Raw genomic sequence first — 144179 nt, 5'->3', positions numbered from 1 at the left:
GGCAGAGCTAAAACATTCTAAATAGCTCCTATGTCTCCTAGGTTCAGTTTTGGCAGATGTAAAATTAGAAGAACATTGTGGATTAGGTTTTCCATAAACCACAAACTGGAAATACCAAAACACGAGCTTCCACTGGAAAAAAGGGGTAGGAGTTTGTCATCCGCCTTGTGTGAGGGAGGCAGCAGGATAATTAATATGCCCGTTATTTATAGCCAGGTGATGATATCATGCTGGCAATTTGAGCTGTATAAGAAAGGAATGTTTTTAATTTCTGAATAAGTCCTGGATCATATTTAAATGATATCAAGCATCCAAATGAGAATAGAAAACTTTATGTGATCAATGAATGTGAAAATGAATGAATGCCTATTTGCTTGATATTTTCAGGCAAAATAGCTATATATTTGATGGGATGCCATACATCCACACAGAACATTCTTGACATAACACAGATGTGGCCTCAGGCTTTGTCAGAGGTGAACCACTCATAGGCAATTAGGAGCTTTGGGAGACACAGTGGTGAACAGGTGTCTGTGAGCTGGGTTGGATTGTGCATACTCTATTGCTATGAAGTTTCCACCTAGCTTGCTAGCACACAGTCACTGCAATGCAGTGCACACTCGTCCTCTCAATTTGTCTGTACATGAGGGGTTCCTGGCTGCGTGATGACTCTGAGACATCATATTCTTAGTCATGGAAATAGCTACAGCATTGCAAAAACGGGTGATACTCTCTACCCCAAACTATAGTTAGTGCCTTCTGTTCCTTATTCAATCACAGTAAAGTGTCCAGAGATTTCTTGGCCCTATAAAATGTGTGTTCTCATCCAAATGCAATTTCTGGCTTGTCTCAGTCCCTTTTTCACAAAAGGCTTTTTTTTCCCCCACAGGGAAGGATTCGCCATGAGCTAACATCTGTTGCCAATCTTCATCTTTTTATTCCTCCCCAAAGCCCTCCAATGCATGGTATATCTTAGTTGTAAGTTCTTCTAATTCCTCTATGTGAATGGCAGCCACAGCATGCCAACTGACAGACGGATGGTGTGGTTCCATGATCAGGAAATGAACCCGGGCCACAGAAGCGGTGAAAGCGCCGAACTTTAACCACTAGACCGTGAGGGCTGGCCCCACAAAAGGCATTTTGAGTTCATTTATTTTATTAGCTCTAGTAGAGAATAGAATATCAAAATCTGTCTAACATGTTGAATTAAATTCTAAGAGAAGTGTTGTTAGTATATTTTTATATAATAGAAATATTAAATGTTAGGAATATGTCTTGCCATATATCTCTTTCTTCAACATCTTAAAAAAACTGACATGTTCAAGTTTTCCTCTCCATTCTTAATAATTTATGCCACTGATGACATCAGAATGCAGCTCTTTTAAATATGGCTTTGTTAATTTTTATTTGCCTCCTACAGGAAATTACCGGTTAATTGGTAATTTATGAACCTTGGGGATTAATTTTAAGTGAGGTTTTTTAGTTTGTTTAAAGAAGCTAAAATGAAAACAAAGATAGAAATCTTTTAAAAAGTCACATGGTAAAAAGAGCATGATTTTTTTTTAAAGATTTGCCCTGAACTAACATCTGTTGCCAATCTTCCTCTTTTTTTTCCTCCCCAAAGCCCCAGTCCATGGTTGTGTATCCTAGTGGTAAGTCCTTCTAGTTCTTCTATGTGAGCCGCAGCCGCAGCATGGCAACTGACAGACTAACAGCTGCAGCCACAGCATGGCAACTGACAGACTAACAGCTGTAGCCACAGCATGGCAACTGACAGACTAACAGCTGCAGCCACAGCATGGCAAGTGGTGTGGTTCCACTACCAGGAAAAGAACCCGGGCCACCAAAATCGTGAAAGTGCCAAACTTTAACCACTAGGCCATCAGGGCTGGCTCAAAAGAGCAGGATTTTTAAAATCAGACATCTCTAGCTTTGAATCTTAACTTTGCTCCTTACTAGCTCTGTGCAATGGGAAGAATGACTTGACTTCCATGAATCTCTGTTTCTCCATCTTTGAAATAGGAAAATACTTTGTATGGGAAATATCTTTGTGAAGATTTAATGTGATAGCATGTCAAGCTCCTGGCACAGTGAGCTAGAGACTAGGCATCAGTAAATGTTAGTTCCCCATCTACTCCTCCTTCCTTCTTAGTAGCCTTAGATTTCATTAAAAGAACTCTCTCTGTCTCTCTTAATTTTTACATCCACTAGAATAATAACAATTTCTAGACTCTAGCCATTATTTTGTTCAATTCCAAAGTGCCTCACAGAAGAAACTGGTTTGGAGCAGGGTGCCAAGCAGTGAAGCCTAGAGGATACTGAGTCGCCATTCTGTGGAGAATCTGCTCTTCAGCACCCATGGAACTGAAGCTGTGGGGGTCTCACGCTCTCAAAGTCCCTATATGTAGCTGCACAATAAGAAGAATGAGAGTGAGTTAGAATCTCTCTCCTGGAAAAATTCTCAGAGGCTTCCCCTGAAAGTTGTTGTTATTTTGGTTTCTGGTGAAGAGCTTGGCGAAGCCAGTGTCTGATTACTTAATTACCTTATTAAGGAAGAATCTGTTTCACAAGCTATTCATTCAGCTGTCCTGAATGAATGTGCTCTGTATACAATTTTGTCCTCAATCCAGCTTTGACCTGGGGAAGATGGAATATGAAGGGTATGTTGTTTGTCCAAACGGATATACTCGGCTCTACAGGGAAGATTAATAGTGACCATTCAGACAGCCTTCGGTGGTAGCAGTAGAGAGACTATCACTACTTCTTCTGCTGTGACCACCATTCTTTATGCAAGTCTGAGAGCAAGACAGGCCCAGCTGATGTGGGAATTCATCAAGTCAATCCAGGAAGCAAGAGCTCTTTCTTGGACTTCACAATTAAATTCCCAAATTTATGATTGCCTTCTGAACAAGAGGGGGAGCTCCAAGTTGATTCTTAACTAAATTCTCTTTAAAATATATTTATATCCATTGAATGAGCTTAGGAAATAAAATTCTGTAAATCCAAAAATATGTGTATGTGATATAAAACATATATGGAAACATAGTCAATTCACAGTTTCCTGTCAAATCATAGCTAATTTGTGCACAAGAAATAGGACATACTAACAAACCAAGGTAATTATTTATGTTTAATTGAATAAGGGCAAAAAGGTTGCTTGCTTTTCAGAGATATATCTTGAGATGTTTAAAATGTGAGCATTATATGCAAGATAATAGCCCCTTGCTTTTAGGTAAGAGGATTGATATGACGCCAAGTTATACAGACTAGCAGTGACCAGATTATAGAGGATCATGTTAGTGCACTGTACATTATCCTGAGGGAAAGGGAGAGGCTTTGGAGACTCACCTGAATGTCACAGTGTAGATCTGACACCACAGTCAGACCTGACAACTGACTAGTTCAACAAGGAATAATCAGTGCTGCATAAGTTCCTAAAGTTTCTGTTATTAATATATATAATGCATAAAATCTGATTGGTCAAACCTAGTTCTTATGCCTGCACTGTAGATGCAAAGGAGTTTGTGGGTGTGAGTTTTCTGGCTTCTATCTTAGGAAGGCAGGACTCATAGTTTGAGGAATTACAAAGATAAAGGGAGGTATTGAAAGGAGTTGGCCAACCACAGGGGACGAATGTCCATTCAATAGCAAAAATAGAAATGGATTTTCAAGGTAAGATGAAATTTCAAAATTTAGATTTTGGGGAGAATAGACAGGAAGACATATTTAGTGGGCTCTTTAGAGCTAAGATATCTGAACTACAGATACAGAGGTGAGAATATCTATAAATAATCTGTAAATGTTGAAGCTAAGGTAATAGATAAAGCTGCCTAAGAAAGTGATGATGTTAAAAAAAAAAAAGGGAGGGATGATAATGGGGCTTTGGAGAAGAGTTGCACCCAAATGAAATTTAGGAATTAGCAAGGACAGTTTCAATGAAGAGGAGAGAACCCACCTCCGTGGGAAGAATATAGGAAATATTAAGAGGTAAGGAACTCTGAAAGGAAGAAGAGATAAAGTTTGGCACTATCCCTGATTGTCTAGGGAATTTTTCTGATCCTCAGCACAATGCAGAGTAATGGAGATGGGTATTAGCCGAGTGCTCACTAGCTGGCCCACCGTGCTATCTAGAGTGACAGCACAGGCAGAGATCTTTACAGCAGATTCAGAGTGTTCACACTGTTAACAGACATGAGTCCCGTGTTTTACACAAGGTTGTCTTTATTATTTTCTGCTCTTCAAGTATTCTTTTTCTTTTGGTGTGAATTACACTGGTGTGTAAGAATTGACTGAATGGAGTTGGTTTAAAGAATAAGACTGCTATCGAGGAGACAACACAGTGAACTCTACAAGCTTATGATGCTTCCTGCTTCAGTAAAAAGACTTCAGAAAGTAAGGCCCGAGTGACAAAGCCCTTGAATGTGGCTAATTAATAGATCCTTCTGGGTGTATCAGGACTGAGAGTGCTAGTCACAGAGCACTCTACTTTCACTCTGGCTGCTTCCATGCCTATAAGCTTATCTGCTTATCATGTCTCTTCGCGACATGCATCTTCAACAACTTTGGTACTTTTGGCACCTTCTGAGCTGATTACCAGACCCAGAGGTCACCTTTCCCTGGGAGCCAACCCCAACACTAGGAAGTAAGGGTTCCTAAGGTCAATATCTGTAGAAAATGTCATTGTCAACATAGCCATAGCTATTTTATCCAAAGATGGATTCCAGAGCCAAATTAGTCAATCAGAAGAGGAGAAAGGGAGCCTATGAGTTAGTTGAGCTCAGTTCTTTAAATGGCAGGGAGAATCTAGACAAAAGTGTTCACTGTCTCCCACTACTGGGTTGCTGAATCTGTCTACTTCCTTCCCTTCTTGCACTCTGAGTTTTCTTTTGATTTTGTGAGATATGTCCAGAGTCTTCCAACAAATTCCCTGGTTTTGCTTATGCTAGTCAAAATTGTTTCCTACTGCTCCCATCCAAAAGAATTTAATGAACGCTGTTACAATTGAGATGACTTGAAGTTAAAGAAAGACACACTTCTTGGAGGTTGCATGGTAGACTTAGCATTCTCTGCTTTATGGTGGAAGCTTGAGCCAGTGATTGTGTACTGCTCCATCAGAGCACCTAACTACCCCTGTACTTTAATTGTCTGTTTCATTGTTGGATCCCCCACTAGACTATAAGCTTCATGGAGGAAAGGACATTACTGATTTGCACACCAAGGAATCCCATGCACTTAGCACAGGGTGTGGCAGTTAGTAGTTGTGCCAATACTGTTTATTGAGGGAAAGAGTTAGTGAGCTAGACACCTTGTCATCCTTCCCATGGCACATTCGGCAAAATCAGCTAAGTTCATTTTGTATTGCCACAACATAACTACTAATACTATTTTTATTTTAGGGCTTCCATTTATTTTGCCTTATAATTTTCCTCTTTTACTAAATCTTAGAGCTAAGTCAATTCCTTTGTTTTATGGAGATAAATTCATTCTGAACTCATTATGAGCATAAGATCACAGCATTACTCAAACTGGGTTTCAAACCTGAAGAATAAAGAAAATGAGGTGTAGACTGACAAAAAAAAATAACAAATAAAGTAACTTGCAAGAAACTACAAACAGCTGAGCCAACAAATTATTCTTTCAGGTCCACTCTTCTATGTGAGAAAGAGGGGAAAACACTTTCCATCTGATCCTCTCAGTCAGTGGGAAATCAGCCCTCTGATAGTAGGCATCCAGTGTAGCTAATGCAGTTTGCAAAGCATGAGAATCAGTAATCTCACCTCCTGGGCTTAGCTGAAAGGAGTGAGGGAGGTTATTTTCTGGTGAGTGATCTGGGGCTGTGTTAAAACAGCTGTGGAACAACTGGATCCTGCCTTGCCTATTCACAAATTTTTCCTTCCTTCCAAGACATAACATGTGTAAACATCTGACCTAAGAGTAAGGGTCTGACTGTGGGTGCTGGTAAATGTTCTACACTAGCTTTCTCAGGAAAAAAAAACAAAAACACAAAACACCCTGGTTATAGCATTGGCCAATTTCTATGACATAAAGTGTTTCTATCACGGCTAATTTTCAGATACCAATGTGATGTCAACTTGCTCACAAAATTCCTAAATATTTATCAATTGACTCTCATGAGCTGGTATAAGAAAACTCTGGCACATCACCGATTCTCCTTCTTGTAGGATTCTCCTCTTCAGCCCATTATGGAATTTGGTTTCATTTACTAATGCATGCATACTTATATTCATTTACTAAGCTAACACTTATGGAGTGTCTTGTGACAGTAATGGGAGATAAAAAGATTAACCCTACCCTATAAGGGTCAATCGGCTAACAGAGAGAAATTTTCTAACAAGTACATGTAATATTAGAGGTATATACAGGCCATGGGACCACAAACAAGAAAGTACTAAAGTCTACCTGAGGAGGTCAAGGAACACAATGTTAACAATTTAATCATTAATGAGCATTCTTTTAGCAGTGACTGTGTGCCAGGAACTGCTAAGTATTTGGTACTGCAAAGGCAAATTAGATACTTCTATAACGGGCTTCACACTCGCACAGGAAAGACAAGTAAATGATCATAATCTAGTGTGAGTGCAATTATAGAAGTGGATATTAGAAAGAGTGATGGCACATAAAAAGCATAAAATCAGAGAGAAGTCAAGACAGTGGTGTAGGCAGACTCTGAACTCACCTCCTTCCGCGGACACAGCCAATTTACAACTACTCGTGGAAAAATTACCCCTGAGAGAGAACTGAAAACTGGATAAGAGGAACTCCTGCAACAATGCACAATCCTAATTGAGGTGGAAGAGGCAGAAACTCCCTTCTGGAGAGGAAAAACGCCACCTTCACAAGCCGCCAGCTTCTCTGGAGGAGCAGGGCCCTGAGCTGGGGAGCACCCCCGCTGTGGGCATTTTGTGGACCCAGCACAATAGAGACGAGTGGCATAATATCTGACTTTGCTCACTACTAACAACATTGTGGAATACCCACAGAAAAGATGATTCACAAAGGAATTAAAGGCGGCTCTCAAAGGGCCCACGCACAAATTCACCCCTCTCGGAAAGCAACCTAAAATCACCAGAAAGAAAGGTGCACAGTCCTTTGGTAAAAAGAGACTCACCTGATAGGCTCTGAGTGGATCTCGGTGAGAGGTGACAACTCTCCAGGGACTGGGAAATTGGCGGCAGCGAATGTTGTGGCCTGGTGTGGGCGTGCTGACACAGACGCCATTGGAGTTCTCCCTGGGGCCTGCTAGCCCAGGGTCTGCCCCACCCGCTAGAGCACCGATTTAATCCAGCTCAGCCAGGGCAGGCAGCCCACCCCAGGGGCTGGCCCCACCCAACAACAAGCCCTCGGGCAACTTGTGGGCCTGCATAGATTGGTGACTGGATTCTCCAGAGCCTGGAGACTGAGCCCACTTCAGTGGGGCAGGGTGTGCACAAGGAGCTGGTGGAGAGTGTGGGGTGTTGGTGTGTGGGGCTCCTGCCTTGGAGAGATGGGGTCCACTTCAGCGGGTCGGGGCACCCATGTGGGGCAGGACTGTGTTGACTGTGTGTAGAGACTTGTGGGCAGTGGGGCTTGTCAGCTGCAGAAGGCTTAGAAGGATTGTACTTCTCAAAGACCCACATAGGGGGTTTGCCCCACCTTCCAAAGCCTGAAACAATTGGGTGCTCCCGTGCTTGAGGCCAGCCCCACCCTGCTGCAATCCTCAGAGAGCTGACAAGAGCCTTATAGGCCAGAGGCTTATAGCAATTGTAAGCCCCTTAGCCGAACAACCAGCCACACTGGGGGCCTACTCACTTAATAGAAAAATTGCAACAGGAATGTGCTATTAGACCTTGCAGCCAACTGTGCTGGGGCTCCCCACAGCTGATAAAGAGACTGAAGAGCCCACAACTACATGGAGCTGAGCATTACAACCAGCTGGGCAGGAGGACAGCTCAGCCTCCCTAGGCACGTACAAGAAGAGCAACCCCGCCACAACAGAAGGATACATGTAGCCCACACAGGGGTCACTCTTGAAACATTTGGAACTGGAGAGGAGAGGGAAGCACACTGCTGGGCCTCATAAGGCATCACTTACATAAGGCCACCTATCCAAGATCAGGAGATGTAGCTGACCTACATAATACTTAGACACAAGCACAGGGAAAGAGGCAAAATGAGGAGGTAAAAGAATACATTCCAAGTAAGGGAAGAGGACAAAACCCCAGAAAAGGAACTAAATGAAGCAGAAATGAGCAACCTACCTGACAGAGAGTTCAAACAAAGAGCGTTAAGGATGCTCACTAATCTTGAGAGAAGAATGGATGAACTCAGTGAGAATGTCAACAAAGAAATGGAAGATATCAAAAAGAACCAATCAGAAATGAAGAATACAATACTGGAAATGAAAAATTCACTAGAGGGACTCAAAATCAGAGTAGAGGATACAGAAGAAAGGATCAGTGAGCTGGATGAAAGACTAGAAGAAATCTCCCAAGCTGAACAGACAAAAGAAAAAAGAATTAAAAACAGTGAGGACAGTCTAAGGGACCTCTGGCACAACATCAAGCACACTAACATCCATGTTATAGGTGTCCCAGAAAGAGAAGAGAGAGACAAAGGGGCAGAGAATCTAATTGAAGAAATAATAGATGAAAACTTCCCTAACCTAAGGAAGGAAACAGACATCCAGGTACAGGAAACACAGAGAGCACTAAACAAGATAAACCCAAAGAGGCCCACACCAAGACACATCATAATGAAAATGTCCAGAACTAAAGATAAAGAGAGAATCCTAAAAGCCTCAAGAGAAAGACAAGTTACGTACAAAGAAAACCCCATAAGGCTATCAGCTGACTTCTCAGCAGAAACCTTACAGGCTAGAAGAGAGTGGCACGATATATTTAAAGTGCTAAAAGGAAAAAACCTACAGCCAGGAATACTCTACCTGGCAAGGTTATCATTCAAAATGGAAGGAGAGATAAAAAGTTTCTCAGACAAGAAAAATTAAAGGAGTTTGTCACCAAGAAACCAGTTCTACAAGAAATGCTAAAGGGACTTATCTAAGGGGGAACGAGAAGACCACAAATAAGAAAAATTATCTATTTCCATGATAAGAGGCTGATAGATACAAATGCACAAAAAAGAGGTTAGATATGATATCAAAAACATAAAATGTGGGAGGAGAGGAGTTAAGGAGTACAGCTTTCAGATAGAGGTCAAACTAAAGAGACCATCAACTTAATATAGATTGCTGTATACGTAGGTTACTGTATATGAACCCCATGGTAATCACAAACCAGAAACCTATAATAAATACACAAAAAACTAAGAGAAAGGAACCCAAACATAATACTAAAGAAAGTCATCAAACCACAAGGGAAGAGAGCAAGTGAAGAAGAAAGGAACAGAGAAGGACTACTAAAACACCGAGAAAAAAAAAAAGTTAAAAAATAGTAGTAAGTACATACTTATCAATAGCTACTTTAAACATCAATGAACTAAATCCTCCAATTAAAAGACATAGGGTGGCTGATTGGATTTAAAAAAGCAAGATATATATATATATATATATATATATATATATATATATGCTGCATATAACAGACACACTTCAGACCTAAAGACACTCACAAACTGAAAGTGGAGGGATGGAAAAAGATACTCCATGCAAATGGCAATGAAAAGAAAGCTGGGGTAGCAGTACTCATATCAGACAAAATAGACTTTAAAACAAAAACTGTAAAAAGAGACAAAGAGGGGCATTACATAATGATCAAGGGAACGATCAAACAAGAGGATATAACACACAAATATCTATGCACCCAATGTAGGAACACCTAAATATATAAAGCAATTATTAACAGACATAAAAGGAGAAATAGACAGTAACACAATAATAGTAGGAGACTTTAACACTCCACTTACACCAATGGCTAGATCATCTAAACAGAAGATCAATAAGGAAACATTGGCCTTAAATGACACACTAAAACAGATGGAACTAGTAGAATATATACAGAACATTCCATCCAAAAACCAAAGAATACACTTTCTTTTCAACTGCACATGGAACATTCTCCAGGATTGATCACATATTAGGCCACAAAACATGTCTCCATAAATTTAAGAAGATTGAAATAATACTAAGCATCTTTTCTGACAACAACAGTATGAAACTAGAAATCGACTATAGGAAGAAAAATAGAAAAGCCAGAAATATGTGGAAATTAAACAAAATGCTACTGAACAACAATTGGGTCAATAAAGAAATCAAAGGAGAAATCAAAAAATACCTGGAGACAAATGAAAATGAAAATGCGACATGCCAGAATTTATGGGATACAGCAAAAGCAGTTCTAAGAGGGAAGTTTATAGCAATACAGGCCTATCTCAACAAACAAGAAAAATCTCAAATAAACAATCTAACAGCACACCTAAAGGAACTGGGAAAAGAAGAACAAAGCCCAAAATCAGTAGAAGAAGGGAAATAATAAAAATCAGAGCGGAAATAAATGAAATAGAGACTAAAAAAACAATAGAAAAAATTAATAAAACCAAGAGCTGGTTCTTTGAAAAGATAAACAAAATTGACAAACCTTTAGCTAGACTCACCAAGAAAAAAAGAGAGAAGGCTCAAATAAGTAAAATCAGAAACAAAAGAGGAGAAATTACAATGGACACCTCAGAAATACAAAAGATTATAAGAGAATACCATGAAAAGCTAGAGGCCAACAAATTGGATAATCTAGAAGAAATGGATAAATTCTTAGACTCATACAACCTTCTGAAACTGAATCAAGGAGAAATAGAGAATTTGAATAGACCAATCACCAGTAAGGAGATCGAAACAATAATAAAAAACCTCCCCAAAAATAAAAGCCCAGGACCAGATGGCTTCCCTGGTGAATTCTACCAAATATTCAAAGAAGACTTAATATCTAACCTTCTGAAACTCTTCCAAAAAATTGAAGAGGAGGGGAAGCTCCCTAACTCATTCCACAAAACCAACATTACCCTTATCCCAAAACCAGACAAGGACAACAAAAAAAAGAAAATTACTGGCCAATATCACTGATGAACGTTGATGTAAAAAATCCTCAACAAAATACTAGCAAATCACATACAACAATACATTAAAAAGATTACACACCACAAGCAGGTGGTATTTATTCCAGGAATGCAGAGATGGTTCAACATCTGCAAATCAATCAACGTGACACACCACATTAATAAAATGAAGAATAAAAATCACATGATCACCTCAAGAGATGCAGAGAGAGCATTTGACAAGATACAGCATCCATTTATGATAAAAACTCTGAATAAAATGGGTATAGAAGGAAAGTACCTCAACATAATAAAGGCCATATATGACAAACCCATAACTAATATCATCCTCAATGGTGAAAAACTGAAAGCTATCCCTCCAAGAACAGGAACAGACAAAGATGCCCACCCTCATCACTCCTGTTTAACATAGTATTGGAAGTCCTAACCAGAGAAATCAGGCAAGAAAAAGAAATAAAAGGGATCCAAATTGGAAAGGAAGAATTGAAACTGTCACTGTTTGCAGATGACATGATTTTATACACAGACAACCCTAAAGAATCCACCAAAACACTTTTAGAATTAATAAATGAATATGATAAAGTTGCAGGATACAAAATCAACATACAAAAATCAGTTGCATTTTGGGGCCAGCCCAGTGGCGAAAGCAGTTAAGAGTGCGTGCTCCACTGCAGTGGCCCGGGGTTCGCCGGTTCGGATCCCAGGCATGCACCGATGCACCGTTTGGCAAGCCATGCTGTGGCGGGGTCCCATATAAAGTGGAGGAAGATAAGCACGGATGTTAGCCCAGGGCCAGTCTTCCTCAGCAAAAAGAGGAGGATTGGCAGATGTTAGCTCAGGGCTGATCTTCCTCACCAAAAAAAACCAAACAAAAATATCAGTTACAAATCTATACACTCACAATGAAGCAGCAGAAAGAGAAATTAAGAATACAATCCCGTGTACAATTGCAACAAAAATAATAATATACCTAGGAATAAACTTAACCAAAGAGGTGAAAGATCTGTACACTGAAAATTATAAAACATTGCTGAAAGAAATTGAAGAAACACAAATAAATGGAAAGATATTCTGTACCCTTTGATTGGAAGAATTAACATAGTTAAGATGTCCATGCTTCCTAAAGCAATCTATAGATTCAGTGCAATCCCTATCAAAGTTCCAACAACATTTTTCACAGAATCAGAACAAAGAATCTTAAAATTTATATGGAACAACAAAAGACCCCAAATAGCCAAAGGAGTCTTGAGAAAAAAGAACAAAGCTAGAGGTATCACACTGATTTCAAAATATACTACAAAGCTATAGTAACCAAAACAGCATGGTACTGGCACAAAAACAGACACACAGATCAATGGAACAGAATCAAAAGCCCAGAAATAAACCCACACATCTATGGACACCTAATTTTTGATAAAGGAGCCAAGAACATGCAATGGAGAAAGGAAAGTCCCTTCAACAAATGGTGCTGGGAAAACTGGATAGCCACATGCAAAAAAATGAAAGTAGACCATTAGCTTACACCATACACAAAATTAACTCAAAATGGATTAAAGACTTGAATGTAAGACCTGAAACCATGAAAATTCTGGAAGAAAACATAGGAAGTACACTCTTAGACATTGGTGTCAGCAACATATTTTCAAGTACCACGTCGGACCAGGAAAGGGAAACAATAGAAAAAATAAACAAATGGGACTACATCAAACTGAAAAGCTTCTGCACAGCAAAGAAAACTATCAACAAAATGAAAAGACAACCTAACAATTGGGACAAGATATTTGCAAACCATACATCAGATAAGGGGTTAATCTCCAAAACATATAGAGAACTCATACTTCTCAACAACAAAAAAACTAACAACCCAATTAAAAATGGGCAAAAGACCTGAACAGACGTTCCTCCAAAGAAGATATACAGATGGCCAACAGACGCATGAAAACATGTTCAACATCATTAACTATCAGGGAAATGTAAATCAAAACTACAATGAGATATCACCTCACTTCCATCAGAATGGCTATAATTAACAAGACAGGAAACAAGTGTTGGAGTGGATGTGGAGAGAAGGGAACTCTCATACACTGCCAGTGGGAGTGCAAACTGGTGCAGCCGCTGTGGAAGACAGTATGGAGTTTCCTCAAAAAATTAAGGATAGGGGCCGGCCCCGTGGCTTAGCGGTTAAGTGTGTGCGCTCCACTGCTGGCGGCCTGGGTTCGGATCCCAGGTGTGCACCGAGGCACCACTTCTCCGGCCATGCTGAGGCTGCGTCCCACATACAGCAACTAGAAGGATGTGCAACTATGACATACAACTATCTACTGGGGCTTTGGGGGAAAAATAAATAAGTAAAATTATATAAAAAAAAATAAATTAAGGATAGAACTACCATACGATCCAGCTATTCCACTGCTGGGTATTTATCCAAAGAACATGAAAACACCAATGTTTTTTGGCATACATGCACCCCTGTGTTCATTGCAGCGTTATTCACAATAGCCAAGACTTGGAAGCAACCTAAGTGCTCATCAAGGGACGAATGGATAAAGAAGATGTGGTATATATACACAATGGAATACTACTCAGCCACAAGAAACGATGAAATCCAGCCATTTGTGACAACATGGATGGATATTGAGGGTATTATGCTAAGCGAACTAAGTCAGAGGAAGAAGATCAAATACCGTGTGATATCACTAATAAGTAGAAGATAAAAACAACAACAAACAAACACATAGAGACAGAGATTGGATTGGTGGTTACCAGAGGTGAGGAGGGGAGGGAGTGGGGCGAAAGGGATGATTAGGCACATGTGTGTGGTGATGGGTTGTAATTAGTATTTGGGTGGTGAACATGATGTAATCAATGCAGAAATAGAAGTATAACGATGTATGCCTGAAATTTATACAATGTTACAAACCAATGTTACTGCAATAAAAAAATAAATTAAAAAAATAAAGCAATAAAATCCACACTGCTTGGCATAGCTCACAAGACTCCCAGTCATAGGGCGCCTTGATGTCTCTTTGGACTCATTTCTGCCATACCATGTAATCCATGCTCCAATCTAATTGAGCATGTTGAAACTCTTCTAAAATGCCTGTCCCCTTACCACTGAAACTTGGGCTTTCCTCTTTTGGAATCAAGTGGTACTGAATATCTCCATGTGTTTTTGAAGAGGAACACACTAGAGTAGTCTTTGTCTATCATTCTGCCAGACTTTCTTCTTTTGTTTGCTTTTTTAAAAATGTTACATTAATTTATATAATTTTCACATAATAATGTAACAAAATTTGCCATTTTGTCCAGCCATTCTTTTGTATCTCAGAACATCTGAGATCATCTTACTTCTTCTGAAGTATATCTTTCAATAATGCTTTATGTTGGACTGTTGATAGGTAGTATATTCAATTTTTTATTTATCAATATTTTTATTTTTCCCTCATTCTTAAAAGGCTTTGCTGGTGCCGGCCTGGTGGCGTAGTGGTTAAGTTCACACCCTCTGCTTCCGCCACCCAGGGTTCGCCGGTTCGGATCCCGGGTGTGGACATATGCACCGCTTATCAAGCCATGTTGTGGCAGATGTCCCTCATATAAAGTAGAGGGATATGGGCACAGCTGTCATCTCAGGGCCAATCTTCCTCAGGAAAAAGAGGAAGATTGGCAACAGATGTTAGCTCAGGGCTAATCTTCCTCACCAAAAAAAAAAAAAAGGCTTTACTAAACATGCAATTCTAAATTGACAATTATTTTCTCTCAATAATTTGGACATATTATTCCACTCTCTTCTGGTTTTCATTGTTGCTGTTAAGAAGTTGGCTATAATCCCACTGTTGTTGTTATTCCTCTGCAACTTGGAGTGGAAAGAATAACAATGCGTCTGTAACTCATTGCTTTTTGACACTGGTTGCAAGCTTGACCCTGAGGAGAACTCCTTGCAAATGTTGACTAGTGAAATTTATTGACTAAGAAATATATGAGGGTAATGCCAGGGTTTCTATGCACTGATTACAGAGCTGTGGATGCTTTTAGCTTGGTGTATCTGTTCCAGCCAGATTGGTCATTGAAAATAACCTGCAATTTATGTACTGCAGTTGCACTGAAGAATGGAAGGCATGTACAGTGGCTTTCCTGTGCAAAATGGCCCATACTCAGCTCTCAACGCTCTAAAACCAAACACATACTAGTGAGGCAAAGGGATTCTGGAAATGGGGTCTCAGAGTTTGAGGCCTCATGGATATTGGTGCTGAATACACCTCAGTTTTGTGCACGTGTGTGTGTGAGTCTATTTGACTCATAATTTGAGTCTTTGTGATCATGTATAGGTGTCTGTCCTTCCTCTTTGGCTAATTTTAAGAGGATGTTTTTTGTCTTTGGTGTTATACAGTTTCACAATGATTTGTCTATGTATGGATTTATTTTTATAAATTGCAATACATTTTTGAATGTATCTTGTTTCCAGGATCTGTGGATTTATATTTTTCAGTAGTTCTGGAATATTTTTGGTCATTATCTCTTTAAACATTGCCATTCCTCCAATCTATCAATCCTCTCCATTTTCTAGGAATTCAATTAGATGTAAGTTAGACATTTTCATTGCATCCTGAATATCTTTTAACAACTCTTTTATATATTTCTTGTCCCTTTAGTGTGTAGTCTGTAATTTTTGTCAGATATATATTCCATTTACTTAATTCTCCTCTAATTTACTGTTTAACTGTCCATTTTGGTTTTATTTTAACAAATACATTTTTTATTTCTGAAAGTTTCACTTGTCTTTGTTTCTTCTTGACAGATTCTGATTGCTTGCTTATTTTTGTGTAAAAATAAGCTAGGATCTTAACATTTCACAATACAGTATTAATATGATTTCTCAGAGTTAGCTATATTTGTGATCAGAAATGTGAAACATCAACACTCGAAGTATATCAGAAAAATCACCCCAAGTTGACTGTGATTTGACACTTACCACAAGATTATTTTGGATATCTGATATTGCAAAGTGACTTTAGTGGACAGGATCCTCGAATTTCTCTGCATCTGTGTCATAAATTAGCCTTCAGTGAAACAATAATCTTGTTTCTATCATATTTCTATCATTTATTGAATACTTTCTACATCCCATATATCAACTTAAAACAATTTTACAAGATAGGCACTAGTATTATTCTCATTGCACATACATATGAGAATACCCAGACTTAGGGAGATTAAAGAATGTGTGCAACAATTACAACGAGCAGGACCCAGGATGCAAATTCAGGATTCGTCAACTCCAAATTCCAAAACTGTTTGAACAATGCATGAAATTATTTACTAAAATAGTACCTCATTTCCCTCATGTAAGGACTGAGGTGAAAAATTCCTCTTTAAATGCAGTGTAAGGAAAAGGTTCCCACTATAACTCAAATTATACACTTTCCACTATAAGATTATGAGAAGTGCAACACCTTAAATGAGTCTCTCTATATCTTAATCTGTCAGAAAACTCAAAGTAAAAGAGAATGTCCAACTGCAGTAATTAACTGGAGTCAGATGCCTGGTAATAAATATCAATTTGCTTTGGTCAAATGTTTTTGCTCTGCTTTCATCTTTTACTTTTATATTTTCTTTACTATTTAAAGAGTTTCAAATATTTTTATAAAGTAGGCAAAGCATGTCTTAAAAACTCAAATTAATGTGCTAGGAATGAGAAATATTCGTTGCCTCAATACTAATGGCAAGTCAGTTTAATTCAATCAAAATTAATTATTTTGTTGTTTCAAGAGCCATCTTCAGCCCTGGGGGTACAAAGTTGACTGTAACAGAGGCTCAATCTCTGAGGAGTTTGCAGACACCTATACCGTCAACTTGCTTCCCAAAGGAGGTGTGGTCTGTTGTGTTTTTCTTAGGCGTATACATTAAACAGTATAGGTAGCAAGGAACTATCCTTTCACCGCCCACCATCCCCACTATACCCACACCACATATCCCTTGGTACTCCAACTTGGGGCTTGTATTTCCACACTTATCCACCCTTGGGAAAATTAGACCCAAAGAGTGTGCGTTATCATCTTTTATTTAGTCTTTGTTGAAAAAAAAAATGCTTTAAAAAGTTGCCAACAGCCAAATATTTTTTGTTGTTGTCATTGTTATCCCATTTATAAACTTTTATCTTGATAATGTTCCAACCCTTTCATCATTACATATTTTAGAACGAACTAAAATTATTTATTTCTAGATAGCAAGTATTTATTAAGGGCCTATTATATCCAGATTTGTACTAGATATTATGAAATATAATAAAGAAATTAAATAAATTAAAAACAATAAAGATAAAAAGTATACAAAAATAAACAACCTGAATATAATTCTAAAAGTGCACTATGTGATATATGCAAGATAGAGAGGTACATTTCTGTATACATATTAAGTAAAATGTTGACGTGTAAGGTGGCATTAGTCAGACAGTGTAACATTTCAATTGGTAGTGAAAAGATGGGAGACTTCTCTGGGTGGGAGAACAAGATGGGCAGGGGAGAGTGAAGGACCGTGGTCTTCTTGAGAAGCATATCAAGGAACAAGGACTGATGAGCCATTGTAAACCAGGCAAGGAGGAGGGAGAGTGGACAGCAGCATAGCACAGTGGTTAGGAGCCTCAGCTCTGCAGCTGCATGACTTGAGTTAAAGTCTTGGAGGCTGATGAACAGAGGACCTTACACTTCAGGCTGATACATCTGAAAGATCATAAACAATAATATTTCACTTAATTAATTTTCAAAGTAAGTGGAGGTTATATTTTTAGTTTGTATCTTGCTGTCTTTTAAAATATAAGTTGCTACATTCACCTAGAGAAAAACAGTTGGTGATCAATTTACAGACAGATGGCACAGACATATTTTTCCCTACAAGTCTGGCTTTTTTCCAGTTATGATATTTTCTTTCCTGAAATTCAAATTTTTAAAGATCTCAAAAAGAAGCATTTCTAAAATATAAATGACGACTGCAGTAGAGGGAAAAAAACACCATGTACTTCATCATATTGATTTCTTAGCTCAACTGTAAAAGCAAATGAGTTCCAGGAGCATATGGCTTGTGTGTCCAAATACCATATAGCCATGAGGTCAAGAGGTCAAGAGGTCAAAGCCTGTCTTACTTAACTGAGGAGTTGGCTGCCTAAGCAATGTTCCTTGGATAACAGGAAGGCTGCCTGTCACTGAAAACAACTCCCCTACATATAGACTGACTCCTAATGCCCTTACAGAGGAAGACGGCTTTCCTTCTCTCTAAAAGGAGGACTTTTAAATGAAGATACTTTATGCGACATAAGGAGTTGCTTTTAATTTACTTCAAGGCATAAAAGAATGAGGTTGATTCAGTCATGCCAGTAGAATACTCAACTTTTCATCTAATGAGATAATTTGATCCCATGTCACACATCTCTTTGCCCAGGGAAAGTTTGAATAGTATATCTCAGAGTGGAATAGTAATAAATATTCTAGATCACTGATTCACTTACAAAAAATGAATTATTGAAATACGTTATCAAATGCTGCTTCAGTTTTTCCCACCACCCATAACAATATAATTTGTGTATTGAGTAAAGTTTAAGTTGCAACCCAATACTTTCAAATTTAAAATAATAAAAAATTTCCAATTCTAAAGAGTATGTAGTCTCTGACCTTTAATAAGCACCATTTCTTAGATATCAAGGATTTCATGCTATTGTAGGAAGAGAAAATGTCATATGAGAAGGAATCTAAAATGGGTTTACTTTGGCTGTACTTTACAGCACTATGTCTAGTGCTGTAAAAGGCCATTACAGTTGGCATCTAAAAACACACAACTTTCAAACAGGTCCCATATGGAACTACAAGTAGTCTCCTCTAGGCAAAAGAAAGAAGGGGACGATTCAACAGAAACAGCAGAAAGAGGACACGACAAGTTATTATAACAATAACGTGTATGTCCATCAATTTGGCAACTCTCTATCTAAGTATCTATCTTTACAAGAAAAATCTAGCAAATATTTGAGGAGGAACATCTGTAGTTTAAGTACTACAGGTTGCAAACATGAGTTCCTGTTTTTAAAATTGTGCTAAATACACCCAGAAAAGAAATTACAGAAATGAGATAAACAAGATCACGTACTGCTGCTGGAAGTGTAAATTGGGTCTAACCTTTCCGGAAAACAAGTTGGAAACAAATATTAAATGCCTTTAAAACTCATTCATGACCTCTTGGTACTTCTATCATTCTATCCAAGGACTTTATCAGAGATCTTTTAAAAATATTATATGGATATTTTTCACAGTACAGTAATGCCTCACTTAACGGCAGGGATACATTCTGAGAAATGCATTGTTAGGCAATTTCGTCATTGTGCGAACATCATAGACTGTACTTACACAAACCTAGATGGTATAGCCTACTACACACCTAAGCTATATAATACTGACCTTATGGGACCACCTTCTTATATGCAGTCCATTGTTGACCGAAACGTCATTATGTGGCATGTGACTGTACTATGCTTAAGAGCAAAAATTAACTCTCCAACAAGGAAATGGTTAAATAAATCATGCCTTTTCCACATTATGAGATATTGTGGAGCCAATAACTATGTTTTAAAGCTTTTTAATATTATTTTTAAAGCTTTATGATTTAGTATTAAATTTTTGAAAAGTGGGTAAAATTTTACATATGTGACCATCAAAGTTTGTGAAAAAATACATAAATAAAATGATGGTATTTCAGTTCTTTATATTTTCCACTGCCAGACAACAATGGCTGCCATATTTATTGATGGATCGATTTTAATCCTGCTCGTTTAGGTACATAGAGCAAATCTATTTCAACTTCATCACCTTTTAAATATTTGAAATTGGGTAGAGAGAGCTACCAGGATCTATCTACCCATGCCCAACTCTAACAAAATGTCACAACAACTCCCAGTTAAACATTCCTGGTTTCATCAGCCATTTCCTATGTGACATTTTCTATTTACTTATTGAACGCGTATTTCTATATAATGCTTTATCTGCTGGTTACTGTTGTGTGAGCTTTATGATGGTGAATTATTTATTTATTTTTCCCCCCCAAAGCCCCAGTAGATAGTTGTGTGTCATAGCTGCACATCCTTCTAGCTGCTGTATGTGGGACGCGGCCTCAGCATGGCCAGAGAAGCAGCGCGTCGGTGCGAGCCCGGGATCCAAACCCGGGTCGCCAGCAGTGGAGCGCGCTCACTTAACCACCAAGCCACGGGGCCGGCCCCTATGATGGTGAATTAGAGTAACCTTCATAGTATTTGCTGATCTGGGTTATCTAGAGGTTTCTGTTTTAAGGACAGGACAGAAAAAAGAAATAAGGCCTTGGAAGAGTGGAGAGTTAAAACTGAGAGATTAAGAGTGAGTTGAAAGTGAGTCCTGGCCCCCCCACTCCTGCACAAAGTTGTGAGCTTTACAGGGCTATGCTTTCTGTTAAATGATAAATGAGGCAAAATCTATCCAACCAGAAAATGCGGCTGTCTTAACTTGAGCAATGAGTGAGGAAAAAGTCTCCCTTAAGAATTTGTACACACAGGCATGAGTCTTAGGGATTTAATTTAAACCACTTGGGTGGCATGAGAAGTACGGAGTTGAGAAATATATTTGTAATGGTCTCTGTTGCCAGGGCCCTAGGCATCTGGCAGAACATTCTCCCTAAAGGGCATAAGTTTAATCCAAGCTCTCGCAAGTCCAAAAGTCAAGCAGATAAAATCAGGCCAAACATGATTTCATACCTCAGGATTACAAAACTCACAAAGAAAAGAAGTTTAAATGCTCAGAGAAGTAGAAAGAAAGAAAAACTAAGCAATTAACCGGATATTATGCTAACAAATATGGGCGGATTTGAAAAGGAAACAAATAGAGGTTGTAGAAGTAAAAAGTATAATCACTTAATTTACACACTCAATGTAGTTTAAAGAGCAGACAACACACAGCTCATAGGAAAAATTGGAAGACAGATCCAAATTAATTTTCTAAAAAATAGCACACAGAAATAAAGAACAAATATGAGAGAAAGAGAGAGATTTAGGAACATGAAGGGTAGAATGAGAAAAAATATATGCATATATGTACATATATATGTATATGTGCATGTCTGTGTATATATATTTATATATATACATTTAGATATATATAGTTATATGGTGTTCCAGAAGAAAGAAGCATATAGAAAAAGAAAGAGGAAATATTTGAAGATATAATAGTTCATAAGTTTTTATAATTGATGGAAGATAAATGCTCATAAGCAGAATAAATAAAATTCTTCCATAACTAATAATTGCAAAAATAAAGAAAACAAAAGACAAAGAGATGATCTTAAAAGCAATCAGGAAAAAGATCACCTACAAAGAAATAACAATTAGACTCAACAATTAGACTCAGACTTCCCAATCTCAACAATGGAAGTCAGAAAATTTTCAAAGTATTGATACAGATTAATTTCAACCTGTAATTACATACACAGGTAAACTATTAATCAAGAATGTGAACAAAATAAAAACATTTCAGAACAACAACCAAAAGTAGGTTACTTCTCTTCCAATAAACCCTCAACACAGGAAATTCCAAAGATTATATTTCAGAAAAAAGGAAAATAGTCCCAGAAAAATGGTTCCACAGAAAAGAAGGAATCATGATCACGAAACTGATAAAAATAAAAACGTGGATAAATCTTTTTCTAAAAGATGGTATAAAAAAATAATGTCAATGTCTAACCCAGGGAGCAAGAAAAGAAGAGATAACAAGAATAGTGGATAATTACATAGTAAGATAGAGTTGATCAGAGCTATATGTAATATGTAATTAGAATATGTAAATATGTAATATTTAAAGTTTGCTATTTTCAAAGAAAAAACTAAGAGACATAGAATTTATAATTCCAATTAGTGGAGGGAAAACAGTAGTTTTTTAAAAGCTGCAGTAATCTAAAAGAAATTCAGAAAGGAAAAAAGAGGGGAACATAAAAATTAAGATACTTAGAAAGCAGGAAAAAAGAAAAACTATATGAAAACCAGTGAAGAACAGAACAGGAAAGGAAATCTTCAGGTCTTTTATGAGTAATAGATGCAAAAATAATTGTAGAAGTATCAGGAGACCAAATTAACAATGTATTAAAAGATAATACATCATGATTAAACTAGATTAATCCCAGGCAGGAATGCAAGGTCACTTTAGCATTTGGAAGTTTATTAATAGAGTTCACCACATTAATATATGAAGGAAAAAAATTATCTGACCATCTCATTAAATGGAGAAAAAGCATTAATAAAATTCAGCATTTACTATCACAACAATTCACAGCAAATTAGGAAAAGAAGAAACCTTCTTTACTGATAAACGGAACCTATCACAAACTTACAGAAATTTACCATACCTGATGGTGAAACATCAGGATAATTCACATTTAAATCAGGATTGAGACAACAATGCCCTCATCAACATTGAATATCACAAAGAAAGCTGTAGGAGCACGGTAAATAAAAGAAATAAACAAAAGTAACCAGTCACTATTTGAAAATAATGTGTTTGTACCAAAAATCTAGAAGAACCTATACAAAAGTGTTTGATTTAATAAGATAAAAAGAACAGTATAAGATTATTATCCAAAAAAAGACAACTAGAAAATATCATTTTAAAGATAGCATTCATAATAGCAACAAAAAATATAAAATAACAAGGAATAAATCTAATAAAATTAATGTATAACCTTAGTGGAGAAAATAAGTACACTTTGAAAAATATTAAAGAGATAAATCAAGTACATGTAGAAGAGACTTCTAAATAGTAAAGATATTATCATTTCTTAAGATGTAGATTTTATATATTAAGATGATCATATCTTAATTTATAAATTTAATGTAAATTCCTTTCAAAATCCCACCCAAGTTTGTTATGCATCTTGACCAACTGGTTTGAAAATGTATATGCATCAGCTAATAGCCAAGAACAGCTGAGATAATTTTGAAAAAGAAGAACAAGGTGGAAGGATTTGCTCAATTATATACCAATGTTTGTTACAGAGCAGTAATAATTGAGACAATATTGTATTGGCTCCGGAGAAAATAAAAGATTCAAGGAACAGAAAGTAAGCCTAGAAACAGAACCACACTTAAATCAGTGACGAATGAGATTGCTAATCAATAATGAAAATGTGCAATTCAATAAATGGTGCTAAATAACTGGTCTAAGTATGGACAAATAAAATATATCTGTACCACACACCATATACAAAAATCAATATCAGATTAAAGTCCTAAATATGATAAGCAAAAGCATAGGACTTTTAGGACTATTTTACTACTTTGGGACAGAAAAGAATGAAGTTTAACTTATTTATATTAACTTTTTTAAAAAAGTTAAAAAATAAACCACATATAGAGAGAAGACATTTGCAACATACAGGAGCAGTTGGCTCCTGGTTGAAACCCTAGGTGTGATGTTTCAGGCCTGATCATCGGCTTTACCTGACCGGCCCAGCTCATGGAGAGCACTGAACTTCCCACACCAGATCTGGTGCGCAGCCAGCGCACTGCGGCCTCTGAAGAGAGCTGCAGTCGAGGGCTCAGCCACCCCTGGCGGGGGGTGCTCTTCCTTATTTTTTTTTTTTTTTTTTTTTTTTTTTTAAAGATTTTATTTATTTATTTTTACCCCAAAGCCCCAGTACATAGTTGTCTGTCATAGCTGCACATCCTTCTAGTTGCTGTATGTGGGATGCGGCCTCAGCATGGCCGGAGGAGTGGTGCCTCGGTGCGCACCCGGGATCCGAACCCGGGCCACCGGCAGCGGAGAGCACGCACTTAACCGCTAAGCCACGGGGCCGGCCCTGCTCTTCCTTATTTGTCTTCATTCCTAATTCTCTTTATCTGGGGCACTGGGCCCAAGTCTTTCTCAGGCACCTCTGCTGAGACCTCCTTGCAGGGACAGGAGGGGAAACCTTGAAGACACTTCTCTCTGCCTGAGCAGCCTGTACTTGTCCACTCCTAGCCCTACACCCTCCCCTTCTCCCCATCCCAAGGTTCATAAAACTGCCAGAGCCTTTTGTTTGTGGCTCTCTCCACAGTATGACGACCCCCACGTCTAGGCTGATCTAACCCACTCTCAACCAGTGCACCTTTCCCCGGGGAAAAATGGAAGGGAGGCGAGGAGTCGGCGCTTTCTCCGGTTTTAGCCTCCTATTTATGCCACGCAGTAAGTCATCAATGGTCTGATTCTTTATTTCTGGCGTGTTTTAATTGGCTGCTCTGACATCTGCCAGCTCAGCTCACTCTCTCTTCCAGTTCAGCTGAGCTCCTGACATATGTAACTGATAAATGGTTAATGCCAAAAATATAAAATGTTTTCCTATAAATCAATAAAAGGAAAAAAAATCGGAAATGGGAAAAGAACGTGACCCAATAGTTCACAGAAAGGGGAAAAATGGGCCATAAACACACCAAAGATGCTTAAACTTTTCACAGCTATGAGATAAAAGCTAGAATTTGATAATGTAAAGTGTTGGCAAGGAAGTGGATGAGTAGGATCCCCAATGTGGTGGTGGTATGAGTGCAAATACGTGCTACGACTTTGGAGAACTAGACACCTAACTGGGGCAAGATGCAACACAAGGGCCACCCAACACCATGAACCTTGTAAACAGAGCACTCACAGTTGAGCAGCGATTTGAAGGATGTATTCATAATTAACCAAAAGGAAACATCATAAATGCAAGGCTAGTGCTGCCAAGAAATCTCGCCACTTCTTATTTATTTAGGGTTTTTTTCTTTTTTCTCCTCCACTTAAGGCATTATAGTCATCAATTCAATTTTCTACAAAACCCAATTAATATCACTGTGCTCAATTTGGTTTAAATCTAAGGAGATTTATATTTGGTTGTAATTTTAAAGTAACCTGAAATTATCCCTCAGAACTTCTTATGTTTTAATAAAGATCATCGTATAATCATCTATTTAGAGTCACCATTAGTTTACTTAATTCATCATAAAGAGACACTTCTTAGATATAGATTCCAAATTTCTTCATCAATATGTCATCATCTAACTTTACAGTGCTCTAGTTTTCAAAGTGTAGGAAAGATCATTGTAAATCGAATAAAAGATTTTAATTCCTATTGAATTGAAGGAAGTTAGAGCTACAAAGGATCCATCTCAGAGTTTTTTCAAAAGGTCCTAGGTTCCCTGCCCCATGCTTCAAGGTCTGAGGGAGTGGAGGAAGTGAAATGAAGTACTATTTGGATTATATGTGTATATTTACATATCTACATGCATGCACATAATTAAATACATCAGAGTTAACTTGGAAAAGAAAAGGATGTATTTCTAAAACAAAAATTGATGTAAGCCATTCTTGGTATTATACAGAATGAGAAACTTCTGCTTGGCTGCCACTTAATGGAAAAGCAATTATTATCTAGACTAAGACCACCTGTTTCCCTGACAAGAGGCTTCTTTCTACTAAACCAAAGGTGACATAATACTATTATAAGATTTTGTGTTATATTTCCAGGTACTCCTCTTAAGGGAGAAGTGATTGTTTCCGAAACTAGTGGGGAAATATCAGATCAGTGTTAAGGATTAAAAACGGATGGTAAAAGTAGTAAAAATTCTTTCCATTAAATTTTAAAAAATCGGATTCTGGTAGAAAAAGCAAGAAAAAATGTGTTATAACATGTTTGGTGCAAAATATTTCTCTTCTAGAATGTAGTATATGGTCTCCTAGAGTTATTTCCAATGTCGTGTTCCTAGGCTCACTGGAATATAACCAAAATATATTCTCAGATAACATTGCTTTAACGTTTTGGAATAGAAGTTACCTAGAAATGTAAGACAACAAGATACAAAGCATGGGGCCGCCCCTGGCGTAGTGGTTAAGTGCGCGTGCTCTGCTGCTGGCAGCCCGGGTTCGGATCCCCAGCACGCACCGACGCACCGCTTGTCAGGCCATGCTGTGGAGGCGTCCCACATAAAGTGGAGGAAGATTGGCATGGATGTTAGCTCAGGGCCAGCCTTCCTCAGCAAAAAGAGGAGGATTGGCATGAATGTTAGCTCAGGGCTGATCTTCCTCACAAAAAAATAAATAAATAAAAATCTCTGCACAGCAAAAGAACCATCAAAAAATGAAAAAGCAGCCTATAAAATTGGAGAAAATTAAAAAAAAAAAAGATGCAAAGTTGAATTCTCTCACTGCTGTTTCATAGCACCCCATACCCTCGACCACTTAACTCTCTCCTATGATATTTCAAAACAAATCCTATATGAATCATACATAAATATTTCAGTATGTCTTTCTAAGAAATAGGGAACCTTTTTTAAAAGAGTTCCAATACTATTATTATACTTAGCTATATATATTATGTTAAAATATATTTAAATGTAAATATACTATGTTTAAATAGTATTTAAATATATTTGAATATTCTCTAATTATCATAAATTTTGGTTGATGAAATATGGGTGTGATATTTGAAAATAGTAGAACTGGGACCATTCTAATCAGCTTTCATTTGCTTCAGTGTTATAGAAATGAGATACTGGTAGAATATTCAGCCTAAAGTGCCAGGTAATAGGTTGATGTGGTGATTTAAGGATTCATCTACTCATTTGTAAATAATGTTATTTTCAAATTCTGAATCCTTCATAACATGTGGATGATTATGGCAAAGAGTTACTGAATTACATGGAGTTTTGTTTCCTTTATAGCAATATTAATAAAGTCATATGAAAGAATGGATATTTTTAAAAAATATATTCTTTGGAAAAAATATGAAAGGAATGAATGCAAAGTAAAAGAAAGAAAGCAAAGAAAATAAGCCTGATAATAAAGTATAAAACAAGATAATCTAAATAAAATCAACTACCTCAGGAATAACAATAAATGTTGATACATTAAGCCTCTCCCCAACAAAAAAATACACTATCAGTTTAAATTTATAAGCATCCGACAGATGTGTTTTTCATAAACAATATAATACATGAATATAATTTTTAAAACAGAAGTAATATTGCATTAGCAAGGAGAAAGGAATTCAAGGAAATTGCATTTAATGGGATCAAGACAGTCATTTTATATTGATAAAATTCACAACGAACAGTATGTGTGTGTGTGTGTGTGTGTGTGTGTGTGTTCATCAGTTTGGGAGCAATCTGTATGTACTAAAAAATATTACATTAAAACTATCAAAACTATTTTAATTTAAAGGAAAAACCTCCCAAAACGCAATAGTAATGGAAAATATAAACAAGCCTTTCAGTCTTTAATAAAGTAGGCAGAAATTGTAATGTAGGTAATCTGATAATATAATTAATGAGATTTATTAATTTTTCCAAACTTTTGCCCTACAAACAATACAACTTATTTCTTAATAACCATAGAAAATTGACAAAAATTAATTATTTATTGGGCCACAAAGGAAGTCTCAAATTACAAAAACATAAATGGCATAGGACACATTCTCTGAATACAATGCAATAAAACCAATGTAATAATAAAATTATGAACGAAAACTCTATCACAGGGCCGGCCCGATGGCACAAGCGGTTAAGCGCGCGTGCTCCGCTGTGGCGGCCCCAGGTTCGCCGGTTCGGATCCCGAGAGCGCACCGACACACTGCTTGGCAAGCTATGCTGTGGCGGCGTCCCACATAAAGTGGAGGAAGATGGGCACGGATGTTAGCCCAGGGCCAGTCTTCCTCAGCAAAAAGAAAGGAGGATTGGCAGATGTTAGCACAGGGTTGATCTCCTCACACACACACACACAAAAATCTATCACAATTTAAAATTCAGAAGTTTCATAACATTTTCATGCAAGAAGAAATCAAACTTGCACTTCAAAATTAAAGCAGTGATTTCCTTATAAACATACATTCTTAATCTCCTAAATACAAATTAGGTAAAATGAATTCAGTCATATGCTAAATGTAATAAACTTAGTTTAAGTGGCTCTAATCAAGAAATATAAGAATGGTTTAATATTAGAAAATTTATTCATATAATTAATTCAATCAATAAATCAAAGTAAAAAATGTATAATTATCTCACTAGAAGCCAAAAGAAAATTTAATATCCATTCCTGCTGAAAGAAGAAAATAAAAAGATATTTCCTCTACATGTTAATTAACATCTATATGGTGTTCTCACTTCTGGTATTAGCAGAGTACTTTATTGTAGACTAGCTCTCTTACCAAGAACAACTAGAAAAACTGGATAAAAATATAAAATGCATCAGATATGCATTACATTGATATTGCTGAGTAAGTTGGCTCTGGGCTGTGGGGTAAACTCACTTGAATTTGCTTCTGAAACCTACCTGGATACTCTGCATGATGGCTACAAGGCTTCCTACTCAAACAAGAGGACAGGGAAGGCTTATACTTCATTGAAATAAAGCAGAGCACACCTCCCTCCATCTACTGTGCTCAAGAGAGGTGCAAGAAAAATGTTTACTTCATAATCCTCAGCCAGTTGAGGATGCCAGAATAAAGCCAAGCCTGCCACACAGAGCAGAGACAGATCAAGTCACAAAAAATTAATATTTGCTACTGTCAGTAGTTCATTTCCAAAAAACTTTCTAAACATTCTAGATAAAAAGTTTCAAAAGTTTCCTCTGTTCTGGCTAAAATGCACACCATATGCAAATTTTTCTTCCTTTTTCACCTTCAGGCATTGCTACATAAACCTGCCAGTGTTATTAACGCATCTCACTGTTATTCTCTGCTTTACTAAATATGGGAAGATCAGAGAAGCAGGTCCTTAAAAGAAGCAAATGTTATTGCTGCTGAGGGATGACGGGTTCTGCCTTTCCCTTTTCTAATGCTTAAGGTGCTGCAGACCTTCCGTAGAAGAGTGTGTGCAAAAGAAAAAAATGAGCAAGGTCCATTAAATGCTCCAAAAACTGAGCTATAAAACAAAAATGTATTTTCTCCAAATCTTAGGAAATATTTTACCCAAATAAAGAGCTCCCAGAGTACTTGTTGATGGTAGGCTGAAATTTTCATACTGTTCAAATGTGACTATTATTTTGTCTTCCTAAACTATTTTGATATATAAAGTTTTTAAGTTACTTAGGTTTTTCTTCACATCATTGTCTTTCATGTCCAAAGGCCATATATAAGCAGAAAATAACAACCGTATATGGATTCAGATATTTATTATCTTCACACAGACTATCTGTCTAGTCAGTGGAATCAAACGCTGTGCCCCCACCTCCACTACATTGTACGCTGCCCTTGGCTTTGCTCCTATTTTCACAAGCCTCTAAGGCCAGTGGGACTGCTTGTTCCTTTGTTTTCTCATAACAGATAGTCTTTTTTTTTTTTTTAATTTTTGTTTATTGCAGTAACATTGGTTTATGACATTGTAAAAATTTCAGGTGTACATCATTGCACTTCTATTTCTGCATAGATTATATCATGTTCACCACCAAAATACTAATTACAACCCATCACCACACACATATACTGAATTATCCCTTTCTCCCTCCTCCCTCCCCCCTTCCCCTCTGGTAACCACCAATCCAATCTCTGTCCCTATGCGTTTGTTTATTGTTGTTATTATCTACTACTTAATGAAGGAAATCATACGGTATTTGACCTTCTCCCTCTGACTTATTTCACTTTGCATTATACCCTCAATGTCCATCCATGTTGTCACAAATGGCTGGATTTCATCGTTTCTTATGGCTGAGTAGTAGTCCATTGTGTATATATACCACAGCTTCTTTATCCATTCGTCCCTTGATGGGCACTTAGGTTGCTTCCAAGTCTTGGCTATTGTGAATAACGCTGCATTGAACACAGGGGTGCATGTACCTTTACAAATTGGTGTTTTCAAGTTCTTTGGATAAATACCCAACAGTGGAATAGCTGGATCATATGGTAGTTCCATCCTTGATTTTTTGAGGAATCTCCATACTGTTTTCCATAGTGGCTGCAACAGTTTGCACTCCCACCAGCAGTGTATGAGAGTTCCCTTCTCTCCACATAGTCTTTATTTACTCCTTTCATTTTTGTATCACCCTGCTAAGTAACAGCTCTTGAATTTATTCTTTTTTCTTTCTTCTTCCCTTCCTCCCTCCATCCCTTCCTTCCTTCCTTTCATCCAGCCATTGAGTAACCATTTCACCTGACCCTGTGCTGAGATTTTGTAGACTTTCTCTTGTGTCAATCCCTCAACAGATTTGAAATCAAAAGTACAATAAGCTTGGGCCGGCCCTGTGGCGTAGCGGTTAAGCCTGCGCTCCACTGCTGGCGGCCCAGGCTGGGATCCCAGGCGTTCACTGACGCACTGCTTGTCAGGCCATGCTGTGGCGGCGTCCCATATAAAGTAGAGGAAGATGGGTACAGATGTTAGCCCAGGTCCAGTCTTCCTCAGCAAAAAGAGGAGGATTGGCATGGATGTTAGCTCAGGGCTGATCTTCCTCACACACACAAAAAAAAGTACAATAAGCTCAAACACATATTGAATTAGAATGAGTAAGTCCTCTATAGAAAATCACAAGTGGAAATAGAAAACTGATGAGAAATTTGACAGTCACATACTGAGGGGATGAAAAGTTTTACTGATAAGAGCCAATGACCCAAAAAGTGAAAATCAATTGAATACCCAAACTGATTTTTTAAAGGAATTTAATTTAGTTTGATTTATGTTTATAGAAGGAAACAAATATTTCATGCACTGGATTTGTAAATTAAGTAAAGGAGCATAAAGTTGGTAAAATACGACATAGGACATATTATTAATTTAGAATCGAATCAGAAGGATGGAGGGACAGGAAGAAAATCAAGAGGCAGAGGAGAAAAGGAAAGAATAATAGATAAACAAAGACACAAAAACAGAGGCAAATTAGGGTAGAGAAAGAATAAAGGCAAAGATGTTTGTGGAACATAGTCTATATCAGCATATATACCATATCATCAGTGCTTCATTTATATTTTAATTTAACCCTCATTGAACTCTGAAAAGTAGGCATGAATTAGTCAGGTTTAGAGATGGAAATTGTCTTATGGGTAAACCTGATCGTGGGAACCAGGTCTGCGTATCTCACCCCTTCCCATTCCTCTGCCATTAGCATCTGCCAGCCAGTACAGCCATTCTGCTCTCCTCTTCCTGGCGGAGTTTCAAGATAAGAGGCTCAGCCTCTGCACGCTAAATCTGCTATAGCCAGATCAGGAGGGCTGTGTGATTCAGGGCTGGTATTATGAAGCCAGTGTTCAAATATACCTAAGCCTCAACCTCCAACAAAGGATTTTCATAATAAAGATGGTGTTTTCTCTCCAGCTGCCTGCTTCCTCTCTCCTTCTCTCCCTCTTTCTCTCAATTGATTCTGAAATTAGGCAGCAAAAAGAGGTGTTATGTTCTAATCCCCCATGTGCCAGCTAACCATTGCAACAACACTGCACAAAGAAAACCACAACATCTCAGTGGCGTGCAGCAACGAGCGTTGATTTCACTCCTGGATCTGCGGGTTAGATGGTGTGGCTCTGCTGTGTGTGTGTTTATTCTGTGGTCCAGACAAAAGAGGCAGCGGTTACCCAAGGGAACCTCTCCCCATAATAATTGCAGAAATGCAGAGATGCAAGGGGGCAAACCCTCTTTTTCAAGTGCATTTCGAGTTTCTGTCTGCCTTACATCAACTCACATCCCATTGGCCAAAGTAAAGAGGCTGAGAAAGACACTCTGCTTTAGAGAAAGGAAATGTCCAGTTACATGGCAAAGGGGTGGGTACAGGGAGAGATGAAGAATAGGGTCAGTAATTCAATCTGCCAGACTCTGCAATCCTTAACAATTGTAATCAAGAACAATAGAGAAATGCAGGTGACTTAGTAGGCATTGACATGTCCTATTTGCCCCATTTCAGCTGTAGAGCCATATTTCCAGTTCTCTGCACGAACTGTACTGCTGCCTACTTCCATAGCTTTGCACATGCTGTTCCCTATTTGAAATGCCTTTCCTTCCACTCTTTAGCCTAGTAAAATACTACTAATACTGTTTGCATACACCCCCGATTTTAAGTTTTCTGTGTTTCGAAGTTTTCCATGATTTCTGACCTTGGTATAATTTGTCATTATAAATCTACTTTCTTTACTACATTTGTAGTTCCTCAGGGCTGTACATTGTAAATCCTGTTGTCATTTGTATCTAACACAGTGCCTTTTTTAAAGAAAACAAAATGTTTAATGAGAATTTTTGAAGTAATTCAAGGTCTACTATATCCTGCTATTCATTTTGGCCCTGGGTATTAAAGTTGGTTAGTCCTGAAACCACTGAATTTTGAAACACCTTTTTTATTCACATGCCAAATATTTATTGAGCCCTCAAGATGCCCAGATCTTAATGGGAAAATGGCCATTAGAATACTGAATGTAGGGGCCAGCCTGGTGGTGTAGTGGTTAGGTTTGTGCACTCTGCTTTGGCGGACCAGGGTTCGCAGGTTTGGAACCCCAGGCGCAGAATGGCACACAGCTTATCAAGCCATGCTGTGGCAGGCGTCCCACATATAAAATTGAGGAACATGGGCACAGATATTAGCTCAGGGCCAATCTTCCCCACCAAAAAAATAAAAATAAAGAAAGAATACTGCATGTACTTAAAAAGAGGAATAGACGAAATGCTGCATGAACTCAGAGGAGGGAACATCCCACTGCCTAGTGGTCAGGGGAGGAATATGTCACCATTTAAAAATAAAATAGTGTGCCTCCTCCCTCTTTTCCACTCTGCCCCACTACCACCGCACACTCATGAACACGTCACACAACTTTCCCCCTCTATTTCCAGAGCTCTTCAGTGCCCACGTAACTGAGGTATATGCTGCGTTCACTCGGATTCAGCTATATAGAGGTTAAACAGTTCAAACAACCACAAATCCTGGAACGCAAGGGGCACCCATCCTGGAGGACAATGTGTGGCCTGGCTTCCTCTTACCTCTCAGGCCTAGAGTTGATCGTTCATGACAACTGAAAAGAAGCTTCTGGTTCACAAGGCATTTTTACATACATTTTTTTCACTTGATCCTCACAACAACCCTGTGAGGAAGTCTTAAAGATAAAAAGGATCACAAGTATCCCAACATCTTTGATTGTGTTGCCATTTTGCTTAAGGAACCCAATGGTGAGGATTTATCCTATAACTTCTGTACCGTGCCTTTGTCGGTAAGATACTCATCTTTTACACCTCTCCTCTGTGTAATATACACACTAGCTAAAGAGAACTTGAATTGCCATCATCTGTGCTTTGCGTACTTAAAGTCATTTGATTGCTTTGGAAGTTAAAGCAGAGCCAGTAGTTTTTATATTACTTTGAACCCTTCTTTAAATCTGTTCATGTTTGTCTGGTTGAGTTATATCATGATAAATACGTAATGGGCACTCTTCAAAATGGCAACTTAACAAAATATAGTATTAAAGAATTTATTTTTTACAGCCCTTCAATTGCCTCATCCCTCCTGTTCTAAATGGAACCACTGTAGCTATATACCAGGGAGATGCTATTCTCTGGGCTGCAGGTAGCTCACCTATTTTAATTTTATATGGATATTTTAAATCAAAATAACAGCTGGAAGTTCTCTGTCTCTTATCCTAAGTTAATCATAAGAACACCCTGAGCAGCATTTCAGATGTTATTGAGAATTTGGATTCCATCCAGATGAACCCTTAATGTTGTGTAATTTCTTTACACAAAGAGACCATTTTCAGCTCATCGTTTTTTGATACTAAATAATTTTTGCCTACTTTGAGTATTTCTTCACTTTCTTTTCACAGGAACTGAGTTACTTTCTCATAATCATGGCAAGCAAAAGACTGAACTGAAACTCTTCATACCCCCTGCCATGGTGCCCTCCTGCTGTCCTAGTAAAGAAGGAAAAGAAAGAAGGATAAAAGGCCCTCCAAAAATATCAGGAAGACACACAAGGAGCTCTGCTATGATGAAAACAGAGCTGAAAAATCTGCAGGGGCAACCCAAATTGTGACTTCTGGATAAAGCACACATAACTTTGCACTTTACAAATGAATACATCTTTTAGGGTTTCTGAAACTTCAAAATTAATTCTCCCCTCTTTCCCACTGAATTCAATGAAGAGTAATGCATTTCAAAATGCTTGAGTCATTGATATGATTTATTCAAATTCAAATTACTTGACAGAAAAAAATGACGGGAAAGAACAAGTTTCAGGTTAAAATAAAACTAATTCAGTGTTCACTTGCTTTTTCTCTGGATCTACAAAACCACATCAGGTTTAGCTTCCCCACTGTCAGCTTCTCAAGTTAGTTTCATAAAGTTTTTCTCTTTTTCTTTGGTGCATTCAAATAGTTCATTTTTATTTTGGCAGATGTTACTTGTTTTTTTGTGTGTAAGTTGACTTTTCTGGGTGTTTGAACAATGTGAAGATGTGTCAGCAAGTATAGAACAAGAACAGCTTTGCTTTGTCTTGTTGTTATTTAACTCGTTTTTCCAGGGCAACAATAACAAGCAAGAAGGTGATTGAGATGGTGATTGATAAGAGAGAAACACTTTATTGCACATCTCATTCATCCATTCATTCATTCAACAAAAAATTATCAAGCACCTCTCATCTGGCAGTCACTATGCAATACAGAAGTGAAGGAGACAGACATGGTCTCTGCCTTCATGAAACTTAGAGTTTGTGTAAGAAGACATTTATTAAATATATATTCATAAGAGCACTGAGCTTTATAATTAAGTATAAAGTGGGCCGGCCCCGTGGCTTAGCGGTTAAGTGAGCGCGCTCCACTACCGGCGGCCCGGGTTCAGATCCCAGGCGCGCACCGACGCACTGCTTCTCTGGCGATGCTGCGGCCGCGTCCCACATACAGCAACTAGAAGGATATGCGACTACGATATACAACTATCTACTGGGGCTTTGGGGAGAAAAAGGAGGAGGATTGGCACTAGATGTTAGCTCAGAGCCGGTCTTCCTCAGCAAAAAGAGGAGGATTAGCAAGGATGTTAGCTCAGGGGCTGATCTTCCTCACACACACACACACACACACACACACACACACACGTATGAAGTATTTTGGTGTATGTCAAAATCTAACCGGGAAAACAATGCCACTTGAGTGTTTGAAGCAGAGGGACTTTATTGCTGGGAATTGGTTACACAGGTGATGAAAACTGAGAAGCCCAACAGAGGACAATGAGGCCATTCTGAAGCAAGTAACAGAAGGAACCATTGTCTCCTCTGTCTCAGTCTGAAGGGACCAACGGCAGAGGCAGGTTTATCAGAGCACAGGGGCAAGGGTCATCTGGCAGGAGCAGCAGCCACATTAGGAAACACAACTGCCCCCAATTACACCACCACTGGCAAGGAGGTGGGGAAAAGCCGTGGCTTCTGCCTTCCTCCCATCCTTCAGTTTCTCTCCAGTAATCGTGTTGGTAGTAAACCAATTGGCATGTGAGAGTTCATCCTTTTGCAAAATAGAGCAGACCAACAAGGGTATCTGAGGACAAATTGGCCCAAGAACTGCACGGGAAATATAAGGTAGGAATCAGGAATATCTAACCTAAGATTGGGAGTATCAGCTTTGAACTATCTACTCACTCCCTACTTCTGCATCAGCCTGGCTATGTAGCCAGACAGTCAGAAATCTTTGCTGGCGTCTTAAAGTACTCTTCCTTCTTTTTACTCAGACATAAATCTGAGCAAAGAAAAAAAATGAGGTGGAGGAATTTCTAAAAATGGTATAAGGAACCAAATGGAGGGGGGATTTTTTTTTTTTTTCCTGCTGAGAAAGACTAGCCCTGAGCTAACATCTGTGCCAATCTTCCTCTGCTTTATATATAGGATGCCTCCACAGCATGGCTGACGAGTGGTGTAGGTCCGCAGCTGGGATCTGAACCCATGAACCTGGGTCACCGAGGTGGAGTGCGCCGAACTTTTAACCACTACGCCATGGGGCTGGCCTCGTGGGGGGGTGGGGTTATAGTTGAGTACTCAATATAGATACAAAAGAGAAACATAACCATTACTGAAGCACTATAAAGAAAAACCATCACAAGATTTGGGTTCAAATTATATCTTTTGCATTTACAAGCTGTGAGACCTTGGGCAATTTATTTAATCAACCTGGCCTCAGTTTCCTCACCTATAAAATGAAGTTAAAAATATCTACCTTGAGGTGGGCTACAAGGATTTCCATATAGCAGAGACTTCAGAGTGGCAAGCTGTTTGGGGTGGGGGAGCCAGGGCTGAAACTCATGTTGGCACAGAAAATAGCAACTGCCTACTGGTACTGGCACCAATTAGAGTGAATGTATGTTAACCACTTAGATACATAGTAGATGCTCAATAAATAGTTACTTTCATTATGTTTATAAGTCATTAAGTACAACTTTGTGTGTAGTTTACTCATTTGGAACACAGATGTTGAAAGGAAAATTATTCGTTATGTCATCCCAATCTTCATGTTCATCTATTTACTGCCAATGAGAATAAACTAGAAGGTTATGTAGAAAAAAACCCTCTCTATTTCTTCCTTCGCAACAGTAATCACATTTGTGACTATTTGTTCAATGTTTGTCATCTCCTCCTCCTCCTAAACTGTAGTGGTGTCTGTCTTATTTCCTATTGGATCCTCAGTGCCGAGGACAGGGCCTTCTAGGACATGAAAGGTGCCAAAATCATGTTGAAATGCAGGCTCCACTTTAGTAATTGATTGCTTAACTGGTAATTCTGAAATAATTAAGTTGTTGATAGCTACAGTTCGACATTTAGAGATTGCTTCCCAACATGCTTCCATAGTTGAAAGAATGAACCTACTGTTTCCATATTGGAGCAAATGCTTTATGGAAAGAGAATGCTCACTGGAGTAGTAGCCAACGCTCAACTGAATTCCTTAGGTGACAGTCTAATTCTATTGAAGGGGAACTTACTATAAAATTCAAAAAGTCATTATTCCAATAAGCAATTCTTAAAATAATGGTTAAAACCAAAGAATTTATTCTTGATTGAGTTTCTTCTGTGTGAATCAGAAAAACTAAAGTATGGGTAATACTAAATAAGACATTATATCTCTGTGTCAATATCAAAATAATTTGATGTGTAATTTTGATGCATAATTTTGAAATTTATACCATCCTCTCCAAATCTTGATTGCAACACCTCCCAGTTATAAAACATCCCACATCATCTCCTTTTACAACTTTAATACTAGGCTGAGAATTTTTTTCCTTTAATCCCATGCCATTGTATATATAAATGGGACTCAACAGAAAGCTTAGCCTCACAATTTCTCAAGCTCTGTGTTTCCAAAACCTTTTATCTCCACTTCATATCAGTCATACACTGACAGTTCTGAATTGCTCTACTTTGAAGATTAAATTTCAAGCTCCACCTCTAATTCTTTCTTCCTGCTGTTTCCTCCCATATTTGTTGCTCTTAATCTTTGTTGTCATATGACCTCTGCTTTCCTTTCTCCTCCTGTACATTAAAGCCCCTCTTGGCATCTCTTACTTCTCTATTTAGCCTAATTCCATGCTCATACATTTCAGCTCTACCCTTCTTTCTAGAACTTCTGAGTCCCTAGACTCTGTAACCTTCCACCGACTTACAAAGTCATAAACCTTGATAACTGCCATAGTTACAATTTTCACTTCTCTTCCTTAGAACACCTACTGTTACTGTATGTCAAAGATGACGCTGACTGGATCATATGAATTCTTGCAATTTTCACCTCAATTCTAGGAATCTTTTAATTCATTTCTTGTGGACTCACAATCGTATTTCCCAAAGAGACCTTAAAAAGTGTTTTTCTCTCCTCCTTATACTCCCAGTCCCACCATGGCCTCATTCAGTCCCAGTGGGAATTTTTTCTCATTTAACTTCTACGGTCTTTAACCAATAAATTGAGGCTATTAATCACTTTATGAAGGAGATATGTCTACATGTGCTCTTCTCAATACTGCTATACACAAAGGTAATCAGAATTCAGGGTAGCTGGTGAAGGGAAGAGAAGAGCACAGGCTGGTTTGTCTGAAAAACTCCCTAGTGTAGCAGGCACTGTGGATGCCCTGTCCATGACCATAATTTCTGTGCACACCAGCATGGCTTCTGCTGCCTAATTTTTGCATCTTTGTCAGAGCCGCCAGAACTCACTTTGCTGGAAATCACAACAGGCCAGAGGTGCCGGGAAACTGACGTCCCCAGGGACACTTACCAATGACTCACTAGTGTGGGAATAGACATCCTTCAGCTCTCGTCATTCTCTGCATGGGAAAAGTCTTGGACATGTGTTTTGCACTGTTTTCCAGAGCTTCCCCAGGGATCGGGCTCCATTTCCCACTGTGGTCGCATGCCTAATGACACTTCTGTCATTTCTCTGTTTCACCTCACCTGTGTTCCTAGCAACTTCCAATAAATTGCTTGCACATGAACCCTCGGGTTAAGTAAGGTCTGCTTCTGGGGCAGGTGAAAAAGACACTGGGAAATTCTAATGTGTAATTCCCTCGTACACACTTTTGAGAATCAATGCTTTAGCACGAAGATCAAAGCCAGCTCTCGTAACTTATTTTATCTTTCCTGTTTTTCATCTCAAGACACGTTGCCACACCTTTCCCTTCGTCAAAAAATATACAGTGACTTCTCCAATTAACTTTTCCATCATTGTTCACTTAGGGAAAATCTGTCCTTTCTCCTTGTCTAGCCTTGTTCCTTTCTTATCTATTTTCAACACTAAAAAGCACACACTATTAAAAGAGATTGCCTTTATTTAAAAAAAAAATCTCTCCACCCTTGTACTTCTCATCTATGATTTTATAGCTACCCTACCTGGCACCCAGACATCTAAAGGAGGAGTGTTTAGCCTTTGCCTTCATTTCATTATGACCGTTTGAGTTTTCATTTGCACTCTTTGTTCCCATCTTAGTTAAAGCTGCTCTCTCAAAATTAGCCAGGCTCAGGAGTCCGACTTTCAGAATGGCAGCATGAGAGCTCCATGGACTCATTTCTTAGCCAAATAAGCATAATTGGTAAAAATTATTTTAAAATTACAACCATTTGATGTATATGGGAATTGGCAAAAGAGCATACAGTAAATAAAGAAGTATTTATTCAAGAAAATCTACTAAAACTCAGTAAAAACAGTGAGACTCTGGGGCATGTGAATCACAACGTGCTCCCTCCCTCCCTTGCTCCAGCTCAGCATGAAAGAAACTTCACTCCAGACAGGTGCAGCCAAGAACATAGGGCTCCCGCTCCTCTTAACCGCTATGCAAGGCCCAGGCTACCAGCATTTATCAAATACCCTAGCTACATTTTGCAGAGGCTAAATTCCAGGTGACTGCATGAGAAGTCAAAGTCTCCCTTCTTTCACCTAGCCCCTACTCATAGGGCAGAGGCTCTGCCACAAGTGTGGTAGACTGAGAAGACTGGGGTCTTGATTTCTCTCACCCAAGCTCATTGTAGGGTGAAGTTTCCACTACGGGAGAGGCAAGCCAAGAGAACCAGAGGCTACAGGCTATACCCAGCACCCTCCTTCTAAAGGAAAGGTGCCGTACATAGAGAAGTCTCCACTCACAGTTTCACAGCTCAGAGACTTTTTCTCAGGGGACAGGTAGGCCTTTAGAACAGAGAGTTTGGAAGCTCTTTCAAATGAACTAAATTTATTTGAAACAGAGTTTGTGAAAGGTCAAACCTGAGGTGCTCTTAAAAACAATGGAGGTGTTTATTGGGAGTGAGAGTGATGAGCCAAAAGGTTGGCCAGCAAGTTTGCCAGAGAGAAACAGGGAAAGAGATACCTAAGAAAACCAATCTGGAGTTCAAAGCAATCCTCATACACTTGCTTCAGAAACTACCCCAAAAATGAGGCCCAAATTTAATTGCGTCAAACTATGGAGTGATTTATGTGCAAAGGCATTGTAAAAACAACAGAGCGATCAGCCAGCAATTAAAGGAGTCTAACATTTGGGTGTGATCAGGAAAAGAGAAAGTCACAGAGAGCCCTGCTAACACTATTATTATCCCAGGTGACTGTTTCCATGTACAAGGATTGCCCTCTCAGGAGCAACATCAGAGGCTTCAAAATAAAATAGTACCACCAGTAGCTAAACAAATAAACAGGCAAACAACAATAGGAAGCAACAAATGGGTGGAGGAAAATCATATCCAGAGTTGTTACAATATATTATCTAAAATGTAAAGTTTTAAAAAAATTATGAGACATGTAAAGAAATAGGAAAGTGTGATCCATACACAGTAGAAGAAAAAAAAAGGAGGCAATATAAACTTTCTTTGAGGGGGCCCAGATGTTGATCACAGCAGATAAAGACTTCAAAGCAGCTATCATAAATATTTTCAAAGAATTAAAGGAAACCATGCTTAAAGAATTAAAGGAAGCTATTATGATAATGTCTCATCAAAGACAGAATATCAAAAAGCAGTAAGAAATTATAAAAAAGAAACAAATGAAAATTCTAAAGTTGAAAGTAGAGTAAACAAAAAAAACATCACTACAGAGCTCAACCACAGATGTGAACTGGCAGAAGAAAGAATCAGCAAATATAAAAAAAAGTTGATAGAGATTATACATCCAAAAAACAGAGAGGACAAAAAAAATGAAGGAAAAATGAACAGAGCCTCAGAGAAATGTGTGACACCATTAAGCTCACCAACATACGTGTAATGGGATTACTAGAAGGAGAGGAGAGGGAAAAAGAAGCAAACAAACAAACAAAACCACAAAATCTTATTCAAAGAAAAAATGACTGAAAATTTCCCGTTTGATGAAAAGCATTAATCTACACATCCAAGAGGCTTCACAAACTCCAAGTAGGAAAACACAAAGAGAGCTACACCCAGAAACATCATAGTCAAATGTTCAGACACTTCTACCTAAACACATCTTTGTCTAGAGAGAAAATTTTGAAAGCAGCACAAGGAAGCTAAAATAAAGACAATATCAGAGAAACAAAAACTGAAAGAATTCACTATAAGTGAACCTAAATAACAAGAAATGCTAAGAGAACTTCTTCAGGCTGAAAGCAAGTGACCCCAGACAATAATTGGACATCACATGAAAAAAAGAGAAGAAAAAGAGCATTGGTAAAGATAACTATGTAATTATAAAACATTATACGAATATGCATTATTTCTTCTTTCTTCTCTTGATTGATTTCACAAGTAATTGTATAAAACAATATGTATATAAGTTTACCGTTAGGCCTATAACATATAGAATTGTAATATATTTGCCAATAACAGCACAGAGATTGGTAGGAGCAAAGCTGTACTGGAGTGAGGATATGACACCAGACAGTAACTCAAATCTGCAGGATAAATGAAGGGAAACATAAATGATAAATAAAGAAGTTGATATATGGGGCCGGCTTGGTGGTGTAGTGGTGAAGTTCATGTACTCTGCTTCGGTGGCCCAGGGTTTACAGGTTCAGATCCCGGGCACAGACCTTCATACTGCTTATCAAGCCATGCTGTGGCAGCCATCCCACACATAAAAAATAGAGGAAGATGGGCACAGATGTTAGCTCAGGGCCAATATTCCTCAGCAAAAAAAGAGGAGGATTGGCAATGGATGTTAGCTCAGGGCTAATCTTCCTCACCAAAAAAAAAGGTTAATATAATAAATGCTATAAATATACATTTGCTCTCTTTTCTTCAAAAGACATACAATAATATAAATTCTTATAACAATGTATTGTTGAGGTGAAATATGTATAACAATAATATGAAATATGTATAACAATAATGGCACCAAAAGGCAGAAAAAAAGAACTATATAGGAGTAACATTTCTATATGTTACTAGAGTTAAGTTGGCATAAATCTGAAATAGATCACGATAAGTTAAGATGTATATGGTAAACCCTAGAGCAACCACTAAGAAAATAACCCCAAAATAATGAAAACATTATAAAAGGAAAGAAAATGTAACACTAGAAAATACTCATTAACACAAAACTAAGAAGTGAAGAAAAATAACGGAACAAAAAGACATGAGACATAGAGAACATAAAGTAAAATGGCAGATGTAAATCCACAATATCAATAATAATATCAGATTGCTGGGAAGATGGCGGTGTAGGAAGACTCCGAACTCAGCTCCTCCCATGGACACAACAAATCCACAACTACCCTTGGAAAAATTACCCATGAGAGAGAACTGAAAACTGGATAAAAAGAACTCCCACAACAAGGGACAGCGCTGACTGAGGTGGAAGAGGCAGAAAACCTCTCCAGAGAGGAAAAACCCACATTCTAGCCATGGTGCTTAACGGCCAGGAGCAATCTTAAGGTACGAAGCATTTCCTGGAGGAGTGGGGGATCTGAGCAAGAGAGCTTTGCCACAATAATCAGCTTCTAAACTCAGCACAACTGAGATGAGTGTCATAAGATCTGGCTTTTTTGGCTATTAACAACAGGGAATACCCCTAGAAAAGCTACTGAACATTAGAGAAAGAAAAGCCTGCTCTTAAAGGGCCCATGCACAAATTCACTCATTCCAGAAAGCAACACAAAATCACCAGAAATAAAGGTGCACAGTCCTTTGGTGAAAGAGACTCACTTGATAGACTCTGAGCACATCTCAGGGAGACAGGAGGTGACTGGGACTACCTCCCCAGGGACTGAGACACTGGTCGCAGCCATTATTCTGACCTAGCACAGGTGTACTGACACAGAGGCTGGCAGACATCATTGGAACCCTTCCCCTGGCCTGTTAGGGGTTTGCCCTGCCCACTAGAGCACAAAATTAATCCAGCTCAGTCACTGCAGGCAGCCTGCCCCAGGGACTGGCCCCACCCACCAGCAAGCCCTCAGGCAACTTGTGGGCTGACATAGGTGGGGTCTGTAGGACTCCTACAGCAGGGTGAATGGGTCTACCTCTGCAGGCCAGGGTGTGAACGAGGGGTGGACTCACATTGGCAGAATGAATGAGGCCTCTGCAGCAGGGCAAGTGGGTCTGCTTCAGAAGTGTGGGGCATGTGCATGGGGCAGGACTGCACTGATGGGGTGTGTGGGCCTGCGAGGGCTTGTCAGCTGCAGCAAACTTGTGTTTCTCAAACAGCCACATAGGGGATCTGCCCCACCTTCCAATGCCTAAAACAAGTGTGTGCTGCCATGCCTGGGGCCAGCACCACCCAGCTGCACTCCTGAGAAAGCTGACAAGAGCCTTGCAGGCCAAAGGCGTACAGCAATTGTGAGTCCCTGACCCTAGGATCAGCCATGCTGGGGGCTTACACACTTAACAGCACAACAGCAGCAGGTATGTGCTATTAGACCTTGAAGCCAGCTGTGCTGGGACTCCCCTTGCCCAAGAAAGTGACTAAAGGGACCACAGCAGCTGCACGCAGCCAAGCCTTACAACCAGCCCTCCAGGGGGACAGCCTAGCCTTCCCCTGCACCTGCAGTAACAGCAACCCCACCACAACAGAAGGACACATGTAGCCCACACGGGGGACACTCTTGGAACATTTGGAACTGATGACAAGAGGGAAGCACATTGCTGGGCCTCATAAGGTATCTCTTACATAAGGCCACTTCTCCAAGATCAAAAAATGTAGCTGATCTAATACACAGACATACGTGCAGAAAAATAGGCAAAATGAAAAGAAAAAGGAATATGTTCCAAATAAGGGAACAGGAAAAATCCTCAGCAAAGGAACTAAACAAAATAGACATAAACAATCTACCTGACAAAGAGTACAAACTAGGGGTCATAAGGATGCTCACTGATCTTGGGAGAAGAAAAGATGAACACAGTGAGAACTTCAATAAAGAATTGAGAAACATAAAGAAGAACCAACCAGAAGTGAAGAATACAATAATGGAAATGAAAAATTCACAAGAGGGAATCAATAGCAGAGCAGATGATACAAAAGAATGGATCAGCAAGCTGGATGAAAGAGTAGAGAAAACCACTCGAGGTGAACAGAAAAAACGAAAAAGAATTAAAAAGAATGAGGACAGTCTAAGGGACCTCTGGCACAACATTAAATGTACTAACATGGGTGTAATAGGTGTCCCAGAAGGAGAAGAGAGAGACAAAGGGGCAGAGAACCTATTTGAAGAAATAATAGCTGAAAACTTTCCTAACCTAAAGAAGGAAACAGACAAGCAGGTACAGGAAGCACAGAGAGTACCAAACAAGATGAACCCAAAGAGGCCCACACCAAGACACATTATAATTAAAATGTCAAGAATTAAAGATAAAGAGAGAATCCTAAAAGCTACAAGAGAAAGGCAACAAGTTACATACAAAGCAAACCCCATAAGTCGGTCAGCTGACTTCTCAGCAGAAACCTTACAGGCTAGAAGAGAGTGGCATGATATATTTAAAATGCTGAAAGGAAAAAACCTACAGCCAAGAATACTCTACCCAATAGCTTATCATTCAGAATGGAAGGAGATATAAAGAGTTTTCCAGACGAGCAAAAGCTAAAGGAGATTATCACCAATAAAGCAGCCTTACAAGAAATGTTAAAGGGACTTATTTAAGCAGAAAAGAAAAGACCACAAATAGGAATAAGAAAATTTTGAAAAATAAATGAAATCACTGGTAAAGGCAAATATACAGCAAGGGTAGCAGATCAAACACCTATGAAGTTAATATGAAGGTCAAAAGACAAAAGTACTCAAATTATCTATTTCCATGATAAGAGGCTAACAAATACACACACACAAACATACACACACGGAAAGATTAATTTGATATCAAAAACATAAAATGTGGGGGGAGGGGAGTAAAAGAGTAGAGCTTTTAGCAAGAGGTCAAACTTAAGAGACCAGCAACTTAATATAGACTGCTATTTACATAGCTTATTATATATGAACCTCATGGTAATTACAAACCAGAAACTTATAATACACAAAAAATTAAGAGAAAGGAACCCAAACGTAATGCTAAAGAAAGCCATCAAACCACAAGTGAAGAGACCAAGGAAAGAAGAAAGTAACAGTGAAGAACTACTAAAATACCCAGAAAAAAGTAACAAAATGGCAATAAGTACATACTTGTCAATAGCTACTTTGAATGTCAATGGACTAAATGCTCTAATCAAAAGAAATAGTGTGTCTGATGAGATAAAAAAAACAAGACCCGTATATATGCTGCATACACAAGAGATACTTCAGACCTAAAGACACTCACAAATTAAAAGTAAAGGGATGGAAAAAGATACTCCATGCAAATGGCAATGAAAAGAAAGCTGGGATAGCAATACTTATATCAGGGGAAAAAAAGACTTTAAAACAAATCTGTGGGGCCGGCCCAGTGGGGCAGTGGTTAAGCTGTGTTCTGCTTCAGGGGCCCGGGGTTCACAGGTTCGGATCCTGGGCACGCACTTGTCAAGCCATGCTGTGGTGGCATCCCATATAAAGTAGAGGAAGATGGGCACGGATGTTAGCTCAGGGCCAATCTTCCTTAGCAAAAGAAAAAAAAGAGGAGGATTGGCATCGGATATTAGCTCAGGGCTGGTCTTCCTCAAAACAAAACAAAACAAACAAACAAACAAAAGCTATAACAAGAGATAAAGAAAAGCACTATAATGATAAAGGGAACAATCCAACAAGAGGATATAACATCTGTAAAAATCTCTGTGCCCAACATAGGAGCACCTAAATATATAAACCAATTATTAACATACATAAATGGAGAAATAGACAGTAACACAACAATAGGGGACTTTAACACTCCACTTACTTACATCAATGGATATATCATCCAAATGGAAGATCAATAAGGAAACACTGGCCTTAAATCACACATTAGGCCAGATGGATTTAGTAGATATATACAGAACATTCCATCCAAAAACTAGAGAATAAACATTCTTTTCAAATACACTTGGAACGTTCTCCAGGATAGATCACAGATTAGGCCACAAAACAAGTCTCAGTAAATTTAATAAGATTGAAATAACACCAAGTATCTTTTCTGACTATGACAGTATGAAACTAGAAATCAACTACAATAAGAAAACTGGAAAAGACAAAAATATGTGGAAATTAAACAAAATGTTACTGAACAACTATTGGGTCAATGAAGAAATCAAAGCAGAAATCAAAAAATATCTGGAGACCAAAGAAAATGAAAAGACAACAGGCCAAAATTTATAGGATACGGCAAAAGCGGTCCTAAGAGGGAAGTTTCTGGCAATACAGGCCTACCTCTACAAACAAGAAAAATCTCAAATAAACAATCTACCAGTGCACCTAAAGGAACTAGAAAAAGAAAAACAAACAAAGCCCAAAATCAGTAGAAGTAAGGAAATAATAAAAATCAGAGCAGAAATAAATGAAATAGAAACTAAAAAAAAAAAAAAAAATAGAAAAAATCAATTTAACTAAGAGCTGGTTCTTTGAAAAGATAAACAAAATTGACAAACCTTTAGCTAGACTCACCAATAAAAAAAGAGAGACGGCTCAAATGAATAAAATCAGAAACGAAAGAGGAGAAATTACAATGGACATCTCAGAAATACAAAGGATTATAAGAGAATACTATGAAAAGCTATATGCCAACAAATTGGGTAATCTAGAAGAAATAGACATATTCTTAGAATCATACAACCTTCCAAAACTGAATTAAGAAGAAATAGAAAATTTGAATAGACCAATCACCAGTAAGGAGATCCAAATGGTAATCAAAAACCTCCCAAAAAACAAAAGTCCAGGACCAGATGGCTTCCTTGGAGAATTCCACCAAACATTCAAAGAAGATTTAATACCCATCATTCTCAAACTCTTCCAAAAAATTGAAGAGGAGGGGAAGCTTCCTAACTCATTCTATGAGGCCAACATTACCCTGATACCAAAACCAGACAAGGACAACACAAAAAAAGAAAATTACAGGCCAATATCACTGATGAACAAAGATGCAAAAGTCCTCAACAAAATAAAAGCAAATCAAACAGAACAATACATTAAAAAGATCATACACCATGACCAAGTGGGATTTATTCCAGGTATGAACAGATGGATCAACATCCACAAATCAGTCAATGTGATACACCACATTAACAAAATGAAGAATAAAAAAATCACATGATCATTTCAAAAGATGCAGAGAAAGCATTCAAGAAGATACAGCATTCATTTACGATAAAAATTCTGAATAAATGTGTAGAGAAGAAAAGAACCTTAATATAATAAAGGCCATATATGACAAACTCACAGCTAATATCATACTCAACAGAGAAAAACTAAAAGTTATCTCTTTAAGAAGAGGGACCAGACAAGGATGCCCATTTTCCCCACTCTTATTGAACATAGTACTGGAAGTCCTAGCCAGAGCAATCAGGCAAGAAAAAGAAATAAAAGGGATCCATATTGGAAAGGAAGAAGTGAAACTGTCACTAGTTGCAGATGACATGATTTTATATACAGAAAACCCTAAAGAATCCACCAAAAAACTATTAGAAATAATAAATGAATGCAGTAATTCTGCAGGATACAATATCAATATATAAAAATCAGTTGCATGTATACAGTAACAGTGAAGTAGCAGAAAGAGAAATTAAGAATAATATCTCATTTACAATTGCAACAAAAAGAATAAAATACCCAGAAATAAATTTAACCAAAGAGGTGAAAGATCTGTACACTGAAAACTATGAAAAATTGTTGAAAGAAATTGAAGAAGACACAAAGAAATGGAAAGATATTCCATGCTCTTGGATTAGAAGAATTAACATAGTTAAAATGTCCATACTTCCTAAAGCAATCTATAGATTCAATGCAATTCCTATCAAAGTTGTAATCACATTTTTCACAGAAATAGAACAAAGAATCCGAAAATTTATATGGAACAAAGAAAGACCCTGAATAGCGAAAGGAATCCTGAGAAAAAAGAACAAGTCTGGAGGTATCATACTCTGTGATTTCAAAATATACTACAAACCTATAGTAATCAAAACAGCATGGTACTGGCACAAAAACAGAGATACAGATCAGTAGAACAGAATCAAGAGCCCCCAAATAAACCCACATATCTATGGACAGCTAATTTTTGACAAGGGAGCCAAGAACATACAATGGAGAAAGGGAAGTCTCTTCAATAAATTGTGTTGGAAATACTGGACAGCCACATGCAAAAGAATGACAGTAGGCTATTATCTTACACTATACACAAAAATGAACTCAAAATGGATTAAAGACTTGAATATAAGACCTAAAACCGTAAAATTTCTAGAAGAAAACATAGGCAGTGTGCTCTTTCATATCAGTCTTAGCAGCATATTTTCAAATACCATGTCTGACCAGGCAAGGGAAACTAAAGAAAAAATAACCAAATGGGACTACATCAAACTAAAAAGCTTCTTCACAGCAAGGGAAACCATCAACAAAATCAAAAGACAACCTAACAATTGGGAGAAGATATTTGCAAACCGTATATCTGATAAGGGGTTAACAACCAAAAACTATAAAGAACTCATACATCTCAACAACAAAAAAACAAACAACCCAATTAAAAAATGGGCCAAAAATCTGAAAAGACATTTTTCTAAAGAAGATATACAGATGGCCAACAGGCACATGAAAAGTTGTTCAACATTACTAATTCTTAGGGAAATGCAAATCAAAACTACAATGAGATATCACCTCATGCACTTCAGAATGGCTATAATTAACAAGACAAGAAATAACAAGTGTTGGAGAGGATGTGGAGAAAAGGAAACTCTCATACACTGCTGGTGGGAATGCAAACTGGTGTAATCGATATGGAAAACAGTATGGAGATTCCTCAAAAATTAAGAATAAAACCACCATATGATCCAGCTATTCCACTGCTGGGTATTTATCCAAAGAACTTGAAACCATGAATGTGTGAAGATATACGCACCCTTATGTACATTGCAGCACTATTCACAATAGCCAAGACTTGGAACCAACTTAAGTGCCCATCAAGGGAAGAATGGATAAAGAAGATGTGATATATATACACAGTAGAACATTACTCAGCTATAAAAAAGATAAATTCTTGCCATTTGCAACAACATGGATGGACCTTGAGGGTATTATGTTAAGTGAAATAAGTCAGAGGGAGAAAGTCAAATATCGCATGATCTCACCCACAAATAGAAGATAAAAACAACAACAACAACAACAACCAAACACATAGATACAGAGATTAGATTGGTGGTTACCAGAGGGGAATGGGGGCAGTGAGGAGGACGAAAGGGGCAACCAGGCACGTGTGTATGGTGATGGATGGTAATTATTCTTTGGGTGGTGAACATGATGTAGTCTACACAGAAGTGGAAATATAATGATGTACACCTGAAATTTATATAGTGTTATACACCAGTATTACAATTAAAAAAAAGAAAAGGAAAAAAAAGAAATGAACAAAACCTAGTTAAATAACTTCTCATCAACCAGAAGGCAGGAGTGTTATTGGTTATATATATTACAGAATTCTTCAATGATGCCTATAAGCATCAGAAAGGTGTAGGTCAATTTCAATTAAAAATCTCCTTTCTTCTCAAAAAAAATTAATTACATTAAATGTTAGTGAATTAAACACACCAATAAAAAGGCATAGATTATCACATAGGATGAAAAAACAAGAACCAAGTATATGCTGTCTAAAGTAGACAAACTTTAGATTTATAGATACAAATAAGTTGAAAGTAAAAGATGGAAAAGATACATCACATAAACAGCAATAAGAAGGCTGGAATGTCCTATGAATATAAGACAAATTGGACTTTTAAAAAACGTTACAAGAGATAAAGAAGAACTTATTTAAAATAATAACAATGTCATCCTTAGGAAAACATAACATTCATAACCACGTATTCACCTAAAATTAGAGGCACAAAATACGTGAAGAAAAAGTTAACAAAATTGAAGGGAGAGACTTAGAGAAATAGAAATACATCAGTAATAGCCTAAGATGTCATTATTCCACTTTCTTTTCTTCCCCCAGCTTCATGGAGTTATAATTGACAAATAAAAATTATATATACTTAAGGTATACAATGTGATGCTTGGATATAAGTATACCTTGTGAAATGTTTACCATAATCAAGCTTTTTAACATATCCATCATGAGAAAACTTAAGATCTACTCTCTTTGCAAACTTCAAGTATACAATACCACGCTGTATATTAGATCTCCAGAACTTATTCATCCTTTTTGTTGTCAGTGCCCTCCAATTGATGCTGACTCCAAGCAACTCTGCACAGCAGAGCAGAACTCTGCCCTGTCTTTCTTCGCCATCCTCCAACCTTCCAGCACTATATCGCACCTTGCTGCTATTCTTAGGGTTTTAATGGTGAATTTTTTTGGAAGTGAGTGGCCAGGTCCTTCTTCCTTGTCTTTCTTAGTCTGGAAGCTCTGCTGAAACCTTTTCACCATGTGTGACCCTTCTGGTATTTGAAATACCAGTGACATAGCTTTTACGTGGCTTCCACAGTATGACAATTGGCAGACGAGTGATGTGGTTCCCTGACCGGAAATGAACCTGGGCTTGGGTGGTGAGAGCACTGAATCTTAACCACTGGATAACCAGGGCTGGCTATTCATCCTACATCACTGAAATTTTTTACCTTTTGACCAACATTTCCCCATTTTCCCCATCCCCCAGCCCCTGGTAACCACCTTTCTAGTCTCTGTCTCTATGAGTTTGGCTTTTTTAGATTCCACAGTATTTATCTTTCTCTGTCTTACTTATTTCACTTAGCATAATGCCCTCAATATTCTTCCATGTTGTTGCAAACTACAGGATTTACTTCTTTCTCATGGCTAAATAATATTTCTGTGTGTGTGTGTGTGTGTGTGTGTGTGTGTGTAGCCATATATATACCAAATCTTCTTTGTTTATACATCCTTTGATGGACACTTAGATTTTTTTAATATCTTGGCTATTTGGAATAACGCCAAAATAAACACAAGAGTGCAGATGTCTCTTTGATGTCCTGTTTTCATTTCCTTTGGATATATACCCTGGAGGGGGATTACTAGATCTTATGGTAGTTTTATTTTGAATATTTTGAGGAACCTCCATGCTATTTTCCATAGTGGCTGCACTAATTTACATTCCCACTAACAGTGCACAAGGGTTCCCTTTTCCTCACATCTTTGCCAACACTTGGTATCTCTTATCTTTTCAATGATAGCCATCTAACAGGTGTGAGGTGATATGTCATTGTAGTTTTCCCTGATGTGTGCATTTCTCTGATGATTAATAACGTTGAGCACCTTTTCATGTACCTGTTGGCCATTTGTACGTCTTCTCTGAAAAAATGTCTATTAAGTTCTTTCGTCCAGTTTTTTTCACTTTAGACAGGCTATTCTGAGCCTTTTTTTTTTTTTGAGGAAGATTGGCCCTGAGCGAACATCTGTTGCCAATATTCCTCTTTTTCTCTTTTCTCCCCAAAGCCCCAGTACATAGTTGTATATCCTAGTTGTAGGTCCTTCCAGTTATTCCACATGGGACGCTGCCTCAGCGTGCCTTGATGAGCAGTGAGTAGGTCTGTACCCAGGATCCAAACTGGCGAACCCCAGGCCGCTGAAGTGGAACATGCGAACTTAACTGCTATGCCACCAGGCTGGCCCCATCTTCTGCCCATTTTTTAATCAGATTTTTTTTCCTATTGAGTTGAATGAGTTCTTTATATATTTTGGATATTAACTCCTTATCAGATATATGATTTGCAAATACTTTCTCCCATTTGGTAGGCTGCCTTTTCACTTTGTTGATTGTTTCCTTTGCTGCACAGAAGCTTTTTAGTTTGATGTAATATTACTAGCTTATTTTTGCTTTTGTTGCCTTTGCTTTTGATGTCAAATCCAAAAAAATCATTGCCAAGGCTGATGCTTACCCGCTATGTTTTCTTCTAGGAGTTTTGTGGCTTCAGGATTCACATTCAAGTCTTTACTCCACTTTGAGTTGATTTTTGTGTATGGTGTGAGATAGGGGTCCAGTTTGATTCTTTTGTGTGGCTATCCAATTTTCCCAATACTATTTATTGAAGAGACAATCTTTTCCCCATTGTATATTCTTGGCTCCTTTGTTGTAAATTATTTGACCATATATGCATGGGTTTATCTCTGGGCTCTGTATTGTGTTCCATTGATTTATGTGTCTGTTTTTATGCCAATACCATACTGTTTTGATTGCTATAGCTCTGTAATATAGTTTGAGATTTGTAAGTGTGATGTCTCTACCTTTGTTCTTCTTTTTCAGCATTTCTCTGGTCCACCCCTCACTGAGGACCCAAAGACTTTTGCACAAGAGTGGGTAAAATGGTCAGGGAGTAGAGAAGAGAAGTTTTCAGGTCTCTTTGATATGGCAATCCCACAAACTATGGTATCAAAAGCCCATTGGTGAAGCCATGACTCAGGCTACAATTAGTTTGAGAGAACATAAAAATATAATGGTTGATAGGATTATGAATGTTGGAATGTCTAAGCAGCTATTATGTAAAGAAGTTGTGTCTTCTTTACCTCAGTGTTTTATGAGAATGGGTATTATGTATGGCTGGAGAACACTTCCCCTGCCTGGTATTATAAAATAAAATCCTGTTGATGAAGTCCTAATGGAGGCTATAGATAGGAATATAAGGATTGATGGAATTAAGGTAAAAGTTTATAAGAGAATTTGTATGTTTGAAAAGGCTTTATGTGAAGTGGTTGAGTCTTTACCTGATTGTATTTTGGGGATGGACATTATGTTTGACTGGGAACATTTCCCCTACCTAGTATTGTAAAACAGAAGGCGTGTAAATCAGCACTTCAAGTAATTTTAGTTGGACATGCTACATGGAAATCAGTAAGACTGCCTGAGCCTACACAGTGTGGACTAGAAGCTGGAGTGCTGGTAAGGACAAATTCTCTGCGCCATAGTCACATCTGGAGCATATACTGGTGCTTCTGGCAAGAGCCTGTGAATGCCTCCCAGCTATGACTACTGGGACTTTGGACAAGAGAATTTCTATTTGCCAAATGCCCCCATTTGAGGGGCATTTACTACCTTGCTATTGGATATTTTAATTGAAGCCACTCCTATGACTGAAGAACATAAAATGATCTTGAAGACTGAACTACTCACAATGTCTAGGGTGATGTTGGAGAAATATTCTAATGGGGATGGCAGTGCCTGGGGAATGCAAGGGATCCTTATAAGCAGGGATCCTCTTTTCCCCTAGGACTGACTCTGGAACTGCATGAAGAGCTGCTGGATTCCACTGTCACTTGGACAGTGCCCTATAAACAGGTCTTGACTGACCAACAAAGAACTGTTTGATTTGTGGATGGCAGTTCTAAGGTGAATGGACAACACTTTGTTTGGAAAGGCCACCACTCTCATGGAAGGAGGTAAAAACAGATCAGCCTGGTGTGCTGAATTGCATGCTGTTCTCCCAGCAGTGATGGAAGAATTGAACAGTGGTAAAGCCCATATGTTTGGGTTTTTACTGACTCATGGGAAGTGGCTAATGGCCAGGCCATTTGGTCAGGGAGGAGCGTAAAGGAAACATGGCCCATTGAAGGGATGCTTATATGGGGCACAGCCCTATGGACGTTTGAGGAGTGCATTCAAGTAGGACATGTTGATGCCCATCAGAAGAACTCTCTTCCAGGTTTGGAAAGTAATTGGAACAAACATCCAGATATTCTCATGTGCTCACTTGAGTAGCCACCTGGCTTCATGAAATAAGTGGACACTGGGGGTCTGTAGCAATGCAGAGATGGGCTGAATCTAGACATATTCCTCTTGCACACTCTGAGGCACAAAATGCCAATAACTGTTCTGTCTGCCAGCAAAAGAGACAGACTGCAAATGGCTATGTGGCAGGTTCCCTGGTGGGAAGATCCTGAGCATAGATGATAAGTCAGACTGATGCTGGTAGCCCTGGAGGGCTACCAATGGGTCTTGACAGGAATAAACAGACTCTAGACTGGGCTTTGCATACCCAGTGGTAGATACAAATGCTTAGAGTGCTAAAAAGAACTAGAACAGAAGATATGGGACAAATTCGGATGGCTGACTATCATTTCAGACCAAGGAACACACTTTACAGCCCATAATGTCCAACAACAGGCAGAGAGATCTCCTCCTCAGAGTGCTACGTTGATAGAGAATTGGAAAGGGCAATTAAAACATTTGTTATCTAAAGTGGGGGGATATGAATGCATGAAGGGCTGGCTTACACACCTTCAAGAGTGTGTGTCACACTCAACATGAACATGAGTGGGGCTAAAAGAGTGTCCCCTCTGGATAGATTTCTCTGTTTTTCTGGTGGATTTGGGGAAGAAGGAGTGGGGAAGGTGCTGGTATACTTTCTTCCCCACATCACCTCAATTTTTTGCCCCTACTTGATGCTGTGGTTATAGGACTAGGGCTACAACTACAAGGACTGTAAATAGGGATAATCTGTAAGCAAGAAACTGTATCTATGTTTTTTACCTTTATGCCACAATTTAAGGGCATGATGCAGCAGGATATGCCTTCACCCCATCTGGCAAAATCAGGATTAACAATACATTTACTGCATCTATTTTGCCTGGTGGTAAAAAAAGCTCACTAGTTCTGCACTTGTGTAACCATTCCTTCTCTAAATAGAAGTGGGCCGAGGGGGAGGCACTTGCTAGACTAGTATTGCTGCCTGCAATCTACACCAGCACAGTGGACAAACCTAATGTCTCTTCTAAAGGTGGAAAAATTGGGGTACAAATGGGGAGAAGGAGAAAATAGTAGCTATGGGTAAAGAAATGAATAAATAGGTTCATTAATACCTAGAAAGAGGCTCAGAGCAAGACATGATATTGTCTCTTACCTTAATTATACAAGATACCTGAAAGACTGAAGCCATATCTTGCTGAGACCACTCTGTTACTGCACAAAATTGGGGTTTTCTGCCCAATGTGCATAAATAAGCCAATTAATTATGGCATCAACCTTTGGAGGAAGAAATTAGCTTTTATCCTGTGGGACTGATCTGCAGGGAGACAGGGGGCGTGTGCCCTCAGATCTATCTCCCTGATTCACGATTTGGAGTGAAATTTAAGAGGTTACAGAGAACAGGCTGGCATGCAGAAACACAGATTTTGATTGGATGGGCTTCAAGAATTCATGGTAAGGTTTAAACATTTATGACATGGTTCTAAACATTTTTGATGAGGTGGGGAAGGAATTTTAACCCCAGATCTTCCCAAATGAAGGACCCCTCGCTTCTGATAAGAGTCTGACTTTCAAGTTCTGGTCATGTCCCGGTACTTGGGTTCCATGGGGAGGAGGATCTTTAGTTCTGAGATCCTTTCAGGTCATGATTTCTTCTTTTACACATGCTTTGGCTATGCGACTTTGCAGTTTTTCTGAAAGATAATTCTTAATCACTCTGTTGATAAGAGATGGGGTCAGCTGAGGCAGCACAAGGAAGTTATTCTAGCAAAGAGCTGATTGTTTCAGGCAAGGTCACCTTCCTTTGGGGGACAGTAGAGGTCTATCAGGCAGATTACTCCACTAGTGCTGACCAGGTAATTCCAGATTGACTGGTTTAAGATTCCATTCCTGGGAGAGGTTGAAACTGTAATTAAGTTAGGTATTAAGTCTTGGTTTGGTGATGTGCGCTTAGCACAAGTGACTCCATTTTGGGCCTGTTTCTTTTTTAACAATTCCTCCTTTTGATCAGATCCTCAGCTTAACTGAGAGATATGATCAAAATTTAAGGCATTTGTGCCACTCCCAGATATCACTCTGAAATTCTCAGTTTTTGCTGATCCTCTGTGTGGTATTTACAGGTGATGACATCTTTTTGCTGAATCTCTGTGGTATACAGATGTCACAACTTCAGGTTCACATCTTTTTAAGTTGGATATTTCGTCATTCTTTTTGTAGTATTCTAGCATCAGGGAGATCATTTGCTTGGTGGTTAGTGGCTGCATTATAACTTTTGACAGAATACAGCATACCAGGGAGAATACTATTATTATTATAAGTGGGATAATTCCCAATGTCTGGAGTGTACTTCAAAGTCATGGCCCCGAAGACCCAAACCAATCAAAATCAAATAAATCAAAGAAAGACTCCACTGAAGGAGCCACTTTCTTAAGTCAAGTGACTTGTTCAGTGATCTTATGTAGCTGAGTTTCAGCATCCCCAGAAATGTTACTCCAGGTGCAGCAAGTGGTATTGGCCACAGCACAGACATCTCCTTGCTCAGCTAAAAGATAATCAACGGCTATCCTATTATCAAGAACAACTTTAGCCAGAGAGTCAAGAGTTAACGAGGGGCTCCTGATCATCACCTCATATGCACTCACTCCTAGCCAGAGGAGTCTGAATCTGCTGAAGGAAGTGAAGTTTGAATCATTAGTGCCTCCTGGTAATTCCCATTTGAGTCTGTGGCTTAGGACTGGAAAGGTGACAACCATGGAAGCCAGTAAAATGTAAGGGTCTGTAGACCACACTGGCAGTTTCATTCTGGTTACCCTTGCCTTGTGTCCCTTTCTTTGTACAGAGCCTGGACACAAGGTTCCCCGGATCTGGAGTTGTTAACCAAAAACAGGAAAATGGTCCCCCAGGGTTAGGGAGTCTAACAAAATAGAGAGGGGGCTGAGGTTGCTCTAGAGAAACTGAGGCATTGGAAACCAGGGAGAAGTTTGTGATGGGCAGAACTACAGGATCACCAGCATCATGACAAGTCAGCAGTTGTTTTGAGGTTGGATTATCCTCCTTTTAACGGCCTGACATATCATTATCTTTCCAGCCCAGAGCAAGGCAAAAGGTGGACAAAAGAATCATAAACACCTTCAAAGTGTAAGAACTAAGAAGAAGATGGTCAGAGAGGGAAGGAGGAATAGAAAGAAATGTTCTTGATCCTCTTGATCTGACATCTTGGGAGGAAGCATTCTACCTTAGCATTGTCTACTTTTCTTCCTAGTTTGATTTCGAGGTCTCCGGTATTTGCATAGGACCAGACATCGGGTGAGGCCTTCTTCAGTTGTGAAATATGCATTCAAGGTACAACACCTTGTAATTTGGCAGTAATGTCAGTGAACAAGAGTTCTTGGTAGGGTCCTTTCCGTGAATCTCACTTTTGCAAAAGCATCAGAGTAAAACAATAACTGGTTTTAAATGACAATAGGCTTTAAAAATGCTAATTGTTAAAAGATCTGATGAGTTCATTTGATAAGGAAATGTAGTTATTCCTGGGATATACAACATTTTAAGATAATAACTGGAATTACAACTGACAACATTATACCAGGACATATCAGACATCCAGGAGTTTCATACAGTTTCTGGAATACTTGTAACATATCTCTACAAATACAACATAAAGAAGGCTTAGTATTACTTCTCATTTGACAATTCTTCCCATGTAATTTAACTTATCAAGTAAGCCTAATTAGTTTAACAACTTTCTTTTACAAGGAGAGAGAACAAATCTTTTGAGATGTTCCAGGGATCCCAAAGTTAGTTTGAGGTCAAAAAGACTTCATTTAGAATTTGATTTTGGGAAGTTTGTCAAAAATATGAAAAAGTTTTAAAACACTTGGTCAAATAGGATCATAGGTCACTGTGGAACAACACTTATTTAACAATCTCCCAAAGTGACTATTAAAAACTCACAGGCAAATATAGGAAGTTACACGGTTGTAAAACAAACAACCCAGAACAACTGAGCTCTTTTAGTAGCGAAAACTCAGTTTTCTCTTTTTTTTTTTAATCACAAAGATTTACCTAGGGATATTGTAACAGATGATACAGTAGTGGCTTTTTTTTTACAAAAACTTTTTAAGATTATGGTCTCTTTCCAAATGTTTCTCTCTTTTTAAAAAAATTATTTTATTGAGGTCATATTGTAGTGTAGTTTTCAGGTGTATATTGTATTTCAGTTTCTGTGTAGACTGCATTATGTTCACCACCAATAGTCTAGTTCTTATCCGTCACCATATATACGTGCTCCTTTACCCCTTTCGCTCTCCCTACCCTCTTCCCCTCTGGTAACCACTAACCTGTTCTCCTTATCTATGTGTTTATCTGCCACATACAAGTGAAATCATACGGTATTTGTCTGTCTTTGTCTGACTTACTTCATTTAGCATAATACCCCCCATCCATGATGTCACAAAGGGCACGCTTCTATCTTTTCTTTATGGCTGAGTAGTATTCCATTCCACATCTTATTTATCCATTCATCTGTTGATGGGCACTGGTTTGCTTCCACGAGAAGACTTAGTTTTCTTAAGTGACCAAAGACCTGACAAAGACAACACGTTTGTTACTGTTCCTGAAGCCTTCTCTAGTTACCTATTACTGGCCAAGACATTCATTTATGCCCACAAATCCTCTGTCTCTTTTATTTATTTAGCAATCTTCTAGATTCTCCAAAAGATACAGGCTTATGGAAAATAAAACCAAAGATATTCATAGGCTATTTCAGGTTTCTTCCCATCCACATCACTCCCATGAGGTAATGAGCATTGAGATATGTGTTTGAGTGGAAGAGAAATATTTTTTAAAAAAATACATACGTTAACAATTTGAAAATATTATCCTTTCAGACAAAATGAAACAGCATGCATTATGTATAAACCTTAAGGTAAAAATAGGTCACAAATCAATTACATGGATGTAAATGGTTTAAACTCCCCTAAAACGTAAAGACTCTAAGATTGGGTTAAGCAAAATGCCGCTTACAAGAGGCATACCTAAAAAAAGGGAGGGGGGGGGAATATTAACAAATCATTAAACATAAATTTAAAAATATTTATCCATGTGGAGAAACACATATATTTTATTTTCTTAAGTATTACATAGATTTTACATGTGTATACATATGTACATCCATGTGGATACATATAACTAGATATAGATATTGCTACAGATAGAATTTATCAATCTGTATTTTTAAAATATGCTCAAATATTAGCAGTTATCTCTGTGACGGGATTATGGAAGATTTTTGCTGTTTTTTTAACTTTTCTGTATGTGCACAGGAACATTATATTCCTAAACAGAAAAAAATAATTACTTTAGCCAACAGAGAATTACACAATCTTTTAAAAATAGCTGGGAGGATACCAGGGAACATCTCTTACTATCTAGGAAGTGATGATGTGTCAGAAAGATAGAGATAGAGAGAGAGAGCTGAAAACCACAAAGTAACAAGTTGTAGCCCCTTGATGCCTTTAGTATTTGATAAAAATATCCACTTTTACCACTCAGTTGGGTTTTTCTGGACATTCAACTCCTTAGAAATGAATGGTGACCTATCCAGTTATAAAGTTGGGACAAAGTACTTCTTAAGGTTCACAAAGTCTTTTGGAATAGTTATAGAAGTGCAAAAAAAGTAATTAAACGTGATATAGAAAAGAAAAGTTTATGTGCCTCAAGACTGAAAGCTGCTTTGATCCAATCACTCAGGAAGAGTAGATACTGAAGAGTCTTGAGTGCTGAACATGACATGGGGTAAAAGGACGAAGAGCAGTTTAACAGAGAGTAAAGTGAAGGAGGGGGAGAATAACTGGATATGTATTCTATGGAAACTCAAATGATTAAAGAGATAGTCAGCCAACATTTGTAGATTGAGCCAGCAGTTACAGGATGACTAGGCACAAACTTACTTCCCACTTCTTCTCTATCATACACATTTCGGTACCCTAAAACTTGCTTATCATCCCTGCTTCAGTGCCTTGGCATATTCCCTCCTCCCACTAGAAAGTCCCTTATTTACTAAGATCTACCTTCAGTTCCTCCTCTTTGACAAAACATCCCAGTTCTGGTAAAAAATGACCTCCCTTTTTATACTTCCTGTCTGCCCCATACAATACAGTAGTTTCCCCCCTCATCCGTGGTTTCACTTTCTGCCTTTTTAGTTACCTGCAGTCCACCGTGGTCCTAAAATATTAAATGGAAAATTCCAGAAATAAGTAATTCATAAGTTTTAAATTGCAGACCAGTCTGAGTAGCCTGATAAAATCTTGAGCCCTTCCGGCTCCCTCCCACCAGGGGTGTGAATCATCCCTATGTTCAGCGTCTCCATGTAGTAGATACTACCTGCCCATTAGTCACTTAGTAGCCGGCCACATTATCACGTGACTGTCAGGGAGCCCAGGGCTTTGTGCTGGAGTCACCCTCACTTTATTTAATAACGGCCCCAAACTGCAAGAGGAGTGACGCTAACAATTTGGATATGCCAAAGAGAACCCATAAAGTGCTCCCTTTAAGTAAAAAGGTGGAAGTTCTGGACTTAAGCAAACAAAAAAAATCATTTGCTGAAATTGCTAAGATCTACAGTAACTTTTATTACAGTATACAGTATACTTATAACTGTTCTGTTTTATTATTAGTTGTTGTTAATCTGTTATTGTGCCTAATTTATAAATTAAACTTTATCATAGGTATATACGTATGGGAAAAAACATAGTATATACAAAACTCCGTACTGGGCGCGGTTTTAAGCATCTACTGAGGGTCTTAGAACATATACCCCTATTTCCCCTCTCCCCCATAAGAGGGGACTACTGGAGGTATCCCGCAGAATTTTAAGCTTGTTGAGCTTTACCAAGACGATATCACATGTAGGACATATGTTGAGTATTTGGTTAAAAAAAAAAAAAGACAAAAATACCTCTCCCGCTTAATAACGCAGAAAAGACAGATGTTTAAGTAGAGCCTTCCTACCTTCCTCTCCCCTCCCCTTCCAAAATCTCCCTCAACTGGCTTCCTTCTTCTCCACTCTCCCCCGTTTACATGGGAGCCTGGAAACAAGCAGGGTTAGGCGACTCCCCCGCCCCAGCGCTGCCCCGGTGTCGCAGAGCCCAAGCCGCCCCCCCCAGCCCGGCCCCCGGGAGCCGCCATGCTGGGCTCGCTCGCGACACAAGGGGGGTGGGGGGCACGACCGCGCGCGACCCGGAGGAGAATGGGGCGCTTTACGGCAGGATTTACGGGAGGTTTACGGGGTCACGGGTGCCCGCAGGGGAACGGAATGGGGACGCCGGGGAGAGAAATGGGGGGCGGGGAGCATAAAGGGGACGAGGAGAGGAAGGGGGACACGGGGGAGCGGAAGGCGGGAGCGGCGGAGCGGGACGGCGTTGCGGGGAAGCAGAAGAGGAGCGCAAGGGGGCGCGGGAAAGCGGAAGGGGAAGTCGCCGCCGCCTGAGGGAAGAGGGCCTGCCGGCTGTGTGGCCGTAGGGCTGGACTTTCTCCCCAGGGAGATGAACCCCAGCATGTCGTTATGTGACGGACATTAGCGTTTCTCCGCACGAACTGCATCGAACCGCGACCCGCCCGGGCTCGGCGGCGCGGTCCCCGAGAAGCCCCCGCGCAGGCGCACTGCCCTCTGCTGGGCGTGGGACTTGGCAAGGTGAACGCGGGCTGGGGAGAAGATGGGGGCGGGGAAAGGATGACTTCCTGAGAACGCGGAGAAATAGCTGATGTGAACGTTTTTTAAACAATAGGGAGGCAGGGTTCCGACGCACGAATTTAAACTCCAAATACTTTCCAGGCCCTGTGCTAACTGGGTAATGTTTCCTAAGACCTCTGTGATTGTGCTTCTCACTACCCATATGCTAAATGATCCTGCTTAACTGTTTGTTTCGTGCAGCCAACTTTTCACCAAAAAACCTCATTTTTGGTGTGAATTTTTTATTCTAGAATGCTTTGGAGCCTCGATAATCCTTTTAATGCTACACACACATACACGGGTCACAGACGTAGAGGATTAAAACCACAGGTTAAGTTGCTTACATGTTGAAAAGACGGATAAGAACCTTGAAAGAAAATCTATATCGACCGTCCCCCGCTCCCCCCTTCCTTTCCTCGCTTCCACATTTGAGAGCCACATTGAGAGAACTGTTTATCAACTATTGCTCTGGGGGCTGGAGGTATGGAGATACACTGGACGTGGGCAGGAATAAGAGGACTCCTTGTGTGAAGACCTAGCACCCTCTTGGAAGAAGTAAGCTTGGGAGGAAAGATGTACTTGTGAAATCTCCTGGGAGAGGGAGGAGCATAGAAATTAAACAGCCGATCCTTTCTTGACATTTTACTGGTTCTGACCTGTAGGGTGAGTGAGTAACTGTTGGCTGGGGCAAAGTGATCAGCCTGTAAGAGACACCAGCTTGCAAAGCGGAATGGTGAGTGGAATGGAATGAAACAGGGTGAATATTGGGATTAATAAACAGGGTAGATGGACGGTTGGTTTGTGGATAGATTCTTAAGCATCTTGTGGCCTTATGGATTCTTAAGTCTTATATGCCAAATTGTTATTGGCACACGTTATTTGTCAAGCACTGTTCTAGGCACTGCAAATGCCCCCTTGCTCCTAAATCTAGTCGGTAGATTTGGTTAAAGAAGTAATTACAGGAAAGTGTGAGTGAGGGATAATAAAGGATGTAAATGTTGCCAGAGCAGATGGTAAGAGTATTTGATGTATTCTAGAGTATTAGAGGAGATGACTTGGAGTTACTCTGAGGAAAGGAAAAGTGTAACAAGAAGAGAGATCACATATACAGAGGCTTGGAATGAAGAGAAAACCTTCAGGATTTGAGGAACTGAAACAAGTTCATTTTTGGCTGTGTGGGGGAGAGGGGTGTGTGTGGCATGCAATGAAAGTTGAAATTTCGGTGGGTTATATGACGACAGCCCCAAACCGAATCAAAGCTTGAGAAACGAGTCATATACTGATGGTCCAAAATAGACTATTACTGATTTCTCATTTCCTACCTGCCTTAGGCGAATTGTTTTCTTATGTATTTGTGTTGTTTCTGAATTTAGTAATTCCAGCATATGGTGAAACAGGTTATAGCGTTTAAGAGAACGGCTAGCTTATTTCCTGTGAAGGGAGGGGAACTATTTGATCAACCTCTGCATAACTTTAAAAAAAAATGGAGACAGTGACACCTTTGATCTCTGGTGTCCAACGGGCTCTGCTCTCTTTCCTCCTTCAGTGGCTTGGGTATGAGCTGCTTCAGCTATACTGAATCTGTTTGTGGCAGGACAGCAAAGCATCCTGCATAACAAGTTTTAAACATATGTTTTGTCCTGAATGAAAGTTTATAAAAGTGTAAATGCCTTAGAACCTTTTCATTGCCTTATGATTCTGGAGCAAATTCAAAATGCTGACTGCTTAACTGTTTGCTTATACAAAACCGGAATCTCAAGCTTTGTTTGCTTGTTCTTTTTGATACTGTAGTAGTTAAATGGTGGCTAAAACATTGTCATCTCCTCAGCGCTGAACTCTTGTCTAATTTAGCCTCTGAATTTAGAATTGGGATGAAAGTATACATAATAGGCTATTATCAAATTTCTAGACTTGGATTCCTAAACTGGGGGTCAGTAAACCTAGTAGGCATAAGACGTGTGCTCAAGTTTTTCTGGTGCTATTCTGTAACACAAACAAGGGAATATGAGGAAAGGAGAGAAAAGAAGGGAGAGTTAGTAGGGGAAGAGGGACAGGAGTGAGAGGGAAAGAGAGAAAAAATGGAATTAATGGAGAAAAGGATACATGATTGTAAGGTTTTGTGAAAGATGACATGAGTGGAGCTGTATTAAAATAGAGCTGGAACAGCCATTTCAGAGGAATTGCCTTGCATGTCTTATTTTATTTATCTTCCAAACTGGACCAAACTACCAGTGTTCCAAGAAGTCAGTAAGAATGAGAATATTTTGTTTGTAAGGACTGATGAGATTGAACTTTGCTGATGACCGAATTGCTAACCAATCAGTGAAGTGCAAATCTTGCCTTTTGTCTGATGACTGAATCTTAAGCCAATCGATGAAGTACAAATCTAGCCTTACCTCATCTAGCACCAATGAACTCTTCTTAATACAACTTACCTCCTCTTCCTTTTCCCCATAAAAACCCTGAATCCCTCTCCTGTAGGGTGGACACTTTGGGTTTCTACCTGAATCTGTGCTTCCTGAATTGCAATTCTTTGATCCCAAATAAACACTTACTGCCTTTATTTCCAGCTCTTTATTTTTAGGTTAACAGTTTCCTTGGAGGAAATCAGCATATCAAAGATAGAGCAGAGATGGCTAATGAGGTGAAATATCTCTGTTAAATAAATATTTCAATTTGTAATGATTTAAGGATAAGGAGATAGAGACCTGATGGCGTCTATACTAACTGTGCTTGAGTTGTTGGATCTTGGAGAGAGGAGTAATATGTGAAGAGAGAACACACAACTCCTAACAACAAGAGAAGATATGTTGTTTATTGATTCTATTATCCCACAATAATAATTAAAAATGTTAATGATTTTATAAGCCCTATTCCTTATTTTCTAGTGTAACTCTTTGTCCTTTTTCCTAAACAGAGTATTGTGGAAAACATACGCAAATTTATTTTTTGAGAGTAGCCATCTAAATCCTTATCAAGTTTCTTGGGCACATTTCTTTTATACTGAAGTCATGATCAATGTGGAGAAGATCAGGACCTCTGCCCTAGTTGAATTTTCCGTTGAGTTGTCTCTTCTGTATCTGACTTATCCCCAGGGGTAAAACATGCATAGAGCGTACCCCAGGCAAAAGCAAGCCTGGACATACTGTGTTTGGCTCTGACTCTGTGGGCCTCCCAGCTTTGTGAACTGACCTGGTAAGTGACCTTGAGAGTTCGTTTTCCTTGGACTAGAAGCAGGCCTAAGGAACCCTGAGCCCGATTCTGTTTGACCTTCTTCAAATGGGACACTTCCTGAGGTGAAGGCAACCTCAGGTTCCTTTTACCACACATGCCACATGGGGGAGAGAAAGAGAATCCAGTAGAAAGGGAAAAGAGGGAGAACAGAACTAAGAAACTCAAAAATGGCAGAAGGAGTTTCACTTTGTTGCCTCCGACAGAAAGCTATAGTACTTGGACTAAATTACTTGTCTTTGGCTCAGAACCAATATCTTCCTTTGGAAGGGGAAGTGGGGGAAGGTAGGACAAAATAAGTCAAGTCTTGGATTCCCCACTGAAGTTTGCCACTAACAGTTGCTAAGTATTAACCTCAGTACCCACAAATTGCCTCTGATTTTGAGCAAGTTAGAGACTATAACAGCCTAGTCCTAACCCAACAGCCTTGTGAGGGAAATCTAGTCATATGGTTAAAGGACAAAGAATACTACTAACCAGACCCTTGTAAAATATGTGTTTCCAACTATAGATATTATAACCAGGTAGAGTGATGTCTTATCTATTACTTAACCTCATTTCTTAAAAAGTTAATTAATGATCCGATAGAGGTTGTGTTATACGCAAACCCGTTTTATAAACATGAAAGAAAAATCAGAGCTCTTGGCCTCTCTGAAGAGAAGCAGAGATTCCTGTTAGGACTGACGGAGGAGTGGTGGTCCTGTGGCAAACTGACCAGAGACCAGTGAAAAGGAGAACCTGCTTCTCTGGCTGGCTGTGATACCCTTGCACACTTGTAGCTGTTCATCCGGGACTTGGATTTCCTAGAAATCCAACAATGAAATAAATTTGTTCTATTTTGCAGAGTTCTTATATTTAGATTAGCAAATGATGGTTAGGTACAGTGATCCCTGTACAGCAATAACCACAATAAGTGTCATTTAGCTCCACAAATATTAAATGTAAAACTCTGTGTGCTAAAGGCTGTGAGTAAGATGCAATCCCTGCCCATAAGAACTTTGTAATTTACAGGAGGCAGGAGCATCATCTCTAATTCTCTGTTATCTGGTTTCTGGTTGTACATCAATTTTTAAGAAATATAATTAATAAGGACTCTTTCTTAGTTGCCAGACCTGCCGGAGACTTCAGACACCTATCTGCCCACCGATGCAATATTTGTGTTCTTTATTAAATATCTTCTATGTGAGGAAATAGAGTACTTAAGAAACTAGTTTTGAAATTGGCAATTTAGAAGATTGGGAGAGATTATTGTTAAAGACAGAGACATCACCACCCCCCCCCCAAATTTGAAATGATACCCTTTAGTTAAAAAAAAATTTATTGAGAAATGTAGCATACATACATGTAGTGAAAAATGTATAAGAAGAGTTTAAAGAACAATAACAACAAAAATAAATACCCATGTATCCATTACCTAGGTAATGATAGAAATAAAACACACTCATATTTTGAAACCTAAATTTTTGAGTACCTGTAAGGTGACTCAGGCAATAGTTTTCTTCATTCTTCATGTTTGTGTTGTATTTTCATTCTGGCCAACTGTAATACAACCTGAATTTCAAATCAGTAAACAAAAATAATCTTTTATAGAAGTAATAGATGAACAGAAGTGTTGCACAATTTCATGACTAGCTGATAAATGTTTTGATTTAATCAGATAGCCTGTATATAAAGTAGGTTCTTGTCCATTCAAAAGACTTGTGATTCTAGACAGCTACGGAGTTACCTGAAACAGTGTTTCAAGTTTTAAAGGTTTATAGAAATTAATTGATTGTTTTTTTAAATGTATGTATTTATTTGGAGAAAAAGCAGAGAGTGAGAACTTTGGTTGAGAGCTTTTCTGTTGTTTCAGAATTTGATAGTAAGTAGGTTACTCTCTAGAAGAAAGATGCACACAAGGAAAGCTTTAATGAATTTGTAAAAGGGAACTGTGGGCCCTATTTTATGTTTTTTTATAGATTTGTTTGGGGAGCAGAGTGGGGCTATATAATTTTCATGTTAGTAGATTAGCACTCACATAATGTTTTGAAGAAACGATGCTCTGAAAATATGTAAGATGAGAGTATTTTAAGGATAGCTCCCTCTGCCAATATATTGGCTGCAAAACAAGACACTAGAAAGAAAAGCTGATCTGAGTTTGTTTTCCTTTGGTTACTCCTCAGCAGAACTGGATTGTTACCTGATTTTTGTTGTACTTGTGCTTAGAATTTTAAAACTTGGAAAGAATGAAGGGAAATAGAGTATCATAATCCTATGCACTGATTTAATGTCTTTGGATCCATTTCTGCCTGTAGAAAAATTGTTAGACAACATGATAAAAGTTTACTGGTGAACAGAAAAAGATATCCTTTTATGACTATATTTTAAGTTAAGACTATATTTTAAATTTGATGCAAATGTCTAATAGAGCTTAATAAAATGAGGGACTTTGTTCTATTTTCAATTAGATAATTGAATTATTTTTGCCTTATGTGTGCATATTTTGTTTCCCTGATAAAACTGAAAATTTTTTGAAGGTTAAGATATTTGTTTTCCTCTCTGAAATAGCTAGGTAGCAAAGAGGAGATAACTCATAAGAACTCAATAAATACCCATTGTGTTGTTACCAATTACATCTTACCAACTGCTGTTATACCCATGTGTGTTTATACACCAGGATCCCAGTGTATGAATTTCTTGGCCATAAAAACCTACGCATAAGTGTAGTTTCCTTAATGGCCCTTACAAAAAGAAACTATTGAACCCTTTTTTGTTTCTTAGAATGCAGCTATTATCTACTTTAAGTACTCTAATAAAGAATACTGTCCTGTCTTAAAATATTTATCTGAATTGCTAATCTAGTCATTATGTGTGTTTCTCAGAATTTGTCTTTGAAAAAGTAAAGGCTTCAGAACCCATTTTGAATGATACACTTTCTTATGTTTCCCTATTTTCCCCACAGACCTTGACCACCAAACTTGGGTCTAGGGATGGTGACGGGGAGGTGGAAAACAAAGAGTGGTGGTCGGGGAGGAAGGGGTGAAGCACGAGGCTGGAGTTTAGGAATGTAAATACATTTTGTCATGAGGATACAGGTTTTGTTAGCTCATTTAGTTTATTTCAAGCCACACTGCTTGTCATTTCTCAATAACTCCTGAAATTTTTATTGTAGGTTTCTTCCCCCAGCTAAGAGATTTTGAGGCAACTTGATATTTACTTTTGGGTAGTAACTTAGGAAGCCTCCAAAATCTGTTTTTTTTTTTTCATAACCACTTCATACTTCTTAATAAGTAATAACATTTTATTTTCGAAGGTTTTCCCCCACTTCCGTTTCCCATAGACTTAAATTTTCTACCTTTATCACTTTATTTCCTCTTCAGGTTCATTCTTTAGGTTCGTGATCCAGTTCTGAGAGGCCACCTTACTTTAAAACTTTTCAATTTCTTTGAAAATGTATACATAGATTTGTACTTCTGGGGGTGTACATTTCAGATATATGGTTAGGAATGTACAATATAGGAAAATAAATAGAAGCATCTTAAAATTAATTGAAATATTTAACATTACAGTTCTGTGTACTTGAGAGCAAGAAAGCTTTCAACAAAAGGATTTGTCCTTGCCCTGGGTGGTTTTGCTTTCAGTTAGATAGTTTATTTGACCAGAATAGCTCATTTTCTAGTGATGCTAGATGCTAATGACCATAATTTCAGAAGTGCTTCCTTTCCATAGACAGAACTTTTTACTCTCCTCTGGGAAAGCAGGGACCTGTGTCTTTGAACCATGCTTAAGTTTTGAGAGCTGGGGCTATGCAAGGGAAAGGAATAAGTTAAATATGGGGAATAATATGCAATAATATTTGCAGGAAAATTATTTATTTCAAATGAATCATTTGTTTAAAATTAAATAATTTATTATTCAAGTATATGGTAATGATTATTGACATTTAGAGATTGCCTGTTATTCTTTAGTTGCACAGTATCCTGTAATTCTCCCATCTGCCCAATAATTTTATGTAGTACCAATAAAGTACATTTTATTGCACTAGTGGGTGGGAACACCTATAATATAAATTTATTATGCGTTTACTGTGTCATTATGTGTTTCTATGTTCTAATTGGATTCATTTGTTCATTTTGGAAATTTATTTCAAAAATCTTGCAATGTCCCTTGAGTTAACTGAAAATGTCCTGGAATGTTGCAGAATTATGTTTGATAAGCATTCCTTCTTGCTCTCTAGGTCTTCAAGAGGCTTTAGATACCTTAAAACCAGTTAAAACCATAGATTCTCTCATCTTAATTTATCATTTTCTAATCTGATAGCTAGGACTGATGGGGGGATGGGAGAGTGGTGTACAAGTAAGAATACTCCACGAGTTTTGGAAAAGGAGTATGGAATTGGCACCATGTGAAGAAATTAAAGGTAACTTTAACTGCTTAGATGTTTTATTTTGCAACTTGTATTACATTTGACTACTTTCCTTGGTTGCTTCTTACTTCTGTTTATCACTTTGACCTAGAGCAGTGTTAATCATAATCCATTAGCGGGTCCCCAGTGCTTTTATTATTCTTTACTGATGGATAATCTCAATAAGGCAATGGGGGCTTTTTGTAGAGGAGGAAGGGAGAGAGAAGGGTGGACATGTTCTGTTATAAATAAACACTTGTCTGCTTACCCCCATGCATATGAGCGCTTGGTATCCTTTCCATTTGCTTGTATATTGTCTTCTCAATTTCTAGTCATTTTTATTCCAGAATGGGGAGAGATTGCCTAGATCTTCTTCAACTTAAACTACAGTAAATAGAGCCCCTTTCTTAGTCCTCTTTTCCCATAAGTTTTAGGGATGAATTGATAAGAACCTAAAAGAACATGCTTCTGGATAGGATTCTTGAATCTTAACCCCATTAGGAATAACCCCAGTAGTTGTTAGAAATAATTCTGAAAACTATTGTATGGACTGATGTATGTCCAAGTTGAATATTGATGAGAGATTCTAAGAATAAATCTTACTGGCCGAGTTGCAGAGTGCTAAGCTCCACTTCTGGGATAAGTAACTTCTGGGTTCAAAGAAATTGTTATATTAAGGTGCTCTTAATGTCTTTTAGGCAGGGCTTCAGAGGGCTTCTTACTTAGGTTGCCACTGGTCTAGAATCTCAGGTTTATGTGTTCAAACACTTAAAAGTTATCCTGTAAATTTTCTTTAAAATACTTAGGGGAAGCAGAAGTGGGTTACGTGTGTTGTATGTGAGATGGTGATTAGATGAAACAAGATTGCAAAAATGTTGATAATTGTTGCAGCTAGGTTATGAAAATTCTCTGTGCTATTCTCTCAACTTTAGTAAATGTTGTAAAGTTTCAGAAATGAGAATTTTTTTAAAAAAGAACGAGCTGAAGGAAATATGAGAAAAATGTTAACATTCATTATAATTGAGGGATGGGTATCTGTTATATTATTTTCTCTCTTTTTTTTTTTATAATTTTGGAACATTTCAGAATTAAAACTTTATAAAGGTTATCCCTTCATCCATGAGTGACTACATGACAGGTAGTATTTTTCTGATAACCAAACTAAGCTCAGAAAATGTGGGAGAAATGTCGGTTTGTCAGCCTTGATATTTACTAATTAGTGTCTTTTCCAGTAGGAAAGAAGCAGAGTTAATTATGGAGTACAGAGTAAGACCATAAGGAATTTGATAGTAAGGAGAGAATAAAGTTATGGCAGTTGAGAGCAGGCCCCATCAGAACACTTATGATAGCAAGTTAGGACAAGTTTTTTCTTGGAAAAATAGCATCAAGGTCTTATTCTTGGATATTGTTCTCTAAGGCAATAAGCACTTCACTCAGTACCTTTCTTTTTTGTGAAACTTTCCACCATATGTTACAGAATGTTAGCTTACAATTTACCTAATATGAATTATATTTTATTTAGTCTCCTCAATGAGATTTAAGAAACATTTTGGTCTCCTCAATGTTGTATTTACAAGTCACCTTAATGGTGAAATTTTGAAATATTGTTCCCAAGTTCTTAAAGTATATCTGTTTAGGGGATTGTATTTAACTGTGTAATATTTTTAGATACTTATACAGTTTCAAGTGTTCTGCTGAGACACTTTAACAAAAATGTCACTTGAAGGTGAAGCAATTTAAAGTGGAAGGGAGGCAGATTGTATGGTAACCTTCTTTATGATGCCCTGTTCCCCATCTCTTTCTGATACCATTTTATAATTCACATATTAGAGATATTTCTAAAGCTAGAAAACGTTTGTGGCATTCCATTTGGCTGCCTGATGATTTATTTTTCTACTTTCCCACATTTTCTTCATTAAACATTTATTAAGTACCTTCTATGTGTTGAGCACTGTACTAGGCCTTAGTGACACAGAGTATGTACCTCAAAGAACTGCTCTCAGGAAGCTTCCTGTCTAGTGAGAAAGACAAATGAAAAATAAAATTAAAATGATGTGTGAAATGTGTTAAAATGGAATAATATAATACGCTGGGTTGGGATAAATAAAGGGAGTGATTGTCCTTGCTTAGGAGATCACTTTTAGGAGGAAGCTTAGGAATTCATTTTTAAAGATGATTGGGTGTTTACCAGGACAACAAGGAAGGAAAGACATCAGGGAAGGTAATAATGTAGCGAAGTAAATTTGTGGAACTCTGGTTGTTTGGTGTCCTATGTAGATTGTGTATAGGGATGACATGAGAGAGGAGATTCAAGATATAGGTAAGGGCCAAATCAAAGCGAGCATGAGACTTGATCCTTTTGTTAGTACAAAACTGTTGAAAAACCTTCAATTTGAAATAAACTGATTGGATTACCAAAATAGATCTGACTTTAAGGAGTAGTGTGAAACTAAATGGTGACCATTGTGTTAGTCCAGATGTTACGTAATGAGGCTTGATCTATGTTAGAGTAGAAGGAATAGAGGATGGGAAAGATTTTAGAGGGAGGTTGCATATGGGAGATAAGGGAGGGGAAGTAGATTGGGTTGGCCTGGAGGTTTTCTGGTGTGGCTTATGGGGTTGATGATACTGCAAATTAGTGAACGGAGGGAATAAAGAAGGAGCAGCAGGTTTTAGGAGAAGTATAAGTTCAGGTTTAGACAATGATTTTGAGAAGCCTATGGTACATCTAGAAGGGAGGAGTCAGGAAGTACATTTCTGTTTGAGTTAGGAGTACACAAGCTTAAGGTCCCAACTGGAGATGGAAATGTGGGATTTGGTGTCTTGTGGGTTTTAGTAAAAGCTATAGGCAAGCAAAAATTCCAACAAATCAATAATAAAAAGGCAAATAAAATAGGGAAAAGGCAGAAAGCTTGAACAGTCACTTCACAAAAGATGATATGCAAATGACCAATAAGTACATGAAAATGGAGCTTGACTTCCTTAGACATCATAGAAATGCAAAGTGAAACCACGGTGACACACCACTCTCTAGAAGCCTAAAATGGAAAGAAAAAAAAAAAAGACATTAGCAAGTGATAACAAGGTTGTGGAGCAACTGGAACGAACATTCACTAGCTGTGGAAGTACCAGTTTATATTTGTACCACCATTTTGAAAAACTCTTTGACAGTATCTTTTAAAGTTAAACAGGTGAACAGATGCCATTATTATGACTATTGGTGTACTGGGAAATTGGCTGTGTGTGTGTATGAGAGAGAGACAGAAAGAGAGGGAGATGTAGAGTTTGCTGATAGTCCCACTGTGGTCAATTTCAAGCTACCAATGGTTTAAAAAACCAAATTTCAAAATTCTTCAGTATTCAACAATCAGTATAAGCTGGCTGCTGCCCTACCCAGTAATTCCATTTCTAGATATATAGCCAACAGAAATGCATAGATATTGACCCAAAAGACACACACTAAAATGTTTACAGCAACTCTATTTGTAATGCCAAAAACTGGATACAACCCAAATGTTTATCTATATAAGAATAGGTAAATTGTGGTATATTCATGTAATGAAATACAACAATGAGAAGAACGTACTATTTAGACTCAAATTACATGTAATAACAGTAATGGATGTCACAAACATAGTTGAAACCAGACACAGAAGAATATAATACTGTATTATTCAATTTATAGAAAGTTCAAAAGCAGGCAAACTAATCTTAGGTTTTAGAAGTCAGAATAGTTGTTATCTTTATTTGGAGTCATGACCAAAAGGTGACACAATGGATCTTCTGAGGTTCATGTTCTGTTTCTTGATCTGAGTGCTATTTACTTGAATGTGTTCACCTTGTGAAAATTCATTGAGCTGAAATGTATGATTTGTATACTTTTCTGAATGTATGTTTTATGTCAACAAAAATGCTTACATAGAGCAAAAAAGCCTATTGGCAGAGATGAGATTACCCAGGAGTGAGAAGAGAAGAGTGACAGAACCCCAGGGAACACAGAAACCTCTCACACGTATCCCTGTTTCTTTCCCCATTTTCCTCCAGACCCCTTTCAGCTTTTTCTCTGAAAGCATTGCATGAGGTAAGGATAATGCTAAGAATAAAATTTCTGTTAGGGAGTGGGATTGTTCTTGTAGCCTTTCTGCATAGAGACTGTTTCCAAGGGGACATTTGCACTGAATTTATTCTTAGATTTTGGAAAAGTTAAAAGAGTTGGAGGAAGAACTGTCATGAGAAAGACTACCTGGAGGCAGGAGATGGTGCTAAATGCAGAACAGCAACATTTTTTTGTGTGTGAGGAAGATCAGCCCTGAGCTAACCTCTGTTGCCAATCTTCCTCTTTTTGCTGAGGAAGATTGGCCCTGAGCTAACATCTGTGCCCATCTTCCTCTACTTTATATGTGAGATGCCTGCCACAGCATGTCTTGATGAGTGGTTCACAGATCTGCGCCTGGGATCCGAGCCTGCGAACTCCAGGCCGCCGAAGTGGAGTGCGCTGAACTTAACTACTGTGCCACCGGGCCGGCCCCCAGAACAGCAACATTTTTCTAAACCTTCCTAGTGTGTTGGATCCCAGTAAATGCGCAGTAACTATGTCATCATCTCTCAATGATATACTGAAATGATATACTCTGTGAATTATTTGGGTTGAGGGGGGGAGGGGAAGGAATTCCATACTAAATGCACTCAAAGAGTGCTTTTAGAAGTGGGGAAGTACTCCCGACTAAGTAGGAAGGTCTGTCACTAAAGCCGATTAACATATAATATTAGAAAAGTGTCTGTTCATCTGGACTATTGCATGCTTCTCTCTCTTTTTCAGAAATGGCAGGAAGTCTTTTGAAGACATCATCTATGTCTGTAAGAACAAAACTGCTGCAGAAAACAGGAGTGTCACTTTATAACACGTCTCATGGCTTCCATGAGGAAGAGGTTAAAAAACAGCTGCAGCAGTTTCCCGGTGGATCCGTTGACCTTCAGAAGGAAGACAGTGGCATTGGCATTCTTACTCTGAACAATCCGAGTAAAATGAATGCCTTCTCAGGTGTGGAGGTCTTTCTTTTGCTAGTTAAAGAATGACCCTAAATCTAACCTGCTGTCACATGATTTTTATCTTTAGTGATAGAAGTCATGGAAGTTGTGGTACTCGTTGCAAAACACACGCGCGCACACACACGCACAAACAAAACTATCACATGAACCAGGAACATTTTTTATTGATTGTGAACAGTTTAATGTTTTTAACAAACCCATGAATACAGATGTTGATAAAAAGGAAAATGTCAAATTAATCTTGATAATCTTTTTCATTGAAATCTATTAACTGCTTAATAACTTCATTTGTTTGTGTTCAGATAATGTCACTGGGAGACAAGGGGGAAGAGGTTTCAAAGATTTTTAAAAACTAAAGAGAAAAGCCTAGAAATGAAAAAGAAAATTATTTAGCTTAAATTTTTTTCTCTGTGAATTAAAATGACTGTCATTAGTTTTTAACCATGCAATTCCAATAATCAATGAAAACACTGCACTTGTCTGTTTTTTGTTCCTTTTGTAACTGTCAGATACTGATAAATACCTTCTATTGGCTAGGCAGCAATCTTGGCATATGAGAATTTTATATTTAAGAGACCTGAATGTCCAGGGCATTTGGTAATTTGTAATTTTTTGCCAAAGCTCAAATTCAAATTATGTTACCATGATGTTATGCAAGAGCATTAAATAAATGAGTCACTTTGCTGACTACCCAGCACTCGTATTTCAAGGTGATTTTGGCAATTTCTATTTGCCAGTTATGCACTTCATGGAGGGGTAAATTACATTTTGTAGTAGTATTTGAAATACTGGGCTCAAAAATATCACAATAAATTTTCATGTGTACATATATAATCATACCTGTAGATGTAAGTCAATAGACTGTAAACTTTGTAAATTATCAATGGTGGGTCTTTAAACCCAAGATGACTTTTCTTTCTACTCAGCAGAATTCAGAGATGTCTCTCTCTCTTAGTGTTAACCAGTAGAAATATAATGCAAGACACAAATGTGAGCCACATAGGTAATTTAAAATTTTCTACTAGCTATATTTTTTTTAACAGCTTTTTTTTTTTTTCCCAAGGAAGATCAGCCCTGAGCTAACATCCATGCTAATCCTTCTTTTTTTGCTGAGGAAGACTGGCCCTGAGCTAACATCTGTTGGCAGTCCTCCTCCTTTTTTTCCCCAAAGCCCCAGCAGATAGTTGTATGTCGTAGTTGCACATCCTTCTAGTTTCTACTAACTATATTTTTAAAAAGTAAAAAGAAACAGGTAAAATTAATTTTCATAATATATTTTATTTGACTCAATATATTCAAAATATTTCAACATATAACTGATATAAAAAATTACTAATGAGGTATTTTTCTTTTTTTTTATACCAAGTCTTTGAAATCTGGTGTGTATTTTACACTTACTGCACATCTCAATTTGGATTAGCCACATTTCAGGAGCTCAATAGCTACATGTGGGTGGTGGCTACTTTCTTGGACAGTGGAGCTCCATACCTTCAATTGGTTCAGAGAATAAAAGCCAATTTTAATATTAGCTTAGGAAAAATAAAATTAGAAACGTAAGATTTCTCTAGCAAATAAGACTAGATTAATCGTTTTAACTTACTACTGAATAGCTATAAATAACAATTTATATTAGTAAAACTTTTTATTCAGATGGAAACAAATGTTAATTTGATGCCTAGTATTTAAAACGACTATCAGCAGGGCTGCTTTGATTTGGGTAATCGTGTTTGGTTGGGTTGGGTTGGGTTGGGAGATGATGAGTGAGCCCACACCACACAACTCCCAAGGTCCTTGTTTGAAAATCACCCAACCAGATACTCTTTAAAGTTCTTTCCAACTCATAACGTTTATTTTACAAAGTCCAAAGGATGAATTTAAGATTAACTACTAGTATAAATTCCTCATACTCAAGGCCAGCATTATTTTTTTAGAAACTTAAATATTAGGGATGATTGAAGGTCCATGTTTACCTATATGGATTTAGTCTTACCCTAAATGTGTAGGGTGTTTTTTTGTAAAAAACTACTAGACTGTAAATTTTTTGAGAGCAATAACTGTATCTCCAAAGCATCTAGGACATCCTTGGAAAGGGCTGCTGTTGTAACTAGGTCATAATTAGCAATTAGAAAGGATAGCTGCATTAGTCATTTGTGAATCAGTCACATTAACATTTATTGTGGAGCTGCTTCACTACTGCTTAATTCAGAAAATGGCAAAAAAAAAAAATAGTTCTTGACATCATGAGGTTTATATTCCAAAGAAGTGTGCATAGTTTAATGGGGGTTATATAGTAAGTTTTGGAGCCTTGTGGTACAGAGTCTTTGCCAATTTTAACACTCTGTTATGATCTTTATATTGGCTTCTAAAGATTTTCTTAAGCAGAGGAAATAGTAAATTTAATTATGAACCTCATGAACTTGGACCATTACCACAAATAAGTATATCTGAAAGAATGACAGTTCCTGCTGTTTCCATTTTAAATTTGTCCTTTATAAAGAAGCTCCAATAGAATTTTGGACTGATATCAAGGTAACAGTCTAATCTATAAATCATAGAACTGATGGTTGGTAGGCATCTTATTGGCAGCCTGTGAAGCCCTCCCATAGTCTGCCTTGGGCTTATCAGAGCACAGTTTGTCAACCATGGAGCAAGATAACATTTACTATTCCTTTCCTGAGCTAACATCCCGTTACACTAGTTCTATATGAGTAGAGTAGGAATCTCCCCTTTGTTTTGTATACCATATGCCCAATATATCATAAGATCTCACAGTCTTCTGGTAGGCAATACTATATTTGAGCTGGGAATACAGGAATAACTCTTGTTATGGCTTTACAACTCTTGTTGAGCTTGTTGACTGACGCTTAATGTGTACTGCTTTGAAGTCAGATCTGTATTTCATTTTGACCCTAAGGAATAATTTTTTCTTACCACCATACCCCATATTATTCATTTCAATTTTCCTATCCCTAGGACATGCATGATATATTCTTATTTTTCTACCTCACCGTATATTTGTGTGATTTCTTAATTAAGATAGGTAGGTAGAGAGAGAGAGATCACTAACAAATTGTAAACTGTTAAAGCGGGGGCTGTCATGTATACTTCTTTTGTATATATGCCGCAGGACCAACACAATAGGCGTTTGATAGACCTTAAGTAAATATTTGTAAAATGTGTGGCCTAAGAGTCCTGTCTGATGCCTTATGGTTTCTAAATTATTTCTGTTTTTCCAGTATCTTATGTTTGTGAATCCTCCTCCCCTCTCTGGCAGGTGTTATGATGCTACAACTTTTGGAAAGAGTGATTGAACTGGAAAATTGGACAGAAGGGAAAGGTCTCATTGTCCGTGGGGCAAAAAATACTTTCTCCTCAGGATCTGATCTGAATGCTGTGAAAGCACTAGGAACTCCAGAGGCAAGTATTGTATGGACTATGCACTACGTTCTACGTGTTTATCAGACATCCGTGGCTGAGATTATTATATTTTGCTTATCTGGTTATTATGATGACAGCTACTCTTTAATAGCTTTTTAAGGATCAGAGTTTTTGTTTTTCATCTTAAAGATTAGGTTGCAATAATGTGAAGTACTGGGGGAAAAAAAGGACGGACAGGAAGATTAGCAATGACCAAAGTTCCTTATTAAAACCAGCAAGAATTTGTTTTCTTGTTTTTGTTTTATTTATTTATTTTTTGTGAGGAGATCAGCCCTGTGCTAACATCTGCCAATCCTCGTCTTTTTTTGCTGAGGAAGACTGGCCCTGGGCTAACATGCGTGCCCATCTTCCTCCACTTTACATGGGACGCCACCACAGCATGGCTTGACCAAGCAGTGCGTCGGTGTGCACCCGAACTGGCGAACTGGGGGCAGCTGCAGCGGAGCGCGCGCACTTAACTGCTTGCGCCACCGGGCTGGCCCCAAGCCAGCAAGAGTTTCAATTCTTTTAAGTGAAAGCCCTTTAGCATCTCATGATAAGAAATTTTACATGAGGTATGTAGGAGAGGAAAAATTTTCCCCTCTTCCCTTCTAGTTTCCTTGGCTGCTCAAATAATCAAATTGGCATAAGACAGATTAACAGGAGACAAACAAATTTAATTACATACATATGGGAGCCCCATAAGAATATGAGACCCAAGGACAAGCCAGGCAATTGAGGCTTAATTGCCATCCTGAGCTAAGGAGTGGGATAGGGACCTGGGGCTTCAAAGGGGAGGGAGGGTAATTCACAGGACAGTAGGAAGGCAGATGTTTGGTAATTAGATGTTTGTCCTGCCGTACAGACAGGTCATTCAGATAACAAGTCATTTCTGGAAATAGCTCTCTTTCTGGACCAGGTCCCCTTCTAAATCTTTTAGGCAGTTAATGGAGAGAGAGAAGTTTTTCTTGAGTCTGCTGCATCTTGACCGCCTTCAGCTCAAAGCGGCACATTTTGGGGCCGCTTGTTCTGAACCTCTTCAGGTACATATATTAATTACCTCGCATAGCTTTGGCACATAGGAGACTTCAGCAAATGGTAACAATTTAAAAATTTGCTTTTGGGTTACCCTCATAGAAAAAGAATCCTAATCATCTTCCATTATCAGTCCTCCAGGAGCCTGTTTTTCTTAAATTCAGCCCTCTGCCCACATGCCCTAGGCAAAAAAAAGAGAAAAATGAAAAGAAAAAGGAAAAAATGTAAGTTTGTTGCCATTGAATTATAGATGTGGGCTGTATGTAGGTAATAATGGTTTCCACAACTCTCATACCACTCTATGTAGTATATGATCTCTGTTTGCATAAATATGTGAGGAAAAAGCTCTCTTTTGGTAATTTTGGTAGACTTGGGTTTGAATGCTGGTTTCAACACTTTCTGGCTATGTGATTGGGCAAATCAGTTAAACTTTCTAAGTCTTATTTTTCTAATCTATAAATGAGAATTATATATTTCATAGAGCTATTGTGAGACTTCAAGATAATGTATATAAAGTGCCTAGTAGCATGGTGTCTGAAAAAGGTAGCTATTATTTTTATTTCAAAGATCTTGATATTAATAAACATTATTATTCACGAAATGACCTATAATTTGTAGCACCCCTAGACTTAACTTTGTAATGAGTCTGAATGGTTAGAGCACTAGCTGGAGATTTTTGACTAAATGGATTCTTGCCCAAGCTCTACTAATAATTAGCTATGTGACCTGCAAGTCATCTGATTATAATTTTTAATCTTTAGAATGATTGCATTGCTAGGCACCTTACATTGTTCACAAAAGACACTGTAAAGATAGAATGAGATGATAGATTATTGTGGGTCTGATATAAGTCAGGTAGGAAAACATCCCTAAAAAGGTGAAAAGATATTTTGTTTTCCTCTTGTTAGAAGGTTGTTTCTGTTTTTTTAGATCATGCAGGATTTTTTTTCCTGTTATGTAAAAGCTAAAAGTGGACATGCTAATTGTTTGATATATATATTGTGGGTCTGATGTAAGTCATGTAGGAATACATATGTAGTTTTTATTCAGACTTCAGATAAGGGGTCACTTAATAAAGTTTATTCTTTCTAGTACAGACATTCTCTAAGTAATCTGCTCTCTTGAATGCCTGCAGAAAAGTAAGATTGACTTTTGATCAACAGCTGAGAACTAGGATGGTGTGGCCCCAATGCTTAAACAGCACCTCAGATGCCCGTCACTTGTAGTTATGCACTTCTGCCAGTCTCATCAAGAAGATCTGGAATTATGATTCTGCTTTACATTGTGTATGCTTAGAACCCAGATTGGTACTTAAAATATCTTATTTTATTTAAAGCATTTTCCTGGGTAGATGGATCCTTTATTGTACTTTTATGAAATTTCTCTAGTCATAGTATAAAAAATATATAGCATAAAAATAAGCAATTTGAGTAAAATTCTCTTTGTGGATAATGTTATGAAACATAGTAATATATATAAAGTATGGGGTATATTTGTCACATGTTGATTTTAAGACTAACAAAACCTATTTCCATTTCTCATATAGTCTATATTTCTATATGCCTGAGAAATAACTATAAATACAGTAGTCCCTTCTTATTTGCCAAGGATATGTTCTAAGATCCCCAGTGGATGCCTGAAACTGTGGATGGTACCAGACCCTGTATATACTCTGTATTTTTCCTAAGCATTCATACTTATGATAAAGTTCAATTTATAAGTTAGGCACAGTAAGAGATTAACAACAATAACTAATAATAAAATAGAACAATTATAACACTATATATGTTGCAACAATGTACTGATAACCAAGATGGCTACTAAGGCACTAATGGGCAGGTAGCATATACCACGTGGGTACACTGACCAAAGGGATGATTCATGTCCTGAGTGAGTGGAGCAGGATAGCTCGAGATTTTATCATGCTACTCAGAACAGGGGGTGATTTAAAACTTACAAATTGTTTATTTCTGGAATTTTCCATTTAATATTTTTGAATTGCGGCTTACCACAGGTAACTGAAACCACAAAAAGCGAAACTGCGGATAAGGGGGGACTACTGTATGTGTAAAACTGAGATTTAAAATGGCCTCTGGACTTCTGAGGCTCATACATGTGTATGAGTTGCAGCTGCAGGTGTGAAACATCTGCTCCTCACAGCTGTGATATTCTGAACCCCTCAACATGACTTCAAGTTATAAAGAGCCTTTCTCTCAATGAGGCTCTTCTTTAGCTAATGTGCTTACTCTCTTGTTGTTGCAGATGCGTCACTAGCATCTGCTTACTTGATGAATTTGCTTTTCTGAGGATGATGCGATAACTAGAATAGATGATGATTTTAGTAATTGGATTACATTCCCTTCTAGTTATAATGAGACACTTGAAAGTGATTATTAAATAGATTTTTTAAAAAAAGATAACTATGTTGATGTTTGTGCCCCTGTATTTTTTTAAAATTTTAAAATATTTTATTAATGAAAATTACCAAATATAAAGTAAGAGGCTAATACAATGACACCCTCATGTACTCATAATAGCATCAACAACCATCACCAACATTTTATTATATTTATCTTTATTATATTTATTTATATTTGTTTATATTACTTTTTTTTTTTTTATGTAGCTGGTCCCTTAAGAAGTTGGTTTCATTTTGGTATCCTTTGTTTAATGATCAGGAAAAGAGCTCCAGCTGTCCCTCTTAGGCAGTTAGTCCTTGGTCGAGAAGGTCGAGGTGAGGGGAGGTGAGGCAGGGAGATGGATTAGCATAACACGAACATTAGCCCTGGAAGGTTATGGGACAGAGAAAAGAACAAAATTTAAAAAAGTCTTATTATTAACCCAATTATAAGATTTGGATTTGATGCCACAGGTATTCTGTAGACTGCAAGAAGTCTTTTTTCAGAAGGCAAAATCTAAGAATAAGCTTCAAGACATGGGGAAATAAAACCCTGCTTACTCTGAATGGGCTTCATGCCTCAAGGAAAAGTTTGCCATTTTAGAAACCTTTGTTCTCTTAATCTAGCTTGAGGATAACATCCGTTTTTGCCCTCTGGCCTCTGTGCTTACTTTTCTGCGAATCTATTGCCCCTGTTTCTCTTGCTTAAGTTTCTCCAGTGACCTCAAAGTTCTTGTCTCACTTCTTTGCTTTTGCTGCTACTCTTGTACAGTTCCATTTTAGTCATTAATTTATCAACAAGTTATTTTAATTTTCTCTAAACCCTTACATGTATTTTGAGCAAATTAATAATCCCTACAATGAGGACTTAGGAAAACAGAGAGGCTGGCTCATGTTCTGCGATAAGATATTTTACAGTCTGGGCATTTTTCCACTCAGGATACATGAGGCTTGGAGTAAATATGATGTTAATAGTTCCTTTTGGCACTTAGGCTGAATATTGTGCTTCTTATCTTTGTTATACTGGGAAGAGCTGGAGGAGTAGGGTTGGGTCTCAGAGTATCATCCAGATGGATGAAAATATCACTGTCTGCAGCAGCTCTCAAAACCCTTTTTCAGTACATCCCAGCTTCCAGGTTTCAGCTATCAGAGTAGGTCTAGCTTTTCGTTGGTCCCTTTCCCTCAACTTATTCTATCACAGGTAGGAGTTTATCTTTTGGCTTATTTTCTTCCTTCAGTCCAGTGAGAAACCTGAGCATATAACCATTGTTGGCTCAATGGCTTTGGAGGACAAATTTAATAAATTAAATCTTTCTTCTCCTTAGGTCATGTTGGCTAGCACAATGTAATCTCTAGTTGATGGTACATTTAAGGCCAAAACATACTTGTTATCTGATTGCCAGTGCTATCACTGATGTTAATAATAAGATAGAGAGCATTTTTGTTCTCTTACTATATATTAGGCCCTGTTCTAAGTTCTTTACCTGTCCTAAGTTATTTAATCATTACTTACTCCCCTAGTAAGATAGGTACTATTATTTGCACCATTTTACAGGTGAAGAGACTGAGGCACTGAGAGGTTAAGTATCTTGCCCAAAGTCAAACTGGCCGGTCATTGGTAGAGCTTAGATTCAAGACTGGGCGGTTTGGCTCTAGGGTCTGTGTTGTTGACCATTATTCCATACTGCTTTTAAACGTTTTTCAGTGTGACTTTTATCTTTTGAATGAAAATTGTGACAGTACACAGGCTAATAATACCTGCTTCACCTTTATTGCTACCAATTTTAGATACTTCCATCAGAATTGTAAGTACTCTAAATCTAGTAATAGAAAATAGGCCTATTAAAGTGACTTTATTGAGATAATTTAACAGATTCTATTGGACAGGTTTTTTTTTTTTTTTGAGGAAGATCAGCCCTGAGCTAACATCCGTGTTAATCCTCCTCTTTTTTTTTTTGCCGAGGAAGACCACCTCTGCGCTAACATCTATTGCCAATCCTCCTCCTTTTTTTTTCCTCCCAAAGCCCCAGTAGATAGTTGTATGTCATAGTTGCACGTCCTTCTAGTTGCTGTATGTGGGATGCGGCCTCAGCATGGCCGGAGAGGCGTTGCGTCGGTGCGCACCCGGGAACCTAACCCGGGCCGCCAGTAGCAGAGCGCACGCACTTAACCGCTAAGCCATGGGGCCAGCCCTATTGGACAGGTTTTTAATAGACTATAAATCAATCTACTTTTAGAGCCTTTTAGCTCTTTCTGCTTGTATTAATTTTCTCATCACTTTATAGTATAGACTGACCTTCTTGATATAAAGGCTTTCAATTAGGAAATTTGTACCATGTTGGATTTTACCTTTCATTGACTGCATTTGTTTTATAAATCAACATAGTTATCCATCTAAAATTCATGTGATTCAGTTAGCTTCAACAAGTACATATTATATGCAAAACATTGTACTAGCTTCTGAGGATAAAGAAGACATACTATCAACCTCAAGAAACTTATGGTCTAGGCCCAGCAAATGCCACCTCCCCTTCTCCTCTGTAAAGCCTTCCCAACTACCCCAACGCAATCGAAATGAATTGTTTCTTAATGAGTTTTTTTTTTTTTAAGATTTTATTTATTTATTTATTTTCCCCCCAAAGCCCCAGTAGATAGTTGTATGTCATAGCTGCACATCCTTCCAGTTGCTGTATGTGGGACGCGGCCTCAGCATGGCCAGAGAATCGGTGCGTCGGTGCACGCCTGGGATCCAAACCCGGGCCGCCAGCAGCGGAGCGCGTGCACTCAACCGCTAAGCCACGGGGCTGGCCCTGAATTATTTCTTATTTGGCATGATTCTCAGTTTGTTCAAGCATTTCTTAAAATTCCTACCATGCAATACCTTGATACGTGTTGCATTTCTGTATCTCTCATAAGATTTTTGGGGACTAAGAACTGGGAACACATTCCACTTATTATGTTCTCTAACCCCTATCTTGTATGGATGATGTGTCTAGTAATGAATCCAAACACAATGCCTACAAGACAATCTATAAGTACTATTGTTAAGTAACAAAAATAAAAACACCATGGAAACACAAAGGAGAAGATTGTTACTATGGAATATAGAAAATCCCGATGGAAAAATATTATTTGATCTGGGCGTTCCTTGAAATAGGTGGAGACAGGACAGGTTATTCCAACTAGTTGGAAGGATGTGGGACATCCTTCAGGAACAACACAGGAACAACAATAAGTATAACATGTTGGAGGAGTGGCAAATTGTTGTGGATGAAGTTAGGATGCTTGGATGAGGGGTATGGTAGTCAATAAAGTTGGTAAAATAGTTTGAGATCAAGTACAATCAGGCCTTCCCAAGGAGTTTAGACTTTATTCTATTGGTGATAAAATGATCATTTATTATTTAGGTTTGTCAGGCAGCAGGATGCAAGATATATTAAAAAGGAAAAAGAAATTAAATACAGAGAGATCAGTTAGGAAGCAAGGCTGTTGTAATAATCTAAGCATGAGTGACAAAGTCTGAACTAGTGTAGTGGTAGTGAAAACAGAAAAAGAAGGAATTTATATTGGAAAAATTTCAAAGGAAGAATTGAGGGAACATACTTGGTAACTAATTGAGTGTGGGAGAACTGTGAAATCGAAGAAATACCAATTTCTGAGCCTTGTTGACCAGAAGACCTTTTCCCGCTGATTCAGAACTCTCTTACATTTATGTAATTTTTCAGAGTGTCTAGGTTCATTTTCATCTTTCCAATCGTCTTGTAAGTCATATAAAACAGATATTTTTTATTCCTCATTCCTTGTGGAAAAGGAACTGATGTTCACAGTTATGACTTGCTTAAATTCATGTTATTATTAAGTGATAACACTGGGATTCAAACTCAGCTGTTTCACTACCAGTTGGTTTTGCCATGCTGAGTTTGAAGTGTTGGCAGAATGTGGAAATTTCTCGTACGTTTTGGGACTCTACATGAAAACGATAGTTGAAGCAATGGTAATAATGGATGAGACTTCCAAGGAAGAAATTATAGATAAAGAAGGGAAAGAGAAGCATAGATTGGACTTTTGAGAATACATGCATTTAGAGGATTAGCAGAATAAGAAGAGACAAAGAAGAAAACTGGAAAGAACAATCAAAGAACTAGGAAGAGACAGGAGTAGAAAATGTTGCCAGAAACTAACAGTGAATATCAAAATGAAGAAACTGGTCAAAGCAAGGTAGCACATGGTATGGAGAGAGAGGGGAAGATGAAGATAAGAAAAAGCCATTTAATTTAACAAATGGGAGGTTATTAGAAACCTTTGAGGGGAGTCTTTTGAGAGAAGGTCGAAGACCAGATTACAGTAGGTTGAAGAAAGTGTGTGAAGAACAAAAGAAGAGGCAATGAGTTTAGACTACTTGTAAGAAATTTGTTTTTTATATGTTTATATTCTCAGGGGATCACAGTCTGGGATAATAGGTGGGTGTATCTTATGCCCTTCCCCCCAAATTACCCTGAGTAGAACTCCACAGTGTTAATGAGTATATGATCTGACTCTCACACCTGAGTCTTTGCTAATACTATCTCATGCAAAGCTGAGCTCAAGGAGCCCAGGAGATCAACGAAATCAAATACTGCATCATTTGCGTTTCAGAAAGCATCAAAAAGTTTTAAATGAAAACCTCATTAAAAACAAAGTTAGGTGTATTTTTGGTTTTATTACTTTCTAAATCCTGAAAATGTTTTTTTTTTTTAATTTCTTATATAATACATTTGCATTGATCTTTGTGTTTATGCTTATTCTTATTTAAAGGCAGGAGTGGCCTTATGTATGTTCATGCAAAACACCTTAACAAGACTTATGAGGTAATGTATCTTTCTTTTTTAAATACCTTTTCTAAAATACCAAAAATAGCTCTTATTCTGTTTTTTGTACCAGTTAAAAAAATAATAGCTGATTTTCAAATTATATTTATTCTAAAGATGAAATTTATTTGTGCCATCGAGGATAGTCATTTAGTTATATGTTAGTGAAGTATACACAAGTATAGAAAAAGAATTTAAGACATGGCCCTTTTCCCTAAGAGTTTATATTACTAGCTATATTTATGGATAGACATTGGAAAGTTAAATACTGATTTTGGAGTAGAATAAAGGCACTGATCAAGAGATAACACATAAAGATCACCTAATATTCAAAATTTGTAGAATGTATAGTGAAGAGGTGTGTGTCCAGAGGAGAGAGAAAGAACTCCGGATTGGAGAGGTTTTCACGGCGTTCTGAGGAAGATTGGTTCACTGTGTACCTTGGTGAAGTTTTAAGAAAAGGAAGAAAATTCTTCTTGGCCTATCACTATGCAGTTGGGGGTTGCACACTATGACTTGTTTGGGCTGAGGAGCTTTCTACTTCCATATTCTGAATGTTGACAGTTTAAAAGTTACAAAAACTAAGGAAATTTATATTTATTTAGCATGCTATTTAATTGGACATCATTGTACTTTTGTTAGTCTTCATATCTGAGAGTCTAAAAAGAATAATGGAATCATAACATTGCTATTCTATAATACTTTTTCATTGTTTTAGCTCCTGTCACCACCCTCTCCCTATTACATTTGACTTTTTCTTAGATAAATCTAAAACAGTTTTTTTTCTTTTAATAATTCTTTTTATTTGGAAGCAGTGTGTGTTAAGAAATTTTCAATTACCTTAGACCTTCAGCTTTGCATTTTGGTTAGAACCTACAAAAAAATTCTGTAGTTTCAAAACATTTTAGATTTACCTTTTAACATTCACAGACTCCTGCAAAGTGGGTCTTTGCCAACAGGAAAGGTGAAGAGATTTATTTTTACCAAAGAACCATTCTTTCTATAGGATTAGTCTGTGGATCATTTCAGTGAGTAATGAAAAGATTTTTGATAGGAACCTTCATAATCACCCAGTTTTGGAGCTCAATCTTCTGAACCACATTTCCTCCCTTTGGATGCAGCCTTAATTTTCCCATCCATAACCTGATCTCAATAAAAATGGATAAGGTAATATCACATTGAATTATTCCCAATTGCCAGCTGCTGAGAAGTTCCAGCAGCTGTAAATTATACAAAAACTCCATTTATTTGAAAGGAAGTTACAGTATGGATATAATTTAAAAATACATAATGGGTCAGGGAGGTATTTTGATAAACTTACGTGGCATTCAGTGAATTATTATATCTTCAGTATTCTACTGTTTTTCTCCTCTTGATGCAAAGGCTCAAGGTTCCACTGTCCTTTGAGGTGTATTAGTTATTCTACACATAGTTCAATAGTTTTGTTTCCACTGCATCTTAAGTTTTTTTAATAACATTTGTGAATTAATATTGCAATTAACAATCTTAACGTTCATTTTTCCTTTTTCCTGCGTGACACAGACTTCCTTTAGTCAGCGTTGCGCTGGTTGAAGGCTGGGCGCTGGGTGGAGGAGCGGAACTTACCACAGCATGCGACTTCAGGTGGGATGAGAGCGGCATTACTTCTTCCACATATATAATCAATATATGCTCAAATTTATTTTTTTCCTGCATATCAATATTTTATATTTTCTTCAGTAGGATAATCAATTAGCAAATGTTTTCTTGTTGTCAGTCATTAAAGTAGGTAATATGTCAGTCTAGTATAATAACTCCCCCTACTTTATTACTATGCATTTCAAAAGTTTCACAAAACAAAATGATTCTGAATAAAGCCGATCTGTATTGGCAAAATCCCTGGGGAGGGAAGTCGAGGAAATCTATGAAACTTTAAGATTCAAAAGAATTATACAAAGAAAAGTAAACAACCAAAAAAAAAAAAAGAAAAGAGAGTGGAGAGAGACTGCTGTAGTCGTCCTCTTACCAATAAAAAGAGATTCTGAGATCCGTTTCATATCATCACTCTACTCTGATAGGTAGTAACTTTGTGGAGTTTTTGGGCTGATTAGGGAATAAAATTAGAGGAAGTTATGTGGGACCAATTCCCCTTCAATCCCCAGAGTTCTTTTTACTATTGGATAGCTACACTTTATAGGAAGGACATTTTGTAGAATCTGATGATTCACATGTGCTTGAAGCTGCCTTCTGAGTAGCATTCCTAGGACCCATAGGCTGAGCTGGAAGGAGAACCAGTACAGCGTTCTGGATCTGTACAGGCTTGCACGCTTGAGCCTCTTGATAATGCGAAAGACAGTGTGGATAGCATACTTGGAGGTAAAATGGCAAAGCAGTAAAGAGCCCGAGCACTGGAGTCAGAGACATTAGGTTCATTCCCAGTTTGCCACTTGTATCTATTTGACTTGAAGCAAGTAAGAATTTCATCTAAGTCTCAATTTCTTTATCCATAAAATGGAAATAATCTCCCTTAAGTGTTTATAGATAGATTTAAATAAGTTAATGAACATAGAGATTTTAGCGTAATGCTTAATCTAAAGTACACATCAATGTACACATGATATTGATTCGACTCTTAAGATTACCTTATACTACTTTACAGAAAAGCCAGTATGGTGATGTGCTGGCATACTTTTAAACTCATTAATTCTCCTTTCACTGGGGATCTTTTTCAACTTTAAGCCTTAAGGCTAATCACTCCTTTTTTTTCTATTCATGATACACTTGATCCTGGCAAAGAAAAATGTTGAAGCATACACTAAGAGGAGACTTTTCAGTGTTTAAAGTTTTGGTTCTCCCTTCAGACACTAAAGAGAAAGCCATTCCACTCTGGCATGTAGTGCTTTGGGCTGGAGGAAATATAGTTGAAGCAGGTGAGCAATTCAGCTCTTTAGTTCTCTTCCAGCTCTGTTTCTTTGAATCACAAATTTTCATACTTTCCAAGTTCAAATTTTCAAAGTATATAAGCTAACTCTTGTAATCTCTCCACTGTCCTGAAATGTTATGAAAATAGTGATGATAATATAAAAAACACCCATCACAAAGAAAAAGGAAGACCTATAATTAAGGATGCTAAAAGATGTATATTAATCAGACCTATCTCTTCTAACCTGCGTTTTGACAGTTTTAAAATCAGTTTTACTGAGATGTAATTTACATTCTACACCCGTGTAACCACCTCCACAATCAAGATATAGATTTTTATCACCCTCGTACGTTACGTGTACCCTTTCCCAGTCACTTCCCACCCTAGTCCAAGGCAAACACTGCCCGCCTTCTCCCTCTAAATTAAATTTGTGTCCTGGTTTAGTTTTATATCCATAGAGTCATACAGGATAGACTCCTTTGTGTCCAGCTTCTTTCATTCAGTGTCATTATTCTGGGATTCATCAGTGTTGTACCATGTATCACTACTTCATTCCTTTTTAATGTTGAAAAGTTTTTTATTGTGTGGATATACTGCAGTTTGTTTTTGAAATTAATCTGTCTTATTCCACATATCAGTGGTTTGTTCATTTAGTTGCTCAGTAGTATGCCTTTCTATGCATAGTATATATTATTATATATTCTAGATAAAAGTCCTTCTGCATAATCAAATATATAGTTGGTTTTGGTCAAATGTAAGTATTGTCAATATATTTTTTCAGCCTTTTTATTATTAATGTCTTCTGAAGAGCACAAATTTTTAAATTTTAAAACATTCTGAACTTTTCATTTTGAAAAACTTGCAAAAATCATACAGATAATTCCAATATACCTTCCACTCAGTTTCCCCAAATGTTAATATCATATATCATCACAGTACAATTACAAAAATTAATATTGATACAATACTTTTAACTAGTCTACAGACCTCATTCAAATTTTTAAAATTATCATACTGTGTCCTTTTTCTGGTCCAGGATCCAATCAAGAATCTATTTTGTCTGATATAAATATAGCCATCCCAGCTCTCTTATGATTGACATTATTGTGGTATATCTTTTTGTGTCCTCTCTTTTCAAGATGTGTTGTGTTTTCCAAAGGCAATTCTAGTTAGTACACAATATATATTTGGGTCTTGCATTTTTATCCAGTCTGACAATCCCTGCCTTTTAATTGGAGTATTTATATTCAGTGTTGTTATTGATATGATTGAGTTTAAATTTACCATCTTGGTATTGTTTTCTATTTGTCCCATCTGTTGTTTGTTCTTTCTTACTCTCTGTTTCTGCCTCATGCTGGATTATTTTTTATGACCCCCATTTTACCGTTACTATTGACCACACCTCGTTGATATATATATATATATATCACAATATATTACTAGAAAAAATGAATCAAAAAAACCAAGACATGCAAATTTCTTGAATGGCAGTGCCTGGCATATATAGGTGAAAATTATTTATTTCTAAAATATAGAAAAATATATTTTCTAGTAGTATATTAGAGATATATACACACACAAGCAAACATATACTTACATATATAGATCTTTTTACTAGTTGCTTTAGAGTTAATAATATGCATTTTAAACTTATCACAGTCCATCTTCAAATAATATTGTACTATTCCACATAAAATATAAGAACATTACAGTATACTTTTATTTCCCTTCTCCTGTCCTTCATGCTATTGTTATCATACATTTTGCTTCTACATGTTATAACTCCACAAATTATTATTATGTTTTTGCTTTAAACATGCAGTTATCTTTTAAAGAAATAAACATAAGAAGAATAAAATGCCTTTTTATTTATTTGTATTTTTACCAGAAAAAATTTTGAGGTTTAAGCATATCTGAATTTTTAACTTCATGAATGAAGATAATGATTTCTCTAGCCAGAAACTCGTCTAGTATTAGATATGTTTAATTCTATGTTGTTTGAATAGTTTTGAAACTTAATTACTTCTAAGATAGCTGGACCTATATTATCATTTAGGTATCTCAATGATATTTCCAAATTATTCTTCCAGTTTTCTGAGAATGTAGTAAAGCTAGGAAGCCTGTCTTAGGAAACTTCACATAAAATCTTGTCCATTGACCCTTGGTTTAGAACCTCTGTTTTTGAAGTAAATATTTCTACATATATACTATTTATTGTATAGTTATCTTCTGTGTTTTAAGATATTTCTTTTGACTACTGATGTGGTTTTGATAGGGCCTTCTAATATTTTGGTTTTGTGTGTATAAAACAGAAATGTTCAGTTTAATGAATTGTTACAAAATAGGAACCTATGTAACCATGATATAGATCAAGAAATGGAACGTTGCTGGCACTCCTGAAGCCCCCTACACACCCCTTCTAAGCCACAGCCCCCTCATTTCCATCTGGGGGAAACTCTTCCCTGGAATTTTATGATATTTTCTTTTTTACTTTCCTTTGTAGTTTTATAAGCTAACTATTCTATAACGAATGTATTCTTTTTTTTCCTTTTTGAACTTCATATAAATGGCATCATATAGTAATAGAAATAGTATGAGGAAAGATTCAGTAAACTAATTCATGCAAAGTAGCAGAATTTCCTATTATTCTTTTTTATACTTTATGACTCAGGTTTTAATTTATCAATTGAAATATATCACTGTATTCATGCAGAGATTTTAAAATAGTTTTGATGTATAAGATAATTTACAAAGATCCTAGCCTCTTTGAAAACTAGCACTTCCTAATTGGAGAGGATTCTTATACGTAATGAAAACTGGCCGTGTCATATGACAGTGCCCTCTGCTGTCGTCAGCGCAGATCGCATTAGGGTGCTGCAGTTTCTTCTGTGAGGAGGAAGTAGTCATTGGCTTTAGGGACAACATGAGACTAAATATAAAATGCTGTGTGTGTGAAAGGATTAAACACTTTTCTCACTTTACCTTGAAATACAAGTACTTATGAAATATATAATTTAAGTATATAAAGTATGTATTTAAATATATAATTTAATATGTTTAAAGAATTCTAAGCTATATGTGACTGTGCATTATTACACTTAATAAACCTCTACATAAAAGTCAGTGCAAATTAAAATTTGATAGGTGTCCTTTGGAGAAAGTGTACCCTCTAACACGGAGTCTGGTGTTCATCTTTAAGCATTTATTAGACTTTTGCATCATCCTTCATGTTCATTCCTGATCTGCGTTTGGGTATAGTCAGGGTTTAGGACAGAAGGCAAAAATCACAGGAAAAATAATCATGCTATTTAATCCTTTAATACTGCTAATTTGCCTTGCTATGTTTGTCTCTAAATGAAGCAAGTGTCATATGTCCTGAAGCTTCATAAAATATTTAGTGTTATTGGTTATGAGATGTCTGAGGGTACTGCCCTCATCACATATATCCAGTAACATGCCAGATACATTCACAGAGCAGTTTCCAATGAAGCCATGTTCATTTGTGGACCAACTTTTCTGGAAATGGTGTCTTCGTTCATTAAACGTATGTTTAGCACGTGTATATGCCAGGCACCACCATTCAAGAAACTTACGTCTTGATTTCTTATTTTATTTTTCTAGTAATATATTTTTATTACGTTTTATAAAATTATTGGTCCACAACCAATCAGAAATTTTTAAAAAGTAGGGAACTGATCTTTCACCATAGAAAAGCACTGTCCTAGACTATTCAGCTCTTTTTAACTTACACAGCAAAAGCAAAAGTTCTTTTTCTTTTAAGATTGGCCCTGCACTAACATCTGTTGCCAATCTGCCTCTTTTTTTCTTTTTTCTCCCCAAAGCCCCAATACATTTTGTGTGTCATAGTTGTCGAGTTGTAGCTCTTCTCTGTGGGACGCCGCCTCAGTGTGGCTTGATGGGTGATGAGTAAGTCCGTGCCCAGGATCCAAACCGTTGAACCCTGGCCACCGAAGCAGAATGCGCAAACCTAACCACTATGCCACCAGGCTGGCCCCAAAAGGTTCTTAAACGTTAGAGGCTAATAGAGAAGATTTCATCCTGAACTACATGAGTAGCCACAGTTTCAAGGAAGTGATAAATCATTATAAGTTGCTCTGATGATTTTCCCCTTAACTTTATCAGTACCCTGTCAGTTATCTTATATGACAAGTTGCTTTAATTGTATTCTAAAAATATCTGCTTGTTCCAAAAGAACACCGAAAGCTTTCATAGCATTGTGATGAAAAGATAAGTTCCTTCCTTAGGTATATATTGTTGGCCCTTTTTAGCTCATTTAACTTTCTTACTTTGGAGAACTGCCTGGAATGCACTCAGCTGACGCTTTTATCCCTGCTGCTCTTCTGTTACCCGTGGAAAATATTTCAGAAGATGAGAGAGATGCTTAATACGAATGTTCAAAGAAATAAGCTCATACAGCATTCTAGCATTCCCCCACCCCCGGCCCCCAAACCCTGTAAGCGTTAGCCGATAAGACATATAATGAATTAATGTGTCAGGAGCACTCAGGTCTACTTGGCATATATAGACCCTCATAGTAAATTGCATTCAGTTGAGTGAGAATTTTCATGTAAAACATTTTTAGAGAAAATGGTTTTTTAAAAACATTTTTAAAAGCAAGAGATTAACTTATGAATTAAAAATTGGTATTCTCGGTGCTCAGAATCTAGTCACTTGAGCATTACTTTTCCCTTTTAGACAAAATTGATGTGAGGGAATGAAAAGCTAGAACTGTGATAAAATAATTTGCTTCTAATTTTTAGTCTGTCTTGACTAATTAATATTTAGAATGAAATATAAATTAAGAAAATATTTATATGTGTATTAGTTTTCTATTGCAGCCATAACAAATAACCACAAATTTAGTGGCTTAAAACAGTATCAATTTATTATCTCACAGATGTGTAGGTCCCAAGTCCGGCTGGGCTTAGATGGTTTCTCTAAACCTGGTCACACAAGGCCAAAATCAGTATGTTGGAATGTGGGCCTACTCAGATAATCCAGGATAATTTCTCTATTTTAATGTATGTAACCTTAATTCTATCTGCAGTCCCTTCTGCTATGTAAGGTAACATATGCACAGGTTCCAGGGATTAGGGCATGGATGTCTTTGCGGGACCATTCTACCTGCAACATATGGGCTTGGGGGCATAGAGAATCTAATTACCAGATTTTTTGCTAACTTTTACATTCCTGTTAATCACCAATGAAAATTGGTGACTATGTTGTTCTAAGTTAGCTTTGTAAATTGTATTTTTATGTTTTTAACTTTTTTAGATACTTTCGGAAAACATTAATAATAGTTCCTATATATACTGAATTTTAAAGGTTCACTGATACATTATTTTAAGCCTAATTATAGTATGGTTTCTTAGATTGGTTTCAAGCTCAAAATTCCAGAATGTGCTTTAGGAGGTACTTAAACACCCATTCCTTGATTCTACTTTCTGTCTTATTGCACATCATTCAAAGAAAGGGGGAGAGTGGAGAGAAAAGAAAATCTCTCAAAACTACCCTAGGAAGTAGCAAATGACAAACGCAGACTGCTTGTCTTTTAGCATCAACTTTTGGTAGTTAAAAGCATGTAAACATTTTAATTACATGTCTAATATTTAATTTTTTCCTATTGAATTTGGTGCAAGAGAGAAACTAGAATTGTATTTTTTGTTTGGAAATAATTACAAACTTACAGAAAAGGTGCAAGAATGATACAAAGACTTTCCCTGTACCATTCACTTAGACTCACCAATTTTTAACATTTTCCTGTTTTGTTTTTATTTTCTGCCTCTCATATGTGTCTGTGTTTGTTTATATATGTGTGTGTATATATATTATTTTTTTCTGAGAAATTTTAGAGTATGTTGCAAACATCTTACTTTTTTACTCCTTTGTATATATATTCAGGAAATTTCACCTTGATGCAATACTCTTATCTAATATACTCTCCACATCCCAGTTTTGTCAATTTGATGATAATGTCCTGTATAGCATTGTTGTCCTCCATTGCAGGATCATGTACTGCATTTAGTTGTCAGATTTCTTTACTCTCTTTTAATCTAGAAGAGTTCCTCAGCCTGTCTTTGTCTTTCCCGTCATTGACGTTTTTAAAGAAAACAGGCCAGATTTTGTTTGTTGTTTTTTAATAGATTGTTCTTCATTTTGAGGTTTTCTGATGTTTTCTCATTATTGGATTCAGGTTGTGTATCCCTGGATAATATCCCTACAAAAGTGCTATTGTACTCTTCTCGGGGTATCACATCTGGACCCATACGATGTTCTGCCCATGGTTGGTGATGCTAATTTTGATCATCGTGTCAAAATGTTTGGTTTCTCCATTATAGATGCTCTTTTCCCTGTTGTAACCAATCAGTAATCTGTGGGAGATGCTTTAAGGCAAGTCTAATACTCTGCTTTTCACCGAACTTTCTTTACTAGATTATTCTTTCCCAAACCATCTTTACTATGATGCTTGCAAATTTATATTTCTCTAACTCCAACACTCCTCCATGTATATCCGTTGTTATTCTGCTATAAAGAAGAGCTCTTCCTTACCCTTTCCTTGTGCGTTTTGCTTATTTTGCTATAGGACATTTGGCTTTTTTTCCCCTTAATTTTTATAAATTCTTTAAATATTAGGGATATTTGTCATTATCAATGATATATTTTTAATATATTTGCCCAGCTTGTCATTCTGTCTTTTAACTTTGCTTATGTGTTGTTGTTGTTTGTTTGTTTTTGCCATGCAAGGCTTTATTTTATTAATATGGTCCTATTTATCAATCTTTTCTTTAATTGCATATGGATTTTGAGTGTTTTTTAAAAAGCCTTTCCATATGCAAAGATTGTAGAGGAATTAACTCATGGTTTCTTCTTGAACTTGTATAGTTTTCTGTTTTACATCTGCATTATAATCCATTTTTTAGTTTATTTTTATATATGGAATCAGTAATGAATCTTATTTTTTTTCCCAAGTGGCTATCCATTTGTCTCAACGCTATTTAAGAACTTCTGCGTTCTAGTGAATTGAGATACCACCTTATCATATACTAGATTTCTGCATGTAGTTGTGTCTGCTGATAGATATTCTATTCCTTTAGTCTGTTTGCCTACTCATGTGCCAGTACAACACAATTTTATTATCGAGTATTTTTAATATGTTGTAATATCTGGTAGGGCTAGTCCCTGCTTATAGCTTTTTTTCAGTATTTTCCTAGCTATTCTTGCAGGTTTATTTTTTCTATAGGAGCTTTCATATCAGTTTGTCTATTTCCAGAATAAAACCAGGTGTTGATATTTTTTATTTGGCTAACATTAAATTTATAAATTAATTTAGGGGGAACTGACCTCTTGATAATGTAAGACACACTAACCAAGAAACAGAGATGTCTTAACATTTGTTCAAGTCTGTGTTTGTATCTCTGAGGGGAGTTTTATAGTTTTCTCTGTAGATTTTTTTAAAAAATATTTCATTGTAAATTTATTCCAAAATATTTTTAAAAATTTTTGTTGCTATTGCAAAGTGAGTTTTGTCTTCCTTTATGTTATCTAATTGATTATTATAAGATGAAAGTTTATAGGATGAAGTTCTTTTTATGTTAAATTTATATGCTGCTACTTCCCTGAATTTTTCTATTGTTTGAGTGGTTTTGTCATTGATTCTTTCGAGTTTTCTAATTATATTATAGAGATAGTTTCAGTTTTTCCCAACTATTATCTCCTTAATAGTTTTCTATTCTTAATACCTGCAGTACAGTATTAAACAGTAGTGGAAGGACTTGGCATCCTTGCCTTGTTCTGACCTTTGTGGACATGCCTTTAGGGTTTCCTCTTTAAATAAGATGCTGGCTTTAGGATGGAGGTTTATATTTGTCTATTGATTCATGCTGAGGAATTATCCTTCCATTCCTATTTTTTCAAGAGTTTTGAGATACTGAATTTGATCTAAGGATTTTTCGGCATCTTTGGAGATAAATGGTTGTTCTCCATAGACCTATTAATATGATTAATTATATTAATTGACGCCTAATATTAATTAAAGTATAAACCCCTTTTAGTCATGGTGTATGATTTTCTTAATGTGGTAGTAAAATCTATTTGATAATATTTATTTGGGATTTTTGCTTTGATATTTGTATTAGTTATCTATTGCTGAGTAATAAGTCACTCCATAATTTAGCAGCTTAAAACACAAACATTTATTGTCTCTATTATATGAGATAAAATACAAACATTTATTATTTCTGGGGGTCAGGAATCCACATATGGCTTGGCTGGACGCCTCTGGCTCAGGGTCTCTCATGAGGCCGTATTCAAGATGTCAGCCAAGCTCAACTGAGGGAAGATCTGGGTCTAAGCTCAGTCAAGTGGCTGTTGGCAGCCTCAGGTCCTCACTGACTGTTAGCTGGGGATATTGATTTCTTGACCTGGCTTTGCCATAGGGCTGCTTACAACCTGGAAGTTTGCTTCCCCTAAAGTGAGAGTTCTGGGAGAAAGAGAATACACAAGACGGACACCCACAGTCTTTTTGTAACCTAATCTTGGAAGTGACATCCCATCTCTTTTGCTATATTCTGTTTGTTAGATGCGAGTCACTAGGTCCAGTCCACACTCAATGGGAGAAGATTAAACAAGGGTGTAAATACCAGGAGGCAGTGATCATTGGGGGCCATCTTGGAGACTGCCTACTACAAAATACATAAATAATAATAGTCTAATTTTATTTTTTTGTGTTATATTTATCAAATTCAGGTATTGAATTTGATACACTAATGAAGTAAGTGTTATACTTACTTCATTAAAAGAATTGTGATGTTTCCTTCATTTCCTATCTCAAAAACAACCTTGACTGACGATTGGATTAAGAAAATGTGGTATATATATACAATGGAATACTACTCAGCCATAAAAAAAGACAAAATCGTCCCATTTGCAACAACATGGATGGGCCTGGAGCGTATTATGTTAAGTGAAATAAGCCAGAAAGAGAAAGACAAACACTGTATGATCTCACTCATATGTGGAATATAAACCAACACATGGACAGAGAAAACTGGACTGTGGTTACCAGGGCAGTGGGGGTGGGGGGTGGGCACAAGGGGTGAAGGGAGTCATATATGTGGTGATGGACAAACAAAAATGTACAACCCAAAATTTCACAATGTTAGAAACCATTAAAACATCAATAAAAAAAAAAAACAATCTATATGGAATTGGAACTGTATGTATGTAAAGATTTGGTAAAATTGCTCTGTGAAATCATCTGGGTCTGGTGCTTTTTTCTTTTGATAAGTCCAATGGCATTATAATTCTTTTGCCCTTATAAGTTATTTGATGGGTTTTTGTTTTTGTTTTTGTTTTGCCTGGAGGCCCTGAGTTTTCTCTATCTTTAAACTCTAATACTTCTATTAGGACATGTCTCAGAGTTGATCCTTTAGAGTCAATTTTCCCAGATGGCCAGTAGACTCTTTCAATGGGTAAATATTAGTTGTTTCAGCTACTCCAATAATACATATATTAAATCTTCTTTGCCTATTTCTTTGACTCTTTCTTTTTTTGACCAGTTCTCATTCTCTTGGTTGTTTTCCTGCTTTTCTTCAATGCCCTTTATTAAATTTTCATTCAAACCTATTCTTGTCTTTTTCTTCTATTTCTTTCTTGAGTTCAATCAATTCTCATTCATTTTGTCTCCCCACCCCCTATGCTTTTTTGGGTTTTTTTTGGTCCATTTCTATTCCTGGTTTTTAAATTTCTGATTCAAGATTTTTCTTTTTTCAAATAACTACAGGCATACCTCATTTTATTATGTATCGCTTTATTGTGCTTCACAGATATTGTATTTTTACAAGACCATTCACCAGCAGAAAGATTACAACTTATTGAAGTCTCAGATGATGGTTAGCATTTTTTAGCAATAAAGTATTTTTTAATTAAGGAATGTACATTGTTTTTTTAGACATAATGCTATTGAATACTTAATAGACTATAGTATAGTATAAACATAACTTTTATATGCACTGGGAAACAAAAAAATTGTTGTGACTCACTTTATTGAGATATTCACTTTATTGTGGTGGTCTGGAACCAGACCCACAGTATCTCCAAGATATGCCTATATGCTGTTTGAAGATATTGAATTCAGTTTGGAGTGATCATTACAGTTTTTTCCTTCAGTTTCATGATTTTTCTTGGGGAGGGAGGTGCTTTTCATGAGATGAAATGTTTGCATTTACATTTTCTGCTTTATTCTTACAGTAGATTTCTATAGAATTGGCTTGATGTTTTCTATTTCTGAGTATTTTGTCGCTAGGATTCCTAATTTGAGAGTGCCATCTTCTAAAAGTTTAGTTATTGAATGACATTGGTGATGGTGATAACAGTGGAAATGGGACAGGAGTTGGCATGACTTGTATCTCTTCTGTTTCCACAGAATCCTTATTTTTCCCCTCTTATTATTTTTTTCTTTTCTTTTCTTTTATTTCTCCAAGGGCATCACCCCTCCTCTACTTATCTGGGTCTTCTGAGTTCAGAAGCTATGCATACACAAAACTGTCACTTTCAGCCTTACTCATTTTCAAGCTCTTGTTCTATTAGTCAATCTGTGAACTACCAAATCCCAGAATTGTGCTCAGGCTTTTAGAACATAGTGTTAGACTTCCATATTCTGGGGGTGACTCTGATGGTGCTTCCTCAAAGTCTGTTATGCCCCTCTCCTGTTTTGCATGGAGGCATTAAGCCTCCTCTTTATACTCTGTACCCATTGGCTTGCAACAGCAGCAGGAAATCTTTTTTTAATTTGGTGTTCATTTCTGTACTTACAGATAATTTTAAAGATGTAGTATTCTCTGTCTCTGAATAATCTGTAGGTGTGGATCATGTCTGGTTTTCTTTTGCTCCTCGTTAATTTTGTAACTTTGGGAAGGATGTATAGGGAGATTAGGAATCAATCAGCAGCGAATATCCTCCAGACTAACCTCTGAAATTTTATTTTTTAAAACTGCAGCAGATTTATCAGTGAAGTTTTCCAAACATTTAAGAAGGAAATAACACCAATCTTACATAAACTCTTTCACCAAATAGAAAAAGAAGTTATTTTTCCCAACTCTTTTAATAAGCATATTTATTCCAAAACTTAAAAATGACATTATAAGGAAGAAAATTATAGACCAGCCTCTCTTATGAACATAAATATAAAAATTCTTAACAAATGTTAACAAATTTAATCTAATGATAAAAATGATAATACATCATGACCAAGAGGGGCTTATTCCAGAAGTGCAAGGTTGGTTTAACGTTAGAAAATCAATCAGTATAATATACCAAATTAACAAAAAAAGGGAGAAAAATCAAATTACAACATTGATAGATACAGAAAAAGCACTTGACAAAATTCAATATTCATTCATGATAAAAGCTCTTAGCAATCTAGGAGGGAACTTTCTTAGTCTAATAAAGAACATTTGCAAAAATCCTACAGCAAACATTTCATAATGATAAAACTATGAAAGCTTTCCCTTTGATATCAGGCACAAGGAGAGTCCTGTCACCGCTTATGGTCATCATTGTACCAGATCCTAGACAGTTCAGTAAGGCAAGATTAAAGAAGAGGGATTGGATTATAAGAAATAAGACCTTATTATTCACAGATGACATAATTGTGTACATGTAATGTCCGAAAGAATATGTAGCCAATCTATTAAAATTAATAAGTTAATTTTGTAAGTTTGTTGGCTGCAAGGTCCATAAAAATCAATAGCATTTCTATATGCCAGCAGCAAACAAATAGACAACAAAATTTTAAAAACAATACCATTTACAGTAGCATTAAAAAAAAAAAAACTAATACCTAGGAACAAATCTAACAAAAGGCGTGTCAGACCTCTACACTGAAAACTAAAAAACATTACTGAGAGAAATTAAAGAAGACCTAAATAAATAGTGAAATATACCATGTCCATGAAATATAAGACTTGATATTGTAAAGATTCACTTCTCCCCAAAATTAATCTACAGGTTCAGTGTAATGCCAGTAAAAATCCCAATATGTTTGTGTGTGTGTGTGTGAATTGACAATCTCTAAAATTCATTTGGAAATGCAGAGTACGAAGAATGATCAAAGTAGTCATGAAAAACTAAGTTGGAAGGTTTATACTACCAGAGAGCAAGCCTATTATAAAACTATATTAATGTAAACAGTATGCTATTTGTACAAGGGTAGAAAATCTGACCAGTAGAGTCCAGAAATAAAAATAAGGCCATTTAATTCAACACAAACGTAACCCTTTAGTGCAGTGAGGAAAGAATGGTCTCTTCAGTAAGGGTATGTGTTTGTGTAAAATCAGTTCAGATGAATTGCAAATCTAAAAGTGAAAGGTCAAACAGTTAAGGTTTTTGAAAGAAAATGTAGGAGAATATCTTTGTAATCTTGAAGTAGTCAAAGATTTCTTAAACAGGACATAATAATCACTAACCAGAAAGAAAAAGGTTGATAAATTAGATTATATTAAAATGAATAACTTCTGTCTGTCAACGACACAACTAAAAGAATGAAAATGCAACCCACAGAGAGAAGAATATCTCAATATTTATATCTGGTAAAAGACATATCTAGAATATATAAAGAACTCCTTCAAAGCAATAAGACAGACAACCCAATTACAATAAATGGGCAGAAGACTTGAACTGACTTTTCACAGGGGATATCTGAATGGCCAAAAGATACGTTAAAAAGTACTCACCTTCATTAGTCATCAAAGAAATGCAAATTAAAATCACAATGCCTTTCTACTATGCACCCACCAGAGAGGGAAAATGAAAAACATGGAATGTATCAAGTGTTTCAAAGGTATGGAGTAACTGGAACTCTCATAAACTACTGATGTGAGTGTAAATTGGCACAAAATTTTGGAAAATGGCCAGTATCTACTAGAATTGAATGTCATATACCCTGTGACACTAATTCTACTCCTAGGTATATGTGGTAAGCAGAATAATGGCCCTCTAAAATTGTCTATAGACTAACCCCCGGATCCTGTGAATATGTTCCATTATATGGCAAAGGGGAATTAAGTTGCAGATGAAAATAAAGTTGCTAATTAGCTGACTTTAAAATAGGGAGATTATCCTGGTGGGTGGCCCAGTCTAATCACAAGGGTCCTTAAAATGAAAGAGGGAAGCTGAAGAGTTCAGAGTCGGAAAAGGAAATACGATGACAGAAGCAAGGTCAGAGTGATGAGATGTGAGGAGGACTCAACTCACCACTGCAGGCTTTGAAGATGTTGGAAAGTGGCCATGAGCCAAGAATTGTGGACAACCTCTAGAAGCGGAAAAAGGCAAGGAAATGGACTCCTAGAGCCTCCAGAGAGGAATGCAGCCCTACCATCATCTTGATTTTAAGCCAGTGAGTCTCACATTGGACTTTTAACCTACAAAACTGTAAGATAAAGTTGTGTTGTTTCAAGCCACTAGAGTTATAGTAATTTGTCACAGCAGCAATAGAAAACTAATACAGTATAAATCCAATAGAAATGCATACCGACGTTCACCTAAGGATATGTACTAGAATGTTCATAGCAGCACCATTCATAATAGCTAAAAACTGGAAACAACCTTAAATGGCCATCAACAATAGAAGGGATAAATCATGGTAGACAAAGTTAGTTGAATTATCTTAATGGCTATGTCATTAAACTATGATAGTCTGATGAATTCATTTCCAATGTAAAAATTACCTGCTAAAATAATATTGACCAATTTAAGACCAATGTTGGCTGGTCAGGGGTATCCTGTCTTTTGAGATACTGGATATAACACTGAAATATTATTACTTATTGGTCTCTTTTCTAGAATTCACACAGAAGTTCACTATTTGGTTAATATATAGAATATTTTATAAAAGTTAAAATATGCATGGTATGATTCTCATCAACTTCAGGACATTAGTTGCCACTGGGGAGAGAAGGAAGTCAGGAAGAGACAGGAAAGAGATGAGAACAGAGTTGAGAAATAAATGTGGCAAAATGTTAACATCTGTTAAATCTGGGTAGTGGGTACATGAGTATGTTATTATTTTTTGTGTATTTGAAATATTTTGTAACTAGAAAAAGTTCTTAACATAATGCATTAATTCCACTAACAATGATATACACCTTTTTTTCACATTCAGTCAGGCCTTAATTAGATTTCTAGCCGCTGCTGTTCTTTAAAGTGACAGCAGAGGAGCCAGTCATGCCTTTATATTCTGGTTTACTAAGTTAACATTGGGGGGAAAAAATTTATTTGGGGTTCTGGAACTATGCAGGTCTAGTGTCTACGCTTAGGAAATTTGGACTCCTCAACAAGTGTTACAGCGTTTTTAACATTCACCTAAAAGTAGTATGTTATAGGTCCAGCAAATCCTCATTTTTTTCTTTTTAACAGAGATCTTTTTCCCTACTGTCTTTACTTACTAACAACTAAAACAGTAAAACAAAACGAATTCTTGAAAGTTAGCCAAAAGTTATCCAGAAGGAGAAAGACAGATGAGGAGTGATGGTGGTGGTGGGAGCCAGTTGCTGTAGTGCTATGAGGGGAAGGTATAAGGAAAATTAATAGCACAACAGAGTGAACGGAAAGTCAGGCTTAAGTACTTCCATTGAGCTTTTAGATGGTGTGGTAGACAGAATAATGGCCCCCCCGAGATGTCTGCCCACACTTTGTTATTCCCCAGAACTTGTTATTATATTAACATTTGGCAAAAGGGACCTTGCCAATGTATTTTAGGTTCCAGACTTGAAAATGGGGAGATTATCCTGGATTATTCAGGTGTACCAATTGAATCACATGAGCCTTTAAAAATAAATACATGAGGCAGAATGGGAAGTCAGAGAGATTGGAAGCCTGAGAAGGCTTTGAAGATGGAGAAAGAGACCATGAGCCAAGGAATGCAGGTGGCCTCTAGAAGATGAGAACAATCCTCCAGCTGAAAGCCAGCAGAGAAACAGGGATCTCAGTTCTAAAATCGCATGGAACTCAATTCTGCCAACAACCTGAATGAGTTTGGATGTGCGTTAATCCCCAGAGACTCCAGAAAGGCAGGCAGTCCTGCCAACACCGTCATTCAGCCTCGTGTGACTCTAAGCAGAGGACCTAGCTGAGCCATGGTGTACCCAGACTTCTGACCTACAGAACTGAGATAATGGGTATTTTTTAAGCCACTAAGTTTGTGTTACAGCATCAGTAGTAAATAATACAAGTGATATTTTTTAAATATTTATCGTGTTTTCTGATTATAAAAGGATATGTGCTCATTCTAGTGAATATGAATGACCTGGAGATTTTATTAAAATGCAGTTCTGATTTCATAGGTCTGGGGTGAAGTCTGAGATGATGCTGATGTTGCTGGTCCACAAATCACACATTGAATAATAAGGTTCTAAATTGTTTTTAAAATACAGTTAAGTGCAGAGTGAAAAACTAAAGTTGCTACCATCCGAAGATGACTCGCGTTAGTACTGTGGTGTGCTTTCATCCTGGCTTGTTAAATAGACATGTAGTTTTCTATTTTTTAAAAATTAGGCTCACATGGTATATAGTTTATATTTAATGACAGTGTTTCCATATTATTATATATACTATGAAAATATGAATTTAATATATATAAAATATTCCATTAATATGGATGTACTAAAATATACTCCTTTGGTTGTTTCCAGTTTTTCTTTATCATGATTAATACTGTGATAACTATCTTATACATAAGGCTTTGTCCACTTTTCAGATTATTTCCTTAGATTAGAATAAATCCTGTAAGGAGTTCAAGTCCTTAATCAAAGGACATGAAAATGTTCAAGACTTTTGATATATATTGCCAGGATATCCTCCAGGAAAGATTCTACCAATTTATACTACTACCAGCAGTATATGAGTGTCTATTTGAGAGCATCCTTCCTTACAATGAGTATAATCTTTTAAAAAATCTTTTCTGATTTTTATAATCAAAAATTATATTTTAATTAGAATTTTTAGAGGTTTTTGGTGAGGCATAAATTTTCATATGTTCATTGATGTGTGTGTATGTGTGTGTTTGTGTGTATGGTATGAATTGTCTGCATTTTCTTTTCCTGTTTTTCTTTGGAGTATCAAAGATTTAGCTGTTTATCCACTGGATGAAAAACACATTTTTATTCCTCCATCTCCCTAGTGAAATAAAATTCTCAACTATGCAATTTAGAGCCTGCCTATCTAATTTGTTTCCAATCCTAACATTGTTTTCATGAATATAAATAACCCTCAGCCCAAAGTATTAACATTTCCAGCTGCTACCCATTAGTTTAAAGTATATTACAAAGAAAGAGAGCTGTAAATATGCTTGTCCCAAGAGAGCTACTGTAGGCAGCCCTTTTCGTAAAATACTTACTTAATAAATAAAACACAAAATATATATATATACATACATATATATAATAAACACACTTGCACATACACAAATGCGTCCATGCACACACACACACACCAACCAACACATCCTAGAGTCTTTAAAAACTAATTCCATCCTTTGCTGTGGCAGTGCCTGTACTCGGGACATGAGATATCCACCTCAGGAGGCAGTCATCACCCATGTCGCTTTGTTTCCTGGTTACCACAACATTATATGGAAATTCTTACTTCAGAGCCTGTGATATCAAGAAAATCCACCTCTGAGCATGCTGAGATTACTGACTGACTATTAAAATCAGACTTGACAATCCCAAAACATTTTCCTGTCTGCTCCTCCCCAGCTCTACCACCACCACAGACACACACAATTTAAAAAATTCACTCATTCAACTATATACTTTCTTACTCAAGCACTGTCTTTGCTTAAAATAAATGGAGCCTCATGAGGCCAATCATCTGAGTAGGAAATCAGAAAGGCGAGATCATGGGGAGAATCTTTGGGTTCTTTCCTTCTATTTTCCATAATTTGTCTTGAGATGTGATGGCAGGAGAAGGCAGGAGGGAGAAGGTGCTAGGAAAGTACATGTGCAGACAAATACGTGTTTATCTTTAAGGCATGATTTCAAAGTATTGTTTGTGGTCGGAGATGCTGTTGCTAATTATATAATTGTATTACCATATTCCCCCATGTCACCAGTGTGCTTTGTTGTCTTTGGTTCTTACTATGCAATGTAAAAGGACTAGCATGTCTGGTCCTAAATTAAAGTTTATTTAAATCAATGATCCCAAACTTTAAATTTATGACATCATGTTATTTAATTTTGTAGCATCAAAATGCTTTCCTTAAAATTTTAAAATATTTATGCTTTTACTTATATTGCACAATATTCCTTAAGATAATCTTAAGAGAGAGAGATGTCTGTCTATGTTTAAAAAAAAATCAGCTTGGAATCTTCTGCTTCAGCCATATCTGTAGTAGAACACAGTATTATTTCTACCTTTTATTTGGAAATATAAAACTTGTATATTTTGTAGTCTCCATTAACAGATACTGAGGAAGGACAGCACACCATCGTTTGCTGGGCTCACAGTGTGAGTATAGCTGTTTTACTTTTGATACTTTAGGGGTTGAGTGATTTCAGCCCAGGAAACAACTTTATACTACCTCTCCAGCAGAAACACCACGGTTATTTGGAGTGACCTACCTATCAGTGCAACCAGCTTCATAATAATAAAAGCTTAATACACGTCAGGCACTGTGAGGCTACAAAATATATACAACCTTTATATTCCAAATAAATGTATAAATACTACTGTGTTCTACTAGATGTGGCTGAGGCAGAAGATTACACACTGATTTTTTTAAATATACATAAACACACTCCAAGATTCTAATTAAAAGGATTATGGCATATATATGTTCTAAGCAGCTTCCATATATTAAGTCATTTAATACTCATAATCTATCTATGCTTATTATTGCTATTTTATTAGTAAGAATACTGAGGCCCAGAGATGTTAGGTAATTTCATCTTCCTCATCCTCCGTATACCACGTGTCTTTTTTTCTTTGCTGTATTTTACAAGGTGTAGTGTGCAGCCAGTCTAGTGGCCAAGGCAGGCAGTCTGGCTCAAGTCTATGCACATCACATCAAAGCTGTACTGTCTCCCAATACAATTATTTATGTGTTTCCATCTTTTATCACAGAGTTCACTAAAAGTACTGTTCTTTAATAATAAACATTTTTTAAAACTTTTTAACTTGTACTAAAAATTTCCTATTTTAGTAACATTTTATAGTTGTTTTAAAATTGTTTTTCTTGAATACGTTTGTTCAAAGACCCGCAACTTATAATTAACTCATCAGAAAGTAGTAGCACCCTGAGCAGTCCTTTCAGGTATCCACGATGACTTGGCAACACTTGTCAAAGGTGATGGGCTTTACCCAGTTATGGGTAGTTTTTCCTGTCACACTGTTGCTTCCCTACAGTAATGAGTCGTATAACTACATTTGATTAATTCCCTCATCTCCTCTCTCCTAAGGTGTCACAGGAAATTTTAAAACACTGCCAATAATAATTACACTAATAAACAGAAGATACTTAAAATTCTTTTGCTTGTCAAAATAAGGGAGTTTCATATGGTTTTATAAATTGAGTCTGCTGTAAGTCTTCAGAATGTTAAAAATTTAGGTCTTCCAGTATTCTACATATAATGGAATATCCCTTGCAGTACATTATATTGCAGGTGGTACCAGGTAACTGCCTCTAAACTCTAGAAGTAATCAGTGTATAATCCTGTGAGGTCTATCAGGAAGCAGTTTCTCCTTGTGGATATATCTTGTTGGTTGGACATTTTCTTTATAAATTATGGTTATCAACATTTAAAATTTCAGATTTAAACTTTGATTTTTAGATTAATGAACAGTCTTGTCAAAGGTTACCATCTGAATGTTCCATTTCTCTCACTGTTAAACTACCATGCGTTCTTTTGTCACAAGTAGAGTTTGTGGTCCTGTTTTTAACATATATTAAATGTTTATCAGTACACAGGCACACCTTAGGCGTATGATATATAAAGAATGGATGTCAGAGTTTGATCACAACAGGTATTTTACAAGGATTACCTCAGGATTTGTGAGAGTTGTAAAAAATGATTCGAAAAGGCATACCTCACCTTGTCAAATATGGCAAAGGAAAAAAAATACATAGTATAAAGATGATACAGCCTTCTTTAGAAGCAAACAATTCCAAATATAAATGTACTTCCACAGATAATAACTTTTGTTGTCATAGGTGTATCTACATTATCCCAACATCTAGGGCTTTAACCAATTTCTATGTTCAGCTGATTCTAAATGAATTTATTCCTGACATAATCCTTTTCTGTATTGGAGGTATAGCTCTGAGCCAGCATCAGTGTCAATTCCAGGATATAATTTAGAACTGTGACATATTTAATTTATTCTGTGAAAAGCTTTATAGGACTTTTCAGTATTAACAATATTTCTATCTCCAAGGCTATTAGACATTGTTTCTGTCATTTCTATTCTACTTTCTTAATTTTTAATATTGTTTTCTGTTTATTATAACAAGGTGGTACTTCTCATAATTTTGGGCTAGATTCAGATTCTTATGAGGCTTATTCTTTCTTCCTTCCCATTTAAAAACTGTTTATTAAAACCTACTAGTATTTTCATAGCTATTTGCCTCTAAAAGCAATTGTTCATAATTGAGGTAGATTTTCCCTTGTAGGAATTCACAGCTGTGAAGAGAAAATTCTTTCCCAGTGAGTTAATAAATAGGCTTTTGTGAGAATTTTCTACTGGAATATTTCTCCTGATTAAAGGCTCCAAGACTAAGAGTCTGTTGTTCTTGGTGCTAATAGAACCAAACCACACCTGCAGCTGAGCAAAGAACACTTTGGAAAGCCGAACTCACTTAAGGTCTTCTTTTTTGTAATGGGTAATTTGAAAGCAGTCATTTTTCTTAAAAAAATTAAAATTCAGACATGACCTTTGGACCAAATCAGAGGTTTTAACATAAGGAAAGCTTCTCATTGAACCATGCAGTCAAAGTAAAACTCAGGCAGTGTTCCCTAAACAGTATAGCTCTATACAGTCTACTGATAGCACACAATATATAACCAGCAAAGGTGAAGCCTTTTGATATGCCTACTAATTTCTTTGTGTTAACTCCTCTTTATTGTTCCACTTGCTTATTAATCACACTATTCATAAAACTCCCAAGATTTGGGGGGGAAATGAATACCTGCTATAGGAAATCACTGCTCAGTCCAACCCAAACCACTATCAACTTTCTTAATTGTATCCCTGCTTCCACTCTAGACTAGCTAACTACTGTGCGTACCATGTGGTTAAGGGCACACATATGAAGCTAACCTATCTGGGTTTAAATCCTGGCTCTGCCATTGCTGCATGACCTTGAGTGAGCTATTTAATCTCTGTTGCCTCCGTTTCCCCCTCTGTAAAATGAGGATATTACTTACCTCATATGGTTGTTCTGAGGATTAGTTAACATCAAGTTTCTTAAATAACTGGTGTAAGTGCTGTGAAATGCTAAAAAAGACTTAACACAGCAATCAGGGCAACCTTTATAAAATAAGTCAGATGCTACTCACTTGGTCAATCTCCTCTAAATAGCTTCACTCTTAAATAAAATCTGAACTCCTACCTAAGGCCGATACGCCTACCTGTGACTTCATCTGCCCTCTCTGTGCTTGCGCTCCTCCAGCTCCATTAGCCTGCCCCCCAGGGATACTGAGCAGTTCCACTCCAAGGCCTTTGCACTTGCAATTGCCTCTTCCTGGAATACTTCCCCCGCCCCCGATTTTTGCCTCACTCACTCTCTCTCTCTCTCCCTGGTAACTGCACAAATATTCAGAGGCCAGCTCCATCTAAGATAGCACACATGTCCTCATTGTCTAGTCCCTGGACCTGTTCTGTTTTTCTTTGTAGCACTTACTACCCCTGACATTACATTGACTAGTGGTCTCTCTCCTAACTGGAATGTGAACTGAGCACAGGGACTTTATTTTGGTCATGCCCATAGTCCCACACCTAGACCACCTGGGTTGGTAGTGCTTAGTAAATATTTGCTGGAAGATTGGATAGATGCTGGGTTAAAACAATTGATTTTTTTTCCTGAAGACTACTGACCTTAACTTACTATGCATTTTTTTTTCGTGGTATGCACCTAATATCTCCTACTCCCATATTTTCACTTAATCCAAGTTTTCTCATTAGGCCACCACTTACTCTAGGAAGATAAACTTTGGGCTTTTAGAAATAAACATTAAATAAAGACTAGATTCTTATCTGTAAAGGAAAGGGTAAGCCAACACAACAAAAATGCTGACATTGTTTTCAAAGGGAAGTGTTAAGTACCGTGTAGTAAACTGAATTCTAGACATGGCCAGATTTTTTGAATGTTCAGTGTTTAATGATAATATATCTACCTATAAAGATCTATGGAGATTTCAGATCAGATAATGAATAGGTAGTAGTTTATGACTAAAGCATACATACTTAGTTACAATTAAGGTTTTTCTTTTCTCTTTTGCAGATTAATGACGACGGAGAGCGAGATCAGATTTGTCCACAAGGAAATGGGAATAGTACCAAGCTGGGGCGGAGCTGTCCGGCTGGTTGAGATAATTGGCAGCAGACAAGCTCTTAAAGTGTTAACCGGGGCCCTCAAACTGGATTCAAAAAAAGCTTTAGACATAGGAATGGTTGAAGAGGTCTTGCAGTCTTCAGATGAAACTCGATCTCTAGAAGCAGCACAAGAGTGGCTAAAGCAGTTTATCAAAGGGCCACCAGAAGTAATCAGAGCTTTGAAAAAATCTGTTTCTTCAGGCAAAGAGCTTTGTTTAGAGGAGGCATTACAGACCGAAAGAGATCTTGTAGGAACACTTTGGGGTGGACCTGCAAATTTAGAGGCTATTGCTAGGAAAGGAAAATTTAATAAGTAGTTTTTTAAAATATGATGTACTACCAGTAAAACTCCAATGTAATCATTGTAATCATGTGTATAAAAGTTAAATGATATTAAATAGGAACGGCAGAATTACTTTGAAGGCTACCACTGTTATTTGGGTTTTTAATAATTTTTTGAATAGCTGAATTCATTGGCCTAGTTTTCAGTATATTTGGGTATTTACCAAGTAATCTGGAACGTTTGGCTAAAATATACAAAACTTTTGGCTTAAAAATTATTGTTATCAATTCTCAAATTCCCATAATAGTTCTTAGCCTATATCCAAAGATCACTTTTTAAAAGGAAAACTTCTATACAAAACCTATTCCTGGGGTTATCCTTCATAGTCTTTCTTTGTCTTACCTGGAAATAACTTACTTACAAAAATAACTGAATGAACCTTGTAGTTAAAGAACAAAAGTGGAGAGGGATCAGGGGACAAGAAGATGAGAAAAGGTATGATCAATCATTTTCTTCTGCTCCAAGCAGCTGAAATAAAGTAGTCATGGGGAATGGCCCTTCTTTTAAATAAAGATGCTCCCCACTTCCCCCCACTAAAACTTTGGAGCCTCATTTATTTGATCTTTTTAATAATTAGTTTTCTATTTTAAATTATCTACTGAACAGTGATAGCCACTACCTGGAAAGTCTACTGACTCTACAAAATTGGCCATTCATTTGTGTGCACTGGGATTTCTAAACTAGTAGTAAGTACTACTATTTATGTAGTAATGAAGTTGAACTCTAAATCAAAACTGCCTAAGACTTCAAAGGGACTCATGAAGCATCCTGTAACATACATTTGCATTTTACATTAGATTTCTATTTTCTTCTGAAAAGTAACTAACCATTCTTCTTTTATTAACTAGCTATCTTTTAAAAGTAAATTTAATAAAAATACACAATTCAAACTTTTATGATCAGCTCAATAATTCACTTTTAAAAACGTTTAAGTCAAAAAATTAAGTCCCAGTTCTAACCTATCACAACAAGTAAAAGATAATTTCAAAGTAGTGACAGTTTTTATTTGCTATTGTAACATTCAATTCACATTTGAAAATCATACTAAAAATAACTTGCATGTGCTTCATCAACATGACTTTACTGTTTTGAGTTAGGATATAGAGACAAACTCACATTACTTTTTCAGAACCAAATTCTGGATTACCAAGTTAACCCAACACTTCCTACCTTGCCATAAATTCTACAACAATTTATATAAAGTGAATTTCTGTCTACTAATGCTGTTTATAAATAAGCCTATCATTTAATTCAGATTAGTGTTAGAGCACTAATGAAGACTGGCAAGGAAAATCTAAAACATATATAGTCTCTACTATCAGTTATTTAAGAAATTTAAGTCTCCCTGGTGTTAGGTTTATTTCCATATGTATTTATTCCATGCACATTGCCTGTAGATACTGTTTAAATATTCTCTATAAAGAAATCAAACTTTTCTGAGCAGGTAACTATTTAAGCTGAATATCATTAATTCAAACCACCACCTTTTTAGTGACCTTTGGCCACAAATGTCAAAATGTTTCCATCCCCTTTCCAGACTCAAACAAGAGACAAATTATTTTTGATAAATTCTAGTATTTATTAAATTATAAATTCTGTAATCAAAAAGAAAAATGTGGATCAAGAGAACCTCAAACTACAAGGACTAGACAGCAAAGCCTATGGGAACGCCATGAAGTGTGTTACAGACAAGATTCTGTTATTAGCTGTTTTCTTTATAGTTCCATTTCAGTAACTTTACTATTAAGTAGTTGTTATTCATCTATTTTAAAATCTCAAATTCACATCTATTCTCACATTAATTAAGCTTCCTGTTCATACTGATACCACACATCTCATAGGTACCAAATTTTAGTAATGGTTTTGTCAATCCATGCAGAAAAATAAGACACAACGCAAGTTAGATGGGACCGTCAATGCACGGACAAAACACAGACGCTGGCCAAAAGAACTTAAGAAATTTTTTAAAAACTACAAAATAAACAGGCCTCAAGAAAACTGGGTTATTACTAAACAGCTCTCAACTATTAACACCCAAGTTCCTTACATTAAATAAATTTCTCAACAGAGACATGTTAGACATTTTAATTACAGGTCTATCCTTCCCATACCCCTCCCCACCCCAACTCCCAAAATGCACTACTAGGGATGAGTGTATAAGGTTACGTGGGCAGAAATGTACAGATAACCTTGAGCATGGAGCTGAAGACTTTTTTTTATTTAAACTTCGGTTACTGTGCACTGTCCATCAGGCCTTCTAGATCTGACACTCACTGTTCCACCCCCTGCTAGTGATCTATCAGTTCCTGATCCATCTGATCGATCAGATACTGTCTGGTTTGCATTAGGAACCAAAAGTCTCTGTTGGGTTAAGGAGTGCTGTGCAACAAGTGCAGATACATCCTCACTATCACTACTGGCGTCTGATTCGGTTTCTTCAATGGAGGTGTCTGGTGCTGCTACCCTGCCTGAAGACGGTGATTCATGATCTTCTTCTCCTTCCCCCCTATGACTCCTTTCAGCTATGCTGTCTCCACTGAGTTGTAAATGAGCAAAAGAGTCTTCCAGAGAAGTGCTTGCATCAGGGGATGGTGTTGCAGGGCTTGTTAACTGGCCATCTACTGATGTCAGGGGCCTTACAGAAGAAGACACAAGAGGCTGAACAGAAGCTCCGTTCTGTGCTGATACACTGTCCGCTCCATCGGCAGAGCTCTCTCTTGCTAGGTTTACGGTATTAGCATCACAGTCCAGCCTAAGTCCGGCTACTCCCTTCTTTGGTATATCTATTATATCTCGTTTAATCTTCCTGCGACGTCCATGTTCATTTCTCCTATATTGAACCATATTTTCAAGATCAGCAACATACAGAAACCCGGCAATTAACATTTCAGTGCTCTTTTTACCTTTGGAAAAAGCATCTTCCAGCTCTCTACTAGTGCGCTCATCATACTGCCACCACCCATTTCTTCCTTCATAATACCATGCATATTCACCATTCCCTCTACTTGCTGCCTTGAGTTCTTCTGGTGACAATAAGGTTGGCTTGTCAAGGAAATCCTCGGGAATTTCTTGTCGACAGAGGGCACATCGCTTTCCAAGCCATGAAGCTCCCTTTACACATAGATAGCAGAAAACATGCTTACAAGGCAGACTGACTGGGTGAACACATGTTTGCAGACAAATGGCACATTCAGGGACAGTCAGAGAAGGTGCACTATTAGAACAGGACTCATTTGCTTTCCTGTTCGTAGGAAGCATGTTTACCGAGTGATCAATTTCACCACAGCCAGCCATCCTAAGAAAAGGAGAGAAAATACACACAATATGAAAATCATGTTTTAACTCTTCCAGTATCTTAATTCATCAATTCAATAAGTGCTTACTAAGCATCTATTATATGCATTAAATGCAAGCAGCATACTAGACAATGGGGATACAAAGATGAAAGTAGAGAAAAAACTCTTAACTTGCGTACAAAAATCTTTTTTTGATTTTTATGTCTTTAATTTTTACTTGTGGGGACAATGAGGCATACAAATGACAAGCCAAAAAAAAATCCAACCAAGATATAGATTTTAAATAAATATACCATTTCTACTCAGCCACAGAACTTATAAGATAGAACTAAATGCAAAGATTTAAAAACATACAATCCATTCTAGACTGACTTTATAATCAGTCTGGAAAGGAGTTAGAGAAACAGAAAATGGCTAAAAGTAATTTAAATTACAATTACAGAAAGTGATAATCTTGTAGCCTTTTAGGGTATTACTGGCAATTTTGCAAATATTGCCATATATTAATATACTTTTGGTACTTGACAAGTAGACCATATGAAAAATACCAAAGCTGAAATCTTAGAAGTTCCCTATCCCTGCTGTATATCTAAAAACACTGGTTAGACCAGTCATCTCATTCCCCCTCAATGAAAATCTTTCTTCTAATGGCTTTTGTTGTTGTTGCAGGTTTCTAAACCATATGCTCTTCTTGCTGTATTCTCAAGATAATCTCATCTATACTCACGGCTTAAGTTGTTACCTATATACAAATGACTCACAAACTGATATTACCAGCTCAGGTCTCTCCTTTCAGCCCTAGACCTACACTTCTAATTGCCTATTTTATGTCTCTTCTTAGATGTCTTGAAGGCACAAAAACAAACTCAAGATCCTTTTCCTCCTTATTTACTCCCTAAAAGCCCCCTGGTGACACCACTATCCATCTGCTTATCCAAGCCAGAAAGCCATCATTGAAACTGCCCTTCTCCTACCCCTCCCCATCCAAGACATCAGCAGGTCTTATCAATTGTGTCTCCTACATATCTCCTGAATCTATCTACTATCCATCTCTACTTTTCCGTAGCTACCAAGCAAACATTGTTTATTAAACTACTGCATATGCTTTTTAATTGGTCCAGCCTTACCCTTTGCTTAAAAATGCTGACTTTAGGATCAAGACCAGGATCTATATGCCCTGCATGGTCTGGCCCCCACCTCCCATGCCAGTCTCGCCTCATCTCATACCAAACTTCCCTTTGATCAGTCTTCCAGCCATACTGGCTACTCTCTCCAAAATTAGGTTTTCTCTATATGGAAGATTTCCTCACTTCCTGCGTCCCATGCCCCGCCATGGGCAAACCACTACCCATCTTATACCCCTCTTGAGAAAGCCTCTATGACTAGGCCAAATCACTCTATTTTTTTTAACTTCTTACTACCAAGCATTTCTCATTCCTAGCACTTAGAATTGCAATGTTACACTTATTTGTGTGATTATTTTGTTAGTTAATGTCAGACTTCCCTTAAAGCAGGTGGGCTTTAAAAGGGCAGGGGACAGGTCACTTCTGGCTCATCTCTGTATTCCCATGTAGGACCTGGCAGATAGAGAACACTCAAACATTTGCTAAGAAAATGAATATGTTTTTTCAAAGAAGAATATGAATATATCATATTATAAAATAGATTTTGGGGTTTTATTTTAAATAAGAGTAAGTTAAACCATTGGACTCATAAATGCTTTTTTTTTAAAGCATTTGCTTATACATACCTTGGGAATGTATAAAAATTCTGTCAGTGCACTTAAAGATCAGCCCTGAAGAAGCAAACTCAAGACTATATAAGGAATAGCTGCAGCTGGCCAAGGGAGAAAGGATACCTTGAATTAAGGCAGCTGTTATACAGCGACACCAATGCTAAATTAAGTCTAAATTAAACCCTTAGTGTAAATTTCCTTACCTGCAAATCAGAGTTTATAAAACTTAGGCAAGAACAGTCAAAAAAAAAAAAACGCTTTGTCATTACCAAAGCTCCACAACTGTTACAATCATGCAAGACCAAGGGAGAAAATGACATGAATACTGAAGTTGCCCTGAAGAGGAAGGAGAGAGGGAAAAAAAAGACAAGATTTGTGAAATTGGATGTATGGGGCTTAAACGTTGGCATAAAATTTGGAACTTCTGCCTTATCGATTCAGATAAACATTTACACAACTATTATGATCTATATACAATGCTGAGTATGGATGGCTCTAAAGATGAATAAGACACACACCTACTCTGTTAAATAAGGAAATATACAGGCAAGCAAGCAGATAATCACAAGACGGCCTGATTCCTGCAGTAATCGAAATGTATTAGGGATATTTATTAAAAGTAATAATGACGAGGAACCAGCACCGTGGCGTAGCGGTTAAGTACACGCCCCCCGCTGCTGGCGGCCCGGGTTCAGATGCCCGGCGTGCACCGATGCACCGCTTGTCAGGCCACGCTGTGGCGGCGACCCATATAAAGTGGAGGAAGATGGGCACAGATGTTAGCCCAGGGCCAGTCTTCCTCAGCAAAAAGAGGAGGATTGGCATGGATATTAGCTCAGGGCTGATCTTCCTCTCACACACACACACACACACACACACACACACACACACACACAAAGTAATAATGACGAGAGAGAGGTAAGAGGATGGACATAGGTTAGAAAGTTTGAGGTGCAGAGGAGGCTGGGGAGTGGAGGAGATTCAAGACACTGAGCTAAATAAGCAATGGAACAGCAGGAGATGAAGCTGTAATGGGAATCACAAGCCAGATCATGAAAGCCTTACCGCACTCTGCTAAAGAAACATCTGCTTTTATTTTATCCCACAGTAATAGGAAACCACAGATATTTTAGAAGGGGAAAAAACGATGGACTAGACCAGTGATAAGTAAACAGACTGAGAAATGGAGATGAAGATCTCACAGAGATTGGAAATCATTAATTAACTGCTACTTAAAATGAGCGAGTGACAATCTCTCTGTACCAGTTGATTCAGCCATTTTAAACATGAAATATTTAGAATTTAATCACCATAAGGATCTTTGCTTTTTTCCAAGATCAAGCACTCAAAAAATAGGACCAGTGGTTACAGAAAGGGTAGTGAGTAAAAATGTTTCCACTTATCAAAACTTGCAAAACAATACTCTTAGGCTTTTATCACAGCACATTCAATCAGCCAACAATCCATTCTCTTACTACTTTTTCTGTGCCCCAGGTTGCTCAATAGGCAAAGGTCAAAATTATAGTGTTTAGAAAAGGTTGCACTTATCTAGAAAAAGAAGCAACACACAGTCTCAATGGAAAGAAATGATCACTATGAAATGCTTAATTTCCAAACTCTTTTTTTCAACTTTTAATTCCATCTCCAATCAACTCCTTAACCAGAAACTCTAGGTTATAGAAACTAGTAAAGTACAACTTTTTCCAAACCTATGGTAAGTTCTAAGTTAACCAAATATGACCTCTTCCCATGTGTTAGGCACTACAGGAGCTTCAAAATATTTTGAGACAAACCCTTGCCTTCAAAGACCTTGTAATTAAACATTCTATAAGTGAAAGCACATGCATCTCAACTGGTCAATTAATGTCCCCACCTATTTCCCCTAAAAAGAACTGGCTGTGCACAACACATTTTGTTAGACTCTCAAAAACTCCTATGTATTTCTTAAACACAAAGTCTTACTACTTCCCGAAATGGCAAGAGACAAAGTACCACATATTTCCTTTGTCATTTGGCAAAAGATTCAGAATACTTTTGTCTGCTCCAGGTACTCTTACACTGTGCTAACAGTCCATGTATATTACTTTCAATTCTGCCAAATCCTATAAGCAGTGCCCAATGTACCTTTAAGAGGTTAGGGGAAAAAAAAAAAATCAGAACACTCACACCATGCTTCTGGCATGGGACTTCAGTTTTCTCATCAGTAAAATGGGAATAATTCATGTTTTAACTCAAAATTATTGTAAAATGACAATAAATTAAGTGACAGCAAAAAACCATGTAAGTGAAAGTTTCTTCTACAATATCTAATACATGTTCACCACACAGTATATACTAAATATTTGCTAACTGAATTTAGCTTCTCATTCTCACTTTTCTGTTTATTGGCAAAAGCCACATATAGGTCAATCTCAGGAGAAGACTAACTCTGAAAATAACTGTAAGGGACTGGCTTCCGAGTTTTAATTCATCAGGTCCTATTGCTACATTAAATCTCAGGATAACTTTAAACATCTTGGCAACAAAAACAACTAAAATTAGCCGTAGAAGGGGAAACAATACATATATTCTTTCATCCCTTTCAATTTAGGTCAAAGAAATTAGTTGACAATAAAATTCTTGAAAATCTTTTTTTAAATTTCCGTATTTATTTAAAGCCCCAATTAAGAAAAAGAAAATAAGTAAGCCATCAAGACAAGTAGTAATTTAACTGAGTAAGAAAGAAGTTTGATTCTGTTCATAAGACAAAATGGAGAAATGGGCTACTTCTCATCACTACTTGGAAAAACAACAGCAACATCTTATATATAAAGAAGTCCACAACCTAAACAATTTAGGTACTTTCTGGGCAAAGGACAGGCCAATAAATTTAAATTTAAAAAAGAAAAATAAAAGCCTGGTAAAATGTAAACAAAATATCCAATATGTAACTTGGACGAATGCCATATGTTAAAAAAAATATATAATTTCACAACCTGTTGTAGTTGTTTTAAGTAAAATTGACCCAAAAGTCAATTTTCCATCAGATGCAGTTAGCTTATCGACAAAAAATAAAGTTTTCAACCTAAGAACAGTACACTCCACCCTGTATGATCAATATCTTATATGACTCTTACTCTTGCATGCATGAATAAACCTAAACATAATTTCAAAACTAAAAATAGCAGTTACAACCACCCCAGGGGAAGGCATGAACTGTAAAAGCCACACACCTGGAAAGGCAAAACAGTTCTGTTTGGGCAGGTATTTCAGTTTCCTCAGTAGAATGAAATCAAGTTGGATAAACTTCATCAGGCAACAAACGGACATCAGTCACTAAACCTTCATTATTTCATCTAAAGCACTTTCGACTATCAATTTGCAAATTTTAAATTCCGATTCTGTTCAGCCCACCAAGTGTACTGTAAGTCTATTACCAACTAAGAAATGGGGAGAAAAAAGTAGTAACTGCTTACATAATTCTGGATGAGGCACATACAGTGCACGAGATACAACTAAGATATATAACAAGATAAGAACAAAGCAATGCAAACCTCTAGCCCACCATTAAGACATACGCTTTAAGGTTATCTTTATTATCATTTTAATCTACTCTACAAAGTCTCTATTTTGCATAGTTTCAATGATGTTCAAATAGGCTGGAGGCTAAATGTGTGCAGAAGATCATACCAATTTGTAAATAAGAAATGTTTTTTTTTTCTTTTTTGTAGATCAAGGATTTGATAAAGAGTTAATGCTAATCAAAGAAAGGTATTCCCTAACTAATAAAAGTCTTAGGAAACTCCAGAAATCGTTTTGAAAAAGGGAATTTATTTCCTGGTTACTAAATTAAGAGTAATTTAATACGTAGAAATTTGGAGTGAAGTTAGTCCAACTCCACTGAAGAACATAGTAAACATAGCACTCGAATGATTTTTTTTACTAACTGAATTCTTAATATGATATTATAACTTTTAAGCATAAATTCCATTCTTCTTCCCACAGATAAACTGTAAAATATTTCTGGAAGACAAATAAGTGTCTACTAATACTAGTAAGCCTTCTGTTCAAGAAGACAAAATATACAGGGATATGGGCAGAGTCAGGAGAAATCTCCAAGTACTCAGATTTTGTTTAATCTTCTTGAAGACACCTAGTCAAAAGAAAGGTAAAATTACTATAAATGAAAATGGTCTTTAGCTTACATAGAATTGAAAAACTTTTTAGCCAGCAATAAAAATTGCAAGTATTAAAAATCAGATTTTTTTTTAAAGTCCGGGCTCAGAATCCAATTACAAACACAAAAAAGGGAACAAAGAATAAGTTAACACACCACCTTTTGATAAGCGCAGACCTATCAAAAAAGAATGTGAATTTCCTTCCAAAACTATTTTTAAAAGAAAAAAATTCCTCAAATCTTTAGTTCTGTTGGAATACAAAGAGTTTGAGGTTTAATACAAGTTAAAAATACAACTTTAAAATTTAAATTTTAACAATGACCATTCCTAAGTCCTTAAGACAAAAGTCTTAACTTTTCATATTGTTCAGTGTCTTGTAAATGGTGGGTATTTAATCTCTGTTGGGTGTTTGTTGATACATATTTCTATTACATTAAAATATAAATATATAACAACTAACATTTATTGATGGTGTAATATGTGCCAGGCACTTTTTGAAGCACTTCACATCTAATCCTCACACGACCTTGTGAAATGGGTCATTATTTTCCTTATTTTACAGATGAGGAAACTGAGGTACAGAAAGCTCAGCTGATATGCCCAAGGCCACAGACTCAATTCATAAGTGACTGAGCCAGCTTCAAATCTAGGTTTCAAATCCAGGTGGTCTGACTTCAGAGTCTGCACTCTTAACTGGTACAGACTGCCTTCAAAATAATTATGGCTATCCAAAGATAAGAACCACTATCAATAATTTTAGGAAAGATAAAGCTTCAAGAAGTTACTAAGAGAGGCCAGCCTGGTGGCGTAGTGGTAAAGTTTGTGCGCTCTGCTTCAGTGGCCCAGTATTCACGGGTTTGGATCCCGTGCGCAGACCTACACACCGCTCATCAAGCCATGCTGTGGCGGCGTCCCACATACAAAATAGAGGAAGACTGGCACAGATGTTAGCTCAGGATCAATCTTCCCCCAGCAAAAAGAGGAAGATTGGCAACAGATGTTAGCTCAGGGCCAATCTTCCTCACACACACACAAAAAAAATTACTAAGAAATTTTACAGACTGGTAAAGGAATGAAATTTATATCACCTGCCACAAGAGCTGTCACTTGCAGTATTTCCCTTTATTCCATTTCAATTTTGAACAAAGTATTTGAGCATCTACCATGCCCAAGGCACTAGGAAGGAGATGCATAACAATACTTGCCATCAAAGCGTAGGAGCAGATAAGTTAATGAACACACGCATTACTTATTGGTTTTATGATAGGCATAAGATACCAGGGAGCACAGAGGAAGGAATGGTAACTAGCAGGGAGGGGAGAGAGACATTTTGAATGGATGAAACATACTATGCAAGGAGAAGTGCTGCAAAGAGCCTGTACATTGTGCTATCTTAATGAGTTTAAACATTTATTCTAAATGTCAATGGTTCTTAAACATTTTTAGCTCACAGCCTTATTAAGAATTGGATGAAATTTTTAACATAATTTCAAGGGATTCAAAGATCTCTATGAAGCTAGTCCACATATGAACTCCTAAGGAGGCAACAGGAATTCACTGAAAGGTTTTATGTTAGGAAGTGACAGTTTAGTAATTTACCAAGATCATTTGGACAGCAGTTTGGAGTAAGACTTGCTGGCATGAGGCAAAAAGGAAACTAGGATTTATAGTAATTTAGGTATAAGACAATGGGAGGGAGGTGCAGATCTAAGATTACAACAATAGAATATAAGAAATATGAAGGAAACAGAAAGGAAAGCATTTAGTTACTGACGGACGGTGGCACCATCCATCAAGATGTAGAATTTGAGGAGAGTTCCGTCTCAGACATAATGACTCTGAGATATTTATAAGGTCCACAGATGTAGACAGGTAGATGATAGCTGAGTTTACTAGACTGGTACTCTGAAGAAATCTAAGCTGAAAGAAATCTGACGAGTCACCAATACAGACACGGTTCTTGGAGACATAAAAATGGATGAATGCCCAAATTAAACCTGTAGAGAGAGCAGACAAAAGGACCAACCACAGAACCCCGGATCACTCCAACATTTGTAAGTGAGGCAAAACAGTCTGCAAAGGATGTAAGGAATTGGTCCAAAAGGGATGGGGAATAAAGAGAAATCACCATCACAAAAGCCATGAGGGGATACATTTGCAAAAAAGAAGGGTTAAGAAAGGAGAGGACTTGTACTCTCTGACTCATGAAAATTTCCACTTTTGTAGTGAAATGTACAGTGCAAAAGTTGTGAGCACCGCACACTGATGAGCTATTTTGATTTCCCTGTGCCCCCAAAGACTATTAAAAAACTTCCAACCTCTCAGTTAAGAGATATCCTGGTCTCTCTTATCATTAAGAAATTAGATAAGAATGAATCGTCAGAATGTATCTTTATCTTCATGCTACTTTTATCATCATTCCTCTTGGCTCAGGATGGGGTACTGCTGGTTGTTTTCAAAGCTAACTCCTCAATTTCTGGTGTTAGCACATCCCAATTCCTCCAAGATTTTAATCAATACTCTCTACTCCTAAATTTCAAAATCAACTAACATGCTAAGTCTGATGGCCTCTTTTGGTCTCAAGCTATTTGATGTCATTGCACTGAATGGTTTTATTAACTACCAACTTTTTTCCTAAAACTTGACACTCTTCATTTCCAAGATAGTACTCTCGCTCAATTCTCCTTTCTGTTTCATTTTTTTCTATCTTCTCTAGCTTCCCTTAAATACCAATATTCTTCACAAAGGCTCTGTGGGTGACCCTATTTTCACACTACATTCTATGCCTAGACAATCTACTATTTCAAACTAATAAATATCTACATGACTCCCAAAATCTAACATCCAGAACCATTCCACCTAAGACCTATATTTCCAATTCTGTATTCAAAAAAATACTACCTCAACATTCTCTAGGCACCTGAAATCAAACATGACTAAAAATAAAATTATCTGTTCCTCTAAACCCGCATCCTCTTCCTTTTTTCTGTCTTGGATAAAACTTGAAGCCATTCTCAGTGCTCCCCTACTCTGTGGCCACTTCTCTTTTCTATGACAGAAACTTCTTTAGAATGTGTCCCGTTCATTCCCAAAGCCTGTGACCCTAATTCTGGTCTCTTGGACACACTCTTGCACAAAATACTGACCTCCCAAGCGGCCTCTCTGACTTCTGTCCTTTCTCCCTCTCATCTTTTCTCAGTTCTGTCATGTCTAATTAGTCTTCTCACCACTCAATCTTCAATAGTTTTAATCTAACCCAAATTCCTAAGCATTAGCTTTCAAGTACATTGACACAGCCTTTAGAGTAAAACAGACTTAGTTAAAATCCTGGCTCCATCCTTTATTCTCACTGTGTTGACCCTAGAACAGTTTCCCAAACTTTTCTAAACGTAAGAACTAGCTGGTGTGCTCCCCCCTGAAAATTTGGACATATCTGGCTTACAGTCTACAAATCTGTGTTTTTAACAAGTGCCCCAGGGGTTTATTCTCAGAGAAATTTGGTAAACACTGACCTTACCTCTCTAATTTTGTTTCTTCATGAGTAAATGAGACTACTACTATCTTTCACAGCGATTAAATTCAATAATCCAAGTAAAATACCCAGTAAGCACCTGGCAAGACAGTAGGAACTAAATACGCACTCATTCCCTGTACTAACTTTGAAGTTTCTTTCTCTCACTACATGGGATTGCTCCTGACTACACTAAGATGCCTTGATGTTTAGGCAGCTGTGCCCCTCCTCATTCCCTTGGCTTGAAAAATATTTCCTAATTTTCTCAGATTGTAAAAACTCTATTCATTCTTTAAGACCAAGCCAAAAGATCTTCTGTTCACTCTGAACCCTTCAGATGGAATAAATCCTCTCGGTTCCAAAAGTATTTTATTGTTAGCTCAATATGGCATTTCTTCCACGTGTCTCACTTACTAGAGCATAGTCTAGTTTCTTGATGGCCAGCACCTAGACTATCTGACCTACAGGATTAAAAATATACACAGTTATGTGCCATGTAACGACATTTCAGTCAGTGACAGATCACACATACGATGGTGGTCCCCTTAAGATTAGTACCATATAGCCTAGGTGTGTAGTAAGCTATACCATCCAGGTTTGTGTAAGTACACTCTATGATGTTCACACAACCGACGAAATCGCCTGATGATGCATTTCTCAGAACATCCCCCCATCGTTAAATGACACATGACTATACATGTACAGGTATAACTTGAAAATATTGAGGGTTCAGTTCCAGACCATCACAATAAACTGAATATCTCAATAAAATGAGTCACACCAATTTTTTGGTTTCCCAGTACATATAAAAGTTATGTTTATGCGTATTCTACTGTAGTCTATTAAGTGTGCAATAGCATTATGTCTAAAAAAACAATGTATGTATCTTAATTAAAAAATACTTTATTGCTAAAAAATGCTAACCACTATCTGAGCCTTCAACAAGTCGTAATCTTTTTGCTGGCATAGGGTCTTGTAAAAAACGCAATTATCAGTGAAGCACAAAAAGCAAAGCGCAATAAAACACGGTCTGTGTATATAGACAGATAACATATGAACAGAATTAAACAAAAGATACACTGGCCCCAATTTTAAAGAAAAATGCTTATTGGTTTCATTTTTATTTTATCAAATTCTCAACATTGACTAAGAATGATACGGTCATACTTAAAGGGAATATATAATCCAAGCATCATATTGAAAAAGTAGATAGCAATAGTTACATGTCAAACTGGAAGAAAATGTGAAATACTATCTGCCAGGGTCACTCTTTGGTCCAGTATTTTGAACACTGTAATCACTAAATCTGTAAAAGTCAGTAAAATGTTCACTGCATTTTTCATGAGTGACATCAAGTTGGACAGTGTTCATATTAACTTGGAAGATGGAAATATGATGTTCATTGTGTAAAAATGTTCCACCAAGAACAGAATAAAGTTCAATATGGGCAAGATAAAGGTAGTGTAACATTTTAAAGCATATTTCACAAAGACTGGATGATAAGAAAACACAACTAGTAAAACTGGGGACTAGAGTGAATTCGATATGAATTGAAATGCAATAATGTACTAAATTTTTAAAAAATCAATTAATTAAAAAAAATCAATTTAATTTAGTGAAACAAGTTTTTAATAACTAGTTTTTTATAACTCTTAAGTCTCTCTTATTTATAAAAGCTGACACTGTCTTCCTAGCTCGGTTATTTAAGTAAATTACTATGTAAAGAGAAAGTAGAACCCAGAACACCTGGAGATCTTTGCAGTTTTATAGCCTCCTATGAGCAAATTCCTCTGTCTCCAGTTTCACTTTATAGACATTTTTCCCTATGGAGAGATTTCTGGAAATCTACATTAACAATAATTTAATGTGAATAAAACTGCTAACTCAATAAAACAACTAAAAGTCAATACAAAATGCTCATTTTTTATAATCAGAACTAAATATGACAGACACTTGATTTACTGCATTTTATACCAGTCCAGTGCACTTAATTTACTGCAGCTTTGGAAAAACCATGATGATGCCATACTTACATTTCTATTACAGACCCCACAGATGCCTGCCACAAAAATAAAACAGCATCTTCACTAGCAGTCAGCCAGTTTGCAGTATTTTCTCTTCCACTGCTAGTTCATCCTGTGCTGCAAAAGAAAAAATTTCAACATTAACTTCTCTACAGACTAATTAAGATCAACCAAATCAGTCAATTATGTATGATCCTTCCATTTAACAAAACTCAGCAGCGAATTTTACCTTAAAAGTGAAAAAATTTCAAGACAAGGATGCCTGCTTTCTACATTGCTATTGAACACTGTACTAGAAGGTCTAGCCAGAGCAATTACATTAGAAAAAGATATGAAAGGCATACAAATTGGTAAGGAAGAAGTAAAACTATCTCTATTCTCTACATAGAAAATCCCAAAGAATCTCCAAGAAAGCTATTAGAGCTAATAAACAAATCCAGCAAAGCTGCAGGTTACAAATTCAATGCACAAAAATGTCAATTGTGTTGATATATCTAGCAGTCAACAATCCAAAAAGGAAACCAAGATAGCAATTCCATTTATAATAGCATCTAAAAGAATAAAATACCTAGGAATCACCTTAACCAAGGAGGTAAAAGAGTTGTACACTGAAAACTATAAAACACTGCTGAAAGAAACTAAAGAGCTAAATAAACGGAAAGACAACTGGTATTCATGGGTTGAAGACTTATCAAGATGACCATACCATCCAGTGATCCATAGATTCAATACAATTCTCATCAAAATTCCAACAGCCTTTTTTGCAGAAATGGAAAAGCCAATCACCAAATTCATATGGAAATGCAAGGGGCCCCAAACAGCCAAAAGAACCTTGAAAAAGAATCAAGTTGGAGAACTCACACTTCCCAATTTCAAAACTTACTACAAAGCTTCAGTAATCAAGACAATGCAGTACTGGCATAAGGATAGACAAATATACCAATAGAAGAGAAGAGTCCAGAAATAAACCCATACATCTATGGCCATTTGATCTTCAAAAAGGGTGCCAAGTCCATTCAATGGAGAAAGAATAGTCTCTTCAATAAATACTGAGACAACTGAATTTCCACACACAAAAGAATGAAGTCAGACCCCCTACTTCACACCATATACAAAAATTAACTCAAAATGGACCAATGACCTAAATATAAGAGGTAAAACCAAACAACTCTTAGAAGAAAACTTAGACATAAATCTCCATGACTGTGGATTTGGCAATGGATTCCTGGATACGACACGAAAAGCATGAACAAAAAAAAAATGATAAATTGGACTTCATCAAAATTAAAAACTTTTGTGTATCAAAGGACATTGTCAATTAAAAAGACAACCTACAGAATGAGAGAGAATCTTTACAAATCATATATCTGATAAAGGTTTAATATCCAGAATACATAAAGAACTCCTACAACTCAACAGGACAAAAAAAATTTTTAAATGGGCAAAAAACTTGAGTAGATATTTCTTCAAAGAAAATATAGAAATGGCCAATAACTACATGAAAACATGCTCCACGTTTTTAGTCACTAGGGAAAAGTAAACCAAAACCACAATTATATGCCACTTCATATCTATTAGGATAGCCATAATTAAAAAAAAAAGGATAATAAGTGTTGGCGAGGATGTGGAGAAACTGGAACCTTCGCACACTATTAGTGGGAATAAAAAATAGTGCAGCCACTATGGAAAACAGTTTGAGGGTTCCTCAAAAGAGTTAAACATACAATTACCATATAATCCAGCAATTCCACTCCCAGGTATACACCCAAAAGAACTGAAAACAGAGACTCAAACAGATACTCGCACACCAATGTTCACTGCAGAATTATTCACTAAAGTCAAAAAGCTGACACAACCCAAAGGCCGATCAACAGAAGAATGGATAAATAAAATACGGTATATAAATACAATGGAATATTATTCAGCCATAAAAATACATGCTACAACATGGATGAGGCTTGAAAACGTTATGCTCAGTGAAACAAGCCAGACACAAAAGGACTAATGGTGTATGATTCCACTTATTGTGAAATATTGAAAATAGGCAAATTCAGAGACAGAAAGCTGATTAGAGGTTACCAGGGAGGAAGAGGGGCAAATAGAGAGTTATTGCTTAATGGATACAGAATTTCTGTCCGAGGTGATGAAAAGTTGTGGAAATATATAGTGGTGGTGGTTGCATAATACTGTAAATGTAATTAATGACACTTAATTTTACACTTAAAAATGGCTAAAATAGTAAATCTTGTTATTTATATTTTAGAATAAAAAAATTTTAAGTGAAACAAATTCTATATGGACAAAGTAGCCTGCATGGAATGTATTCCACAGCCATCGCCTCCCTACAAGGAGGAAGTGTGTGAAAAGACAAGGTCATGACATTAACTAGGACCTCCACCATTCATACGTATGTCCAAGTTTATAACTATTAAGCCAACCTTCTCTCAAGATGCCTCTTGTCCAGGGAATCCAGAGGCACCAACCAAAACATCATCTTAGCCATTAATCCTCTTCTTCTTGTTTAGTACTTCCTCCTTCCACTTCACCATGCCCACTGCAGGAGGCACCTATTACATGGAACTTAGAATCAAGCACACATGACTAAAGAGATGATAGGCCTCAACAGTAACTGCAAGATAAGAAATCTGAATCTTCTTTCAGTTCCATGTGCCTCTCATAGTGTGGGACTCTATCTCCCTAAAAAAATCTGGGATTTTCATGTTTGAAGATAAATATTTTAATATGATATATGGTCTTTAAATACAAGCCAGCTTATCCCATCAAATGTTGAACAGAACAATGTTTCAAAACTGGAGAATTTTCAAAAGCAACTGACTAAAAAGGGTTTCTAAATAACCTGACTTTTTTTTTACTCTGACTTTAGAACTTAGTCTTTGCAAGATATGCACTCCACTGTCCTGGCATCCCCCACCCTCCAACCCTTTCACTTTACCTTCTAGGTGCCTACTTCAATGGCACCACAGAAGACCCCATTCACTTCTGCAGCCTACTCAAAACAGAAACTGCCCACTTGCACACACAGGACAAGAGGAAACACTCTACCATTCTAACACTATTACTCTTAACAAAAACACTTATTCTTTGAAGTCTACCATTGGCTATAATCTCCTGTAGGTGTTCTCTCTTAACCGTTAAGGCATTGACTTAATCTTCTCACTACGGGTCCTCCTCTTCATCCTAACTCCTGACACATCGCTACAAACCTATTTAAAACATCCTTGAGAATGAATCATCCAACATCTAACTCAGAGATTCTTAAACCTGCCCCACTGAGACTGCTCGGTAGAAATATGCATTCTCAGGCCCTAACTCTAGAGATTCTAAGCCAGTAGACATGGGTATAAACCCAGGAATCTCACCTCAAATGATACCAATGCAGGCAGTCCATCAATACAATTTGAGAAAGACTGTCCTCCATTTTCAATTCCTGAAATCCTAAATTAACTTCACCTTGCCCCAGCAACAAAATATGATGGCCACATTTGGAACTAGATGCTACCTAAAACTGCTGCCTCTCTAAAATCTTAAACTCACTCTCAGATCACAAGCTCTGGTCCTTCCAGCACACTTACTCATTCCCACACCTGCTCTTTAATTTCACGGGGACCTCCAGTCTCTTGACTCCTTTCCTTCATCCAGCTCCAGATCTCATTAGCTTTCCTACCCAATTCGGAGCCCAAACATTTTAACTTCTTAACTGAATCCCTGGCTCCCTCATATCACTGTCTCTCATCTACACCTACTCCACAAACCTCCATCTCTGCATGAATCTTACAATGTGACATCTCAGCTTCCATGCCTTCACCAGTGAGTGCTGAGGGAGAAAAACAGAAAATTCTTTCTCATCCCCCTCTCCAACCAACCACACCAAATTCTGTCAGCTTTTCTCCCTAACACCTTTGGAATCTATCATCTACTCTCTTGCCATTGCTAGTGCCCTAGTTTACAGCTGTATCATCTCTCACCTGGACTACTATTCAGCCTGATTATCTATACCCCTCAAATTTATTCACCAAGGCTCTGAGTGATACACTTAAAAGGCAAAATGGACCTCCCATATGTGAAGCCCTATATTGGCTCTCCAGCCTACACAATAAAGGCAAAGCTCCTAAGGACAACATTCAGAGGCCTAAATGACCTGAAACCTACTCTCTAGTCTTCTTTATTTCTCACAACCACTCGCACAGATCAACTCTAGTTATACCAAACTACTCACAGTTCTCCAAATTTCCCTTTGTAGTGCTGTATTTCCTCCTGATGGTACAGTCTATCTCTTTTACAGCTTATGAATACTAATACCACCTTCTCTGACTACCTCCAAAAAACTGTTCCCTCCCTTTATTCTGCACATTCTTCTATCACTGAACTTATCACATGGACTGAAATTATTTGTTTGCTTCTAACTCTTCTATACTATGAGGCCCCTGAAGATAGGGACTGTTTTTATGTTTCTAAGTGGCTAGTAAACTGCCAATCAGTTTTTGTCGCCTTAAACCAATATTTCTCAGATGAATGAAAAACTAACCCCCTAAAATAACTTTTGAGAGAAACAAAATATTAAAAAACTAAATTTATTTACTCACACAACACATTTAAGTTCTAATTATGAAAAAGGCATCCAGCCACAAAAGATATAAAGATAGCTAAATTCTAATCCTTTCTTTAAAGAACTTAAAATCTAACAGAGGGACTTACTACATTTATAAATACAAGATTCAAGCTATCTTTATATCATTTGACAAGCACATCATTTACCCAACTACTGTTTACTGGCAATGAATTCTCCAGAATGCAGATAAAAATATCCAAGAATAAAACCAATTTTAGTAAATCTTATAAGCTACTATGACTTTTCCAATTCCTATATCCCATGGATAATTTTCAAAGTAGACTCTAAATAGATAATAACGGTTGGGGGAAGGAAAATGAACTAAAAACTATGTAGTAATTTAGATCCTAGCTATGCAAACTGTGGTCCCCAACCAGCACCATCAGCATTACCTGGGAGTTCCTTACAAATGAAAAATCAGGAGTCCCACTCCTTATCTACAGAATCAGATCTCCAGAATCCTTAGTATTCATATGCATACTAAGGATCAGGAAGCACCAGCAGACCCATTATATCACTGAATCCTCAAAACAATCCTTGAGATATGATTATACCCATTTTATAAATGAGGAAACCCAAGCCCACAAGGATTTAACCCCAAATCACAAAGCTATCAATATTGGGAGATGGGATTCATACTCAAGCATATCTTTTAAAAAAAAACCTTTTCTTCAATACATCGTATCTCAGAGAAAAGGTCTAGAATAGCAGTGTCTCATAAAAATACGACACAAACCACATACATCATTTCAAATTTTCTATTAGCCATATTAAAAACAATGAAAAGAAACAGGTAACAATAACTTAAATAATATATTTTATTTAACTCAATATATTCAAAACATTACTATTTCCATATGTATTCAATATAAATAAGTATACACACTTTGAAATCTGGTGTGTATTTACACTTAACAGCAGAACTCAATTCAGACTACCCACATATCAAGAGCTCCATAGCTCCAAGTAGCTAGTGGCTACCATACTGGGCAATGCAGTCTTAGAATGTCTGGCATATTAACAATTATTTTTAACACAAAACTGGCAATTTACTACAAGAATCACTGAATAAAGAAAATGAACTCCATGTTACTTTACCCACACCTCTGCTGACACAGATAAAAAGAAAACTGCATATTCTGTTGTGATCAAAATTGACTGGTTTAGGTGGTCCCAATTCTGCCAAACCCACCCACCAACTATCGCCTCTGAGAATTATAATGCCAATTGGGCACAACATAGGGCATGGCATGTCATACCCAGAAGGGTCACGTGAAGTAGCCCTCAGAGAACTTCTACATTTGAAACCAAAGATTTTTTTTAAATGGAAGGAGAGAGAGGCTTTTACTTTCAACCAAAGATATTACACAGAATAGTGTAATCCTAACTACAGGCCAGAATTAATCGGGCAAACATAAATAATTCAAACATACATAATTCCTGCTGCAATGGATGATCTGTAAATCATACACCAAACAACACAATTTATGAATACTAGAGCCGAAACATACCAACAATTTTGACATGCAAATATCAATTAGTTAATGGGTTTAGGTTCCTTCTTTAGGTGCAAATTTATACAGAAATGAACTATTAGGAAGGCAACATAAAAAGAAAAATGATTTGAAACTAAATTAGATATTTCTGCCACTTAGTTCTAGGGGGAAAAAAAATGACAGACTAAATTTAAAAATACATAAAAGAGTTTAGAGATTATCTGTGAATTTAAATCCTTTACCCACTCGACCAATAAGTATCACTGAAAATGAAGTAATATTGTACTATTTATAATTTGTGACCGCTCAACAAATTCATATCCTATTATTTGCATATACTATTATTTTCTCTGAAAATATCTAGGATTAATTATAATTCCACTTTCAAGTCAGTCAGAAGGTCAAAAAAAATCAAGTTGTTTTCAGATAATCAATTCAAATAAATGATTATCTTTTTAAAAAAATTAATCAAAGCAAAAAGCATATAACACAAATATCAAATTATAAAAATTTGAAGACTTCCTGTATTTTTTCCAATTACTAACAGCTGATGTTTCATAAAGTAGTTTTTCCTCTTTATTTACTCAAAATACACAAAACAGGAAATGTTCTATATAAAAGCTATCAGTGACAGAAAAGAAAAATACTGCAAACCTTTCAACTCATGGTACACAAACTCAAAAAAAAAAAAAAACCCACAAGGGCCAGTAAAAGGATAGAGAAACTGGGTGTAATTTAACAGATACACCTTAACGTTTCTTAAGAAAGAGTCCCAAATTGAGAGATGTAACTAAATGCCCTAATGTTTCCATTTTTAGCTTTCCCTCTCATCCTCTGCTAAAACTGGCTTACAGAAAGAACAGGTCATACTTGCAAACAAGTCTTCAGTTAAAACTCATTTCAACTAAATGGGGCCCAATACTTTACACTACTCTATTTTAAAGAATTATTTCCCTTATTGTATAGCACTTCCCTTGAAAAAATTACTGCATGGCAATCTATGGCCTTCACAATCTTCATACTCAAGCATTAAACATTTACATCCCCCCCCCCAAAATATGGGCTTTGTATTTTAACAAAACAAGAAATACGAATGTAAACAAATATTGTCTTTTAATCACATCAAACAGCAGTTTCATAGCCTGAAACCATTATGTAAATAAGAAAGGCTCTGCTGCTAATTATCTGTGTGACCTTGGTCAAGTCATAGCTCCCATGTCTCAGTCATTTCACCCTACTCTATATTTCTGTAAGTCTAAATTCTAAACACTTTAATTAACAGGCATTTAACAACAGGTTTTGTTTTAATTAACCCCAAAAGTAATAAGCCATGAACACTAAATAGTCCATAAATAAGCACAGGTAGTTGTAGCAGAATGTTAATAAGATGGTTTCCATACCCACAAAGATTGTTCCTAATCCAGCCTGTTGTTTCACAAATTCCGGTTCCTTAGGCACAATCAGAAATGAGGCAAGAGAATGAAAATGGCCCAGCACCTTCTGTTACTAACGCTGGGAAAAAAAAAAAAGCATTCAAATACTTAACTGACAGTGTATCAGGTGTTTCAAGCTAGTAAATGGCTAATACACAAAATAATATTCTTTGAATAGACTAACACTGTGAAAAGATTGAATACTATCTTTTTCTTCTATAGCATCAAGAAATCATTTTTGGATCCTTTCAAAAATATTCTACCCCCATTCTTCTGACAACTCAAGTTGGTGGAAACCGAAACAAAATATTGACCAGCTGACACGTCTCCGAAAAGAAAAAACACCATTTCTTTTTTTCTTCCCTTGTCTAATGATCAGCTATTTGGAAAAACATTTTTTCCTGATGATTATAATTCCACCAAATTTTAACAACCAGTAAATAACAAAAACCTTCAAATGTTGACCATTGTTTTCATTTTGCCCACAACTTACATTGGCCCATCTAAAGCATAAATTCTAAATCAAAGATCAGGCTTAATGAAATGCTCCAATTTAAGATATACAGGCTAAAACAAACACATCTGAAATCTGCTTCTAGAGTGGCTTTCACTCTTCCAGTTTTCTCTGTAAAATAACATTACTTGACCAATTTTCATGTGGTTTTAGAGCACCCAGACACAAAACATAAACAATATTTGATGGTGACAAAAAGGGCAAAGCTAACATCATAAATCCTGTTATTTTTTTCGGGTCATTTTCTTCATGTGTCCTATATGCCACGTCTTTAAAAGTCTAAATATAGATTCACTTATTAAAAAGACAAAAACAGTCTTAAGTCTTCCAATTTCTGTAACGATATACTGTTTTCAATGCCAATCTTATACTTTCACATCCCGTTTAAAAAGTAAACACGTTGGAAAGGAGGGCTGTGCCCCAGCTCCTGAAACGTCCATCATACAAAGACAAAGCGTTTTCAATCATTTCTTGGCTTTCTTCTCCCTCAATTTCACACTGTAATATTACAAAAATATTACTTGAACAAAATGTTACGTACTTTCGAAACTTGAGAAATAAGTGCTCACTAAAATGGCACTTAGGGAAAAGACACAAAAACATATACGAAAACGGCTAACAAGGAAAAAAGGATCTAGTTGCCAGAACGGGTGTGTGAACTCAACACAATTTTGCAGGCTTTCTCTAGACGTCTAGGGACAACGAAATAGCGACAACAAGGAAGACCCGCACTCGTTCAGACGGGATGGGGGTAGGGAGAGAACTCCGCACCCAGCAACCAGAAGAACAAAGCAACAGCCCCCGCTTGAAGATGCACTGAGGTTTCGGAGGCTCAACGGGTACGGAGAGAGCTCTTAATGTTTCCGATGCTTTAGTAACCATCAAAACGACGAAGAAGATGCAGCGCTGGGTTTAACCAGGACAAGGTGGAGGGGCTGCTCTTCGGATGGGGGCAGACCCAGACGCTGAGCAGGAGGAAAAAAGAGAGAGACGGGGAAGAGAACGAAACAGCCACAGACACTCCGGAAGAGGACAAAACGCAGGGACCGGCTGCCATCTGACCCAAGGCCCGGGCGGAGGCCTCCACACGCGAAACAGGGAGCAGGACACCCCCAAACCATCGCCGCCCCTAAGTCTTGAGGCCAAAAGGTCGCCGGGTACAGGCCTGACAACACCACCGAGGGGAGAGGAGAAGACCAGGCTGCCGCTCAAGGCAGCGACGAGGACCCGGCGGAAGAGGCTGCGCAGTAATGGCCGCTGCTCCGCCTCTCGCACCCCGACCGTGACCAGCTCCGGGCCGTCGCCCAGGGCACGGGCTGCGGCGGCCGGGACAGCGCGGAGCCCGCCACAGTCTTCTCGCCTGCGACAGCAGCCCCAGTGGGGGCGGCGGGAAGGCCTGCGCCGTCCCCTCCCGCCCGGGCGCCCACAGCCGCGGCCGCGCCGGCCCAAGGGCGTCCACCGACGTCCCGGCCCCTGACCCCGCCGCCGCCGCCGCCCCGCAAGCCGGCGCGCAGGGCCCACCCGGAGCGCGTCGCGACGGGAGGTGACACCGCGGGCCCTCACTCCTCCCCTCAAGTCAGGGTCCCGGAGTGGCAGACTTCGCCCTGCCCCCGCGAGGGCTTCGCCCCGACTCCCACCTCTCCGGCCACGACCGCGGCCGCCTCGCAGTCTTCTCTCCGGCCTCAGAGCCCGCAGCGGCCGGGGACGCGCGCGGCCGTCACGTGACCGCCCGTCGCGGGGGCGGGGCCGCGCGGGGCGGAAGCAGCGCCGCACGCCCGGGAGCTCGCGCCAGCCCCGCCCCGCCCCGCTCCCCACGCCCCGCCCCGCCCCGGAGCGCGCCGCGGGGGACCGCCTGCTCCTGCCTTGGGGGACCTGCGATTTCACTGCCTGGATTGTCCTAGCTGCTTTATGTTTTGGTTTGTAATTTTTGTAATTTGTAATTAGGTGCGGCAGACTCTGAAAGAATGCAGGTCTACCAGAGAGAGATTTGGAGCCGAGGAGGTAAGCGCGTGTGGGACCAGCAGGTGGTGCTGCTCAGAAACCCAGCTTGGAGACCCAGAAGAAGCCCTTGGGCGCGCCTGGCCGGATTTCGGGGTGAAGAGCCCTTGGCAAAGTACTGCTTGTTCTCTTTCAAAAAAAAAAAAAAAAGTACCTTTAGGACCTTCCAAGTTATCATCCGTCTATGCTACACACCCCATGAACAGATAATAGCAAAAATTTGATATGTAACTGAAGGTATAATACTAACATTAACAGTGTGCAAGGCGTTGTTCTAAGTGCTTTACACGTTTTCGCTGGCAATAAACTATGTGGTAGGTACTCTTGTTATTCCCACTTTACAGAGACAGGCACAGCTGGGCTGTGGAGGCAGGCAGCCACTGTAAGAGTTCACGTAGTCCAGTTCTTCATTTTATCAATTAAAAAATAGATATAACAAGGTTAAACGACTTGCTTAGAGACTTTCCTGTTCAAGATAAAGGCCGGATCAGAACACCGATATGTTTCCTGATCCGTAAATACTTGTAATATAGGAAAAGTTATTCACCGTTCTTCACTTGCTCTAGGCACATGTTTAGAACAGGTTCTCTAAATGAATATTATAATTTATATTCTATCTGCAGTTAATTAAAGGAGTTAATCAACAGGAGTCCCACTAAAATGCCTTTCTAGGCTTCATACTCTCAGCCACATTCATAATCTTAGTCATTTCAGTGAATAGTTCCATCTTTCCCTATCCAAACTCATCATTAATTCCTCTCTTTCTCATATGTTCCATATCCATTTTGCAAATAATCTGTTGGCTCTTCCTTCAAAACACATCCAGAATCTGACTACTTACCACCTGTACTACAGGCTACATCATCTGTTTGGATTATTGCAATAACCAGGGACTGGTTTTCTTGATTCTGTCCTTGCTGTTCTTTGAGTCTATTCACAACACTGAAGCCAAAGTAAACTTATGAAGAAGGATGTCAGATCGTACTGCTCCTCTGTTCACTCTCCCATGGCTTCCCAATACAAAGTAAAAACCATTGCCTCTCTGACTCCCAAACTGCTCACTCAGCCTTGTGTTCCAAAACGACTTTACATAAGCTTTCGACCTCAGTCTTTGCAGTTGCTGTTTCCTCTGCTTAGAACATGCTTCCTCCCTCTGTCTGTGCTCAAATGTCGTCTTTTCAGTCAGTCCTCTGCTTGCCACCCTATTTTAAATCATGATATCACCCACTCCCAGTATCTCTTATGCCCCTCCTTTACTTTTGCTCACTAATACTTACCACAACATAAGGATGATTTAGTTTGCTTTTTCATCTTTATTGTGTGTTTCTCCACACTAGAACATAAATCTCTTGAGAGCAGTAATTTGTATTCTATTTTGTATCCCAACTGCCAAGAATAGTGCCTGACGCTTTAGAGAGGCTCTCTATGTGTCGAATGAACAAAAGAATATGTGCACACACATTTATATACCAAATAATATATAAATGAATAAGAACTTATTTGTCAGTAATTGTGTATAAAGAGGAGAACTAAGTGTATGGAATCGTATGCACCCGACCTCCACCAGCCACCTGAGAGACAGTGATGAGTTTCTCTCTATGAATAATACAGGACAGCGCCTCTCAACATTGTCAGAAGTGTTTTAAAAGTAATTGGTTTCCAGTAATTGTTAAACTGTCCAAATTTTCAAGTGATTTACTTAAAGAAATAAGTCAGAGTCTAACAAATTCAGGGTATCTCTGTAATAATGTTACTGTCACTGGCATTCTATTTTGCTTCATTGAATCAAACGTAAAGGAGTTGCAACAGACTGCAAGGAATTGCTCGTTATTCATAACCCACTGTCTCTTTCCCACAAGTATATAAAATGCTTTCATGAATACCGCACATCTCCTCCAGCCATCACCTCTTCCCCATACTATCCTCCCAACACCCAAAAATGTTTGTTATTTGTTTTCCTTAATGATCAAAATATTCTTTTCGTTTAGTTAATATCTGAAGACATCCATGAAAACACACATGAGAAAATTATATGTGTTACAGTGGAAAATGTGTTGAAAACCATTGATGTAACTCATCTAGGGCAGTAGTTTTCAAAGTGTTTTCCAGTGTTCCCCGAGGATCCTTGAGATCCTTTCAGAGGACCCCAGAGATGAAAATTATTTCAATAATAATACTAAGACTCCAGCTGCCTTTTTCTCTCACTCTCTCTGTCTCATACAGTGCAGTTTTCTAGAGGCTACATAATATGTGTTGTACCAACAGACTGAATGTAGAAGCTGAGATTAGAATTTGGCTATATCAGTTAAGCCAGGCATTAAAGAGATTTGCAAAACAAAATAATGCTGCTCTTCTCACTAAGTTATCTTTATTTTGGAAAATGTAGTTATTTTTGTACTTATGTTAACACTTAATGGGCTTATTATTTTTAAATGAATTTATAAATATTTTAAACAGTTCTCAGTTTTAGTTTCTAATTTGGTAAATATTGATAGATTAATACATGTAAACAACAGTTCTTTTGAGTCTTCTGTAATTTTTACGAGTATAAAGGGATCCCAAGACCAAAAAATTTGAGGACGCTGATCTGGGGCTATTTTGTGTACCAACCGTAAGCTCAATTTCTTCCCACTTGCCAGCAATCATCTGATAACTGTGGTCACAACTTTCTCATATGTCTGGAAACAGAGCAAACCAGATTCAGGAATGCACCAGTCATTATAGCTAGCAGATGAATAGAAATTAAGCCAAAGGGAAGTTTTGGAAAGCAGACTTTTACATTTCAATTGAAGATTTTGTTCCAAGAGCTGATACATCACTTGGTCTCCGTCCTACCATTTGCTGTTGTCCTACTTACAGTAATCAAATAATAGGTACTTTTCTAGTAGAATTCCTTTGTAAATAATACCATAGTAGACAATTTTGCTTGTGTTTTTCCTTTACCTAATGTGATAATCAATGCTCTCTCTTTGACTGGTTTTCAGTGTTTCTACTGCAGCCTCAGAAGTTACAACTGAATTATGATAATTGTATGCCTGAGAAATAGCCCAACACAAAACAGTCACTGAGTCAGATTTTACAGTTTGATTGTAAAGTCAATCATGCCGTTCCTAACCCTGGTTGTGTGTATACATGATATATGTATTGATTTTTAGATGCCTTATATTGACAATATTAGCTATTATATTATCTCCAAAGTCCACGTTTGTTTCATTAGATGACATGACCTCTCACTGAATTGAAAGATAAGATTAAATATATTGAAAGATAAGAATTGAAAGATATTGAAAGATAAGAATAAATGCTATATTTTATTTTTTGACGGAATCATTTATTTTAAAACTAGATTATTATTTTAATAAAACTGACACTTAGTGCACTCTATTACATAAAGGAAATAGCTTACAGTTGTACAGGCAGCAAATATGTTTTGCAATACCACATTTTTCTCAAAATGGTTAGGATTTAGGAAGTCAACATTAAATTGTTTTATAATCACGTACGTTTGGGCATTTATTTATTTGTTTATGGAATGATATACATATCCATTATTGGTTTAATACAATTATAACCTAGAAACTTGAAGTATTTTTCACAGCAGTGTATCAGTCAGGGTCCTATTTAGCAAACAGAAACCACCTTAAGTATTTCAAACAAAGGGAATTTAATGCGGTGAATTGGTTGCAAAAGTATTACATAAAACTGGAGGAGCCTTAAAAGGAAGATGAGGATACTCTGAAATCAGTAACTGCAGAAAGTCACTAGCTGTCCTAAGGTTGGAGGAGCAGAGGCTTTACTGGTGTCCCAGGAGCCTACTCACGTGCTCCCTGAGGCTGCTGGAGCATTTCTGTTTGAACTGCTACAATGGGAAGCCAGGACCCCATATGCTCACTGAGGCTGCAGGAATCCAGGAACTCATGGTCACCAGCAGTCACCTACCCCTGCCACTGCCAGAGCAAGGAACAAGAAAAGAATCACCTTCTCCTGTGCACCTTCGGGTGTCTTCCATTGGTAGAAATACAGGAAACCAATGGTTGGTGGATTCTGGAAAATGACCTTTTCCAGCTCCCTTGGATATAAAGCAGAATATAGAAGTGCCAGTGTGAGGCTGGGCATCAACAGACAAGGAAGTCACTGCTACTCTGACCAGAATTGTGTTTCTTCATTTGTTCTTCCTTGTTGCCCCTGATCTCCATAGGGGGTCCATGAGATTCTGGGAAACACTACTCCATTCTTATAAATGGAGCATGTGAACTGGACTAAGTCAACGAGTACATACCAACCCCAGGCTAGTGACTGTAAGATGTGGACATTTGACCTAAGACAGTGCTATCATGTAAAATTCTGGGACTTTTGCCAAAAGTTTTGGGATACAGCCCCTCTCCTCTTTTGGATGGCATTGAGTGCAGGTGTTGCACCTTGAGCTGCCTCATCCATATTGCTACCACGAGGAAAACCAGCCTGAAGATGAAACTGCTAGATGGAGGTCAGCAGGATGGAGAGAATGCCATTGAAGCACACTTAAAGGCTGCCTTTTCTCTGAACTTCTCAGTTCAAGAGGTATAGCCCCTATATTTTGTAAGTCAGTTTGAGTTAGCTTTTCGTGTAGTGTTTGCAACAAGAAACATCCTGACATGTGATACGGTTCCTAGATCTGGCAACAGTCTTGTACTCTAGCTACAAACTTCCAGATTTCTGGCTCTCACACTTTCTCAGTCCTTCTAAACTGTTAGAAATAGAAGGCAAAATGTGAAAAAAAAAAAGTTTTGCACAACTGATACATCTCTCACCTTTGAGAGAGTACATAGATTTTAAAAAAGGTAATGACAAGGAGAGGCCAGCCCGGTGGCAAAGCGGTTCAGTGTGCACACTCCACTGTGGTGGCCCAGGGTTGGGATACTGAGGCACCGCTTGTCAAGCCATGCTGTGGCGGCGTCCCATATAAAAAAGTAAAGGAAGATGGGCACAGATGTTAGCCCAGGACTGGTCTTCCTCAAGAAAAAGAGGAAGATTGGCATTGGATGTTAGCTCAGGGCTAATCTTCCTCACAAAAAAAGAAAAAAAATAAGTTCATCAGGTCATATTTTCTGATAACAATGTAAGTAAACTGGATGCTAATAACAAAGTATTAAATGGAAAAAATCCCTATCATTTCAAAGTTCAAAGTAAAGTCTCTAAATCTTGGGCCAATAATAAAATCAATATAGTAATTTGAGACAATCTTAAAAATAAAATGAGCACAATGTATTATTGAACATGGGCAAAACTTCCCACAGAGAAAATTTCATAGTCTTATCATTTTTATTACTAAAAATAAAGAGCAAAAACAGGAATTTAAAAACAGGACACAAGAATAGAGGAATAAAATCCTAAATATAAAAATCAAAGTAGAATTGATAATCCAAAAGTTTTGTTTGATTTAAAAATAAGAGCACAATATAACTGATAAAACTTGGGCAACTTTTATTAAGAAAATATTTAAATACAAATAAGCATTATTAATAATGAGAAAGAAAAATAGCCAAAGATATGGAGGAAGTTAACATTACTAGATAACACTATACTAGTAAAATTGAAAATTCCAGTGATATGAGTAACTTGGAACATACCAATCTTTGTACACAAATAAGGATACAAGGAGAGGTCTGCAGCCTGAAGAGGGCTCTCACTCAACTGTGCTGGCACCTTGATCCTGGGCTTACAGCCTTCAGAACTGTGAGCGATAAATTTCTGTTGTTTATAAGCCACCCAGTCTGTGGTATCTTGTTATGACAGCCCAAATGGACTCAGACAAATCTCTTTCCCTGGATTTTTGATGGTTCCTTCTTGTCAATGAAGTGTTAGCTTAAATGTCATGTCCTCAGAGAGTTTTTTTTTTTGACTACCCATAATTCCCCAGTATCCATCAGCCTGTCACTCCCTATCTGTATCACACTCTTAATTTTGCCAAAGCATTTTACATTACTTGATATTTTTAAAATTTATTTCTTGGTTTATTATCTGTCTTTGCTTCTGAGAATGTAAGTTTCTTGAGAATAGGGACTTTGTAAGTCTTTACTGGCCAGTGCTCATAGAGGCACATAGTTGGTATTATAAAAGTCTTATATAAATAAGTAAATTAACTTTTTAGGAAAATAAAAATGACTAATCACAAAACATATATCCAATAATCATAGAATTACTTCAAAAAATAGTTCCAAGGCATGACAGTTTCACTGTTGAGCCCTTCAAGCTTTCAAGAAATAAAAACACTCCATGTTATGTAAAATGTTTGATAGTCTAGAAAATGATGACCAGTTATGCAATTATACATTTTGAAAACCCAGAAGAATAAATTGTAAAATTCTTAGAACTAGAAAAAACTTAAGTTAAATATTTAGATACAAAATAAATATACAAAAATCTAAATATTTTTATTAAAATATAAAAATAAATATTTGTTATTAAATATGTTATTAATATTATTTAAACTTTTTTCAAATTAATAAGGACTTAATTTGAAATTAGAATTTCAAATCAAAATCTGAAAAGATGTTGGAGATGGACAAGTTATTCTTAAATTTACCCAAATATGCAGGAAATAACAGCTGCTAGTAAACAAATGTATAGTGTTTGATGAAGGAAGAATAAGATCTTAACAAGAAAGGCTATGTTTTTAACAAACAGTTTTGGGGAGAATTTGCCTACTTGGAGAAAAATATATTATATTCATCTCTTATACTACAAAGCAAAAATTGCAAACTGGCCACCCTTGTACCATAACTGGGCCACAAATGTGTACCATTTATTGCATGGTGTTTTAAAAATCAGAAAAATTTTCATCAAAATATAAATATTAAAAAGAAAAAAGCTTGGAAAGAAAAAGTAAATCAGAAGATATGACAGCACTGGACCCACATTCCCAGATGGCGGCAATTGGCATGAGCAGGAGTGGCGGCCCCCCTGGTGCTCTGCAATTTGGCACAGTTCTTCCTACCTCCTGTTTTATACTGGCTTGCCTCATGCATTTATGTGAATGGCCCCACTCCTTAGCCATTTAAGATTAAAAACTCCAGATGGATCAAGAGTTAGATATAAAAGATACACCCATGAAATAAATTAGAAGAAAACACAGGTGGGTATTTAACTGGTTCTTGTAAATTGGCTAAGCCAACTTGATCATGTGCAACTCATAGGTTATTTTTGCTTATTAATAGTAGCCTCCAAGGGTTAGAGGTGCGTGAGGATTAACTATTTCCCCACAATCTCTCTATCAGGTTAAAAAGAAAGCAATTCTCAGACCAAATTCTTCCACACATACAGCTGTTTATCAAGTTTTTATTAGAAAATAGGCAAAACATCTCTTTAGGGATGAAGTCTTGGTGCCATCCCTAAGCGAAAAGGATATAGGGCTCCCTCGATTCTTCTATACTGTTCAAGAAAGGGTAGGAAGGGTTTTCTGAAATTTTTTATCCAATGTACATATCTCAAATGCCATTAAGTTCACCCATAAAAACCCATCTCACCAACAAAAACCCTTTTCTACCATTCGTATGTTGATTAGCAAAAGCTCTGGTGGTAATCAGAGATAAACCAGCTGAAGCACTTGCAGGCTTTGGAGTGTGGCCTTTCTGACTAAATGCTAGCTGATGGCCCCTTGGATGATCAGAAATCCTAATTAGGACAAATGACCACACATAACATGTAGCTTAAGCCAAATAGCACATACATAATAGCACACTGTCTATGCCCAAGTTCTTTAAAGTGAATTACAGACACTATAATACTGGCCTTTTTCAGGGAAGCACTTTCCGAGCATAAAAGAAATGGAAGAAACAACAGAGGAAAAGAAACGTTTGATGCTATAAAATAGCAAGCTTATGTACATCAAAAGTACCTTAAGCAAATTAAAAGGGGAATGAAAAACTGTGGGAAATATTAGTAGCAATTATTTCCTAAGTGAAATACATATTATGTTTATTGTATATATACATATACATAAATGTACACATTTACATATTATGTACGTGTGTATGTTTCTGTCTTCCTCCTTGTCTTGTTATATGTTACCTTATTATGCAAGAATGGTTACATGGACTTTCACTAAATGTGTAGGGTGCATATGCTTGCTCTGGAATAAACAGTTTCTTCCATCCAGGATTCTCATCTTGCTTCTGTGAGATGCTGCTGCTGCTGCTGATTCTCTAGAGTGTTACTCTGCTGGCCACAGACCCTCTACTGGTCACCACTGAGGAAACCCCATGCTGATCTTGGACAAAGGAAATTCTCCTGCAGTCCGAATAACTAGGAGGTTTTGGTTTGTTTTGCTTTGTTGTTGGAGAGGGCAGTTTTTTGTTTGCTTTTGTTTTGTCAGGCACCAGTTAGGCACCCCTCACTCAGACGTACCCTTGGCATGGGAGGATTCTACAGCCGCTGTCATGGCTACTGGAAGCTCCAGAAAGTAGGTTATCTTTCTTCCTTGTTGTTGCTGTTGTGCCTCATATAGCAAACAGAGATTCCCAGCAGTCACCACAGACAGGAGGAGTACTAGAATAACACTCAAGTGTCAGCATAATGCCTCCAGCCCCAGAGAGTGAAGAAAGACCCTTCCTCTCCCTGACAGAGGCCCACCTCATTTCCTACTCTAGTATTAACCATTTCCCAGAGTGATTAATCTTGAGAAAATCCTTTCTCTTATTAAAAAAAAACATCATTGTCTTGCACCAAGGTTCAACTGGCAATCACGACGTTGTTCTACACTGATACATTTCCCAAAACCTGTGTTG

The 144179-nt window shown here is 37.3% G+C and overlaps 2 protein-coding genes across 6 annotated transcripts; one reads left to right on the top strand and one right to left on the bottom strand.

The window, feature by feature from the left end:
• The first annotated feature begins 61139 nt into the window (after nucleotides 1–61139).
• ECHDC1 (ethylmalonyl-CoA decarboxylase 1) lies at nucleotides 61140–110704 on the top strand. Of its 3 annotated transcripts, none has more exons than XM_087444072.1 (6): nucleotides 61140–61369; nucleotides 73843–74064; nucleotides 77347–77493; nucleotides 85721–85769; nucleotides 87312–87392; nucleotides 110186–110704. In XM_087444072.1, exons 2-6 carry the CDS (start codon nucleotides 73845–73847, stop codon nucleotides 110592–110594), a joined length of 906 nt encoding a protein of 301 aa, XP_087300198.1. In that variant the 5' UTR covers nucleotides 61140–61369; nucleotides 73843–73844; the 3' UTR covers nucleotides 110595–110704. The 3 variants fall into 3 exon arrangements, with proteins under 3 accessions (XP_087300198.1, XP_087300199.1, XP_087300200.1); XM_087444073.1 differs by lacking the exon at nucleotides 61140–61369 and adding an exon at nucleotides 62053–62141; XM_087444074.1 differs by lacking the exon at nucleotides 61140–61369 and adding an exon at nucleotides 73068–73104.
• A 2016-nt stretch (nucleotides 110705–112720) lies between these two features.
• On the bottom strand, nucleotides 112721–135142 carry RNF146 (ring finger protein 146). Of its 3 annotated transcripts, none has more exons than XM_087444068.1 (3): nucleotides 135054–135142; nucleotides 125353–125460; nucleotides 112721–113915 (listed from the first exon to the last, which is right to left on the bottom strand). In XM_087444068.1, coding segments are annotated over exons 2-3 (1077 nt in total). In that variant the 5' UTR covers nucleotides 125355–125460; nucleotides 135054–135142; the 3' UTR covers nucleotides 112721–112840. The 3 variants fall into 3 exon arrangements, with proteins under 3 accessions (XP_087300194.1, XP_087300197.1, XP_087300195.1); XM_087444071.1 differs by having other exon boundaries at nucleotides 125353–125455; nucleotides 135054–135125; XM_087444069.1 differs by lacking the exon at nucleotides 135054–135142 and adding an exon at nucleotides 132870–134269.
• Between the last annotated feature and the right edge of the window lie 9037 nt (nucleotides 135143–144179).

This window comes from Ceratotherium simum, chromosome 19 (assembly GCF_057802395.1).
Source record: "Ceratotherium simum simum isolate JZ-2026a chromosome 19, ASM5780239v1, whole genome shotgun sequence".
In the NCBI taxonomy this organism is placed as follows: domain Eukaryota; kingdom Metazoa; phylum Chordata; class Mammalia; order Perissodactyla; family Rhinocerotidae; genus Ceratotherium; species Ceratotherium simum.
The sequence above is the reverse complement of the archived record's forward strand: the minus strand, read 5'-3'. Positions and strand labels throughout refer to the sequence as shown.

Excerpts from the sequence above, each read along its gene's own strand:
- ECHDC1 (XM_087444072.1), top strand. The coding sequence starts at position 73,845 with ATGGCAGGAAGTCTTTTGAAGACATCATCTATGTCTGTAAGAACAAAA. Across the intron at positions 85,770-87,311 it reads ACCTTAACAAGACTTATGAG|ACTTCCTTTAGTCAGCGTTG; the intron begins GTAATGTATCTT and ends TGCGTGACACAG. Across the intron at positions 87,393-110,185 it reads ACCACAGCATGCGACTTCAG|ATTAATGACGACGGAGAGCG; the intron begins GTGGGATGAGAG and ends TCTCTTTTGCAG.